Source organism: Varroa destructor, unplaced genomic scaffold (genome assembly GCF_002443255.2).
Source record: "Varroa destructor unplaced genomic scaffold, Vdes_3.0 BEIS01000001.1, whole genome shotgun sequence".
NCBI classification, from domain to species: domain Eukaryota; kingdom Metazoa; phylum Arthropoda; class Arachnida; order Mesostigmata; family Varroidae; genus Varroa; species Varroa destructor.
Window position 1 is genome coordinate 26,477,046 of NW_019211454.1, and position 120,137 is coordinate 26,597,182.

General features: G+C 38.5%; 7 protein-coding genes and 2 long non-coding RNA genes across 24 annotated transcripts; 6 read left to right on the forward strand and 3 right to left on the reverse strand.

The window, feature by feature from the left end:
• The first annotated feature begins 900 nt into the window (after positions 1 to 900).
• LOC111242837 (endothelin-converting enzyme 2-like) lies at positions 901 to 5,402 on the forward strand. 2 transcript variants are annotated; one of them, XR_015318475.1, is made up of 6 exons: positions 901 to 1,163; positions 1,588 to 2,969; positions 3,256 to 3,651; positions 3,903 to 4,254; positions 4,508 to 4,679; positions 4,927 to 5,065. XR_015318475.1 is itself a non-coding variant. In XM_022787712.2 (5 exons), the coding sequence occupies exons 1-5, from the start codon at positions 950 to 952 to the stop codon at positions 5,112 to 5,114; spliced, it is 2,532 nt and encodes an 843-aa protein (XP_022643447.1). In that variant the 5' UTR covers positions 901 to 949; the 3' UTR covers positions 5,115 to 5,402. The 2 variants fall into 2 exon arrangements, 1 of the variants encoding a protein (XP_022643447.1); XM_022787712.2 differs by lacking the exon at positions 4,508 to 4,679 and having other exon boundaries at positions 4,927 to 5,402.
• Positions 5,403 to 12,129: 6,727 nt separating this feature from the next.
• On the forward strand, positions 12,130 to 24,244 carry LOC147758446 (uncharacterized). The gene is made up of 2 exons (XR_015319649.1): positions 12,130 to 12,279; positions 24,146 to 24,244. It is a non-coding gene; the product is annotated as an uncharacterized LOC147758446 (long non-coding RNA).
• On the reverse strand, positions 12,285 to 41,218 carry Wdr81 (WD repeat domain 81). Of its 5 annotated transcripts, none has more exons than XM_086978209.1 (26): positions 41,079 to 41,218; positions 30,220 to 30,309; positions 29,620 to 29,763; positions 28,949 to 29,140; positions 28,431 to 28,536; positions 28,049 to 28,314; positions 27,735 to 27,926; positions 27,258 to 27,536; positions 26,522 to 26,815; positions 26,085 to 26,231; positions 25,536 to 25,774; positions 24,130 to 24,336; positions 23,370 to 23,540; positions 22,980 to 23,202; positions 22,221 to 22,436; positions 21,763 to 22,070; positions 20,142 to 20,425; positions 19,471 to 19,683; positions 19,113 to 19,304; positions 18,460 to 18,713; positions 17,853 to 18,037; positions 17,356 to 17,621; positions 16,937 to 17,176; positions 15,920 to 16,648; positions 15,517 to 15,671; positions 12,285 to 15,289 (listed from the first exon to the last, which is right to left on the reverse strand). In XM_086978209.1, the coding sequence occupies exons 2-26, from the start codon at positions 30,304 to 30,306 to the stop codon at positions 14,966 to 14,968; spliced, it is 5,913 nt and encodes a 1,970-aa protein (XP_086834335.1). In that variant the 5' UTR covers positions 30,307 to 30,309; positions 41,079 to 41,218; the 3' UTR covers positions 12,285 to 14,965. The 5 variants fall into 5 exon arrangements, with proteins under 5 accessions (XP_086834335.1, XP_022643889.1, XP_022643891.1 ...); XM_022788154.2 differs by lacking the exon at positions 41,079 to 41,218 and adding an exon at positions 31,122 to 31,470; XM_022788156.2 differs by lacking the exon at positions 41,079 to 41,218 and adding an exon at positions 30,879 to 31,469.
• A 69-nt stretch (positions 41,219 to 41,287) lies between these two features.
• Positions 41,288 to 56,641, forward strand: LOC111243093 (uncharacterized). Its single transcript, XM_086978210.1, has 6 exons — positions 41,288 to 41,422; positions 46,243 to 46,375; positions 48,571 to 48,732; positions 49,073 to 49,290; positions 52,464 to 52,766; positions 53,339 to 56,641. The coding sequence occupies exons 1-6, from the start codon at positions 41,323 to 41,325 to the stop codon at positions 53,608 to 53,610; spliced, it is 1,188 nt and encodes a 395-aa protein (XP_086834336.1). The 5' UTR covers positions 41,288 to 41,322; the 3' UTR covers positions 53,611 to 56,641.
• Positions 56,642 to 57,811: 1,170 nt separating this feature from the next.
• Positions 57,812 to 62,556, reverse strand: LOC111243094 (uncharacterized). Of its 2 annotated transcripts, XR_015319648.1 has the most exons (4): positions 62,195 to 62,546; positions 60,487 to 60,673; positions 59,340 to 59,726; positions 57,812 to 58,673 (listed from the first exon to the last, which is right to left on the reverse strand). It is a non-coding gene; the product is annotated as an uncharacterized LOC111243094 (long non-coding RNA). The 2 variants fall into 2 exon arrangements; XR_015319647.1 differs by having other exon boundaries at positions 59,340 to 60,673; positions 62,195 to 62,556.
• Positions 62,557 to 68,594: 6,038 nt separating this feature from the next.
• LOC111243092 (ATPase ASNA1 homolog) lies at positions 68,595 to 72,501 on the forward strand. 7 transcript variants are annotated; one of them, XM_022788159.2, is made up of 3 exons: positions 68,595 to 68,748; positions 69,952 to 70,235; positions 71,182 to 72,501. In XM_022788159.2, exon 3 carries the CDS (start codon positions 71,214 to 71,216, stop codon positions 72,264 to 72,266), a length of 1,053 nt encoding a protein of 350 aa, XP_022643894.1. In that variant the 5' UTR covers positions 68,595 to 68,748; positions 69,952 to 70,235; positions 71,182 to 71,213; the 3' UTR covers positions 72,267 to 72,501. The 7 variants fall into 7 exon arrangements, with proteins under 7 accessions (XP_022643894.1, XP_022643899.1, XP_022643897.1 ...); XM_022788164.2 differs by having other exon boundaries at positions 68,680 to 68,748; positions 70,121 to 70,235; XM_022788162.2 differs by having other exon boundaries at positions 68,706 to 68,831.
• Positions 72,502 to 76,083: 3,582 nt separating this feature from the next.
• LOC111249837 (peptidyl-prolyl cis-trans isomerase FKBP4-like) lies at positions 76,084 to 81,798 on the forward strand. 2 transcript variants are annotated; one of them, XR_015319646.1, is made up of 4 exons: positions 76,152 to 76,365; positions 76,743 to 78,683; positions 79,253 to 79,411; positions 81,614 to 81,798. XR_015319646.1 is itself a non-coding variant. In XM_022804239.2 (2 exons), the coding sequence occupies exons 1-2, from the start codon at positions 76,151 to 76,153 to the stop codon at positions 77,942 to 77,944; spliced, it is 1,293 nt and encodes a 430-aa protein (XP_022659974.2). In that variant the 5' UTR covers positions 76,084 to 76,150; the 3' UTR covers positions 77,945 to 79,190. The 2 variants fall into 2 exon arrangements, 1 of the variants encoding a protein (XP_022659974.2); XM_022804239.2 differs by lacking the exons at positions 79,253 to 79,411; positions 81,614 to 81,798 and having other exon boundaries at positions 76,084 to 76,241; positions 76,743 to 79,190.
• Positions 81,799 to 87,538: 5,740 nt separating this feature from the next.
• Positions 87,539 to 94,984, reverse strand: LOC147758447 (uncharacterized). Its single transcript, XM_086992745.1, has 3 exons — positions 94,818 to 94,984; positions 88,127 to 88,190; positions 87,539 to 87,892 (listed from the first exon to the last, which is right to left on the reverse strand). The coding sequence occupies exons 1-3, from the start codon at positions 94,957 to 94,959 to the stop codon at positions 87,712 to 87,714; spliced, it is 387 nt and encodes a 128-aa protein (XP_086848871.1). The 5' UTR covers positions 94,960 to 94,984; the 3' UTR covers positions 87,539 to 87,711.
• Positions 91,740 to 109,182, forward strand: LOC111242975 (uncharacterized). Of its 3 annotated transcripts, none has more exons than XM_022787952.2 (5): positions 91,740 to 92,366; positions 105,951 to 106,074; positions 107,233 to 107,351; positions 107,470 to 107,671; positions 108,759 to 109,182. In XM_022787952.2, the coding sequence occupies exons 1-5, from the start codon at positions 92,315 to 92,317 to the stop codon at positions 109,075 to 109,077; spliced, it is 816 nt and encodes a 271-aa protein (XP_022643687.1). In that variant the 5' UTR covers positions 91,740 to 92,314; the 3' UTR covers positions 109,078 to 109,182. The 3 variants fall into 3 exon arrangements, with proteins under 3 accessions (XP_022643687.1, XP_022643688.1, XP_086848868.1); XM_022787953.2 differs by lacking the exon at positions 91,740 to 92,366 and adding an exon at positions 94,972 to 104,940; XM_086992742.1 differs by lacking the exon at positions 91,740 to 92,366 and adding an exon at positions 94,972 to 104,668.
• Positions 109,183 to 120,137: the final 10,955 nt, after the last annotated feature.

Genomic DNA, 120,137 nt, shown 5'->3' on the forward strand with positions numbered 1-120,137 from the left:
AAAGGCGTCGGCGGCTGGAAGTCCAAAACGAGATTTCAGATCGTCAATGGGTGGCGGGGTTTCGGCAAGAAAATTATCTGTCTGATTTTTTGCAGTTCTGTTTTTTTTCTGGGAAACCCCTCTAGTTTCATATTCCATATTAACCGCTACGGGCCTCACTTCCAAATGAGATGAGTGGAACGCTATAGCGAAGGATAAATGGTTTAAGGTTCTACTCGGTCACGACGCAGTCAGGGCTTTTTTTATATTTTTGTGTAATGTAATAATTAAAATTATAAATGTAATGTAATAATTTAAAATAGCCATCCATTGCGATGCTGCTTCCAAAACTCGACAATCCTAGTAGCCAGGTTGACCGTTAATTCCTATTTAGTTACCGCCATGTGAAATCTAGCCAGGGCCTGCTATACCTAAAATCTGCTAGAACGGCTAATGACTACGTCTTCAATGTAGAAGATTAGTGTAGACTCAGTCATCAGCGTAAATTTCGACTAGGTTTTTTTGGCCTTAAAATCTAACAAGAAAGTTCTTAACTAGAATTAGGTAATTGAAGAAAAGTGAGATTGTCACCTCCGACCAGGCCCGTTGCCTGGCACAAGGGAGGTGGCTCTTCCGCCCCATCATCTTTGCTTACCTTGTTCTGCTGTAAGACAGCAGCCGACAAGATGAGCCATTCTATGATATCTATATCAAAAACTCTATATTGCTTTTTGCAAAAGAAACAAATGCTCAAGGTTTAAGAAAGGTTTTTCCTCATCTTGAATAGCCCCCTTATTGGGATGAGCGTTTTATTTTAATAAAAGTAAGTAAGAAAAGTAAACTAAACTTTGAAATAACTACATAACTATCCTCTATAAAAGACTCGCTTTCTCCTTCGACACTGCAATGTTTTGTCTAAGTTTTACTGTGCCATTAATATGACCCAAAGGTGAATGGAGTGGAAATCAAAATGAGTAAACAACGAGGTCGTGGACGCCGCTACAGTCGTCTCGTCCACGAACAGAAACGAACCCTCGAGCAATTAGGCCCAAGACACAGCATATTAAATTCTACTTGCTGTTGGTTCTGTATATTCCTTATAGGGGCGCTGATTCTCGGAATAATCTATCATGTAACGAATATAAAGTACTTTAAAACGAAAGAAAAGACTGCTAAGCTTGGAGGTGGGTTTTGAGGTGTTTTATAGTGTATGTATGTAATTCCCAAACAGGGCATGAAAAAAGGACAAGTCGAAAATTATGGGGGAAGCGGACCTCCACGTTTATAATATTTATTGGACGAGCTTTGAATTTTGACTTCTAACCACTCATATGCTTCAATGGCCTGTAGCAAATGTTAGACTGGTTTTGATCAATACTCAAATATTTAAGCAAGAACCAGAAACACTAAATACACCTAAGCCAGATGTAATCAATTCTCTAGTAGCTCGTTTCAAACCCAGAAAGTTAAGTGCCCTATGTCAAAATGCAATAATGGTAAGATCGAAGCATATCAACCCAAACCAATGTAGATGTTGATATTTCCACTAGTATAGTTAATTGACTGTTCCTGTCTGGTTATTAATAAAAATAACGTTTTGTTCAACAGTGAGCTTATCTGCGTTACGTCAACCCACTCAGGAAAACCGTTCACATTCAGTTTGTGACACCCAGGTTTGTCACCACATTGCCGTAGCTTTAAATCAGACACTCAACAGGGATGTCAATCCATGTGAAGATTTCTACGGGTTTGTTTGCGACGGCTGGAGAAAACGTCACCCGCCTGACGAGAACAACATTAAGATCAGCCCATTTTCTATGCTGGCATCCAAAATTGCCACTGTAATGAAACGAGCATTTTACGGTTCAGGCGAAAATTGGAGCAAGCAAAATCTCCAACAAATTCTGACAAGTAGTAACTCAAATTCGTCGCTCGGGCCTTCGGCTCAGGTTGCTGTGTTTCATCATGTTTGTCAGTCAAGCATGAAGGATAGCGAAGAAATAAAGTCAAGAAGGTATCTTCGTCGATTGCTTGGTCAAGTAGGCCTTACAACGCTGCTTAGCACGGACGAGGTGAGCAAGTACGACGACGAGTTCCTTCCCACTTCGGCAATAGAAACTATGGTTGCCTTATCTTTAACATGGGGCATTCCTTCCTTGTTAATGGTTTATCCGATGGCTGATCCAACAGCTACCTATCAAAATATCCTTGTGATCAGCTGTTCTGATCGGCAGGATAAGAACAGCTTGCGACAAGCAAAACCTTTTATTGCTGAAACTTTTGATAGTCATTCTGAGCCAATTGCCCGAGCTATTCCTGATTTCACTGCAAAACTGCTGCAAAATTCGCGTCGGGAAGTGAGTAAGATGGCTCGACTGGTCAAAATAGTTGGGGAAATGCTAAGCATTGTGATTGAAGACGGACGTCCACGTGAAGAGATTAATGCAATCGCCGAAGAAATCGTGATGGCGTCTCTTATCCTAGACGATGCACGGAATGAAACCAATTCGCTACTTGAAAAACTTTCAAACACACCGAAACGGGTTAAATTTAGGGATATTCATTATATGACTGGAAATGATCCTGTCAACCTACTAGCTACAATTAACAAATATGTTTCCGAACATAATCACCTAACGCTCACCGATTACGATGATGTGATCGTTGATTCGCCGCGATCTTTAGCACTACTTTTTACACTCCTGAGAAATAAGAAAACAGAGAGCATTATCAAAAATTACATTGCGTACTCAGTTATTGGCATTTTGGCGCCATTTGTCGGCCGTGATGCTCGGCGACGCAGTACCGCATTGGCCGAGGTTCTGGGAAGCACAGCGCCAAGGTACTACATTGATCGATGGTGTGACATGCAAGCACAGGAGTTCCTCCCTCTTTCCTACGGTTCCGTTTTCGTACGAGAAATGGTCGACATTGACATTAAAGCACATGCGCAACTGGTTGTAGACTACGTAAAAGTCGCGTTTGTTGAGGTAATTTTTTTTTAATCTTTCCACCTATTATCTGATTTCACATAGCATAAGTGAGAATTCTTTTATCCCCCATGTGTTACCCCCATTACCGTAGATTCCTAGCTTCCGTTCAATTCACTAATCAACCGTTAGATAAGGTACATAGCTATTTACGTTGATTGCTAGCTATGGTGCTGCTGATGATGGGCCTCATCCATCTTAGGACAAGATCTTTTTTTCGCGGCCTAGCTAGAGTATTCTATTCCTTTGCCGTCTCTTGCATCATTTGTCCCTCTCACTGACGTAGGCGATGCGCGAGAATGCCTGGATGGACCGATCAACGCAACTTCGAGCCATGGCGAAATTAAGTGCAATGACAGCGCACGTTGGTTTCCCCGACTGGTTTGAGGATAAAATGGAACAGTTTGTCGAGGCGCCTGACCTAAGGCCCGGAAATTTATTTATTGAGGCGGTCCTTGACATTAAACAACACAAGGTTACGATAGCGTTGCGTGACTTTCGTAAGCTTAATGTGCGGGACGTCAACTCGTGGAACTTTAGCCCAGCTTCATTGAACGCTTTTTATGAACATGCTCGCAACTCAATTACAATTCCTGCGGCCGTTCTGTTGTTTCCATTTTTTACTAAAGGAGCGCCTGCCGCATTTAATTATGGATCACTGGGATCAATCGTTGGACACGAGGTAGGCAAGTTCATTTTGCCTTGCACCTCTATCATAATAAGCCTATTCAGTACGAATGTCAAATGTTTAAGTAGATAAGCGACTTGCAAACATCAATTTAGTTCCATGTAATCGCTGATATAATACATAACTACACAGCAATCATGCCGGCTAGTTGGAACCTGAGTATATTCGTTTGTGGCACAGACAGATTTAGTTCTTTCAAAATGCATATATAACACTTATATTAACTATTCCTGACACGCTTACAGATTAGCCATGGATTTGATACAATCGGAAGTAATTTTGACGAACAAGGCAACTTCATTGGATGGTGGAGTGGACGAACGAAGAAGAAATTTGATGAACGTAATTTCTGCTTCGTTAAGCAATATGAAGAACTGCAGAATGAGATTCTAGGGGGTGTACACGAAAGCGGGATCCAAAAGCAACAATCCGTAAATTCCAAACAATCCAGGGGACAACGGACGTTGCCTGAAAACCTTGCGGATAATGCCGGACTTCGACAGGCGTTCCGTGCTTATAAATACTATACACGGGATCAACCCGTCGATGTTGTGCTTCCCGGGCTTGAGTTTACATCCGATCAACTCTTCTTTATAGGTAATTCTCAAACTACATAGATGTCATAGGTATAAGATGCACCAATGCAGAAGTCGATGAAAGGGGCAACTGAAAGCGTGCTCGCTTTTCGATATAGCATGTATCAGACATTTCTATTACGTTGTGTTTCCGGGTTATTGAAAGCATTCGACAGACAACATGCGAGCGTCATAGGGATCGCATGTTAGATTGACAAATTGTCGCTATAGATGTTATCATTTCAAGTTTGACTTTAAACTGTTTTTTTTGCAAGAGCTGAAACTTCTCGGCACCGAGTGATCTGCTAAATCCCATTGTGCGACCCCTTTATTCAAGAGCAAAGACAGTGGCTTAAAGTGGTTAGCGTGATGCTTACTACTCTGGCAGGCCGGATTCTATGTCGCGAGTTGAAAAAAAAAATCGGAAATTGGGTTCCTCACACCCAGGTAATTAAATTATGTCAAATGAGCATCACAGATGGCAAAGCAAACTTATTGTGAAAACGATAAATCTATAGGTGCTTCTATAGCGTTTCACTGTTTCTCACAAATTCCCCCGAATGTCATGCGGACTGCACGTCCGCACGTGTTTGAGTTCACGCTTGGCGGCACCTTCAACTATCCATTAGCGCTATTTACATAACTGATGATTTATATCTCCTACATGAATTTTCCATTTTCGTTTATGCCACAGGAAATGCATACAAATGGTGTGCAAACATTGAAGCACGCACTGGAGAACTAATGTCATTGAAAGATGCACACGCAACGGAACGTCTGCGCTGTAATGCCGCCACTATGAACATTGCGACATTTCAGGAGACTTTTTCTTGTCCTGCAGGCTCAACTATGGCTCCTGATAAAAGATGCGTCACTTGGTAGTACGTTAGACGGAATACAAGTGTAGCATGTGTATGCAGGCGCCGATACGATTCCAGATACGAATAGTGCCCATAAAGACAACCGCGTATCGAGGGCCTTTATTCGAGACACTAACGGGAATATACTATGTAAGCTCATTCTTGATCCGGCTCAGTCAGATTTCTCCAAGGTTTGTTATTAATTGCCTCGAATCATATTAGCAGCGGACTTTCCATGTCATCATCAGGATATAGCTCAAGAATTAACGTCCCGCATTATTACCATATTTCAACAAATAAAATTAATTAGAAGGAGTAATATGGAGAATTTTCAATTAGTCATTACCGAAAACGTCGATGTGTCAAGTCGCAAATCATTAGGATCACAGTTTGTGACAAACAGATGGAACAAGAACGACCGCCACTGCCCACATTTCATACAGATCATATTAAGTCACAATCTAAGCTGGTGGAATCTGAATGTAGCTCGTTCTGCTACGAGCATTTAATGTATTTGAACAAATACGTTACCAAAAACAATTTCTTAACAGTTCGATAAATAGCACAAATCATTTTTTTCGAATAGAAGTTACCATACCAAATAAGGCGACGTTCAGAAGTAACGTATGATCTCTGGATTAGTGTTGGTACTAGCTTTTGAGGTCGGCATGGATATGCGAGCAGTTTTTGCTAGCAGGTTATTTGGACCGACTATCCATTTAAAAAACCGTTTCAAAGTTTAAGTTAGGAACCCACATGACAATTGCGACAGGCCCGCATGTACTCAGTATGGGAAGTAGAAGAGCTTTTCCAACATCCGAAAAGTTAACAATTTGTATATCATCGTAGTGTGCGCCGTCAATAAAAATGGTTTTTATGATAATCATGCTCCTAATATACATACTGTTTGTTGCTTCCCAATTCTAAAAATCGAATGCTGGTTTTCGCAACAGTCTGGAGATGAATTGCCAAAATTGTCATAAATTGTTTATATTGTACTTTATGTACAACGTAATCAACTATTTACCTTTAACGTTCGCTTTAAATATGCGTGTGTAGAGTATCCGTTTCGAGAGTCCGTTGTTTGAACGCAGGTTCCCTGAGATTTTGGCTCTGCCAAAAGACTTGTCCATCACGTAGCTTAAATGTAAAAGCTGTAACGTGCATTGAAAAATAGATCTGATTTTCGTCTGCTTAAAAATAATAGCTGCCGTTTACTGTTATCGTGTTTCACAACCAACTGCAGAGTAATAGCAAAATGTACTATTAACTATAGTGACCGAAGTCTGCCACTAGACGTTCGATGAATAAGCTTTCCATTACGTGAACCCTACCATCACATACTAATATATTTATATAATATATAATATTAACGTTTATTAATTTACTATTTTTATTATATATATATATATATATATATATATATATATATATATAAATTATATGATTAACCGTTTCTCTAAGAAAATGTATCACATGTGCGAGGAAATATTAAAAATACTTTGTTATCTGTATTTATAGATCGTAGCACACGTCTATAATTTTTAGTTTTTATTTGAAATAGATAGTAATAAAAAAAAGGTTAAATGTTCCTTACAGCAAGTTAGGATGAAATTATAGTTAGAAAGAAAGTGTCTATGTTTTAATTGGTCTTCGTTGTATACATAAGCACGATCATTCTCTTTTTGTCCATCTCGAATTCAATGGCTGGCCCAATCGATTACTTGCTATCCGCAGCATGATTATGACCGTTATTTGCTTCGATGTATTAAATATATATCACGCATGATAATAGCGATTATTATATAATATCATCAAGTAGATATTATAGCGCATTACGCCGTCGATGTACATAGATCCTGGGCAATAATCTTCGACACCGTGGCTAACATGGCTTCGTCGTCGGCATGCCTATTAGGGTAAATCAAATCTACTCGCAGTAGCCAAACGTAATTTTTCTCCTTACAAAACACCGACGTTTATGCTAACGAGTATATGAAGAAGATTGAACATAAAAATTGTCCGACTGTTGCCACTGTCATCAACGGGTCGCCGGTTTCTTTGAGCATGCTACGGCACTCCGAACCTTTAGCTATTGCGGAAAAATAGAGGGGATATCCCATGCAAACAATCAAAAGACGAATAATCTCTTAATTAACATTATCACTCTCATGGCTTACCCAATTCTTGTGTGCATATCAGAAATAACAAGGCTGTCGATATAATACGGCAAAAATAACATCGATATGCCAAGCTGAATTTTCCCAGGAGAAACAGTTCTTATTTTCGCCAGATAAATGTTGCTGAAAGGAAACGATCAAGCGCCCCTGAACTTTCTTTCTCAACTCTGCAACTTCGCACAACCATAAGGCAAAGGGAAAGCACAAGACAGTAGATAACTGCTAATAACAGTGGCTCAGATTCAACTGTCGAGTGAAGTCTTCCGTGTTAACATTGAACAGTACAAGACTGAGTCGAGATTTAATTAACGTGCGTCAAAAGATGTTTAAAAATGATTATTGACCTTTTTAAACACAAACAATAAAGGCTGCTAATTAAATTGGCACTAATTATCATTGAGAAGCAGCTTGTAAAAAGGAAGCAGGCACGAAAAAAATAAAAGTAACAATAAAAACAGCGCCCGTTTAGTGCACGCACAAGGACTCTTAAAGCAGCTCTCTATGGGAGAAATAATGGGGCGACTAATCAGGGCTCTAGTGGTTTTACAACTCTTATACGCTACAAAATAGAAGTTTCTAGCAAAAATGAAGCAGAACACATCTGAAACCTTTCATAGATGGTAACATATTTTCTACTATTGATATAGAGTCTGCGATTCTCCGCCACTTCATTTGCTAGTCTAACCAGCAAGGTGGACGTCGGTCTCACGTTTTCAACAGTAATGTCAGTTATACATGAAGAAAAAACGTCCTTTACTCACACAGGTGTGCAGCCTGTAAAGTAGTGATACATTTACTACATTTCCAACGAACAATAGGCAAGTTACCTGACACTAGTCGTCGTAATTTAAAGCCTGCGAGAGAAGACGCCCCTATTAAAAAATTTTTAACTCAGCTTCAAACGCATGGAGCAATGGGAGCATGGGAGTACGTGAGGGCGCCCAGGTTCAAAACAAATCAGGCGAATAGACAGCAGTCGCTACTTTGGTTGTACTGTCTTCTGGAAATTACAACTAAAAAAGAGGATACGGATCTAAGTCTTGAGGTTCACGTTGACATCCATTTTATAAACGACACACATTTTTGATCGGTTGGGTGATATCTCTGTATAACGGACTATTAAATATTTCTTAAGATGTCTAAACTCTGCTTAATTTTGTCAGATAACACACATGTCAAAAGCTATACCGCCGACTAACACAACCCCTTCAAATACGTTCGTATCAAACTGCTTCCGAGTCAACGCTGATACTTCAGCTTTCCTAAAGTGATATTTAACCCTCTCACATATGTTTCTTTATTTCTCTCTTAAGTGGCTTAATTAACTTAATTTAGCGGCATTAGTCTCCAAATTATAATATTCACTGCTTCGTTTAAGCAATCGCTAAATTTCACTCTGGTCTCGCCATTCTTGCGCGCCTTGTATACTACTATGTGGAAAGGGCACGTTTGAGTTCGTTTCAGATTATTTTGGCAAGCGGAAAAAACGAGTCGACACTGATATAAAAAAAATTGCTTTTTCGCACTTATTATGAGAATGATATAGTTAGATGTGAGAATACCACATCTAACTATAGGGGATATTCTTTGGGAATTTTACAGCGCATGTATTAGTTTATTCACTACATTATTTACAGATATCTAATTTATCTATAGATAATGTAGTTAAGTGTTCTTTGGATATAAATCATAGAATGACACAATTCTCTTCTGTAAACAATGCTATGCGTAATTCCATTGACTCTTTTGTTTGGCTGCGAGAAGCATGTTGTTACACAAATCCGATTACGACGGTTTAACTTCGCTATACATTTATGTAATAATACTTAAGATTTGATGCGATACGCAGGACCTCGAGGCTGAGAGTCAGCCTCGGATCGAAGACCTTGGACTTGGCTGTTTCAACTATAACTCTCGCTGTTTCGAACGAATATTTCAATTCAGTTAACGTATTCTACACTAATATACTAAATGATAACCAATGAAGTCGTATTTCAACAACACATTATGATACACAAACAGGTTCAAGTAATAATGATAGTCTGATAGATGAACGAAGAGTAACAATGCAAAGCGAAGCTAGTTATCTTGCAAGAAATAAATCATCACTTTCTCATTGAACTATGCAAGGATTGAGTTCTTTTTTTAAAGAAGTTGAATAACAAATCTATATCTAATTCGTGGTTGAAAATTAGAACTTTCTCTGAGCGGCCGTTTTCAAACGTGAGGCGGATATATTCTGCCCAAGAACGTATTGGGTAATCCACCAGAGAGCTCCTGCTTTATTTAAGAAGTACTTGTCCATATTAGAACGATCGAAGGGCTGCTGGAAAGAAGCGCGGCTTGTGCCATCAGTGTTACATACACGATGTTTAATTCGAATTATTCTGATAGAAAAAATAAGCGCGGAACGCGAAAGATAACTCAAATAGTACCAAATCAAATTTCATTTATTCATCTTTGCTGGTTGTGATTACGCACTTCATTTACGTGGGTTAACAACACAATGTCGTAAAATCAGCGTTAATATAGAATCGTTAAAACACATCATGTAAATTATACGAGGTTAGTTTGATCTATGAAAGTTTAATTTAAATAATTGATAAGATGTCCCAACGATGGTACCAGAAAGCTACAAGTTCCATGATATCTATCGCAATATTCCCTCATCATAAAACATATCGTTATACAGTACCTTTCACCGGTCAGCTACTATACCCTGCACTTACACTATAATGCAATACAATAAAAACGAAAAGAACGTGCCTCTTATTCGAGCAGCAGGATGTTGAAGAGCAGGCACCAGGATCTAGGATTCGCCATTCAGGAACAAGTAGATTTTGGTGTACCACATGTCTTTTGAGCGTGATCTGGTTAGGTCAGCAGCATTAAAAGATAGCCTAGTAGCAAAAATATAACTGAATGGGATGACTTAATTGGTAGCGCGCTCTGTTTACTGTTTACAACCTAATGCTGAAGTTTAATTCGTGTTGAAGACCAAAGGGATTTTTCACATGTGGAACTTATTTTGCTTCGTATTTTGCTTAAGACAGTGCTGGCACTGCCCATAACCGTATGCAAAAGCAGACCGATTCTTGTCCTCGAAATACCACCAGCGCGGTCGCGGCGGTGGCGGCCGTAACTGCTGCAACAAAAGCACGTTTAGCACGCCTCTTCTGTCGTAAGGAGTACAAAGGTGACGGATCACCTCCACATTTCACTGATGCAACAAACTGGAAACAATCGATAAATAGAAGCATGGCATATAATAGCTCACATCGGGGTTAACACTCCGCAAGTAAGTCTGTTCTTCAAGATTTCGGCGGGAGACTGGAAGGTTATGTGATACGTGCCCTTCTAGAAAATTTCCGTTCTACGAAAACCTAAATAGCCCAAACACTATCGCACTTATTCTAGTCTGCAGGTGTTTTCAAGATATCTTCATCGTTTTAATGACACAAAGCAGTAGTTGGAGATCGAAGAACCGTTTTAATACGTGTAACAATCACCTGCATACCAGATACCACGACGAATCCGGATAACGAAAAAATGCCAGGAGAATGCACTCCCACCTTACGCGTACTTAATATGCCAATCGCAATAACTAACCGACCGTTCTAGATCCGATATTAGATACACATTTTTATACTTAATATTACTGTTATTGCAAATGTCGCACTAGAAAGCCGATAAGGAAAAACTGAAACCACTAACCCAAGGCACAATAAATAAAACATGTTGTTCTTTTACTCGACCTGATGCTTGAAATTTGCCATCATTGCGTACGAATTTATTATGCTTCAGTAAATGATAAAAGGAAATTTTCACAATTGTGTTCTACTGTGGCCAACGGCATATTACGGCCAATGGGCATCCTTAGCGTCGGCCTCCGAAACCCGGCAATTCTGGAATGTTGATGTTGTCCATGTTGGGAAAAGGCAAGGAACTGATATTCGCGTTGCCTCCTGGACGCGGAAAGCTCGGTAGGTTTGTAAAGTTATTAAAGTTGCTTATGCCGGGAATGTTACTTCCGAGATTGGTCATCTGCCCAAAGATTTCGTCCATCTGGGCCAACGTGAGGCCGTAACACAGAAAAAGAGCAACAACAAGAATCGATGACATGAAACGCTGCATCCTGAAGAGTAAAATAGAAATCTCCAACTTGAGTGCAGGACGAAATGTAAGCAACTGATACTTTTTAGCCTTTTATGATTCATTTATATACCAAAATGTCACCCGCATCTCAGTTCTAATAGCCGACGCATTTGTTTGTTCTAATATGTATATTTCTGCCAACATGAGAGACATGGCTTGATTAGTTTTTATTATAGATATGGGTTTAGGATAGATACCATAGGAAACTGGCAGGTTTAAACATGCAGCTAGGCACACTGAAAATTCGCAACGGAATTGTTTCTAAAATATGGCTATATTATATGGTGGTCGAGATTATTGATTTATCATAAAACCTATTTCATTTGATTAGTTTGCTAATAAGGAGAATAGGCAAGGAAAGTCTAGGGTAAGCTGTGAGGGCCACAAAAAGTTGGCCTACAAACAACCGCATAATTGGGACTTTTTAAACCCTTTAGTCTTTTTTACTAACGACTATAAGCATGTAAACTAACTAAAAGTTAGAGCTTTAACATTGATCATTTTTAGAATACTCGTATGACGTGAGATTTCTTCTGACGTCCGGTAAGAAGAGGCATAATTATCCTCAACAAACTATTAACTACATCACGCAGGGCAGCTCTATTTAAATATGAAGACATCAGTTACGACTATTGATTGTGCCCAATAACTAATAGCGCTTGGTGTTATGCAGCAACTGACAGTAGCAACAGCACCCCTCGAAATGCATCGTGCCACTTAAATACAGATAGCTTTTTACTGCACATGTTTCCTGTCAGAAATCTAAATATGTCAATGGTAGGTTCAAGGATGCTTATGAACTGGATCGATGACCAGCTTTCTACGGCAAGGTACCGTAAATAAAACAACAAGGTATGTGCTGTTTCGAACAACGCATAATTTATTTAGCATGAAAATAAGTACCGCACACCTATCGCTTTAAATATGTATAACTATTATATATTCAATCTCTTCCATCTAGTTCTGCATATCCGTTATTTTCTCTGTAGTCTTTTAAAGATTCTAAATTACTGATAGATATATATATATATATATATATCAGTAATTTATAGGGAGGGGGAGAGAGAGAGAGAGAGTGGGACACCTAAATCCGGACAGCTTTTGGCGGGCTGCTTATCGTAGCGGGCTTGGGTTTGTAAGCCAAAACAGCGAGCATATGATAGTGAATAGTACGTTAAAGCTTAAGCCACATCGGCTGTTATCCAATGTGTTCATGTGAAACCAAGTACCACCACCATTTTTTGTTCGAAATTGCTCATTTATGATATTGCCAATTTTCATGCAGGTTTTGAAAAATCCGCTAGTTGGAAGATTCCCCGCCAACAAACTGGGAAATCTTGCATACAGCTTAAATTTTAAAGGTTTAAAGGATTCCGCCAAATGATTCTAAAAGGCATTTTTGATGCACTTGGATCTTTTGTAGAGATATTAGCGATCGTCCTGAGAAGCAAATATCAGTTGGCATTTAGGTCATCCAAATAAATTTCAACGGTTTATTTAAGGCTTTCTGCATTTTTTTCGTTCGTTCGTTTCGTTTTGGCCGTTTTAAGCCCTTTTATCTTCGGGTTTTGGCCTGCTATTATCTCAAAATTTTATTGCGCCCGAATTGCTTGCATATTGTATGTTTGAACGACACTAACGAGTTTACACCTACCAATATCGCCTGACGTAAGTTAAATTGTTAAAAGTCATTTGCGGATTGAATACTTTGGTAGTTATTAGTGAGTGGCTTAGGTCTTATATTGAAAATGTAATTGCATTGTAATTTTAAACAGAATCGTATTGAATAATCATGACCACCAGTAATGATATTTCTAGCATCTGCAGAAAAATTTCGTTTAAGTAGTTTTTGTTTAGATACAGTTTTAAAAGTAACTCATAAAGAAAAGTTTGGATTTATGGGCCCTGCTTTGTATATATATATATATATATATATATATATATATATATATATATATATATATATATAATTGTTGATCTCGGTTACAATTTGCGATTACACCGGTTTGTCACACATTCTTAATACTCATTGTTTATAATTCTCGTAGTCACGTTTATCATTAGTCACTATCTATCTTTTGGTATATTAAAATACTGTATGTATTCATCATTACTGTGTTTCTAAAAAATTGCTTCGTTCTACTCACAGAAATCTATTTACTCTATTTTCATTAAATTATTATTTGTTACGTATCATTTTAACACCTATCGCTATATGCATGACTTTTTTTCTTCGCGTTAATAATATTCAACTGTTCTAATTCCGCTCTTACACCTGTAGATTAACATTTGTAAGCTTTTTGGGTCATATCGAACTATGTTTATCACTATTTTGTGGACACTTTTCTGAATGTATACTAGTAATCGCAAAATGTAAATTAAATTACTCAGTCTCGCTGGATTAGGTTTGAAATGACAAATATGTTACCATTTCCAAGAGTTGATTTCATGTTCTTGTCTAAGACTCTAGTAGACCCTAAAAAGGACAATTGAAAAATTAAGAGTGAATCTGCATTGCGAACGATCCTCAAAATTCGAGGAAGGTGATTGTGGTATTAGTAAGTGAAGGCGATTTCCAAGAATAGTGCCTCGTCTATCCCATCCACTGAAAAAAATAAGCTCAATATCAATAATCGCCTATTCTTACTTTGTGCTGTGCTTTTAAACAGTGTAAGCCTTTTTTACTTACTTCCTACGTTACCCGCAGTCTGTCTTTTTAATTCTGTGTCCATTATGTGTTGGCCTTATCCGCTTGTGTAACGCGGCAGTTGAAGTTCGTTCACCCATGACGTCTATTTACAGGCGGAAAGGCAGCTCTTGTGCTTTTGTTGTTCGTTGTGATTATCAAAGGCTTATTGAGAATAGCATACACTGAACTATTTCTTTGACAAGTTCCAGTGGTTTTATTGCATATTAGTATGAATTTTGTCAGGTGCTTGTTTGTGCTTTGAGAACTGTCAAGAAAAGCTTGCTCCCAAGCATTAATTTTTGTGTTCGCATCAATTTTTTGATATGGATATCCTACGCTGGTAGACTTAGACCGCTTTTAACTTTTCGTACCAAAAGTATCTTTAGTAAATTGCGTCAAACGCACGAGTATCCAAAAAGAGATAATCGAAGTCAACAAAGATCATTACAAACCATGTCGTTGACTCGGGGTGAGTTATTAACACCGTTGAAGTATTAACATAAATGTCACTTATTAACATCGTTGACTAAAATCTACGAGTATCAAAAAAAGTTACTTTCAAACACTATGTTCCTGTGACAGTGTGCTATCACGTGAAAGTCTTTTTGTTAGATGCTAATGTGCTTGTTTCGCTTCTAGAAATGTTGCCCCAAATCGTTTTCCCCAGTGATAAAATCAGCATGATTGTACAGTCCACACATTTCTGTTACTAGCTGTGTAAATGGCGAAATATTGTCTCCCTTAATATAAGGTAGAGATTTTTAAAACGCTTGCTTATGTTGAGATACACATAACGCAAGAGACACCCTCATCTAATACCAACGAACGCACTGAGAACGTTGGCCGAAATCAACAGTAAAGACTAATTACTCCATTATCAGCACCTAGCAGCAGAAGCCGATTGAGTGGAAGAACCGCCAGGCTCGTGAGCATCCCACGGAATGAATCAGTACGGAGTTTTACGCTAGTTGCGTGCTGCGAGCCCTCTAGCAATGAATGAATTGTGACACGATTCGAAGTGGTACCGGTCACGAGCTCCTTCTGGTGGCGTGCGATACAGATTGTCGGATCAGCAATTCCCTTTAGATGACAACGGAGCTTGGCTTCATCAGCATTCCAGACTGATACTGTCTGATCGAGGCCGGATGTGGCAAATAAGCCTCCCGTTAGTGCCTGAAATAGGAAAACATGAAACGTTCCGCGTATTCATTCACAGAACGTTGTAATGTATCACATTCAAAGAACGTTGTAATGTATAGCACCGACCTCAATGAAATTTATTTTGTGCGCAAGTCACCAGTTAACGTGTACGCACAATAGAGAATTGTGAAATTGGAAGCAAAGATGTAGACGAAAGTTACTATCTATCGTTTTTTTTAAATTTTATGAACCGTTCGTGCCTTTATTTGCAGTATTTCACCCTCGTGCGCATTCCAGGTACCCATAACGATTCCAGAACGAAGGTCCAACACGCTAACCATACCCGATGAATGACCAATAGCGACCCATTGATTTTCAGGACCGGCCGTTATGCATCGGATGTTACCCGAGCCACCTGTAAATTCAGATCCATGGTCATTTTCCACAAGCCATATGTATATATATTCGTATGTATATATATAGTAATCAACTCAGCGCAGTCTGCTAAAGAAGCTAATCTATGCTGAGTTCGACTCATTAATGCATTACTAAATTTGTGTCAAACCATTTTAGAGGAAAAGCTAACTAGAATTAAACAAATACTCCAGACTCACTTCATTAGGTGTTGTTAAGTGCTAATTATTTCTTAGCTATAATACTCACCAACGGAAGTTTTGAAGTCGTGCTGGTACTCGCCGCAACGTGCGTCAAGAACTTTTATTAAGCCGTGGACTGTTGCGGCTAAGAAACAACTAGATGGAGCGCTAAGCACCGCAAAAGCAGTTACAGGTGCATGTCGCATTTGGTCGAGTGTCCGCACTGAAGAACCAAGGAATGGATCCCAGATGTGTACGGAACCGTCACAAGATCCTACGACCCTATGTGAGTCAAGGAAGTGTACGGCAAATACACTCTTCCTATGAAGCGTATACGTCCATTGTGCATTGCATCCAACAGCGTCACTTCCTGAGTTCCGAAGTGACCACAGTTTCACAGTTTTATCCTTGGATGCCGAAAGAAATGAGTTCTCATTATCCAGCGCTGTTATCTGTCGAATTCCAGCGGTATGACCAACGAAAGTTTGCAGCTTGATCTGTTTGAAGTCGAGCTTTGAGGTATTTTTGGGATCTTGACCCACCTCGTGCTCCCAATAACTAAGCCAATTTCCTTTGAGATGACGCTGGATATTGGCCATTTTTCTACGCAGCAAGTTCATGTCGTAACGACCCACGGAAAGAGGCCCCCCCACTCCCCCTCCTAGGTTCGGTGGTCCATGCGTCACATTGCGACTATCGTCTTCGTTATAGCTGGCCTCCATCTGAACGTCGATGCGATTTCCCATAATCGCCACATTCTTACCAAATTCACTTGATACGAAGCTCTCATCGTGACCTACACGTATATACACAATTTTTCAAATCAAGCGAGTTTGGTCAATATTAGTAACTGCGATAACAGCACATCATGAACCGTGGTGAGAAAAGTCCAAACGTTCACCAAGACAGACTTACAATGTGCAGAGTAACATACGTTTTCATAAAATTCAATTAGATTTGGTAACGGTGCGATAATACTAGCTTATTCCTATAGGAAAATACTCAGTAAATTAAGTTTTCGACTGACTGAGTTACGGAACTATACAGGTATATATTTAACGTTTTTCGCACTAGCAATGTTTACCATAGCTTGGATTCCTGCGATGTCCATCCCTACCAGGAGCTCCTGCGGGTCCACCGTGAGCACCGTCTTCTTCTCGAAGACATAATCGTCGCACCAGATCATTATGAGCTCCCAAAATAGTTTCTGCCATATAGATTCCCCCTATTTGCTTGCAAAATGGAATGTACGTAACTTGGGCCATTTCAGCGTCAAATACCAATCGTATTTCAGCCAACGCGCGCTGTCGAAGTTCGCTATCACCTGCAGATTTGGTTCACAAGCGATCCTTGGTGAAAATTAATTGGAAATTATAGCATGAACAAGAATTCGAGTTTGCGCTATTAAAACTTAGCATTTTTCGTAATTCTTATTTGACAAATGACATTATTAGATGACAGTGACGATTTGGGTCCTAGATATGAATTCAGCTCGAAGTTTACCTGATTGTGTGGTCTCTAGGGGTGGAGAGGCCTGGAAGGGCAGTGCACGGCTAACAAGGACAGAGGAAATTTTAACTGGCGTCCCAATACGATATTCTTGGCTCGGTGAGTCTTTTTTAATATCCAGATAGTCATCCATGCTCTGGGTCAGCCCAAAGCTCTGAGCGCCGGAAGCTTTATCAATGCTTTTCTCCAAAGGGGTAAGATGCTCTACAGCATCCAGTTGATTTTTATCGCAAAATGCCCGCTCGAAGGACACGAAGAAGCTAAAAACAGGGTGAAACTCTATGTTAGCAGATTCTGTAAGCAAACTCTATGCTTGTCAAAATTGCTGTAATCGTATAAATAGTTCACCTAAAATGCATTATCCAAGACATAGTTATGATACAATAAACCAGTAGTGAATCGTGAAATACTTGAGAGAAATGCATTAACAGGAACTATTTTTCTAAAATTCTACACTTTGTCAAATCGTATTCTGTTTATTGGTGACATACCGTCGCAGTACAGTAGACAGATGCTGTCGCGACATCTCAAAACCAATGCGCAATGAAATGAGGTGAAGGACATCGGCGATGCGGTACGTAATAAGTCGACGGGAGTGAGCTCCGTTTGGGAAGGAGTGATGAAGAGAAGAGACTAGCTGAATTGACGGGTAGATTATATTGCGAATGATGGTGGTCTAAGGAAAAGACAATTAAAAGCGACATATTTTATATGGATTTTGTCTAAATTAGATACAGCCTATAATTAAAAAGATGAATCTGAACACGTCTATAACTTCATTTACGATGTAATTTCGTACGAGTTCATTCTTGACTGTTCAGTTTTGCGTACGAGCTAGCTGGCTGATCTCATTAGACTCCAGTAGATGGAAACGTTATTTAAGACATGTAGTTTTATGAAAGTCATAAAAACTATGTGTGAGACTTTGTTGTAGGATTATAAACTGTCTGTATTTCCAGATATAGAATGGATAGTTTCTGATTATGTCTTCAGTAACAGGGGGTATTTAGACACAACTAAATTTAAGATAGTAGGTACATATATAGTACGTACATATTAGGATAATAGGGAGACCGCATTTCACGCCATATGTCCCACCTGTAAATGGTTCATCAGTGTAGCATCCGTCAGCAGAGGCAAAACATGCTTTAGCAACGTGATCCCGCCCAAAAGCGATCCCTCGAGAGTTTCAGTGACGTGTTTCCGGCAAAGTTCAACAAGATCAGCCACGTGCTGCATATACTGCAGCGTAATGAAATGCTCGCCATACAGGAACGCGATGTCGCACAGAGTTGAAAATGCTTTCATCGCAGCCACATCGCCTAGAATATATGTCTGCGACAGATTCACCACTGTCAATAGTGAACACAGAAACAAAAAGGATATTAGATGGTACAAATAATTCGTATTTACTACACTTGCCTGCTACACCACGTTGCCTAAAATAAGCTGGCTCTAATTTGGAAATTTGCCATTTATATAGGTTATGCACACATGTAAGTTACTTCAAACTACGTTATACTATTTATAATTATGTTTGTTATTGTGATATATATATATATATATATATAAGATATAACGACATCTGTAGCCCATTAAGGCGAGCCAGAAAAAGCACATTGGTAAGGATTAAGTGTTCCAACTTCAAATCCGGTGCTGCAGTGAAGCATTGCTTCAGACCTCAAAAGATGAACGGACCTCTACGAATGAGACATTTGTTTAATGGTGATGGGAACTATATATATCATTACCGTAGTCGCTATGATCTTTGTACAGAGGCTCGGTAAACTCCATTTGATCGCTTCCTGAGTAGCAGAGAGTTAGCATTCGCAGAAGGTTTCGTGTTAGATGTCTGGCCGTAAGGACCGGTCCGAGGCGGTGGGCTAGCCAAACGATACTCTCTGATGCTACATCGCTGATATTATATGATGAGCAGTTGATATCTACAGTGAAATTAAAAACAAATAAACAACAGCTAAGCTTAGTTCTATTGCAGCGTGCATAACATAACTAAAAGGTATCTTTTCAAACTTCCTAAATCTTCGTAGCTTCATATCTAAGCATATTTCAATCAAGGTAGAAAAAATTTTCACTAGCGTTCGTACGTACCTTTCAATGGAATCGTCCTTTTAAAGCTAGTTGATGAGACCGGTTGTGCCGAAACGGATACAGCGGAATTTTGACAAGGCGTCGCGTCGGTTCCGTTAGTCATAGTTTCCAATGAAAATGCTGCCGAAGCCGAACCAGATGGGGGCAGATCATCAGTGAAGTTGGCTTCAATAATTGTTGAAGGTTTTTCCCGTGGTAGTGACGAGGTATTCTCTGCAATGGTATTGTTTACAGCCATTATTTCTAATTAAATTAAACAATCATATTTATTTTTGGTAATATTCGTCTTGACAGAGTGCAGAGCGGCTTTTTACTAAGACAACACTTCTATGTCACCATTACTTTAATATCTTATCCCCGTGATATCGTAGTGCGTAACGTGTTCACCTGCTCAACTTAGGAATATGTGATGGTTTAAGGTCGAATCTAAATAAGTTATGTACTGAGAGCCAGGCGTGTGAAGTAATTCTTAACGACTTAAACACCGGACTTAAAACACGAAAGACATTATGATAATCTCTAAAGCGGTACAAGTAGAACTAAACATTTCGTCACACAGTAATCTAAAAAAGAGTGAACGCTATTATTCACTTGAGTAAATCCCTAAGACTAATCGATCATGAAAACAATTATCTCATAATCTAACAATAATATTCTGTTAAATCACTTACCTTGTTGATTATCAGTTAAGTCTGAGTCCTCAGCTTCAAACATGAAGATTTCTTCAGCTCGTAAATCGGTGCCTTCAGTGAGATCTTCATGCTCTTCTGATCCGCCCTGTTCGTTTCGACAATCCGTAGAAGAACCAATGCCCTTAGCGACCCCAGCCTCAGGCACAACTATGGATTTAGCCTGCTTGTCCTTATCGGGATGCGAACGAACAGACGCCAAAGTAGACTCAAGTTCTTCCAGCTCCGTTGAGTCAAGATGTGATTGTTTCTTGGTCAATTTACACCTGACCGATTGTAAATCCAGAGTGATACAGTATGTGGGCTATGCTCGCAGAATCTGAATGAATGGACCCTGCCGCATTGATAAATAGACTATTATCTCGTTTGACGTTTCATTCACTCCATATAACGACTAGCGTGTCACGTAAAAACGTGCTCCACTTATATTAATTTTAATTTGTCAGCAGAACCTGCCTGCTGACTCTAGATTGGCGAATCAGATCATATTTCCCACTTTCTCATATTTCACAAACATAAGTCTTTAGAAAGCTCAAATAAAAAGGCCCCACCGCGAACGACGTAGCAAACCCATTGATGCAATGAGTCGGAGCATACTCAAGAGAAGTCTATTGATTTGCTTAACACATTACAGTATTTTTAATGAGGTTCGTCAGTAATTGTGTGCCAATTCCGCAAGTGCTAATCTGTTATTATTATTATTATTACATTCGAATCTGGTAAAAATCTGAATCGCATTTGATATGGAAGCCAGAATATCATCATAGATACCAATTACGGTGTACAAAATTTTTTTTTGTTATTCTTTAAAGAATCGAACTTTAAAAACGTCAAAGTTCGGAAAATGACGAACTTCGTTTTACTGCATACGGTATCATGCGTATAATTAATCACTGTACACATATTTTTCCAATTATAGTAATAATCAAGTACGTATAAAATCTTGACTAAATTAATAGAGCGCATTTTTTTTCTAACCTCTTGAAGTAGTGTGTTTCGAAAATGAGACAGCTGGTCTGAACGACTTAGAACAATTTTTAGTTAAACGAGATAAACACAATAGGTGTTTAGATTTAGCAAAATGAGGAAAACTACAGTGACTAATATGGCCTAATATTTTCATTTAAACTAGCCTTACTGCAATCACTAATTTCATTCAATAATGCACCGACTTCAGTTTAAGTGCAACCGCATGACCTCACAAACATAACACGCATACAATCCTTCACCAAATATCCATCGATTTTCACAACCTGTTTCATTCCGGTTTGTTGAAAGACAGACATATGTTTAAGCACAAGCAATAGGCGCAAGGGCTGAAAACCTTTTCTACTAACATATTATTACCGAATCAGTGTTGTAAAGTGAATAAGAATGTCAAATCGTTATGTAATATGGTAATTTATGAGCTATCTGGCTTCTAGAAACCCTAAACAACAGGAAAAGCTAAAAGCCAAAGGACAGACTCTTTAGATATCTTCCATTAGTAATGCTGTTTTGTTAAGCTAGAGAAGTCGACCCATCAATTGATTTGCCCGAAATGACGGCCATCCCGGCTAACTTTATGTCTTGGCCCGCTTAGTTATCCCTTCACCTTACCTACCTATGGGCTGTTGTGCCGGCAGCGTGCGTTGCGTGCGAGAGGTTAAGATTGCTGTTGACATTGGCCAGAAGAGCAGATCGGGCCCCGCCAGAAGCATGCTGGTGGTAATTGCCCGCTCCACGTTCGCCCATAAGCCCATTTAAGGTCGAGTTGGAATTTGAGTCAAGCTCTTCAAAGTCCCTATACCCGCCAACTGCCTCGACGAGGACGGTCGCGAAGTGCTGCAGAAACGCCTGCAGGCCCAGCCGCACCATCAACTGTAGTATGAATGAACGGTGGTATAGCTTGATGTGCTTCGCGGTTGCCACCTATAACGATCACCAACATCCATCAAGTGCGACAAAATTGAATGCCAATTTGTCAGTTGTTTGTTTGAACAAGCTTGGAAATGCAATAAATTGCACAATAAATTGCATATTTAGAAACCAAGTTAGGTGCTTTATTTTTTAAAATCGTACCTCTGGGTCAAAAGCTCGGATCAGGTCTTTGAGGAAGGCATCGACGGCCTCTTTGGGGCCGAGAGCGCGTGCGAGGGGCTCGAAGAGCTGCCATATGGCTAACACGCACGAGTCCGCCTGACGGAAAAGCGTTGATAGGTGCAACAGGACAAGCTCCACCGACTCACGGTTAAGTTCAGCCAGTAGTCGCGGTAGATGGCTGGAAATACGTGAAATCTTACAAGAAAAGAAAGACAAAAAAAAGATAGATGAAAACTAAACTGGTATTTCTAAGTTCTCTTATAGTGGCATAATTACCGTATTATAGAACTTTAAACACGATCATGGAACTAGAGGTATAAATCTATAACGAAAAGCTTACAAACATATGATATGATGTTCATTTTGTTTAATCAGAAAACCTAATAACAGCGAAACGCATGTAGAACACAGGCACTATACTTGGACTAGACCCATTAATAAACTAAGTAGCACAAGCAAGCAAGGATTCGAGTTGAAGAGCAAACAAAAGATAGCACAATCATTGTTATTGCAAGTTATGCCGTCAAAATGAATTATTTTTCTATAGCAGAAAACATGTCTCCGCTATGTTTTTTCTTCGCTCTAAAGTACATGGATAATTAAAACTTATAATTCAGACTTGTATATTTTGCTTAATCTTATAACCCATAATACTTTCTTCTCGAATCGCTTGACGAACTTACTGCGGGCACTAAGGCGGACAACTCCCTTACTTTGTATTTCGGACAGTTAACTCACATGATTTTGTTCGGCACGATGGAAAACAAGTCCATTAGAAAGTGATTGCGCTTGTGTCGTAGCAAGGAAATAGTAGAGGCGGGCGAATGCCGGTGGAAAGCGAGCAGGCGAAGAATGGGGACATAGGAGGAAAGAAGGACGAGGTGGCGGCAGTCCGTCCATTCCGACCGGAGGAAAAATGCCACCAGGAGGCAGCAGAGATCGAACAAGGCCTCGAAGATACCTGCATTGTCGTATAAAAAAGAAATTTCAGAAAAGCAATTATTTGCGGGAACTTGGCAAGAAACTGCAGAGAATATCAAGTCAAGTTGTAGTTAACTGAGTAGCTTTCTCGCAAAACAAGTGCTAAGCATTAAGCCAAAATAGTAAGATTGCCATTAGACTGCTTACCTGGGCGGATGGGCCGTTAACACAGCCTTCCGTAGGAAAATTGCTCTCTCCAGCAAGGGTAATTTAGTTGATTGAGCATGAAATACAGGGGTAAGGCTCAGCTCAGCCAATAAACAACCCAGAAGAAGGGTGTCATCACGTTGGCGATTACGGTCGTTCTCTGTTAATTTCCTACAGACACAAAAAAACTTGGTGGTATGGTCGGAACTGGAAATCGCCCCTGCGTCGGATGGACTAGGAGAACTAACAGGAAAATGACTCGAAATATACGCAAATTCCATATGTAACCAACTTAACTTTTAGGAATTCTAACTTTCCGATGATTTTATTCGTCTCACTCATAATTCATTCGTCTCACGAATAACACACTCTTCCATCATAAACCATGTTTTCTATCATCCTAGCTAAATAGAACTTGGGTTACTGAAAAAAGTTCACATTGTATGCATCAAAAATGATCCGCTGTCTAGTTACTCCTAAGAACGTAGGCTGCCTATATTGACCTCTCATAAAAAAATTAAAACGGTGTTTTTTAAAAATGAATCAAACAGTTTTCTTGCTAATGTGTTCTGTCTCGAGTTAAAAGAGTCCGTTTGCATTAAAAACTGGGACTACACTAATAACTGTCTTGACGGCTAAGCGGCTATGTATAGATAACAAGCGCAAAAAATATGATGGAAATTAGTTGGTCAAAGTTTATATTAGTTAACTACTGACGCGATTAGCCGTTATAGAAATATTGCGTAATAGGTGTACTTACTTCAATATTTTTCCAGGTAACAAGTCCTGGTCCTTTCGGCTTGGTGACGGTAAGTCATCATTGACGGTAAGCAACTGTTTCTGTCGAAAAAGAAACTGTGCTTCAATATGGCCAAGCTTCAAAAAAGGCTGAAAATCTCTCGGTAGGTGAATGGAGAGGCTTTCGGGTCGAGTGGTAGTTGGCTCACGCGAGACGGATCTGGACATTCTGAACATAGCGGAAATGAGTTACGAAAAATAAGCATTATGTTGTTAAGTTATGTGCATTGGCGATAGGGAACTTCAGCACCTCTTTGTATGATCTTTCTCTTTCCTCAAATTTATTGAAATTCTACGGAACAATAAAATTTTATCGATACCGTCATCACCGTCATTTGTTGTACTTTTGTGCTAGAAAACCTTTTTGTACCTTGAATACCCTCTCACTTTCAACAACATAATATGTAGCAAGTAAAACGCGGTGAAAGTAAACATGCACAACGCTGGCGAGCGAAGTCATAAAAGAAAGAAGCGCCGTAACACTGACTAGTATTGTAAAGACCGCATCAACTTCTATACATTACCTGCCGACAAGTGTTAACAGGTCTTCGTTTTGTTTCTGTGGGCCACCCACGCATTCTCCAACAGAAATAGTGGTGGACGTTAATGTCGTAACTATGTCATACCGAGTAGTTAGGTGATATTGGTTATTGATCTAAAAGGAAACTGAATCCCGGCCTGCTATCTTGTCATTAAACAAATTAAGAATGCACTGGAGTATTGGCTAAATCGAATTTCTGCTCAAAATCCTCTTCCCGTCTCACAAATTAAAGACACTTGATTAAATCTTCTGTTGAAATATGAACTGTCAAGAAGCACTTAAAAAGTGCTGACTTTTAAAATAGTAGAGTTACCTTAAAGTTGGATATTCCCATATAGAAATTCAGTGCAGTAGAGCAAAACTTGTGATCGATACCATAAAATTCTAATTTTATGGACAACATTTTGTCGATGATCATTGTGGCTCTTAATATTTTTGTCGTGCTCTTCAAAAGACGTTTAAAAAAGGTATTAGTTGATCGTAGTATCATCTTGATGTACGTAAATCAATCGAGGCACTCAATACGACGAAATGAAAAAGAGGCCACGCCGCTCCGTGTATATTTTTACGAAACACACTGCTTCGATCTTACACCGTATTTTTTAATAAGAAAATTGGGTATGTTCAAAGGTAAAAAAGTTAGAATAAATGCCTTGGTACTTGTTAGATATGCCATAAGCGGTCTCTACGTAGTGGAAACTCTGGTCTTTGAGTCGCAGAATCAGTAACTTATGACAAAAGTAGATAGCTCTACTTATTCTTGCATTGATCGAAACATATACCACAATACAAAATTAGCGAAATCTTGGAGTTCCAATGGTCTTTACCTAAATAATCGCCGGTTGGCTCCACCTTGCTGCGCTATTTGACTTTCACTCTGCAGCTGCTGATCGAAGAGTGCCGAAGCAGACGTTCCAACACTCGAGGTTAAAATGACCTGATCTTCTTGAAATGACCTATTGGCCAAACGACTGTCTGGTAGACCTTCTGTCCTGCGGCCATGGACCGACCGGCCTCGCCGTTGGTGACGTAAGCCGGGATTGCGTAACACTGACGATGTTGACAACTATAAATCACATACGAAGAGCAATATAAAAACAGAACACCTAGCAGTCACACTCAGCTTCAAAGTAAATATCCAAAAGGTATATCTACATAGCACAATTTTTTGAAAACCGCGCAGGTCCTTACAGAATTAACTACACGTTTAGTAGTTAGTTGTGCTACCTTTAATAGCCCTTATGATTGGACGCGATGCTGGCGCAAATTTAATTCACGTGTACATATGTGAATCTGCGCACAATTCTGCTAAGCTATTTATTAGCTTCGAATACGTTTCCTACATAATTAGAAACACTTAAATCCAGGTGTTTTACCTTTGGTGGTCTGTTAGCACTTGCTCTTTTTCGCGGGGGGTGCGGCAATGTAAACAGTTGACTAACACCTCCAGCTAGAAGAAATGTATGATTATCCACTAATGGAAGGCTTACGTTCTTCGCCTTAATTGCAGCGGCTCCCGTTAACTGGAAAGCACATGATAAAACAACTACTATCAATACTAACCCTATATAATGGTGTCTACCGGAAATAAAAGTTTGAAGTTAATTTACGGTATCTTACATTTACATTTGTTCACTAAAGTAATTGAGGAATACGTGGCTTTTCACGTGAGTGTAAAACTTCCCAACAACACCATTCAGATAGTGCGCAGTATTGTTAGTAACGGAGCTATCCAATTGACTCATCATGTTTTGCCTGCTACATATTTCTTTTAATATTTATCTCCTGTATAATCAATTTAGGGGCTACTAACCTTATAACCAAATGTAATATCGATCCAATGATGTAAGTGTTCAGCCACGTATTGACTCTGTAGAATATTCATGTGCTTGACAGTGAAGTCTTCTGGGCTTTCCGCCCATGATGGAATCTCGAGATCTGGCAGATCCGAATGAACCGATCGAAATATAGATGGATCAGTAAAAAACTCTGGAATGCTTTCATTGGGCGACCACTCTTGCAGTCGTTGTATCGAAGCGGGATATTCGGCTGGCACCCATTTCTGACGGACATGGGTGCACAAGACCTCTCTGCTGAAGCGACGAGCCTGATCAGTATCGCATAGCAATCACATCATAATATGCGACCATGTACAGAGACCATAATTTTTAAATCAGTAGCGTTAGCGATACGTACTAATAAACTCATGGCTGGAAGTGTTGTACTGGTTTATAGTTCTCATTGTACGTAACAAGGGTGCAGCTATGGAATAGGATACTATTTGATTTAAGCTAGGTTATCAGAAAAACGTCAGTCGTTCTACGCAATATGTAAGCTGACATTTTACATTTATATAGGTTGGACAGTGGTAACCATCACACATACATCATTTAAAAGTTAAAACAACTAACTCATTAAAATTAGGGGTAGAGGATTCTAAAAAGATAAATATGCCTTCAAAAGCACAGCATAACAAAGCAAACAGAGTCTTATAGATATGTTATTACAAAAAGAAAAAAATTATTTGCTAAAGCTGTTGAAATACTCACCTTATAAACGTAATATGTTATATCCGAAAGAATTTCGGAAATGTGATGAGGTACCCGAAGAGCGCGGTCCACCTGTTGCATCGTCCCTCCTACCTCCATGCTTTGTTGCGCAAGGCTCAGAGCGCTTTCGTAAGTTACATCTAACTGCCGATCGCCTCTGGTAAGGCGAAACTTAGATTTGGACAGATCGCGAAAGTTGGCTCCTTCAGGGGACGAGAAGTCCGTCACCCACGGAAGTACAGGATGATAGTAGGGATTATTTGCGCAACGCCCGCTTAACTAATCATAAAGCGCAGATGCATTTGATTCGACTATATAATACGTAAAAATTACTTATATTAAGATTAGGTTTAAGATACGACGATCGCTTTTTCAGTTAATTTTTAAAACTCTAACTTATATAAGGATGTCAGATACAAAGAACGCTTCATTTGCCCAATTATTGACACGATGGTGGACCAAAAAGACGTATCGAACCTTGTTTAACAGCATAAGGTACTCAAAGTTTCCTAGTTTTCCTTCTAGCCATGCGTCCATTGCCTCCTTCAATGGCAACTCCGTCCCTGTGCTTGGTTCTACAAGAAAACGAAAGCAAGTAGAACGAAACTCTTCATATTCCGCTGCTGTTATGGCGTTCTTCAGAATTCCCCTGTTCCATCTCGGGCAGAGCTGGGAACCGAAAAAATATTGTTAAATGCTTGCAGGAAAAATATCAAACTAATGCCAAAAGCCAACGAAGATGTATAAATAAACAAGAGTAACCTTCGAAGAATTTATTCGAAGATACACACTAATATCCAAAGGCTATCGGTGATGCGAAAATCTTCAAGTGTCAGCTCCCCAATATCGAGTCCAGCCTCAGCGGCGAACGCTAAAAGCTCCGCCAATTGATAAGCGATGAAGAGACCACGCGCAGGTGATCGATACATTACAGCTGGAGAGAAACACGGTAGATGAACGAGTGAATGCGGTAAGTACGGAGACAACAATACAAATGCAGCCGAAGTCTCTATCACAACCCAGAGAGGATGAATACCCGCATGGGCCGTTAGCGGCTCTGAAATGATGAACGACAAATTAAGTTGAGTAAAAACGAATAGAACCCTTATCTAGCCATGTAAGTCACCATATACGTCTTGGCCAATAGCGATATAAAGCATATAATATACCTACCGTTGTCTTTCGGCACCTTCAACGAAAGTTTCGGGCTATCACAGTCCGTTATCACTCTACAGTTGTATAGTTTGTCCAGAACAGCGGCCAGCCGATCAGTGAAACTCTAGAATAAATGCACCAGGATTTAGAAATTAATCCGATGGGCTTGCTAGTATCAAAAAGTAGGATAGCTATTAAATCCAGAACATCTCAGATGAATTTCCTGGTTTACCTTGCAGATTCCAACGATAAGCTTTTGTTACTGATACAAACTAACGAACACTTGAATTCTGATTGTCAAATCCTTATTACTATCCAGGTCGGAATTATTTTGTTACCTATGACCGAAGAATATGGTTATTAGTGCGCATTTTTATTAATGCCAAAGCTTTCAGCTCTAGCCAAAGCTAATAAATAAATGAAACGATTCAAAACTTTACATTGTAGTCACCCTGGCGAATGTAGTGTTTAATAATATTTAATATATGGGAACTATTACTTAAAAGTAAAATTTAAACGACAAATAAATTGCGTACCTCAAAATCCTCCAACCGTATTGAAGTTTCTCCACTAGTATCTCCATTGGCCTCCGTCCATAAATTTGCGAAATTTGTCTCGTTAATGCTTTGGAGCACCTCAAAAATACTTTTGTATGTGGCACACTTTTTCGGTATCGGAATCGGCTTCTTGCGAACGTACAGATCTTCGTGCTTGTCTAATATATCCACCTGGCATTCATATATGTTTAGTAAACATGAAAAACATTTTACATATGATGTAAATATGAGGTAAGCCACCTTAGATAAGATTGTTGTTAAACCTTTCTTTTGTGCGCATATGTGTTCTTCGGGACACATATATACATAAATCGAAACCTAATTAGATTAAGAAAAAAATACATAAGGTTCTTTCAGAAAACCAAACTTGTAGCCATTTGTTCGTGGTTACCAAGTTCGTGGTTACCATAGACTCACATTAGCTAGTTAGACCATGAAATACATTTAATCAACCATAAACAAATACGTTTCGCTGAGCAAACCCATAGTTAACAAAACATTCGTTTACGTTTAATGATATAGAACACCACCCTTTCGTTCGCTTTATTTAATATAATAATTCAATAATTAACATACTTAGGGAACTATTATGTAAACAACTTTAGAAATCGATGACATACTTTTTCGCAAGTCCATTTGTTCATACTCACTTGCACAAAGGTGAATCCAAGTGGTAAGTGTCGCTTCTCCTGAAACATTATAGCGCCTATTTCGACTTCCGGAAGATTCAACGAGGGACACTGGGGCGGAAGATGTCCCGTGGAAACCACGGCCGTTAGCCATTCATCACTCACCTGATTATATAGAGTTAATAAAAATAACTTGTCAAGGCTGTTAAAAAACATCCTCGAGACCTTATGCTCATATATTTTTCACCACATTATCAGATTTTTTTGTAGCGGTGATTGTTAGTAGTATTTGTGGGCACCGTATAGCTTGACCTTAGCCCAATCTTCAAAATGAATGCATAACATTTGAGTAATAGATAATTCTCGTAATAGATAGTAATAGATAATTTTTTATGAAAGTGTCTTTAACACATAAATAATCAAGAATAGATGAATAATATGACATTATACAAGTTTTTAATGAGTAAATAAATAATCAGCTAAGGGTAGTTATTGAATACTGTGATTGTCATGCTTAGAAGTAAACTCCGATTACAATATTTTCTCTTTTTTCGAAATAACATAGGCACATTCCGACGTACACTAATTTCAACAAAAACATTTCATTCTTGATAAACTCACAATAATTCTGAATTGATTCTCACTGAGTTGGAGTATGTGACTGCGCTCAACTCCGAAAACCCTCTGCAGTTCCGCCGCGCCCGACATCGCCTGAAAGCGTTTGTAAACACGAGTTAGTTTTTTGTAACGAGCAACCGGTTTAAGTGAGGATAGAAATACACAAACTGCATTGAACGCGTCTTCCCAACTAAAAACATTGGAGATATTAATTCGTTTTGACCAATAGAAGCTTAAAGCATTTCTCACAAAAAACATCATGCAACGTACATGGGCCATTTTCTTCTGCACCTATGTAAAGTGAGTTCTCTACATAGCTAAAAACCACTATCATATAATGGAGTTGTTGGGGTCTATCTCGAAGATGCGGGATCGAAAAGCTTGTTCTCGTGAAATACTTTACCTTTACCGCACGTTTTGATCATTTATGACGATCTTCGTTTCATTTGTGCTTGAAAACACTGTTATATAGAGTGCGAAGCTCGTCACTCCACATTGCCGGCATAAACGTTTCACGTCGATTCTTATTACGTTAGAGAAACTACTGTCAAGTTAAATTTGCCGAAATTTTTACTTCGAACTAGATTGAATCACAACCTGTCAACGGGTTTCCTCAATCCGGCATAAGACACAGTGTCGTGAACCAGTTAAGTGCCACTCACCTTCGCAAGTGAATGATTCTAGCCAACACTGCCTACACTAGACGCTTGGCAAACGGATGTAAATGCTTCGGAATGATTTGTGCACAAGCACCCTTGAAATTGACAGTGTTCCGTGGTGTACGAGAGCAGCTGGTGTAATGCGACCAGCTGTCATAGAAGTGCTACGTATATGTTAAGTCAATGATGTGGGATTACTAGGTGCATTGTCAGGTAGAGTATTCATGTGCCGAATACGACACTCACCTTCACGGTACCTACACTCCCGAACATTAATCAAAACCCGTTATTTTTGTTTCTCTTCAGGCAGCTCCGGTGTGGGACATGATTATATATGTTGTTATTATTTACACGGAAAAAGCCCGCATTCTTCGAGAGAGCTCACTCCGTCAATATATGTCTAGCGGTTCATACGATACGGCATACGATCTGCCCCTCGGCAACAGATGCTGCAGCCCTGTTCTGTAGTACCACCATTATCATTTGTTATTGTTATTATAATTCCTGTTATTCTAAATCTATATTAGTGTCGTCTGCACAAATCCTTCTCTCAGCTCTCGAGCTCAAACGATTATCACGTAGCTGTGTGCGTTGATATATACGGCTGACCTGGAACTCAACAAAGCATCGTACCCTGTGGATGAGCCGGAACTTGTGGACACCTCTCAGAATAATGCATAAGCTATCCTCGCAAACACGCGTATGGCAATGTCTGTTCAAAATTTCAAATAGATGAACGGCCAATTTTGTCTGCTTCAAGTAACAACATAACCGCATTATCTGTATTATCAGATACGTTTTTTCTATACTACTTAGCTATGGTTTTCTTTTGCCTGTTTTTGAAATTTCGAATCTCATCTAGTTAAATGCACTCTCGAACGCGCACTGGAGCTGCCGTGGCTGTAGGTGTGGGCCAAGTAAGATTTGTGTGAGTAGTGGGTGAATTCAGCTGGCGTAAACATAAACTCTAGCTCGGTTCAACAGGCAACGTTTGCGTTTGTAGCAGCTTAACGCTAGAAGTTGTCGAGATGCAAGCATCGTTCCGAACCGAATCGAGTTCGAAATAGACAAAACCGCTTTACTGACAACAAACACACATGAGCACTTACTAATCGCTATAGGTGAAAAAAATTTTTGAATTGTATCATCTTTATTTAAAAAAAGTGAGATCCTTGACGGGCTTTTGTTGAAGTAACGACCCTTAAGCGTTTCCGAGCTTTTTCGTGACCAACTGGCTATTTATTAGTCTATATATATACTGTATATTTAAAACTGCAACTGATTCGTGTTAAAAGTCAGGTTCTTTCTATTTCTCCCTCGTCTTAGATATGCCCAGTACTACAAGGAGTGGTCTAAATAACGTTTTGAAACACGTACTGAGAACTTACCAGGCACTGTAATCATTCATTAGTAACGCTTTATGTAAGGATCTCATTATTTAATATCGGATTTTTAATACGGTGTAGAACTACAATTGCGCACGTATTTGAACAGAACATTGTCGCGTAACAAGTTGTCTGGTAGTCTCGCACTCCTCCCTTTCCTTCCGATCTCGCCTACCCTTTGTGAACGTGTGAAAAGATTATCCAGTACTTTACTCTAATGCGGAAAATTCGCCAGAGAGCGGTAAATCATCGAGTCTTGTGAACGGCGCCAGTTAACTATGGACACTTATCTATAGATTCGTACTGTATGTGTTATCCTAGTGTCGTGTAGCAAAGACTACACTAGAAATTGTGCATCGCTGATGACAGGTCGGCCCTGTCTGTAAAAGATAATATGTGCTGTGCTTTTATCTTTAGATGGGGTAATTCCAGAAGCCATTAAAACAAATTGTCACCAACTAATCCGCTGCAGTTGCTTCGTCGCCCCTCTTACGGCAAGAAAGCAATCCCGCAGTTGCCGAGCGAGTTATTTGAGCGACAGTAGCGTTTGTGAGCAAGAAGGTAAAATATTTTAGGGAGTTTATGTGGCAACCTAAATCAGACAAATTAGGTTTGGCAACTTAACTGGCTGGAGTAGCTACCACATAGTGCTTTGAAACACCGAGCTACAAGGAGGTGGCAATTTCTGCGAAATCTGGCGTTGCTCTGCGTGATATATGGATGTCTTGGTCTACCGCTTTTTGTTCTCGGCTGTTTCCAATAGGCGAGAAGCTGTTTGAAAAATATGCCTAAGTGATGCTTGGTCAGCCATACGGTTTAGATATCTAGATAGCGGTGCGTTATAGGCGACGACAGATCGATTCTCACAGAGTGTGCACTTTGAACGCGGCGAAAGGCATTTGACCGAAGGAAGATCACTATATATGTGCCGTTGAACGAAGTGCACGCGCACGTATATAGTTGTCACGGTGGTATAGTTACTATCAACAGTGTGAGGTCCTTTGTTACCACAACGACGTTAAGAAGTACAGTTTTTCCAGTGGAGTTATTCTATTAGTTTATAACGAAAAAAAAAGAAGCATCACAACGCGCCGAGTCAGGAAGTCTGAATACGAATTCAGTGTCGTGGGAATATAAAATTCAGTCCTGACTGCACGCTGCAGGTGAGTACAAATGTTTAACGAAAAAAAGAGCACTGTAATCTATCATGGCTAGTCGACAGGTGTAATATAAAAGAACAGAGCCTGATAAAGCTATCGATGTATCTCGGAACCGTACATTACAATGTTTTGACCGTTTGTTGAAGACGCTCAAAGCAATCGTACTAATCTCACCAAATGCCTGTACACAGAAATATTCTAACAGAATAAGTTTATAAGAATAATCCTTTCCTTGAACTAAATCGCTACCCTGTGGTGCTTTTATTAATAACAACATGAGTGAGCTCGGCATGTAGCGCCGTGTTGATGTTGCATGTCAGACTTCATTTGAGCTGATCTTCGAAATAAGCAAAAACATTCACATAACCAAAAGTCCATACGGGGTCCATTGGATTCTCTATTTTTTGCCAAGATGATGTCGAAATCATAGTAACCCCTCATATTTAGAATTCCAGCATTTTCTTTTAATTTCTTATTGTAAAATGTTTGCACCAGTCTTTCTTACCGTACAGCTCTTTTCACTTAACATTTTCACCAGCATATATGGAATCTATTTGGGAAACATAATCTCTAAGCAATTAATTCTAAATGGCACGTTTCTCTCCGTACTTATTACGCATCAATGATGCTCAAGCAGTCTATAATTATGCTAATGATACACGATTTGAGTTATTTCATATGTTCGGTCTATAAGATCACTCTATATATATATATATATATATTAGTTACTGAGAAAGTACTTTTACACTGACATAGAAATACAAATGAAAGTCATTTAGAAAATGATACATCACAGGCCTGTTCTCTATATTTGTAATTTTTAGCTAAATAATGTTGGTAAATAAGAGGTAATACTTGGAAAATGTTTAGAAGCCAGTTCAACAAATTTGCTAAAAACAGACTTAAACAATGTTAAGTTAGCTAACAATGTTAGTTAAGGCGACACTCATATCAGTACTGGTAATTACTAGTGCTAATCATTTTCTGCTCTTTTCACTGTTAGATCCCTTCTCCACATGCACCTCATAGCATTTTCAGGACTTTTTCTAGTGTTTACGAATAGAATGCTGCGACCTGTTTCATTTGAACGTCAAATTTTTTTTGTTAGCGTTGACGCAGCTTTACGGTGCATAGCGTTGTTCTACACCGTTTTTCAGTGCAGATTAAGTAAGGCAACCATGTAATGCACAGCGTTTCTTTTTTTAACACAAGAACAAAGGTTAGTCCCAAGGTGTAGGGCCTGACAGATACTAAGAGATAATATTCGTTGTTTAATATAGACCAAAAAACGAGCTGCGATACTTGGGAGCGATTGATGTATACTCTATATTTTCATACCAGTATATCGAAAATGAATAATTATACCGCATACCACCATACAGTAGTATAATTTGTTTTACGGTTTATAGCCGTATAAAAGTGCTTTGAATTCGACTTGTATTATCCAAAAAACCGTTGGTGTAACGAATTTATGCGAAGTAAAAAATAATACCATGACTGATACGTATACATTTAGCAGTAAATAGGACTTCTAGTAAACGATTAATATCCACATGTGGGTTAAGTATAAGAGTTTGTCATTGATCGTTATAGTCTGTCAGCCTATGTGCTCTGTTTTGTGCTGAATGCCTGCTTTGACGGCGGCAGCCCCACTTCCAGGACTGCTTCCTGACAAGTTTACTGGAAAGATTCGGTGAAGCCAGGGGAAACAAATTCGGAGAGTGCATTTTGATCATGTTTCGAGGTACACAGATATATATATTGCTATTTGTGTAATAACAGTGTTATTTACATTGCCATTCACGTTCGCCGTTAGCGTTGATGCAGCTTTACGGTGCATAGCGTTGTTCTACACCGTCTGCGTCAGCAGCTTCACTTGCGGTGCGTATGCTAGTAGCAAAGACTATTACCAGCCAAAGTTAAATTTGCATGGAAACACGCACATCGAAAACGTGGCTACCCTCCCCTATAACAGTTGTTTTTCTTTAGTTATGTTAGCTCAAGATCGGTCCGCTTCCTTCCGTAGCTAATGCCACGTGATGATCTTCATAAATTTTTTTTTGAAAATGCGAAATTTGCCGTTGATCTCGATAAAATATGAAATTTGAATTCCATCTGCGCTCTATGTTGATGCTCCGTTTAGTGGTAAAAAATACACATTTTGCAAATGTGTTGCACAGAGGATGTAATAATATATAAATACTCCTATAAACATAATAATGACCTCTTCAATATTTATTTTTATTATCTAGTTATCTAATATTTAACCAATTTATATATAATAACATAATGTAAAATTTCGCGCTAAAGCGCAGTTTTACACAATCATTTTATAGAACTTCATGTTCTGAACAGTAACATTATTTAAATAGAAATGCATTCGAAACAAAACTCGTGACCGTTCCATTTAAAGCTAGAACGACGAAGCTAGAAGTCGTAAAGATAGCGTATTACTTCGCTGGGATTTTTTTGTTGATAAAGCACAACTCTGCTTAATACTCGCGCTGTATTTCACATCCTCTGTTGCGATCATAGTAACAAATGTGTGTGGTAAGAAATTGGTGGTTCATATTTGTTAAGTAATAAGCCATGACAATTACCGTGTTTTACCTGATTAAGGGGATGGTCATAGAATCTGTATATGCTAAAGGAAACGGTAGGACAGCAACCTTATGGTGTTAAGGAAGATTGGAACAACATCCGGTCAGGAGCGGGGCGCCCATACTTCTCCCGCGTAAGTTATATTCTATGTCATGATTCTATATTTGATATATATATATATATATACTTGATCATGTAAATTCTATATTTATATGAAGCTAATGCATGTTACGAAACGCATGATGTCATACTGACAGCAACGTATTTTTCAAAATGGGGTCAGCACTGAATGCCTTTTTGCTCTAGCAGCAAGATTTCATTGGATAAAATCGGAAGCATGTCACGTATGGTGTCTTCGAAACGGGCTGCTAAACAATTGTCTACAGTGTGGTGGGTTTTATTCGTTCGATATGAGTAGATTTTTTTTCAATCAAACATCGGTTCCAACAATGAAACGGTACCAACTGACTCAACGCAGTTGTCGGTCACAGGGTGCTATGTTTTAGCGAAATTTTTTTCTTCGAAAAAATGCGATCTCAAGTCGGCGAAAAACCACTAACGAATTGCCGAGTGAAAGAGAATTATCAGGCTGATATCACAGGTCCTGCTCCTGTTATACTAGTAAGTAGAGACTAAAAGAGGCGCCTTGACCCTAATTAGGTAGTACATTTTGTTGTTCTAGTCTTGAGCGTTAACTTGACTGCTGATTACCAGCTTGTGAGCTGTTTAGGGGTAAGCAGACGGATACACAGAACTACAGCTAAGACTTTTGACCCTTAAAGGGTTAAGACTCGAAAATGATAATGATCTGCAGAGTTGAACAAATATGGAATTGTTTCTCCTTCATTTATCATCAAAATTTCATTAGATTGAATTTGTTAGGTATCTGTGCATGATGCAGATATGAGATCTACGGGCATAGATGCCATCGTCATACGGTAGGTGTTGGTTTTACGCCGTTTATACCTGAAGACGATATCGCCTGGTGCTACGTATTTGTCTGCATGAACCACTTGGTTGACAAAACCTTTGATTAGAAAATGTTATGATTTAAATACTTCGATTGATATGAAACTTGTTGTCATGGATGGACGTATTCTTCTGCCTAACCGAATGCACAGAATAGTCCTACTGCCTTGTGGAAACTGCTGTATCTCGCGAGTTGTGTCGACGTAAAAATAGCTATAAAATTGTGGATTAGCCGCGATAAGCATGGAATTGCGGACGAATGATCTCTGTACACGAGTTGTCACATAAATTGCGTAGCGTTGGAAAATTTTAGCAGTGAACACATCCTAAGAAGAACATAGTTTCTTGCTATTCAGAGCTCTTTTAAACCTAATTTTTTTTGTTATTGAAAGTAGGTGAAAAAGTTACAAGAATAATACGTTTAGAATATTAGGAAATCGTTATACAAATGTTATATTATATCTTTATATATATATATATATATATATATATATATATATATATATTATATATTTTATTTTATATCGTTATATTTGAGTGTCGTTAGTCGTGTTCAGTGACTGGTTTGTTGAGTGATCGGGGTTCCTATTACAGAGTCACTCTTGTTCGATAAGATCATTTAATAACTCTGTTCTGTGTCACCTTCTGGCGAAATAGATCTCATTTTAGCCCTTTGCTCAAATCGTGCGTCATCGTTTGCTTTTCCTAACGTTCTATTGACGTATATATTGCTGTAGCGTTACCGCCTCACCGACATGATTTGATGCCACGCTATTGGTAACGATCTAGATAATGACGTCAGCCCAACTACGATGCAAGACGAATGAACGTAAAACTAACAAAAGCGTTTTTCGCTTCAGGGTAATGAGGAGTAATCAAGTTCTTAAGAGGAAGAAAGCAAACGATCGGTTTGTAAGTTGCTTCAGAACCAGCCACTGAGATAAATCACCTAATGACTAATCGACTGACTGATTCACTAGGTGATTAGTGATGATGACTAGTGGTTCAATGACCAAGTAAATCTAAGCGTTTACTTTGCACTCGTAGCAGTTTCGTGTGATGACCACAAGAGTCCCTATCATTGTCTGTGAGGATCCTCTTGATCCTATGCTCCATTCTACTAAGGAGCAAACGCTGGTGTGGTTATGATGCCACCAACTGTCGGCGGTGACACTGTCGATTGGCTTTACAGGATGATGACAGCAGCGGCTTTAGTAACGAGAAATTCTCATCGTTCATCTCGCTATGGCTGTCAAACGGAAATTCCGTTCATTCTATGCAATCGCTACGGCAGTCGTGGCATTGGGACGCTTAGATATTGTTGGTTGGCGTTGTATTAGGCTTTTTGTCAACGAGAGCATTAATATGATAACGCGAGCGATTTGACGTCATCAATTGATGCGCTGCAAAGCCACTGGTAATCGTTTGTTCATCCTGTTATTGCGCATGTCGATGCTGATCAATAATTTTCTAGTGCACCCCTTGTTGACAGGCAGGCCGAGGGGTGTATAGCGATTTGAAACAATGACCTAGCTTTCGTATGTATAGAAATGTTGACGCTACTATTGGTAAATCCACGTCTATCGCTGATTACTGCAGAAGACGTCACTGCTGCTGCCCACAGTATACCTAATATTGCACACGTAGATCACTGAAGTAGCAATTGAAAGGCTTGGACTGGGGTACAGATGAAACTAGGAAGGGGTCAATTAGTCCCCTAGTAGGTTACTAAATCAGCTGAACGTCTTTAGTACAGGCCAAATGATCTGATACCAATCGAACAGCGTCTGCTATAGTACAAGACTATGCAGTAGTTGTCGTAGTCTATTAATGAGCTGATAGGTAAAATTGAAGTACAGCTCTGTTTGAAAGCGGTATTATTTAATGTTATAAAATGAAACCTCACTGACGTCTAATATAGCTATACGTACTCATTCCGTGGTAAATTAGTGCAGTATTATTAGTTCCGTACAGAGACAACAGCAGATAGAATTCGGTCTGGATGCTTTTAGCAAACGTGTATCTGAATGAAATCAACTACTAGGTGGCATCATCTATGGTGGATTCCATGTTTCATAGAACCTATGCGAAAGATGTGGTCCGTGGTATGGATCGAGCAAATATATAATTTTCTTATATCTATGATCAAAAAGTTAGGTGATCAACTCTACAGTTAGTTGCTGTTCTGAGAGTAAGTAAGCATTAGCATATCTTGATTGGCGCGGCGAACGGCTATACTTGAATGTGTGTTGTACATTTCAACGAGTTTGTCCAAGCAATAATATGTCGCTGCTTTGGAATAGTTCGTTTGCTCAGCACCCGTTGCCGCTGTTGACTTTTTCATTTCCCGTCATTTCAGTTCCCGATTCGCTGATCGGTGTTCCTGTTATTCAATGCGGATTGATCTAACAAAATTGTTTAGCAAAACAGGCTGTAATATAATAAAATCATTCCCATTCTAAAAACGTACCGACATTTAGCTTGCGACAAAGCAGTTGTTAGCGACCTTAATTTTTCTGTTCATTCGGCTAGAGAATCGGTTAAGTTGCAATTTGAATAAATTTGCGAATATGATTGTGAAATATCTAAATCATACGTGTGATTATTACTGTTTTTATGGTACAGGAATATTTACTCCGTGCGAATATACATCTCTCTAATACCGATTGTACAAGACGAGATGTTATCTATAAATAAGAGAATCCTTTTTTGCACAAAACTATGTTAATGTTATATTTGCAAACAAGAATGCAGGTTTCCGAGATTATGTTGGAGCTATGAGTTTGGAAAACTTTTTCTACTTAAACGCTATAAAACTAATTTGATGCTTTTCAATTATTAATAAGATTGCCAACTATCCCTCGATGCACAATGTTTTTACTCAGCACGCAACTGCTAATAATGCAAAAAAGCTTTATAAACCTTCCAGCCACCTCTGAAAAACCGTATTTTGATATTTTAAACGTATTACCTAATCCGGTCGAATAGTTGTAGTGTAGTAGAGGATCATACATCACAGAACAAACTCAAATTCGTTCTGTGCTTTTGACATAACTTTCAACACAACCCAGTTTCCATGGTTTAACAACCAATAAGTTGGCCAAAAATATTTGTTGTTCCTGTTTTTGATCGAAAACAGATTAATTACTTTAATTTGATCGTAATAATGCAATTGGTGGATCTATGGCCGTAATGATTAGCGTTGTCAATATTTAAGTATTTCATTTACGAGCGCTTGCTAAGAAGACACTCGATTCTAGATTCTTTCTGTAAGCTTCAAAAGTTTATTAACTTTTGGAGCTTCCAGAAAGAATAGGCGGAAAGAAAAATCTATTTACACGTTTACTGCATTATTATGCCGTGCTGCTACCCAAGTAAATAGGTTACGATTTGTTGTTGTTGCAAATTGTTTTGATACAGTAATATATAAGGTTTAAAATAACAGCTTAATATAAGATACATCATCTCTATAATCTGGGGCGTAAAATGTATATAATTGGGGTAGTATATCGACAAACAAGTTTTTTGCATCTCTTTGAACTCGCCTATAAATCCTTGCCATTAACTCAATAAACATAAGCAATTACCATAAATCAATTTCCTCCTTACTTGTTCGAAACTCAGCCCAAAACTGAAGTGTAAATGAACTTAAATCCATCGTCTGCAAAAACAAAAGTCGAATTGGATGTTCTTCTGCTAATAATATTTTTAGCTTACTTATTCAGCGGTAAGCACAATCTATAAGATTTATCCGATTTATGTTTATCCGAAGGGAGCTTATTTTACCCGATTTGAAATATCAAAATACTTTATTAGATTTTAATGCTGTATGTAGGTAATCTGAAAGACCAGCATTATATTTCGCTTGTGACACTACAGTCCGTTCTCACTAAAAGACCAGCGACACAGCTGATACGAGCGTCAGAGAGTTCTGTTGCCTCGACTCTGTTCTATATTAACGCTGTCCTTCAACTATGTAAACAACTATTATAATTGAATTTCGTATTATCAATTAAACTATTATGTAGTTTATTTTCTAAAGAGTATAGATTAACTCACAATTAACTAAATTATAGTGGAATCCTTACTTCTCAACAGCGTTTGAAGTAATTCCCCGGCACGAAGCCGCGGCCAATCATTTTTCACACGTCCAATGTACCGCGTTTCAAAGAGAGTAACCACGATGCGTATGTGTAAGAAGTGTAGAACAGTAAGCATTTGTGCTTGTGATCGTAGCACACTGTCGTCATTTAGCTTAGGCGACGTGGATGTTGTTAGTTTTATTGGCAGCTGGAACGATTCGTCTATGACCTATTACGCTCGAACAGTGGCATGCACACTACTGATGTCTGTTACAACACGTCTGAAGCTCCACTGTTGCGGGAAGATGGAACGGTGATTGCCGGTGCCGTACGGGTCGGCGTGTCTCTTTGTGCGTGTACGCGGTTGCCATCTGTTAATGGCGTAGCTATGGGTATAAATGAGAAGGGGCAGAAATCGTAAGGATCAGGAGGGAAAAACTGCGTAGCAGATGCGCGATACACGACGACTTAGTGGTGTTCACTGTGGTGGTGTTTGAGGTATTGTTGGCTTATTATTGAACACGTGTTGGAAGCGATTACTATGGCGCGGATATGAAATCTCCAAAATATGTCCCACCCACTGGTGTATATGTGAACAATGCAATTGCAGTAGTCTTTTGATTTCGATAACACAATAAGTGAAAATCATGAAAATGATTTTATTTGAGAAAATCAGTAGTGTACCTTGTCGTTTAGTTAAAAGCGAGCCAAATAAGCGTTAAATAAATTTGGATGATGTCAAACACGTATATATGCCGCAAGTTTCGCTCACCAAATTACTCTATCCCGAAATCTGAGAAATATACTAATTAAAATGCCAAAAAGATGTAGGAATGAAGATCGAGTCACATATTCAAACCAAGTATTTAAGTCAAGTCATTAAGATAAAATTATAATATTAGTCCGATTGGTAATCGTTTAAAACTATAGGCTTCTTTAAGAACTTCATTTGATTACACATAATGGCGTACTATGTGTTGACGGTTGGGCCTAAAGCAGAGAGCCTGATTTTTCCAACACTTCCCAGAGCATAATTGACGAAAAAGGTAATCAGTAGGTCTATAGCTAGTTATGTTGTTTATGGAAACCTGATAGGTATGTATTTACGTGCTATAATTTTTTTATTTCATAAATATGTGAGAATAGATATGATGCGGAAGAAGTATATTTGAGATATATACATATATCTCATCACGTCTAGATGTTAGCTTGTTTCAAAGTGAACTCATCTCTACGATAATATAGCTTTATTTTGTCTATCATCGTAAAATGTTTGTACTGCCGAGATTTGCACAGATCACAGAAAATCATAGAATCGTATGTTACGGATATTTGAATGAATGAATACTTCTTACTAGTCGACATGTTGAAACTTAACCGTTGAATCACACAAGCAAACTTCTTACTTGCGGTTGACGGGCAGACACATGCGTTTTCGTCCACAAAACATTCGCATTCTTCTAATCAAAAACAGCCCGACCCGAAAAACGGCATCGTCTAACATATTCGACGGTTCGACTCGAAACCCCGCACTATACCGGTACTTCAGTGCTCGGTGGCATCAGCTAGATCTCACAGTAACGACAATAATGTATACTTTTATCTTCTTCTTGGTGGGAGTTGCTTCGTTGATTTTATCACAATCCAGACTGAAATAGACAATTTACCAACTCTTCAATCGAGTCAGTGGCGTTGCTAGTAAGAACAGCTACGCTACAAACGTAATGGGGAGGATCTCAGGGCGGAAGATTGCTACTTAGATTTACTATTATCAGAATAGTACGCTGATAAATATAAATAATATAAACATTAGTAGTATTGATATTTTTACAGAGACAATTTAGCTGCAGCTGAATGGTACATGCACACCCAAACGCCCATCGAAGTATTTATACAATATTTACATGTCTAATTTGAAAAGTGTTTCTTCATAAGCCCCTAAGTGCAAGGATGAAATGGGATGTGAGGCTAACACTAAGCATGACCAAAAAAGTAATAAGTATCGTAAGGTGTCTGCTGTAGCGTAGGTAAAACGATGTTCCCACAGTACCTTCTGGCATGTATCAATGACTCTGCAGCCTATAGAGTGTTCCGTAATCGGTTTGTTAAATGTAAAACAAGTTAGCGCAGCTGCTTAGTAACTACTTCATTTGCAATTGTTCCACTAAATGAGCGTTTTTGAGTTAGTTTTTTTTCCCGGTAATGAGTGATACAACTATGTATGCGACCAAAGTGCCAAACCTTTCATCATATTAGTTCTAGTTTCTAAATTTTGATCTATAACGATAGTTGTTAAACCACTAAAAAGTATAACCGTAGCGTATATTTAGCGACTCTGATTCTGATTTTATCTCGTCAGGGCTTAGTGTTGTTTTTTTTTTGAACATAATACATACGGCCTCAAATATCGTAGAAAATGACTACCCAAGACCGCTTGCCATTGGATATGGACGCGAACATTTCAATACACATATATGTAGCAATAGAAAAAAGCATTATAAATTTCTTATGAAATTCTATGATATTCCGTGCAAAAGCCGTTGTATCCAATTCTGACAAATACCCAATAATCAACACGGAGCTAACAGAAAATGTACACTTACTTCGTATTTGCTAGCGAGGTACCATGTAGGCGCGTAACCTATGCTTTGGCCTCCGAACCTGTGCGTAGACAACCACCTTCGTCGTAGAACGCTGCAGTACCTCCGTGACATAACGCATTACCGTGTCTGCATTTTGCAAGATGATATCTAGAGTCACTAATTGAAGGTCAATATTAGGCTTGCTATTATGATACAACTTTATCAATCTTTTGACCAAACTTATGAAAATAGCAATAAGTATAATTGAGAAATGTACGACACATGAAGTGTTAGAAAGCTCCCCATTTATTACTTGGCTGCTTGTTTTACCACTTCTTAACGTAATTTGTAATGCCCATCAATGGGTTAGTCATTCAATCTGGGTAGAAATCCGGGTAAAGAATTAGTTATAGCACCATGAAAGCTACAGGAGAAGCTGTGTCACCGTGGTAGCACTTATTTTTTTTACAAGACACCTTTTTTAACCGCTTAAATCATATAAACCGCACTATTCCACAGGAACTATGGGACACATCTTCCAAGACTAATATGAGCCTTCAACATCTGCGATACGCTCATCTCAGTGCCGTTCGGTATATTGGGGTTTTATATATCGCAGCTAATAACAGTAAATAGTAGAACGTGAAGAAGGCGTAGTGTCGCTCCGGCATAATCATATGCGACGGCGTCACATCCGGTTCATCGAGCCAGTATCTCCATGGCCAAATGTAGAAACCCAAGATAAGCCGCATGCACGTGGCTACGTAAAATGAGCATAATGGGTTTCGAGAGTAGGGTCAGGTGCAGCCATTGCATAGCGACCATTCGCTTCAAACGAGTCTTACAGAGTTTTCCTTCACGAACGCAAAACAGATATAGATGAAAAAAATTTAATGGCCAGCCATGTATACTCGGCGCAGAAGGCACCGGCTATTCGGTTTCTACCTAAAACTATTGTCGGTGGTATGTGGCGGTAGTCATCTCAGGAGATTGGTATAGCACGAGTGAACAGATTACTCATGTTTTAGAGTTAACCTAGCCAGCTAAACGTTAGAACACTGTTTTTCTCATTCTACTCTATTATTTGACTTTGACCTACTTCAAAAATAGATCAGAAGTAGATATTTCTGATCTTTCTCATGCACTAACTGATGCATGCTTGCTTGCGCCAGTAGCAAGAGCAGAACAACTTCCCCTTTCATTTGAAGGAGCGACGAATTAAGTGCTTCGCCCATAATTTTCATCTCGGCAACGCTCCTATCGTATATATTCACTTTATATGCCGCGAATTGATTTTGCAGGCGGCTGTGTTGAAGTCATGCCAAGTAAAAGTAAGAATCTTTACGTCTCCGGAAATAACCAGACGCTTTCTAACAAGTTAAATACGCTAGAAACTGAAAATTGAAACGTAAAAAGAGTTCTTTGTCTTCTGCCCTCTTACTACTTCCTATTTAATTCGATTGATTTATCATGGGTACTGGAAAGGTACCTCTTCCACAAGGACAGATCCTTTTCTCAATATATAGAGAACTTTTTGCGGAACCACATACTTCTCAATGCGGTATCCACTGGGACATACCCACTTTAGTTTTTACGCAACCTCAATACACAGGGACGTTTAGGGCTGTATCAGCAAGACAGATCGTATATAAACACCGATTTCTATTCCCAAGAAACTGAAAGTTTCTATCGAAATTCTCGAATATCGAAAATAAATATTTTATAGTTTCACATTGTGTTTAAAAATTACTTTCACACTAAAGGACATATAAGTAAAACTTGAATAAATATATGTCCGAAGTTAAACATATCGTTTTGTCGCGAAAGCCATCTTGTGAGCATTTGCCAACTAAATATATTCTTATTGACGCACAGCCTTTTTTATAGATTGAATGCGACTGCATTGTAAATTGGCATTAAAATAATCTCTAAACTGTATTGAAAAAGTAGTTAAGTATAGAAAATAAGAGATCGATAACTAGCACTAAAAATTGTCGATTTCCATACAAATACTTTCGCAGTCCTACACAAACGTGCCTTTCCATAGATAACGCTCGGCGCAGTGATTTCTGATCAAGTAGTTGTTGCCATACGGTGGCAGCAAGAAATATCGTGTAACTGGAGGCTACTTAGCGATTCCGATGTTATTACCTTGACCCTCTTTTTTGTCTAGCAATATCCAGATGCAAACGTAGCCGACTAGATGATATGACAGGGTTTTAGCGAACTCCCGCTAGCGAATTAAAAATACACCTCTCCATGACAATAGAAATGAAAACTTCAAGGGCATTTTTTAGTTCGTGGCTGAAGCGGTACAAGCTGCGTCGCTTCAGCCATGAGTGTGATTGTTTGATTTAAATGTGTGGGCAGGATGTGGCCACAAAGCACTAGACAATCTAAATCTTATCTACCCATTATACCAAAACACTGTAGTGTCAAGCTTAGTATTTTGTTGTTGATTTGTAAAAGTTGATGTAGTTATTTTTAGAAATATAATACCTTGAGATCCAGTTTTCCAGGTTCATACAATGTAGAACAGTATAAAACTCTTATTTTTTAACACGAAATTTGTTTTGTGTTTGTTATAGGTGACTCCCAGCTCAAACAACACAACTACAAAAGAATTACGATGGGGAAGGGACACGTTATTTCGACGGCCATAGGGGTAGTCCTACTAACCTTAGTCGGTTTATCGTGTGCTGATGAACACGCCAGAAGCAAGTAAGAAAACTTTCATAATCTGGTATGCTACACACTTGTATTTGTTATGCACGAATCTTCGCAACTATAAATTGGACGTTATATCGTAAAAAGCCAAACTTTCATGCATTATGATTGACTCGGTGATGTTCCATCCAGTTTGTCGTGAGCTATAAATTTTCCCGTCGCAATTTTTTTATTCTGCCCCATCTTACCCCTTACTCTTTCCATTTTATTTGCATTACGCCTAGCTTAGCCAAATAATATAATTTAATTGCTAACCTACGCCTCAATTGTCGTAATTTAACCAAAGGCCCCACCGATTCCGTCATCCTATTGCAACTACCCCATTGTTAAAAATGTATTTCTTGATTTAGTCAATATACTAACTTGATTCTTAGCCTTCATTCTGCTCTAAGTGCCCTGTTCTTGCATTAGAATGCTTTAAAAGTCCTAAAAAGGTTGAAATTATCTCATCAGTCTGTTCTAATATTTGATTTTGATAAGTGTTATCTAACATAAGGTATAGCTATAATCCAGCCCGACACTTTAGCAGGCGTCCAATCGCAGTTACCTGTATACCTTGTTTTATTGGTTCTGTGATATAGCCAAAATTATCCAGCTAGTCATATTTCTTTGAGTAACTTTCTTATTTATGTTAGTAGCCCCGCTACTATGCAGTGCTTTTGCTTCAGTAATTGATTGTCCTTCTAAAATGCATGACACAGCTCAGTACTATACTACAATTAATCTGTTAAAGCACAGCATGTGTTCTGCTGTCCCGTTGCGATACTCTGGTTAGTGACTATACTTCATTAATTTTTTTTGTCCGTAAAGCCGTTAGTTTAGTACAGTTATTCTATGACTCTGTTCCAACAATGAGTGATAAGCCTACTGAAAGGACTCTGGTTTGTTATCCAAATGTCTTTTTCACTTCATGCGGTTCATCGGTTAACGCTCTGTATGCACCGCGATAATTCAAGAAATAACTGAACTCGACTGAAGGCGCCATTATAAACCGAAACCGATTTACGCATATAACAATAAACAATTTTCGACCATACACGCGGCGTGAGTTTACGATCTTGCTTAATCCAAAAGCCCGGCCAGCCTACAGTTAACCCCGATCTCTTATTGAAACGTGTTGTAATTCATTCACTCCGTCTCTTTATTTCAACAAATATCCATAACGCATTCATGGAGTTAAGGGAAATAAATTCCTCAACCCCCAGGTCGATAGTTTCGAACAAATCGAATTCGTACTGCTTTTCCTACGAGTAATAATACGCTGGAAAAGTATTCATCCCATCAGAAAATGTGATCTATATGTCGAGGCCATTGTTTCTTTCATCAACTAGAACAGCCATGGCAACTATTCTACACTACCTTACTGGAAAATAATAGATGCTAAAAAAGGCCAGATTGCCCAAACTAGGATGATGCTCTACCGGATAAGCCTAACGAAGTATTCTTCCCTATAACGATTATGTAGAGCGGGCAGAGATTTATCATATTTCATCAACCGTTTCACAGATACTCTCCAAATTAGAACCACGCCTCCCTCAATGAAAAAACTCTGAAGTATATAAATAAAAACAAAGGTGATTCATATTTCATAAATTCATATTTATTTCGGCGAAAATTACCATTTACCACAAAATTATATGGAAACGGAACCCCCAAAGGTTGCTCCCTAGATTCCGTGTGGAGTCCATTGCGTAGAACTTGAAAATCAAAGCATTTTAATTAACTTTTAAAAATTTTATGCAGAAACAGTCTCAACGATCGTTGATTAAATAGCGAAGTAGCATTACGCTTCTTTATCACAAGAAAAATCCCTCATCGGACAAGAGCATTATACATTTGAAGAGCACAAAGTATATGCAAACTATATCATTTCCTAAGCAATTCGGCAAAAATTACCATTCTTCCGTAGAACAGTAAACAAATAGAAAAGTCGACAAAAAGTATTGCTATATGCCAGGTTTCGCAATAGATAAAGGGAATATGTGAATTGGAAAACTCGGCCTGTCACGCAAAAAACTCGAGATTTTTAAAAAAGGTAATAGTGATTTTAGCGTTACAATTGTTGTCATGTTAAAAGCGTATGCTTTTGTTAATTAAGACTAACACCATTATCGTGCGTGAAATAGTGTGGTCTTCAGGTTTGAGATCAAATGCGTGAGCTTACTCTGTCTTTTATTTCTCATTTACAGTAATGGTATAGTAAACGAAACCGTGACTAAGGACCCGATCTTAACGGCCCTCTCACAGATATCGGATGAAAATAGGGTTAGTATCAGACAAATCAACGTCCTTACATTTAAAGCCGGTCGTCTGGCCGTCAGAATGAGAACTATGCCGCCGGCCCAGCTCACGTAAGTCTCTCAGATCTTTCGCTAGCGAGATTTAAGACTTAAGAGACCTTATTATTATTAGATCACTTCCTAAAATAATATGCCGTGATTATTTCAAAGTTCAGTAATAACCCTGATAAAAAAAACAGCTGAATGATATTGAGCTTTTGTGTTGAGGTATTTGCAATTCACTTGTTGTTTGTAAAACTCCTCTACTCGAATTCAAAAGCTTAGAAACGTTTTTTTTCTTAAAAGAATATAAGTTTTTTTTTATAAAACGGTTAGAAAAAAGGTGTTCCTTAATGTGCCATACTATATACGTTTTGGCCTATGTCTTTTTTGTTTGTTTGTTTAATTTCAGTTGCTTATCCGGTTGCATCGGCGAGCTACCTTCATCAGTACAATGCAAGAACGAGGGCTGGGATGGCACCAGCGTGAACTGGCGTTGTGAGGCAAACCTTCAGCGTGGTCGAAGGTTGGAGAATACTCAAGTGCGCTGTGAGGCCTATCCAGATGGCGATAAGGAATACATATTAAAAGGAAGTTGCGCTCTTAGTTATTCACTTGGAGGACATGCAGGTACGTATGGACTGTGAATTCTTGCTCAGATTTATTGCATTAAAAAACATCCTTGACGGGCAAAGCAGATGCATAAGGTGCTTAACTTAAAGTAGGCTCCGAAAAGTCCTAGGGAGATATTCAGACAGATTTTCGATAAAGTGCAGGTTCAACGGGCTCGAAAGGTTATCAAAACAGCGTCATAAGTCGTTTTCGATAATCCTAAATTTTTTAAACCAAAATTAGCCACCGTTTTTTTTGTAGCAGAGTATTTGTCGCCAGCCGAAGCGTCCAGACAAGCTTCAACGGCTAGCCATTTCAAGATGTTTTGTATTTTCGAGTCTTTGGGTCGTTTTGAACTCTTGTATTTGTAAAACCTTTGGTTCGCTATCAGCCCAAAATTATTCTGGGAACAATTAAATTCTGGTAGGATTTACCATGTATATAACGTATTTGAGCTTTTTTTTTTTAACGAGTCTATACTCATTTGAAAATGATTAATAAGTAGTTTAAACTCCGAATCGAACTTGTAATTGAGACGAACGGAATATGTATTGCATAAACATGGCCATTAACAAGGACATCTTTAGCAGGTGGGAAAAAGCTCGTAGAAATATTTTGTTTTGTTAGGCAGCGCCTTAAAACTAACTCATAACTCATTTGAAACCGACCGTTCTTGATAGAACATACCCGGGATCGACCAGCTACCGTCAGTCCGGGTGGTATTTTATTTATGTGTTATTGTTTGCACTTACTCCAAGGTACGCAATTTACCCTATAGTATAACTACAGGGAACGTTGATAAATCTCAAGCTATTAGCGAGTGTGTACTGGGTGGGGTGATATGTTTAAGAATACGTATGAACTATAAGTGGACTGTACAGATATATAGCTTCCGTTAAAAAGTACAATAAAAGGAATTTCGCACGGTGAGTCTATTCAAAAGAGTGAAAAAAAGTAAAGCTCGACCCTTTGAATACGTGGGCTCGCTTCTGTGCGGTATTCTGTGATACCAAAAGCAATTAATCTGGTGAGCAGCATATAGGTGATATATCCAACTCAGCGATGTTGTCTGCCGACAGCCACGGGTTAAGCCTTTACCCTTTCATAACAATAATGAGCCAAAGTAGCAAAAATTACCAAAAATCTATATTTCAGATTTTGAGATAATTATTATCTGTATGTATATATATTTGGACGTGTTTATATAAAGAGGAGGGAAAGAATATATATATTGCTTCGAATGTCAAATAAGGATCTATGCCAAAGAACTAAATGTAGACGGACAACAGAGTTTGAATTAGATGAACCATTTTGGTTAGGCTATAAGAAACACATTATTAGTTTAACGGTAGTGAGTCAAATTTCGCCTTTTTAATTCGAATTGTAACTTTGATCCCCCTAGACATGCATATTTTTGTTGGATTTAGTAATATAAGACGAGAATGCTCGAGGCCATGTAATGGCTGTGTGTAGGAAGTGATCAAGCTAATATCAATTGGTACACGCTGACGTAATACACTTTATTTACTCAAATAAAAATACCGATACAATAGCTAAGATTAAAGCACCCTCTTTTTAATAATATATAAATTTAAGAGGCAAAGATAAAGACTCCTCGTGATTAACGATTTCAAGCTTTTTTTTCAAACGACTTTTGATAAATCGGCTTTCTATGTGATATGATGTTTTACAACGACCAATCAACTTGTGTCCTAGAAAAAGTTAGCTAAAGTCTATTACGACTTAGCGTCATTATTTGTGTATGCGCTTTTGTCGCTCTTACGTAGGTCTAAGAAGGGCCACGCTAGTTTAATTCAGAATTAGCTCAATGTTTGACTTTGCACTTGACAAATAATAAAGTATCTTAAGAAAGTATCTTAAAACATTCACTAACGTAAAAAGGTATGAAATCCGCATAACATATGTGTGCAGAGAGATTTAAGTACAATTACAGGGAAGGCGCCTGGATAATGAATAACTGACAATGAATAATAATAAATTCTATAGCGGAACCGGCAATTTTTTCACTATCGTCTTCCAAGATTATAAATAGTTTTTGTCATTATTAATCACCATTCAGAATTATGTAGTTCCATTGGTAACCGCCGTAAAATTTAGAGTATGTTTAACAAGTCATTAACTTTTACGGGATAACAGAGGAGATGATCGGCTTATACTGAAGATGACTGAAATACACCCAGAACACGGGTAATTTTAGTTCGAATTATACGATATGAACAGGTATATTTAAGGACATTGAATAAATCAGATCAAAGCATCTCTTCCATGATTCGTGAACAGCATGACTGATAACACGAATACTGCTTTGCAGCACAGTTTGTTTGGAGAACACATTTCGTAAACTTAGTTTACCTGCCGCATTTGCCGTAATTATCGCTTATATGGGCAGTATTAATTATTACTAATTATATGGGCAGAATATTAGTATGGCTAAATATCTACGGAATATCTAGAAGTTTATCTGACTTTGCCTTGTGCATGACAAGATCTTCATATGTTCATCTAAAGAATACTTTTAGGACCCGACCACACAATGTAATAAAAGAGGTTTCACTACAATCATGTTAAAGTGGGCGTAGTGAAGAATAAGCAAGCGACTTCAATGATGACTGCGTCGGTCTCAATAACCCAATCTCAATTGAATAATGTTCATGCTCGTCTTTTATTAAGAAAACTAGAGGATAAATATTAAAACGTTTTTGCAGAATATATGTCGTATCATTGAGTTTACTTGCACACAAGCAGCCCTCCCAATTATCTAGAATCCTTAGCTGTCTTACTTTGTTATTGCACTTACTTCACATACCGACTAACTGTTATTACCTGTAATCCTATATATAAGTTAGCTTACTAAAAAGAAAAGCTTATAACTGAATTGTTTAGAAAAACCTGTAATCAAGTTAGACTTGAATGAAGTCTAAGGATTGACTTATTTTTTTGTATGTTTGGTATATAATTCAAATATATAATGATTCAAAATAGTTGCTATCAACATTTGCGTAGCCACCTCAGGAATTTCCAAGTTAATCTGTCTTTAAAAATAGATAACTGAATAGAAGTTTGTGTTTGTGTACCAAAGATGTTTTTTAATTCCACAAAGTTTATAGGTAAAACACAATCTAATATTTGAAAAGCGCGCGCATTATAATGAAAGCCAGTTATTAAAACAGGGTCTGCATCGTCGAATCCGTCTGTTCGTCATCCGAGCAGCGACAGTCCGCGAAACAAGCCACTCCAATACATCGTTCCACTAATTATGGTCGCTATTCTAGTCGTTATCCTCTGCGCCGTATTTAAGACTTGTATGCGCAAGAGAGATTCTGCGGGAACTATTATGGGACCACCTCCGGAACAGCCGATTGGCGGAGGAGGTTTTTATGGAGGAGGGGGCGCCTATCCCACTCAACCTGGGTTCAACCCCGGATTCGCTCATCCAGGTATGGAACCTCGCCTTTATCAGGGCTATTCCCCAGGTAAGCGTCTTAAACAGACTGCTCAATTTTGTAAATGCCGGCTATAGTGGAAAACGTACTTCAGGCTTTGTGTTTCAAAGGATAAATGTTTTACTGCTGATAATGTTGTCGTGCTAGTACTGTGATATTCGTTTCTATTTCTACCTGCTGGGTATGACCGTCTGGTGAGGATTCCTGAGTCCAAAATTTAGGCCATTTCACCGTTTTCGCAGATGATTTTCGTTAACCGTAGATTCTGCTGTGGCTGCGGGAGCTATAACCGATATTTTGCATGCTTGTTTTTTGTGTCCGTCAATGGCGCTCATTCCATTCACTGAATTGGACGTATTATGCATCCATTAGGCTAGAATTTGTCAACTATCTTTAGATGCAACATAAATCATAACGCTGATTTATTACCATAGATATTGTTATACATCATGCCTTTCTGCAATCGTTCAGTGTTATCTGCTTACAACCACTTACATGTTGTTGCGTTAATTACATATATTTCTGCTTATTTACTATAGATTTTACAAAAAATATTTATCTGTGTCTGTCGTTTCTATTCCCACTTGTTCCTGATACGATAGGTTATGCACCGCCGGTTGTCGCGCCTCAGCCGAGCGGAGGGTCTGGCAGTGCTCTTGGTGCTGGTCTTGGCGGTTTTGCCGCCGGGGCGGCCACAGGTGGTCTACTTGGCTATATGATGGGCAATCGCGGTAGCGATCATCATCATAGTTACAGCGATGGTGGCCATTACGGAGCCTACGGGGGCGAAGTTCGAAATGATGACTACGGCGGTGATGGCGGAGGAGGCGGATACGAAATGAGCACCGACTTCGCTGATACTGCGATGGAATAAAGGAACAACAATAGTACACGTCTCAGTGAAAGCACGCCTGCTTAAAATGAAATCAGAACAACAGTAGTTATAACAACATTTATTGAAACTGAGTCTGATGATGTTTTACTACATCCAGTCATCCAACAGTTCTGTGTTAAAAAAATAAGTGAAAAATCATTCGCAAAATTATTGTTAAGTCGGAAAGAAAAACAGAGCAGCTGATTTCCATATGTACGATGCAAATAGAAAAGACATCGGACCAATTATAGCAACAGAAATTGAGAATAGGCCACATCAGCAATAGCAATAATAATAATAACAAAAAGTATAATAATATCAAAAAAGCATGAAAGTAAAGGTCGCTAACGGAGAAAGTAGTTTTTCAGCTGAAACTAATTATTTTGTTAACATATATGGTTGATTATTAAACACACCCTTTAAACTATGATTTCCAATTTACGGCGCATATTGGCTAGTTTCTATACCATTTATTAGACTAACGATCAACACAGAGTAACATAGCCTTTGAGGCTCTAATTTTATATAGAGGGTTAACCCTTGCAATCAGAACTCATACATTTGATAATATGTTATTCTGAAGAAGCTCTTCAGTGCAGAAAGTATGAGCTACATTTACTCAAAAAACCACATAATACTACTATTCCGGACTAAGTTGGTTACTTCGGGCTCGAAAATAATAATCTATTAGCTAAAAAAAATTTAAAAAAAAAAGCTAGTTTTTGCCGTACATCGCCATCACCGTTGGATAAATGTGATGTTTCCGCTGCGACGAACAATTAATTTAGGAAGTTTCGGAAGGCCAGTTTGATACAATTTTTGCAACAGTACTAGGCAGCCTCTGAATTGTCTTTTGTAGGGAATAAATGCCGATAAAATCATTCAGGGTGACTTTAGTTCACCTTATCAATTCAATCATATAGAGCGAGCACTGATTGGACAATAATGTCAGCAGATCTCTTTAGAACTTCCTAGCGTTTCGATGTTCATAAATATTGTATTTCAATCTGGTGTCTATATATTATGTGTCTGTGCAATAAGATTTCCAGTCGGTCATAGTGAAATAGTCACCAGTATAAAATGCATGTAAAAATAGCATTACAAACAGAACACTGCGCTCCCTTATTTTGATGCTTATAATATACGCTGTTCACGGTTCACTGTCTTCTCTATTCACACACATGTTGTGGCGTTGAAGAACTTAGACGCTACACGTGTAGATCTTATGAAGTTACGTAATTTTTTACAAAGCGATCAAAACAAACGGATTTCTTTAGCTGATGTGCAGCTTGGTCAGAAAAAAAACAATTAAAAAAAACACTGGATCTGACTACAACTGACTCTAAAAGACAGATGTTTGCAGACAGTAAGTTACGAAGGTACAGTGAATCATTGGCCATTTGTCAAAGAGAGTACGATCACGAATTGGCGTTCTTACATACCTGCTACACGTCTCTTGAGTTTACGTCAGTTTCAGTTCGCTCCACAGACTTCTGATGATACGAACGTTCAGGATTCTACCTTAAAAACACGCACCACACTGGGCTGCATGGTGCATCCAATAAGGCTACAGAAATTTAATTATAAGAGAAAATTCTTGTCAGGTTCTCTTTGAATTTAATGGACAGAAGACTCAAACTTCAAGTAGCAAAAACAGATCTGGCACTAATAATTTTATATTATTCTTCATGTCGAACATGCATTCAACAACTGGGAAAGAATACTGGACCATCAATTCTGACAAGTTGGCATTTTTCGTGTGGGATCATGATTTAACAACATCAATAGTGTTGTTGAAGCAACATTTTCGATGTTTACAGCTTTATTGCATATAGCCCGCTTAATTGTCACTATCAGCAAACAAAAGCGAGATTTTCGAATAAACGTTCTATATATATATACATATATATGCATATAGGTTATTCCCATGCAGATGAGTTGCATTCTCTAGGTGCGAGCGAGAAGAATCGGCAGCTCTGGGGTGTGCATGATGTTTGATTTAAAGATGTCTGAAAATTCTGTGTAGTGCTTGAGTAGTGGTAACAGTTAACTTGTCTATATTGAGAGGGTATGCCGCAATAGGCCTTAAACAAGCGCATGTTCGTATTCGGATTTGCGGCACTCTGAAAAGATCAGTATAGATAAAAAAAATTTTGCTGCACGGAAAAAGTTTCAATCAATGTAGTCACCATGAAACTTTTTCATCAGAAACGTGAGGCTATCATTACATTGGGAGCGAATGGGACGGTTATATCAGCGCAGAGGTGTGAATAACCGTAAACAGTTACCACGCAAGAATATAGCTTTATTCTACTATGTTAGGTCGTCCAAGTTGGAACGTTTCCATAATGTGATTGCAATCCCGCGAAGGGATTTTTCAGGACTGATATTTTCAGTCGATAGATGAACGTTGGCGAAATGCCACAGAACTGTGTCTTTCCCACGTTATTAGTTATACAATTTAATAGAGACGAATAGATTTGATAGACAGAATGATTGTTAGCTTTCAAAGTGAAGAAATATCTTTAAAAATAATTTTGATTTCTTTTTATGCCCATTACGTATATAGTGATTGTTGTATATAACATACAACGGGTTTACTATATTAAACATAAGCAGATATCTTGGAATTAATAGTATTTAATCAATCAATAAGCGTAGTTGAAACTAGGTTTCTAGTCAACAGATGATTGTGCCTTCATTTCATCTCAACTTTTAACAATCAATATGATATCATCTTGACAGACAGAAGTCTCAGACAGTTGCAACTTATTTCTATGTAAGTATCACTGAGGATCTTTTACACTATTGCAAAGCAACATACACGTAAGCAGCTCAGTGATCTGCACGAGCTGCACTTGAATGCACCCTAAATATAAGCATACGGAATGCATATATATATACACATGAAGAAAGGAGCTAAAGTTACTTTTCGAACAAAGATCTAATTTTATGTAACGACTTGTAACTTGATGTTAAGGGAGATATAGAATAAATTGCTACCTCTGCACGGAAGGAACAATGCATAGTATTTCAGCAGTGTACTTCCTTTTGACAGGGAAGAGGGAAAGGTGACAGACGCGTAACTAAGAAACGTGTTCGATCATATTGAAGATGGTGCACTCGGTACTTTTTTTTTACGTCACATATATTTATTTCGGTGGAATAGGTACAATAAATAATAAACTATATTAAGTATTGAAATAGATCTGCGTGGCATAAAAATTCTATTCGGATTTGAAGCACTTGCGGACAGCCCGGCTGTTGCTAAAAAGCGAGTATTAAATGAGGGAACTTCGTTGCATAATTGCAGGCCGAAACACTCAACAGTGACTCAATTAGCAGCAGTATTCAACTTATGAAACAAGGCTTAGAAATTGTTTTCCACTCGATTCGTGTAACGCTGATTTAGACGGTCACAGACAGAAATTGGCAACGTAATCTTAAAATCCCTGTGCTTAAATATTTTCTTGGATTTTTCCTTTTCTTTTGAGATTGAATAATAGTAAACAATATGTGGGCGTTTCCAATAGCTAATTGTTTTAATTTACGTTTGTACTATCACTCGATAGTGGTGACGAAAGGCGTTAAAGAGATCCATTAAAATTTCTGTTTCTGATTCCCTTAAAGTCACGCACGATCGTGAGAACTAGCGGCATGACGGAAATACATCATCAGTTCTTTCTATGTTAGTTGGAATAACAAAGCATGGAAATGAGCAGTTTAACAGCACAAAGTACTAATGAGCACCTTCTTCAAGACATCCCAATATTGCTTTGTATACTCTGTAGTAATGACCAATGGCATACCCTTTAAACTGGAAGCATTTTTTCTCTAATAAATTTTCCTATTTTAGGTCTATCTTTTATTTTGTCAAGGTGTAGATCACCCCGCCCGTTAGCGGTTAAGTTGAAGGGGTTTTCAATGGGCTGGCTTACATAAGATAAGGTTAAATATTGATAACATTAAATGCATAGTTGCTAAAATCGCAAGAGATCTAATAACCTATTTTATCGTATACAGAATACCTACCCAGTATACTTGAGTATCTTCGTAGCGCAGGACAAATGCCGTACACGATTTTGATCTGCGCCCTTATCACACGAAATAACTAAATGTTGAAATAAGCAAGTCTATTGGTAAACATCGAAAATGATTAATATGAAAATCTGATCGTAAACGATAGAGACGACGTCGACGATGAATTGACGTGTCTAGTTCTCACAAAAACGAGACTAGTTTTTATTTTGCAGTCCTATTTTTATGGAATAATTATTTCCAGTTTGTTGTACAGATCTTCGATAACAATTAAGTAGGAGTCTTTGATTTTTCGCGATTTTTATTATCGTTGAGAATCGCGTCCAAAAAGCCACCCTTAATATATATAGTTGATTTCTTGGTTTAGACATGCTCCTCGATTTCCTCGAAGAGAGATGCTATTTATATCCTTAATATTGCGTCTGTTGTTTTTTTGTAGTCGCCGGCCAATTATATAATAATAGTTCCTCGCCTGGGTCTGAGCCATCGAGAAGTGTTACGTATTGATTCTTACAGTTTAACGATTTGGTGCAATGTTTGCAGAGCAAGAAGTTTTTGAGCTCTGCTTCGATCTTCGTAAACAGTTTGCATCAAGTCAAAACTTCAACACTGAAACGAGAAATTGCAAATTCAAGAGTCATCTAACTAAGGATAGCTCACACATTAATTCACTGTTCGGCAGAACTGACTCCATAGAGGAACTTAGATGATCCAGACGCGATGAATGGATGTATCCAAACGTAGGCCTGTTCTTCAGCACTCATGAATTTCATAGCTTCAGGCCAATGGGCATAATGCGGGCTAAGCATACGGACGAAAGGCGAGCTGTTGGAATGCTCGGGCCGCCTACTCAAATCAGTACCTCGTCGCAAATTGTTATTTTGTTCAGGACAAAGTTTTTCAAGGCCAAAGTTAGTGTCACTTCAGCATTCACGGGAACTGCTGGTTCTGTTCCAGGAACTGCCACGAGCTTACCAACAAGCACATGAAAAACGTTCTCTCCGCGGCGTTGCACTTCGCAGTTGCTGGTCATGCATACAAACACAAAAAAAAAACAATAGAATTGCCGCTTATAAAATTGACAGTTTAAAAAATATTGCAGCATTACATAGTACTTTGCCAGGTAGTAAACTCTAAAACAATGGTTGGACACCTAACGACTATTGTTAAATAGAACCGCGAATTACCACCACTAAAATTACGGTTGGATATATTTTCAGATTCAAATAACTTATACAATCTTTTTAACTGCTTCTACCTTAAGTAGCGAATAATATAGCAAAGTATGACAAATAACGCTATAAGGGGCAGGTTTTTTTTATTATTATTATATAACACTAAGGATAGGGCAACATTTCCAAACAAACTCGCCATAGAGTCTATATTCAGTTTTGTAGATTAGTTACCACCATTAGATACCGAGTCTATGTAGCGAACTCTCGTACGATCGCCACGCTTTTTCATTTCCTATGCTCCACAGCATTAATTTCCTGTTTACCATTCTTTAGTATATTATTATCACACTCGTCGCGAAAACCATTTCCTAGTACCCAACAAAATTTCAGCATTTACAATTCGAGTTAGATGTAGAACTGACTGAAGGTTAACTCCTCATGCACTGCAATTATCTAGCAATTTTGTTATGGAAGCTTGTTTTGGACAAAAGCGATGAAGCATGGAATTGTACATACACATGATAAAGCGGATAAGCTAGCAAACGAATTATTTCAGTCGTCAGTATTTAACCGGTTTCCATCAACATTTCTCACCGATTGTCTAACGACAACCAATATAAATATTCTTAGTCTTTACATACATATGATTCATAATAAGAATCAATGCGTAACTCGTAGAAGTCAACTGCAAAAATTAAACAACTGATCATGCCGATTTCTGTAGCTATCGAACTGAGCAGACGACAGTTAACGAAAAGACTGACTGGTTCGAAAATGGGTAGGCAACAACGAGACAGGTGATGCTGCATACCTGAATGGATATTCTGTTTTTTCGTGCTCTTAAATCCGGTACTTCAGCCGTTCGGCAGTATTCCAGACAACTGGCTTCAATCATGAAACGGTCTACGGAAGCGCGGCTCAAGCAACAATGGCAAATTTAAACATTAAGTTATTAAAATAAAATATTAAATTAAAAAAAAATAAACGGTTAACATTTTTTACAGCATTCATATTATTATCGTAATTAGTGTCGTGTGTTTGCGGTTAACATTTTTCGTAATCAACCAGGCGCATTGTCATGATGCAGCGGTGAACATAGTACCGGACGAAGAAGGAAGTGGAATATTTTAGAAAATTTTTTCGTGGCCCAATTTATATACGCATACTTTACCGAGCTCGATCATTTTGCGTTTTTGTCTCAAGTTCGAAATATATATAATCGATATTTTGCAGTCTACTAGGCAATTTAACTCCTGATGGTTCTAAAACACATTGTGACCGCTACTACCGTATATTTGCACATGAATACCCTAGGTTTGCTATATAGGATGTATATTTCCTTTGTTTATATCGCTGGTTACCATGCCCGATTATCCAGTGACGCAGTTAGGACAAACTTAAAGCAGTTTTGCAACCTTTTTTTTATCCAAGATAAGTTAATGTTTTGCATTTTAGCTTTGACGTTTGGCTTCCGTCACGGAACAACGTATGCGTGTCCGCTAATCTTTTTCATCCTGGAAGTACTTTACGCAACGCCATGTACCTGGGCCACATGTATAGTGGCATTATAGCATAGCCTTCCTTTGCGGACATATTATAATAAACATAGGAATATACATATGCATAATTTTTTTCCATTTACATGTCACACCAGTATATTTACCGCCAATTGTAACGTTGTTGGATGTCTTATGGCGATTATTGCCAATCATGGTGTTAGCACATTGATTTATGGTAACATTGTACATGAAATTCGTGGTACCGCTAATCAGGTGATTTGGAGCACAGCTGTCCTATAGCCGATCACATCACCGACAAACGATGGATACAGTGACCTTCAATCCCCAGTACTGCCAAATCAAAGCAGATAAATTGCAGAAACAGATTATTAGCTCATTAACAGGTTGTGTATTTTCTTAGCATTAATACTTTAGCACTTTAAGCAATGCTAAAACTAACGGTGACGGGGACCGTATCATAAAAAAAAAAACAATTATTTGGCATATCAACAACGAAGTTCAGGGATATCTTTCCATGAGCACACATCATTTAGCCTCTCAGTCCGAGCTCAGTTTGGCCCATAGAGATGTATCGTATTTATATGCATTCGATGTATGTAGATTGTAGAAATGGGGCATTATTAAATACTTTAACGTTATTTGTCTGCACAAGAAGCAAGTAAAATAATCGTACTTTGTAAAATAAATTCCTTGTTAAGGGCAATATCGTTTGTTTAGGCTACAAGGCCAATCAGCATAGGCTATCCATTTAACCCCAAAAGAAATTGATAGCAATCAAATGATGCGTAAGTTTTATTTTGTAACAACTAAGTTGTAAACTTGCTACAAGTACTGAATCAAAAAATCATCCTAAAAGGTACCGATTATCCAACACGTAATTAAAGCAATTGAAATTAGATTGTGCTACGCAATTGTCCTGCCGGATATATAGCTATCTCGGTGTTTCGATAGCGTGTTACACAAAACTCCGTAAAATTCGTACTTAATTGTTGCGTGTATCATGTGTGTATATATGGATAGTTGGAACGGCGCGGGTAGAACATTTACCCGGACTCGTCAGAAAATTAGCAAAATCCCTTCTGGCGGTTGAGATGATACCGAAAGACCCCGGGATTCAATCCACTCTAATAATATACGTGGTATACAACAAAGCAAAGTCTAATTATACCGAAAAACTCGTGTGGCACTACCAGCACCCGTAGTTACCCCCTAATGAAAACGGTATATCAAGTATTGCCATTTAGATTACGAGTGGCTGTAATAACAATATCTTATGGTGAACAAAACGTAAATACAGGTAGATCACCGTATAACGTGTGGTTGTACGAGTTTTACCTATGGCGACGATAAAAGATTTCATTCGGTTCTACCGGGCGCTGTTCTGTCCTATAACGTCTTTCTAACAGATCAGCACGATGGGCACCAGACTAAGATGGCGCTGACCGATTTCAGCCCAAAGGCATGAGTGAAATAAATCAATAGCGAAGTACCAATTGGCAAATGAACAACGACAAGACGCTCTTTGGGTAGAATAGTCAACATACTCGATCGCATGAGGAGAGTCGCTGGAAAATCCCCGAAACAAGCGCCAACATGTATGAAGGTACCGATTAATGCACCTTGTCTGAGCACGGAGTCGGCGTTGGGAACATATTGGCACCCTTTGGCTGTAGCTTACATTAAACAAATGGTAGATATCAGTTTCTATAACGGGTACTTACTATATACAGTTTCTATAACGCTTACTTTGGTAATATGGCTTGTGAGATCCGCGTAATACAACAATCTAGGTACTAAAAAAAAATACTAGCAAACCTAAAACAGATTCGTGATCTGGAGCTTCTGATTTACCTTGGATTCAAATGATTTCGAGGACCTCGACATGGCTGAGTAATTAGCACGAATCATAATTAAGAAGCAGCGAGCAACTCTGCGCCAAGGTAGAAACATCAAAAGATGTCGGCAAAGCGATGCACAAGTAACTGGATGTCAACCCCGACGTCTGTACCTTTGGTATTAGAGAAGGCTTTCCAGTCGTTCAGTTTGTAATGGAACTTTTTACCCGACACAATTGGGTCTGTTTGATTAGTATAGTAAAGAGCGCTTCATTAGAAATACAATGGCTATCAAACGCATTAAAATATCAAGTCAAGGCTGATAATATGCCCATTTTGTCACTCAAAATTGTAGCGATGAGTGGTATTCTTGATAATTTTAGAGAATAATAAGCTTACGTTAATCGGTATTAAAACTTTCCTTTAATTCCTACTCTTTTTCGCTTCGGGGCAGAAACATGACACAGCAATCGCACATTGTCGTTTTACTCTATAAACCCAGTTTAATTCGGCAGATGTTTTGACAGGTTATAAATAATTGTACCTACAGGTTATGTTCTCGATTTTCTTACGTAGCTTTTACTTGTAGGTTTCGTGACAGGCATTTAGCGATGATTTGGGACACAATTTTATTTTATTCACTACACTATACCCACGGCTGTTGCTAGCTACCCAGACTTATTTTGTATTCAATAGCTGAAGATGAAGCAAGGATGAACGTTTTGTTAGAATAGAGTTGAGTAAATTTGCAGCTTAATTAACAAATGTAATTTGGGCTTTAGTAGGGTATGCCTCTAGCTGAAGCTTTTCCTCGCACCAAACTGTAAGACCTATTATTAAATATTTATTTCACGAAAATACATCATGCTTCCTGAGATCACGCATATGGAAATGTTTCGAAAACCTTTATTTAGAATCATAAACACCATCCTCTCATACATAGAGCTACGAGTAAGGTTTCAAACATAATGCAAGGATCATCGGAAAATGATATGATTATTCGCGATGACTATCGTGACATTGTTCACAAACCTTGTCGTGAACGGTCATATTCCTTTTATATTAGTGATTATATCCAACGAAACACCTAGTTGAGATGTTTGTATGTAAACAATACCTAAGAATAATACTAATATTACCTATATTGTAGGCTATTATAGTAGTTTACAATATAAGTGGTTAAGTCAGTTAAGGAACGATAGCCCGAGGTACACAATATGCGTGACATAAGACAAGGTCATCATATACGTACTTGTCATGCAACGACAGTGGTGATAAAGAAAATCTTTACTTGTAACACAAATTTTGTTATAATTCCAAGGCACCACTGCAGACAGGTTTGATAAACACATTAATTGCCTATTGATCGGTAAAATCACTCGTAGTCTTCATGATCTTACCAGTGTCAAATTATGCATGAATTTATTCCACCTGTGTGAGGTCTCAGACTCGAGTAATGCATTATATCAAACACACTCAATGATACATACAGCTGAGGAATCATTCAAATCAGCCATTACATTTGTGATCGTACCGAAATGACACGCTGTTACAGTATGTATATAAATTTATGTGTTTAAATAGACAGGTGAATACATTAACGCGTTCTGTTCTCCCGGGTCACGGCAAATTTCGAAATATGTGAAAGAAGAGGATTTTCCAGTGAGCTATTGGCCAAATAAAACCAGTTTGTAACAGTCAATTCGAGTGTACGTAGATTGCTTACAATGCCTGATTGTATCGTAATAATTGCGCGCACGGCACTATCGCAAAGTTGTTAAGTTTCTAAAAACTGGATATATTACAGGGGCAGCACACGACCAGTAGATAGAATATAGCATTTGCATGGCTAGCAAAAATCATCTAGAATACATATATGACAGGAGACAGCTTAATACCAGGATTGAGAATGCTATTTTCTTCTGCAAGTAAGCAAAATCATTCTAATTAAATTTAAAAAAGGAACTATCTGTGGTATCGCTTTAAATCTCAACCGTTTACCGCAGCACACAACTAATACTGACGAAAGACATGCCTGGTGCATGTTTTCGAAAATAACGGGTATTTTCAAAATTAATCTTGCAATCGGATACACCGAATAAAGTTCAACACACGGCATTTTGAAGATCTTAAAAGTGCCTCTTTGGAGACTAAGTTTGGGGATTCGGTTAGCCCAATGGGCCACTATGACTGAACGACCTCACCGGGGGTAATCTGCCACATGCCGCGACGTCACGCTGCACATCACAACAGCATCGAAACCTCCAAAGGAGCACTGCAGAGCTTCCGGTGCCCAGAACACGCCACCCGACGTCGCTGTTCGGACCGGAGGTACACAAAACGGATGCAACAGTTACACACCGGAAGTCAACCGATACCAAGAGTTGGAAAGCCTTACCGCCTGAGACCCATGAGGTTTAAGAAAAGACGAATTAATAGGCCGCTATTGGCGAGCTGCGATTTATTGGGAAACATAGAAAATATTGTTCTCTGATGGACTTTAATCAGATTGACGTCAGCGATTTTTCTAACAAAAAAACGGTTGTTCCAAGGTTTCTTATTATACTACAGCTCAATTTTCGTAAAGTATTGTATATCATAAAGCTTTCTGATAGATAAATAACACTGCACCAGATATTTATGCTATTTGCAAAAGAAACAAGTATCTCTTAAATCAGAAAGGACGTTTTAGAGGTCCTACTGGACTTGAATGTATCTGTTATGTATATAAATAGGTATATATTGAGCAAAACAAACGAAATAATAAGGAAATTCTCAGTGAAAAATGTCAGTTTAGATTATTGATAAAGATCCGTAGACTTATCATTTAATTCAGTTCAATTCAAATATATTACTGATACGCGAACGCCGAGTAACGTGCCAAGAAATGATAGTTACTGTTATATACACTTTAAGTCCATTCGCCAATTGTGTGCGCCAGTAAAAAGATAACCGCATGCCGTTTATTGTGGAACTATCAATTTATCTACTTTATATAGAGTGGTATCGTTCAAACGATAAGCCTGGTATAATCGCTTGTTGCCGATCGAATTCCAAGCCCTTGGGAGAGGTTGACCCACGAAAAGGACATTTCAAAAAGTGGTAGCGGCTATAGACAGTGTGGTGCCGTTAATGTACGCAGGCCTTAAACACAATAGATAGCAGACTTGTTGGTTCAGCTTAACTACTGTTCAGATGTTAGTAGTTTCGTGAATAAAGTTAGGCATACTCTGTGTTTTCTTTTCATGGTTAGTTACCATGCCAAGCTAGATACCACGGTCCTGCATCGGAAAAAACTATACGATCACGGTAGCCGGAACTTACTATAATTCAGGTGTTCCACAGCAACCCTTTTTTCGTTCTGCAGCTTATGCCCTATTAGCTTGTTTTTTTTTTGTTCGAGTCATATAAGCTAACTTTCGAGTCAGCCACAACTGAGGCAGAACAAAAACAAGTAGCGCGGATACCCGAGGAAGAATTTCTGGTGAAGGAAGAGCCATTCTCCGAGTGGATTGTTTAATACAGGAGGGTTTTTTCAGGCTGTTGAAAACTCTAACAGTACTAATGCCAGAAGCCAGTGAACAATTAAGCATACTTTTCTCTGAAATGCGAAAGCATTGCTACATGGAAAAGCGGTCAAAACAGCGTTTGGTCCGGTTCATATCATTCAATACATGCTATTTAAATACACGACTGAAGTCACACGAATAACAAGCGGTCAACTTTGCTCCAAGCCAGATGAGTGCAAATCAAAATGAGTATGGTAATATTTACTGTACAGTTTTTCTCGAAAACGTAATTTTACTGATAGCTGAAGGTCACCTCAGAGCATTTCTTTCTCTCTCTCTTTCTCCTTATAGTCGTTGGCCCTAACCCCTACAGTCTTTATTAGTACTATTGCTACTGTTGTGCAAACACCAAGCTAAATGCAGGTCTAATTCGAAAAAAATGCAAGTGTGGATAACAGCTGTTAGTATGAGCAGCATTGTGCCTCCTCCGCGTCTACGGCAAAGTGTTTGTTAAACGCACACTGCGGACCGGTACGTGAAATTGTTACACTGATGGCACTGGCAGCCTTTAATCGCAATCATAAGAATCAGAAGCTAACTCTAAAAATATTAAAAATTTTTCAGAGAGTTGAAACTACGCGACGAAACAACGGTTATTATACAACAGGAACTGCCAAAAAAAAAAAAAGGAAAATGTCGCATGCTTTATTTCACGCCAAGCTTGCAAATTGTACGTTTTTTGCAGTGCCAAAAGATTTACAGTGGGCCTATCTAATTGCGCTATCGAAAAACAGTAGATATGCAAACAAAGAACATGGAAATGTTTCGATAACTGTAGTGGTGAAAATAGCAATTTTTTAAAAGTGTTTTCGAATGGCTACAGTAAAGGCGGGTTTTTCGAATGAGCTCTTGTTTAAGTAATAATAAAACACAAACCTAAAAAAAAATTCAACACCATTTTTGAAGCGTATTCACTATAACAAAATACTATTTGTGTGGAATTGTTGTTATGTGTGTACTCTGATTTTTCCACTCAGACTGCAATACGTTTAAAGTAATGGTATAGTTTTAGGATTAATTTACTTCGTCGTGGTATTATTTGAGTGCCTTGTTAGTTAGCAACGGGATTACAGAAGCACGTTAGTAAATGGTTAATTAAATCAATTGAAATTTTCTTTAGAAAACGAATGGGCCTGATATGTAAAACTCGTGCCGTAGTTGGCTTCCCATATAAGTTCACTTCAAAATATCTGCGACTGGAGATTAACTTATACCGTATATAATTCGCACCCTATTAGTCCCTTGTTTACAATGTTGTCGGTTAAATTACGGTAATACCCATATTTTAATGGTATTTTGATGGCAGAGATCTTAATTAACAGGAAAAGTGTGACTGAATTAGGCTAGCACCATAATAAATGAATATAATTGTCATTTGCTCGTTTGAGTTTATTGAAAGTATTTGATTATATATCAATCCCTTTAATTCTTGGATCTAATCTAGCTTTAGCTAACTGAACTTCTTTATAGTTTGACTATCAGTATTAATATATAAGTTTAAGGGTTTTGAAATGGCATCAGAGATAAACATATCTAAATCTTACCCTTTGCCATTACTAGGATAATAGTATTTTCGAAGTGATTTATTGTTTTCATTTGAAACTTAATTGAAGGCACCATAAAAAACAGCTGAAAAATTAATTCATATAAGCCATGCAAACATACCTTTATACATATTGTGCTACTTGCCTTTACCCCCTGTAACAATCCATGCACAGATACAGTAAATGCGCTAACTTTGGTTCAGCAGAACCCTTGTTGTACATATTAGTGTGTTGTAAACGAATTCAAATTATCATTCATATTTTTTTCTGACAGCATATAGCATGTTTTTGACACAAGCTAATCAGAATTTACTTTATCGACATCATGCTTTCGTTCGTTATTGCAAATTCAATAGCCGTATGCCGAAAATTGGCTGGAAATGGAACCATTTGCCAGGGACATGTATATCTTTAAACTCTTGATATGTAACATGAATAATTTAATTATTGTTGAATTATATTTGTGTTCAATTACTTTTTTGGAGTTAATTTACTTTTTCAAGATTAATTCTCAGGGGACCCATTTTTTACTCGTATTTGAGCTTAACACGTTATATACGAAGCGCCAGTTTTGGCCGGCAGGTTAGATTTCAGATTATACTTTCGTCGAAAGCCTCCTCGATTGCGGCAACACGTTTTCGTCCTTCAGATTCCAACAGCTGGTCACCGCTTCGCTTGTCTTCAACATTCCAATCTTCGTTCTCGAAAACTTTGCATAATTCGCGTACTACACTTTCGCTTAAAGCTTCCTTGCCTAAGGTTTTAATCAAATTTGAATCCGCAGCGAAATAAAAACTCTACCACAAATCGTTGGTTTTCCTGACCAAAAGATGTCTTTCCTTCTAAATTTATTTCCCCTAAAGTAAACTCAACTAGTTTTTACTCTCGGGTTTCTATAAGATGGGGTATTTATCATCCAAACTTCGTTTGCTAGCGACGCGTTGTTCAAAAGTTGTTTAATATCAAAGTCCGCCGTACTTGCTTGTAACACCTTAGTATATTAGCTACTGTGACCGTATTATAAGACATTATTACTGATAGGCCGGCTTTCTATATTTCGCCATAATCATGTCCTCTTGGTGGAAAATTATATTTTAAAAGAACATTTCTTGGAGGCAGAGCATATTTTTAATGTAAACATTGATGGGAACATTATTTCAGGTCACCATGCCGCTTGACTTTAGCGAAGCTTCCGCTTTAAACCTGTGAGAATATAAAGCATAGAGGTTTAAAAAAAGATTTGAGCCACGGTATATTCCTTGTCAGAGACATATCACAATTACCTACTTTTTTAATCCAGTACCTACAGAAGTTTCCAAAGCTTTTTATTGTGATAATTAAGCCCGACTAAAACCGCATCCTCTCAACGTTCCGTCATTTAGCACACGGCCGCCATTTTGATACCACGCCGGCTGTTCGACCTGAAGCTCCGCGCGAGATTATCCTGTAGAGTCTCAGTGGGTATTTGATTTTTATTGCAGTTGCGAATTTAGCAGCGGTAGCATAAGAATCGGACAGTACTTTATGCTGCTTGTATTCCGTATGTATACGTAACTAGCTCAATTAGAATAAGTTGAAGATAAGTGTGTGGTAAGGTACGTGAGGCACCGCCATCTCATATTTAAAGACGTTTCACAATTTCGAACAGCTGAGTTTGTTCTCAATAGCGGTAGTAGTTTCAGATTCAAACTGTGTCGTTGTTTTTTTGCGTATTACATTATTTGGATAGCAAAATGACATTCTAGCAATGTCAGCGTTCGTCCCTATAGAATAAACGACGTCTGAGTGTTCCCACAAATACTATAGATGTTCTATGTAAGGACCGTAGGTCGGTACCCCTTGGTTGTTTACAGATGGTACAAATATGATTTTTTGGACATTTCTGTACGTGATGTCTATCTGATCTGTGTACCAGTGTTAAAATTTGCACTTGTATTGTCGTACGTGTCGCAGTTAGTTACCCTTTATTTAGAATTCTCTCTTAATTACGTGAATATAACTTCTATGAATTTGATTATATTTAATTCTTTAATAAATGCATAGTGCTCCTTTGCGTGTTTACCTATGATCATGTGTAAACCAGATAAAGAAAGAAATGCGCAATATTTGATAGTTTCCCTTAAGTGAATATTGAAAGTCGTTTCTCGTGTCTGTTCACAGCGAAATATATAGTCAAGCAGTGGACGAGTAAATCAAAAAAATTTTGTAACAGGCTTTGCAAACATATCCGGAATGACGACAATACAATCTAATTGCATCTACTATTTTTATTATAGTAGATTAAGGAAGGAAGTTGGTTATATATAACCGTAAATGGCTGTCCACAAAAATTGTTTACGTTTAATCCCAGAGGCGTTGAACTGGGTGTTGGTACGAGGGTAGTTCTCATCCTTAAAGATCACTGACACACATGAAAATGCAGAATGAAAAGCTCGTTTCAAGTAAATATTGTTTCGTTGGATAAGCGTTTTCCCATTCAAGTGGTCTTTCATTTAATATATTTCAGTAAATACTGGAACCCTAACAGATATTACAGCTCAGTTGTCTAACACAAAATTTTAACTTTATTTTTATTTTAGATTTTAATGATAGTTGGAATATTGGTTTTTGTGCCTAAATGTCACAATGTTACTTCATTTGTAATCTTTTTTTTTTAATAGATAATGTCCTAAATGAATGGATGAATAATGGCTAACGAGCGCCATCTATATCTGTGCACCCGCTAACTTTTCAACTGGCTTCGGACTTCGGTGGTGCTCTTTGTGTCTGCTTGTTCTTCGTTTGTTGCCCTGTGATCCGGTATTTCAAATTCTCTTGATTCATCATCAGCTGTGTTGTCTATTGTGCCGGGAAGTGCTTAATTTCCGGAGATATCGACTCTCGTGTGTAATCTACAGTGTAGCAATAAAGGAATTCTATTTGCTGCGAATCTTCTTTAGTTCAGGTATTTATCTAAGAGTAACTGAATCCGCTTATCTACAGGTATTAGATATAATACCTGATTAAAGATATAAATTGTTATTGATTATCAATAAAGTTGGCAGGTGCCATAGCCGTACAAGCTTGTTGTGGTGAATTACGCGGAAAGCCTGACCCTATTTTTTAAACATTATCTGCTAAGTATCCTTTTACCTTGATTAGAACTACTTATAGAGGGGAACTTGTGTTTGGGTTGATTTTGAATTGTAGCAATGTATATGAAGACAGTACGCTTTAAAATCCAATACTTGCCTTGTACAACTTTACAGCTGTTAACTTTTTGGCGCTCTATTCGTTCTAATTTTTTCATATTGCGTTATTAGGCTATATATACAAAGTAGTGACTACCAGGGAAGGCGAATAAATGCGATTTCACCGATTAAGTTTTAATTTGAATTTACGAAAAAGTATAGTCAACGTTATTTTGTGAGCAAAAATTAGTCAGTTGTTACGCTTGTGCAGGAAATTCAGAATATCTTGAGAACATTTTGTGTATACAACAAGTAAACCGTAGTATTGAATAAAATGACATTTTCTTTCAAATGTAATCATAAAGTAGCATCGTTTCGGCAGCTCTTCATGAGCCCCCCTATGTTGTAGTTGCTATATATATTGCTAACCAAGACAGAACAGAAAAGTTTTTATGACAGGGCAGTTCTGTATTGTCAGACGTTAGTCGCATTGGCTGCATAATTAATAGAACTTACGATGTGGATTTCGTTTTTTGCTTTAATTTAATTCGGCGATATATTGAGTGCAATCATATTTAAAAGATCGTAGTGCATTATGAAATACACATTTTTCGATAAATTTTTGTTATTATAGAATTAGGTAAGAGTAACCCTATCTACATGACAGATAACGTAAAACAGCATTCTCAATTGATTGTCGCCTATTTCTTATTGCTACAGGTGTCCGAAAAAAAGCTATCTAGGTTGTCATTATGGATATGGAACCACTGGAGCCGTCTTTGCAGAATATCTTTGACCAGCAATCGTTGAAATGGATTTTCGTTGGCGGCAAAGGTGGTGTTGGCAAAACAACTTGCTCTTGTTCCCTTGCTGTTCAGTTAGCGAAAAAACGGGAACGCGTTCTGATCATTTCGACCGACCCTGCGCACAACATTTCTGATGCGTTCAATCAAAAATTCAGTAAAGTTCCCACGCTCGTACAGGGTTTCCCTAACCTATATGCAATGGAAGTAGACCCTAATCTTGGTCTCTCGGAACTTCCCGATGAATACTTCAGTGATAGCGACCCATATAAAATGAGCAGAGGTATGGTTCATGAACTCGTGCAGGCGTTTCCTGGTGTGGATGAGGCAATGTCTTACGCGGAGGTATTGAAACTTGTTAAGGGAATGAATTTTGACGTGGTCGTGTTCGACACTGCGCCAACAGGCCACACTCTACGCCTTCTGTCGTTTCCGCAAATCATGGAAAAGGGACTTGGTAAACTTCTCAATCTAAAAAATCAGCTAAGCCCACTTATCAGTCAGGTAGCTAGCATGCTTGGCTCAGGAGATCTCTCAGCTGACCTGATGTCGAATAAATTGGAGGAGCTATTACCAGTAATTAGGCAAGTAAACGAACAGTTTCGTAATCCGGAGCAAACAACTTTTATTTGTGTCTGTATAGCTGAGTTTCTTTCTTTATATGAAACCGAGAGGCTCGTGCAGGAGTTGACGAAATGCGGCATAGATACTCACAATATTATTGTAAATCAGTTGCTATTTCCTAAAGCTGATGATGATTGCCGTATGTGTCGGGCACGTGTTAAACTTCAGACAAAGTATTTGGATCAAATTAACGATCTTTATGAGGATTTCCACGTTGTCAAACTACCTCTATTAGAGCGCGAGGTTCGGGGAGTAGACCAAGTAAAAGAGTTCTCGGAAAACCTTGTTAAGCCTTATATACCGCCATCACAAGAGACTTCTAAACAATCTGCGCAGCAATCAAAAACGTCTAAAACTCATACTGAGCAAAAGGACTAATGGCGTTCGATATGACAACACAAGAGATCACTAGCTTTCACGGTTTTTGTCAGATCACAGCTAATAAATATCCCATTAATGAATAAGTAATAACAACGGTTTCTACATGTTTCATTGATCAGTTATTTAGGGGTTAACCGGACAAAGAAAACAGTGAGACATTATGAGACATCTGCGAGACGTTTCCTGTTCTGACTAAACTTCCTTGTTGAATAAATATGTCCAGGTACACTCATTTGCTTTAAGTGTCTTTATTTAAGAAGAATTAAATAACCTTTGTTTAATATAAAAAGCATAATATTCTCGTGTCAATAGATCGGGATGACACTTATCGTATTGTGTAGATAAATACCTACTAAGAAATATGAGATCAATTAATTCTGAAGTTAATGGCAAAATAATGATAATTTGAGATATTTTTGCCGTTAAAATCAATTTCCTACGCTCAATCTGTTTGTACCAAAATCTATTCAAGAGTAAATTCTGTGTACTTACTTTATAGCAAACGACGTGATATGTTGATCGGCGGAAAATCGAATATTTGCATTAATTTATATTACAATATGGTACCTGTTGATGTCTGTAATTGTATCTGTTGTACCTATTAACTTTTGATTGAAAAGCCGAACTGTTAATGTATGAGAAAGGAATTGGGAGTTAGTTGATACTGGATTTAGCGGAGAGGAATCCACCCTCCATAGTCGAATTTCATGCTCATGGGCCCATACTAGGTATACGATGCTCTACACGGCCATGTAAAAACAGCAAAAAAACGGAGATGAAAAAACCATCTGTTAGTAACAATTTGGATACTGAATATTTCTCCAAAAAACGAACTAAAGAAATTTACTTTCTATAATTTAGGTGCACTAAATGTCTTTGCTTCTTATTTGAGCATTTAAAGCTTATTGAGGTAGATTTTGCTACAAGTAATGAAGACATGTTAAACTGACCCTGGCTCAAAGAGCTCTATAAAAGCTGTTTTGAAAAATTAATTGCAGATTTCTAAAAAGTCGACACTATTCGGTATTACATAGCTTATTCCCCATTTAATAACATGGTCGTAATCCTATTATGCATAAAGGATAGTGATTTACAATATTAGAAATAATCTTTTATCAGTTTAATCTTATGACAAAACGATAGGTTCATGTGTGCCCTATTTAAATCGTTCTCTTGAATGCAACTTAATAATTCAAATAAAAATATTACTTATATTTTTCTGGCTTAAAGCATTTTACGAATTTTTGTTCCGATAAATTCATTTGGCACTATACTCAATAATATCATCTTTGATGCTTTGCTCAACTTTTTCTTTGATGTAAAATCATAATATTTTAAACATTTTTCTGAGTTTTTAAAAAGTGAAAACCTTTATATTAAAAGTACAAGACTAACACAAAGAGGCCACATATGTTTTAACTAAAAGTATCCGATATTAGCTATGAGGTCATAAGCTATTAGTAGACCATAAATAAAACTGCATTTTGAATATTTGAATTCTTCTAACAGGTGCATATAGAACATATATTTCGTACATACGAGTAAATATCATTGAATAACCATACAAATGTAGCAGGTTTAATTCGGAACCGTTAGGGACTCCCACGATTAGGAACTACTGTACCCATACTGTCCAGACAAACGAATCTCGTCCCCATATAGTCTGTGGTTAGCGTACTTCCGCGCTAATATTAAGAACACGGTGTGGTCCAGGTTCGAAGCCGGATATAAACGCATGACGTTTATGCTGGAAGCCAACAGTCTGATGGAATTTCAAACGGCGATATTGAATGTAGGGGACATAACATAAAGATATGCTGAACTGACCACAAAAACTGTAGCGACATCAAACTACTGTAAGAACTTATAGAGTAGCGCCACTTACGAAAAAGGTCACGCGTATATACAAACCACATGCATTTTTTACTTCCTTTTTTGTTTTTTTCGGCACATAGTCACATTTATCGTACGAATGCCTATAAAGACAACTTCACATTAGATTCGTTAATGTATAAAGCTCATCTTTTTAAACATATTTTAGGAAAGTTTCACTCAAAAAGCATATTCGCTCCGTATGACATGAAAATATCTCTAACTAGTCTGAAGACCTGAAGACATCTTTCAGTTTAGCTGTAATAGCGCGTAATTTTAACATACTTCGACGCACATTACATAATCTAGCATCATCCTAACCATAGTCATGGTTGTTAAAGCTGTGAGTTGCCAACAGAAGTAGATAAAGCTCATCTGCATATGACACGTGGTATAATAGATCATTTTGTTCCTGAAGACTTAATTATGTGAAAGATCTTCTGATACATTAAGTCTTGTCTTCCATCAGTATTTGTATCGATGTAACAATCGTTTCGATGAATAAGAGCACCTTGAAAGGTCCTGTGTAGAGGCGTAACGATACTTTATGTTATAAAGGAATCTGTTAAGCTAACTTACATTTAGTTAATATTTGCGGACCTCGAATTTTCGTTAGGGTGGCAAATATGTAAATCAGTTACTAGCCGGTTAAACGTCTTTAAGAACCAAGCTTTCTTGTAGAACAGCATGACTAAATTTATTAGATAGATAACGGGCTGGAAAATAATAATTGACAAATTCCAGTGAGGATACCAATGTTATGAGATTTCAGCCCGTGGTAACAATGGTTGTTACCGATTCCGCGTTTTGCTAACAGACGTATTCACCACGCAATAAAGTGACTTTGATGTGATATTTAGAACACACGGGTGAACTTCCTTACATAGGCAGTTTTTTTTTTTGCAGAAATAAATAGACTCTAATTAATTTGAATAAAAGGGCATGTGGGTATTTGAAAAAAAATAGAACTTTTTTATTATTAGATTATCTGGTCCGGTAACAACAGTCGAACAGACATTTGAAAAAATTTAATTCTGGTCTATATGGATAAAACAGTGATTCTCAAGCTGTTCGAAATGACGTGGATTTTATAGAACACTGTGCATCGTAGAAGTCTTTCTTTACGATAGTGTAAAAACATATAACTATCTACTGTTGCTGCCTAAATTAAGTTTATCGTCAAGGGGTCGCAAAGATAATAACAAAATAAATAGCTCAAAGAAACTGAATAAAGCCAACATATCTTTTTGAAGAAAAAAAATTTAAAGAGCTGGTGTTCCTCATTTAGACTAGGCAACGTTATATAAACACATTTGGGGTTGTTGTAAATGCACATAGAGAATCTGCTACAAGACTGAATTTCATGTGAGACGCTATAGCCTGAAAACAGAATAAAAATTCTACTTCTAGTGGTAGTAGCATACTAAATATAATTGATTAATCGCATGGAAGAAAAAAAAATGGGTTAAAAGTGTTGGTGAACACCAAAAAGTTATGACTAACTCAGTGTAGGCCTCCTATTTCTTATATATTTACATCATTTCGGTTCTGTAAATAGAACAAACGTTTTGAGTAAACACAAATCAGATTATATTAAATGTGTTAAAATGTGCATTAAACGATTTCATGGAAAGATATTCTAGTCGTAATGAAATGCATTTATGTGATGTATCCTTTCACTAGCTAGACAACTTGTCTTCATCAAGTTGTATTTTTCTTCTTCACCTTTTTTTATTTACTTTGATTTATTATGCCTTGTTTCTTTTTACTTATTTTTATGCTAGGTCTAATAAGAGCCATGGTGCTACTGTATCTTTTGTTTCATGGAATTTATAATAGGATTTTTGTTCGAATTTCCAATATTTTTCTATTTCCATAATTATTAATGTTTCAAAAACTAGACTTTGAGCCCGCCTATCTTTCTGTTTGGATCTGCCCTTTCCACTGTCGTCGTCAGTTCGGACGTCGCTTGGCATATCCTTGATAGTAGAAATTTATAACATAATCATATGATGACGGGTCTACGTCAATGGATAATAATTGACAAGATGCTCCCGCAATCTCGTGATTTAAAAAATGACGCAGCCCGTCCAAAAATACGTAAGTATATTGGGCTTCTTATACCACCGACGTCATGATTTTTATGGTTCGAAGCTAAAACTCAGCTCTTTGAAAGGATCGTCCGCCGATAAAATTAGCATTTCAGCATCGAACTGTAATTCTAGTAAGTTCACAGTAAGTTAAGGAAGAAGATAAGTTTATTAGATTCTGTTCTTACCTGCTGTCATAAATGCTTATTATTTTCGGAAGAGTGCGTTGTAGTAAAAATATTGCGTAAAAAAATAATGAAATTATCCGAAAATTTAATCCATAATTTACAGTAGTATTGTAGCAGTACTATGCCACCTTACTAAGCTCCGTCTGAAAAAAGTCCCTTTATATTTGTCCTTCAAATTCCATTTACAGTGTGGCATAATAGTACTACAAATTTTCAATTTTGCCGAAATTGTTTATCGTTTGTTTAAAATAAAAAAAAACACTCATTTTAACTAGCTTAAGTTCGTGTTTTCACTGCGCTTTTGTCACTTTGTTTTCCTTCAGACACCGATAGCGGCTGTAATGCACCCGTTGTGCGAGTTGTCAAAGATATGCATGGACTCGTATATAAGCTGGTGCTCATACAAGGCGTAGGGCGGGTAGTTTCTAGACAAGCCGACGTGCAGCTCACAATGACAATGTACGTAACTCGTAAGGATGCATGCTATATTGAGCAGATCTTCGAAAGTTTCTACGACAACCAATTACCAAGTGATTTTATAAAAATCTATGAGCACACCGAATGCAACCCCTATGTTAAGTCAGTGACAAATATAATGCCCGTTGGCCTACAGAAAGCTGTGTTAACTATGTGTAGAGACGAAGAGGCAATAGTATATATAGATCCATTGATGGCCTATGGTTGCGCCGGGCTGAACTATGGAGACAAAGCAAAAGAACAGATCCAGCCGAGCACCGCTCTTGTTTACAAGATTCGTCTTATACGTTGGAAAATAAATAACAACGCAGAACAACTTGAGCAGTTTTCAAGCCTACAATCAGCAACGCCTACTTTCGTCGAACTGCTTGCCCAGGCTAGAAAACAACTGCTTGCAGGAAAAAAATTCACCGCAATGCAGTCGTTGAGGAGAGGCATCACAGTGCTCGAAACAATACCAATCGATCAAAGGATCCTTGAGCCGATGCAGAAACAGGAGCATGAACGAACACTCCTTTATATACTAAAGCTTGCGTCGCAGACCGCAATGCAGTTGGGTTGGTACAATTTTACTGTGTCGTCCACCCGAAGAGCACTCCAAATCGATCCCAAAAACACTGAAATTATCTTTTTACAAGGCTGCGCATACTTCGCCCTTGGTTATAGTGACATAGCAAGACAAAAGGTGCGTCAAGCCCATCTAAGGGATGTTACCAATAGAGATTATAGGGAAAAGCTTGATGAAATCAATCGACACGTAACCCTAATCGATGACTCTGAGTCGGATGATGAATGCCACCAAGACTACGAGCAAATGGCTAGTATAATAATGGAAAGAAAGGCGGCAAATGCTGGCCGTATAGTCGAAGACGTGATGAAGCTGTGTAAGGAGCTGGCTGACTCTGGAGAACCAGATGTTTTGATACGCGGCGGATTTTCTTTTGAGGACGTGAAATCCATTCTAAATGCTTTGCAGTCTGAAATGGATAGCGAAATAGTTGTGAAGTTATTCCGTGAGAACATAGAGGTGGAATTTCTTTGCAACTAGATTAAACAGCGTATTACATAATAGGCATCATAACCAATCAACTAGGTGACCTACAAAGAGTGAAATCCTGAGTTTTTCTATTTTAACTAAAGGTCAACTCTATCAAATTATCAACAAAGGTACGGATACGAATGTCAGACCGTCAATATCATTCTATATGTGCAACTGTTTTTTATCAAAAAATAATTATATTTCCCAGTTTTATCAAAAAGTTTCTAATTTACTTTTTAAATTAACCGTAGTATTTGGCAAGAAGGTTAAATATGAGGCCTTTTGAGTGTTCTCGTAATTATCTGCATTTGTAACGTCTACTTATTGAACTACTTCATTGTATATTCTGTTTCACAATGTATATTTCAAATTTATTAATAATTTATTTTGATTATGTGGGAGCTTGTAAAACCTTGTAACGCTAACTTCATATTAGGTCATGAACCTTTTCAAACATTTACACACAATAAAATGCGCCTGAAATCCAGCAGATTTCCTATTATTACTGCTATTGTTAGTATAATTAGCGCCAGTTGAGTCCCACCGTTACAATTATATAATTACAGCGCGCCCTAAAATTGTTTTGAGTGAGTATGTAAATGTCAATGAGGAAAGTTACCTTTAATAAACTGTTTTATAGCTAATTCGGCGAATTCAAGAAACAAAAAACAAGCTTCATCTCTTTTGGAAAATTACGAGGCAAACTCGGCATCACAGTGCTATACGAAACGAAACTTAGTCAGAAACAGTAGGTGGTGGTTTTTTAAGCTCTTTATCATTTACTATTAACATACGTATTGTAATGCCTTATAAGCCACAGAAGTGACAGTAAAATTCTATATATATCGAAAAATTGTGAAAGGCAAGGTTGTAAAGCTTATTCATATATGTTACATGTACAAATGTTGGGTCGCTCAGTATAACATGCAAGATAGTGATCTCCTGACCGTTCATGCCTTCGTCACAAGCATAGTTCTCTTATTTTCAATTGAACTATTCATCATTATTAATGACCCTCTGCTATTAGGTAGTACCTTATCTATTCCGCGGCCTAGTCTATTTGCTAGAGAGCTAAGGTCTCAAAAAGAACATGTTCAGACATGTTAAAATGAACAGTTTTGCTATGAAGAAATTTACGTAAGTGATGTTAAGATGATGAAGTAGATGACAATGAACGACTTGTAACCTTTGGATGATCGCTACCGTGACTCCTGCTGTATGAAATAAACGTTATCGTGAGGTTGGGAGTGATTTACTTTTGTTCACTGAGTTTAGTTTCTAATAGAGTTTTTCATCATCTCCGAAACACGACTGCAGATGAGAAAAATGGAACAGCACAGTTCGACCGTAATGGACGAGCCAGGATTCGTGAGACTGTACTGGATAACACCTGCACAACCTCTGCAAATTAGGCTTTTGCAGCCGTACATTTGCTGTAATATAATGTCTCAACAGTTCAGCCGTATTCGTCCATTGGTACGACCATCTGCAATTATCCTAAAAAATAATTTTTTCATTGTAAGTCACAGTTCGATGTAAAAATGCGCCACTGTTTTTATGTAAAAGCAATAAGAAGCGTCTTTATATATGTCTGTTTTTCCTTCTGTTTAAATTTTTAGCCCTATTAATATCGGGGAGATAAATATAGCATGTTTACGTGCACCAAGCCTGAGCTCTCACCCGTTGACCTTGAAATGGGTGGGTTTTCGCCGCGGTTCTCATCATTTCGTCTACAAGGCTCACTTTTTCTTCAGAACGTTCTTTCTAAGTTTTTGAAAGCGACAGTTTACGCGGTCTTTGATAATAAATCCTCCACGGAATACAAGCGTTATATAACGGACTGCTCCTAGATTAGTCAAATTTGCTAATTCTCCATGATCTATTGCTACACGTTTGCTGGAAGTATGAAAAAAAATACTTGTACTATAATAAGACGCTTGATTGCTTATTTTTAATTGAAATTTCTCAACTATTAAGAATATTTGCATGAAGTTGATACCATTATTTCATTTAGCAGTCCCGGATCGCTAATAGGGCAGGCGAACTATTGAAACAAGTTGACAGTTCTGGTGGCTTATAGCTCGCTCTCGACATAACCGAGTATTTTGGGAAATTTTAGAACCTGTATAATATCTTCTCATAGCCAAGTTAAAAACATAAGTTTATCTTTGCTATAACTAGATCTTAGCTGTCAATACTTTCGATAGGTTTCTATTCAATACTGAACTTGGTTTTATATTAACGGGTCAGCTACGTTCCGCATGGACGACTATATCTGATATAAACTAAGATAAAATACTTATGGAAGTTTATGATAGCCTGTTATGAAATGAAATCTTCTGTCCCATGCGGTAAAGTTATTAAATCAAAAAGTCATTTAATGGAAATTGCTCTGTTTGGACTTAGAAGCGTCCAGTTGTGTGTCGTTTGTGTGTATACAGACCCTAAACATTGAACTCCTAAGTAGACGGCAGAAGTAGGTAAAGATTCGCTAAAGAAGGCACTTCGTTGCTTTTAGATAAAGGTTATATAGTGGCATAAATGTTCAAATGTATAGGCATATACTTTGATACCATATAGCCAAGCTAGCTCTAGCAAATCTCTCCAAGAAGTGGTCTGGGTTTGAACCTAGGACTCTGTTTCATGCGGGGAGTCAGCCGTTTGATAAAATGGCTAACGGCTGTACCGGAAGTAAAACTTGAAATACAGAGGTTTCAAGAAGTCGGTTAGGTAAGTAAGTGATGATTTAGTGAATATACTTGATTTCGTTTATCTCTGGAATGAGCGTAAATTAAGTGAGTCGAAACAAAGAAGCTCGATCTGAGGAAAGAAATAGCACATAGCAAATTGGTGTTTATGGATATTTTTTCATTTTAATGAGCTTCCAACTAGGGTTATCGTATATACACATACTTATTTCCGATAGGAACGCCCGGACTCTGAAAAGCCGATTAGTCGAACGAATTTTCAATTAAAAAACGAGGGACAAGGGTACTCCTCTCTCTCTCTCTCTCTCTCTCTCTCTGTGTATAATGCATCCAGCCTATTTCGGACTATACCAGACTATATATTCAGTCAGTTAGAGTTGATACCTTAGCGTATCTAATTTATGGCTAGTGAATTTGGTATGGTTTACTTGTGTGCACAGTTAATGCTAAATAAGGATACACCGAGTAGCTGGACAGCTGATTATTTCAAGTTCTTTGCTTTTCATTTGCTGACTAGCAGACGTTGGAGCAAGTCATAGAGATATTACCAATTTTCTAATCGGTTTTTGCATTACTGCGATGCTTGTTCTTCGATTCAATCTGAAAACTCCAGTCTGGTAGAGTATGATAACTAAAAAGGACCCTACGTGCCGTCATTAGATCTACACTAAGATTGTGGGAATGAGACAAACTGTGCAAAAGTTACGCCTCTACATATTTAATACGCTATTTTGTTAAGCTAGTTCTAGTTTTACGAATTAGCTAGATTGGCTACTATACAAATTTAGAGCCTATATGAAGATATAAAAAAAAAAGTTGTATAAAGCATGGATTTTACTTTTTTTTTTGTAAGGCGCGTGAGTTCAAAGATCCGTTTTTGGTTTAAGCACAATCTAATGCATTTGGGAAACAAAGAATATATACCAATATTTCCTTTTGTTTTTTACAAATATTTTCTTTGTTTATATAGGTTGTGTAATATGGGTTGTTGACAACATTCGAAGCAGCCTCTGACTTTTTACACCGGAGGCCAAGCGGTCTAAGGCCCTCCGTCAAAACTAGTGCATCTAAAATAAGGACATATGCCGTTAGATAGTGCTTCTGAGACCGAAGAATTAGATGAAAATAAAAAATTTCTATATAACTGAAAATTTATTTACGCCAACTGATCCTTTCTATTTCGAATGAAAATTATATACCTGTGTTCTAAGACTCTGCGTAAGTGAACAACTCTGATTACACTAGAAATGCGACTTAGTTTTAGCAGTATGCAGTGATTTCGGTTGATATTTAGAACGCTGCACTTCTCAGTGTAAGCAGTCTGGTTGTGAGCTTTATGTAGTGATTGTATAAGGGTGCCGTTGATAAAATATAAGTACAGTTTTACTAAAACAAACTAAAACAAACAAAGGATATATATATGCTTATGTAAGGTAAGTGGCGCCATATGTCGGAGTTGTATTCACATTATTGTAAACATAAGCCAACACTACGAATCGAAGGAAGCACTTGCACATTGCATACTTAAAAACAACTCATTCAATGAAGGAAAGTGGCCACTACTAGTGGGTTCTTAGAAGACGTTACATTAGAACGGGTGCATACCACTGTTCGCCACGAATATATATATATTTTTTTTCCTTTTTTAGACCGTCGATAAATATCATGGTCCTAGGATTTGAATAAACTGGTATATATACATTTTCGGCAGAAAAAAGGTAGACATGTGTCTTTTACGTTAATACTGTCTCAGCAAAACAAAATGTCTATCACCATGTTTGAAACTGTCGTTAATGTGAACTCTTCTTCTATCTCAATGGGATCAAAAGCACTTTTGTCTGTATTTGCTTATTTTCTATTAGTCGGCTTACGGATGCTATATAGACTCTTTATAATATCTGTTAGTTCGTTTTATTCGTAGGAGCCTTAGCAATTACAACGCCCAATCGGACGCAATACGATGGTAACCCAATAACCAAAAACCGTTCCATCACCGCTCCTTAATCACAAAAGAGTTCGTCCAATTATTAAGTTAACTTGCAACTTGCTGACCGCAACGCGACGTCACAATTAGTGGCAAGGATGAATTCGCAGGTAGACTGGCTGCTTTTCGTCACCGCCGTGGCTCTATGGCAGCGGTAGTACCGGTCTGCATCATGATTCTTCTCCAGCAGCAAACCTCAACATAGCAGATGCGATGCCCTAGTTTGACCGCATTCGTTTATCAGCCTGAGATCGACGACAAAGATGAGCGAAGGTCGCGGACGTCCTATTCATTGATTTTGTAGGCTCGTATATACTGTCGCTATACCAAGTGTTAGCCTATTTCCGTCAACAGCATATATTTCACTGACGGCTGTAGCTAACAAGCTACAGCCCCCCATGAATATAGCCGTCTACGACGGATCGTCGCAGTGGTGAAGGCTATATATATATAGTAAATTTGTTTTTAGAAGAACGCAACTGTCTCGTATGAACGTATAAAATAAACGTATATAAACATAAAATCGCATCGGAGAGGCTGTGTAACGGTGGTATTGTAGCGTCTGGGGCCACATGGCAGATACGTGTAGTCTCTGGTACATGAAAATGCACTGTCCCACATATCATGTGATAAAATCCGCTTACCAAAAAAAGTGCAAGTATGCGCCGGATCATTCTGTTCAGCTCCTTCCAGGCTTTACTAGTTATAACTCCAGTATTATGGAAGTCTGATGATATCCATATTGGCAGGTGTGATGACACGCTTAAATTTGCATCTCAAATACTTCACAGAAAATAGTGTATCACCTAGAAGTCACACGTAACTATTTAATGTGAACGATGCGGGCTTGCGGCGCGCATTAGAAATCAACGCCTGATCTAGCCGAACCTCTCAAACTACTTCAGTGAATTGTTTTCAAATCGTTTCGATTCCATAGCAAGCAATCGAGGTCATCTTTATATCCGTGTTCGAGGGAAGTTTCAAGGACGTATTCCCACCTGGCAACCATCGCTAGTTACATTCTCTCCGTCGTGTGCTTTACGACCATTCATAGGATTAGATCAAAGTACCAAATTTGCCTGTCTTTACGACCCATTTTTAAATTTGCTTCAGTGGTTTACGCAGTCAGACTAAAACATATGGAAGCGCGTCTATCGTTACAACTACATAGGCAACGTTCCTTCTGGATACCGGTAATTTTCAAACTTATTTCTAGCTGGCCCTCTTACGACACGTTTCGATACTGCTGTTTAACATAACTTTATTGATTTATAAGGACAGGGGGCTTAACAAAGGAGATTTAAAGGAATTGAACAAGGAAAGGGATGTCTATGTTTATTAATGTTCCTTTTGTTACATTATTGCAAGTTCAATATGATTTTAGGCTGAAATTCGAAGCAGAACTACTTATTCGATTCTCCGATAAGTAAGTACGTTACCACTGTATCATGAGTTTAGGAGAAAAAAACTTCCTCTGGAACTAGTAGTAGCTAGATTAGATATTGCTACATGGTAGTCCACAGGGAAGTCATATATCGCAACAACGAACTTATAGCTATGCACTCTTCGCTCAAAAATCGTATTGATCACTCTTAGGTCTTTTATAGCGCTCGATTGCTGATTTCATTCGCATACTGCGCATATTTTTATCATAAAAACAGCGATTATAGATGAAGTAAACATTTAATGAATAGAATGAAAACGCTTACAGTCCATTTTATTCTTTAGCATCCCCTTGCTGTACACAAGCTGATCGTAAACGGCAGAACGCTTATTGAAAGCCCTATTCTCGATAATATTCGGTGGTGTCATCATTTTCGATACTTAGAATAACTTAGAAAACGATCGAACTAAGGAATGTTTTTCACTCGTTTCCAAGGCGAGCATGATAAATATCTGCAGTAGCTTGTTCATACACCGCAGAAACGAGAGAATACAAGAGCGGGACCTTTTCTTATGCTTTGTCTTTAAGAGCGTATCTAACCAAAAATATATATCTCAGAATTTTTTTTTATATGCGCTAGTAGTGTCATTTCTGTTAACCTTATGTATTCAACGTAACCACCATTTGCCGCAACAAAAACTTCTCTCTCTAGTCACTTTCAAAATATTTCTTTTTTTAACCCACAAATAACTGTACATCAATCAATATTGCTAAATGTAAACTCATTAAAGTGACGCTTAGATACTCTACATAGAAAAGAATTCTAGCAGAAATTAATTTTGGATAATTAACAGGCTAAAAGCCCTGAAAAAAGTGAAAATTTAAAATAACCAAAAAATCTAGAAGTTTCAAAATGAAGCGAAAAGTCGAAAAAAAAACTAAGAGTTGGAGCTTTTTTTAGACGACCTAATTGTCAATTTATTTTCTTCTCTCCAGAACGGCCGTTCATTTCTTTGTACGAATCCCAGCGTATTTGTAATAGCCTTTAAATCTTTTTAACGATTTTTTGTTTCATTGGATCTAAACCGCATTTACTCCCTTTCGATTTGCCTCATAGAAATATTCCTTGAATATCTTAGACGCTGCGGCTCGATTTCGTTTAAAAACGAAGCTTTTCAATCCTGGTGGTAGTTTATCTAGCGCGATGTTAGATAATAGATGATATTCGTTAGAATAGTGAAACCGACTTACAATTATTTGCGATAACTAATTTATTGTTTTATTATAGAAAAAACTGGCCTTTGTCTCAAACCAGCAATAGCGGATTAACGCATACCTGTAACAGCACACAGTCGGCCGAAACTTAACTATTGTACCGCATATATGCTTGTATCAAATCGCAAATCTGATACAATATTTTTACGAGGTGTTTCGAAGCTATCATAACGTGTGAACATAGTGCTTAATAAACAGAAAGTCCTTGGAAGCTTTGCACTGGTATGAATTACAATTTCTACTGAGATTTGAGTGACAGAGTGTTGAAACGTAGCTTATTTGAGCTTTATCAATCAAAGTTAGTAACGTTTGTCAAGTTCAAAACTATAATGAATGCAATTTTCTTATCCGGTGTCCTATTCTTTATTCTATTTGTATTTTTCACGTTATCACTTACTTTAAGGGGCAAATCTTTTTACCTTTAGTAGTCTGCTGTGTCAGCTCACTAGTACGTTACGATGGCCTACGAATGCCTTTGATTAACCCCTATTCCAGATGGATAAGGGTATGATGTGAACACAGTTACTGAGAATATTGGGTCGTTTGATTAGAGGGCAACATTGAACGGGTTTTTGGCCATGCATTGTTCTAATCTAGTCCTTAACGCAGATACTTTTTTAAGTTTCTATAAAAATGCATTTAATGATTGGTCAGGGCCAATCTTGGGGAGCGGTCAGACGGGCGGGAAATCAACAGACCCGAATTGGTTTTCAAATATTCTGTCTATATTTCTTTAAGGTTTTTTTCCATACAGCTTTTTTGCCATGGGATTGTGTATGCATGTTAAGGCAAGTGTTAATAACACCTTTACAAAACTAGGTCCACTTCTATGTGAGACCCATCGTTCGGTCTTAAAGATGTTACTAGATTGTGCATATAATTCAGACCAGTGCAACAGTCAATTCTTTACTGCGCCACTTTTTAGGTAACTGGACCAGATTTTTACACGATTGTGTCTGCAGTTTATTGTTACCTGTCTCCTGCGACGGCCCGGAGTGTAGTGTGTATTTTAGATTATAATACATAAAACATCGTAAGGGGAGCGAAAATTTCAAGGGAGACGGACTGAATGAAACAGGGACTGTTTTTTTTAAACTTAAATAGTTGACTATATATATATTGGACCTTTTACCCATGAATTTTACCTGCATGAGCCCGTACGATTCTGATACCAAAATGGCTAAGTACAGATCAGATATATAGCGAGGGCTTAATCTAAAAGGCTTCAGAGAAGTCTATATTACATGAACATGGTTCAAAAACAATAGTAATAAGAAGCGCCAACACATTCCTGAATCAGACAGGAAATAATCATAATCTTTTAAAGCGTAGAGTGAATGTATGACGATGATGACACATAAATCAGAGCCAGGATCAAACTAAGCATCTCGAGCGAAAGGGTAAAACATAATAAATCAAATGAAAATGTACGAGAGATACGACAAAAGAACTCCTAGATTCTATGATAGTATTGCATCAGTATCCTAATTAATGTTTGTCGAAGAGCTATTATCTTGCATTTGACTGCCGCTAAGTTGAGTCTTAATTTTCAATCGAGCCTAAAATGCTAACCAAATATTGCTTGAACTTAATAATAATAATATCATTTATTAACTTTTATAATGTCATTTTAGTAGAGGTCAATTTGCGGCACCCCTGCACTGCGTTGAGATTTACGTCGCAACTGTTACTTCAGATCACCTCACGAAAGCATTTATTTATTAAATTGAATGTCATTTACTTACCTTGCAAAAAATACTCAACGAGTATTAGTTCAAGTTTTTATATATAGATATAGCACATTTGGCCTTTCTTCCTAAACTTCGTTCCTGGCATCGATATCCTGTATTCTTACTTATGCCTATTGCTATAGAGCCCACGTTTCCAGCAAAGTATAGTTTCAAAGCTATAATGACTAATTGGTATTTGTCGTATTTAGATTTCTTTACGACGACTCGGTATGCTGATAACATGAATGACTATACGTGTCCCATAAGTTAAGAACAATAGTTTCTCAGAAATTATCGTATTTAATAACTGAGCTGGTAACTTACAGTGATTTATAATTGTTTGTAAGAAACACAATCGATGTATTCCTCGTAAGCATAGCCTGAAATGTGTGTGTCTTTGCCTCGCATGTAATCTTTTAGTACAAACATGAAAAATAACTGGTCAATATTGCTTTGGCTGTTTACTCGTGGACCCTATAGGAAGAATTTATTACCAACGCGTACAGGCGTACTTCAGTTTTCTGGGGCTATGAAGCTATAACTCTGTATAATAATAAAGGTAGTTTGAGTTTATTGAAAACAAGTATGATTCAATGTATTGACGCAAATATAAGCCCCGCTTTTTTTTTTTTTTTTTGTATTTCCGTGAAAAAGTACTGCTTTGAATTTTTGCCACCAGCTTGTTCCAAGAGGGTTCATATGATGATTTCTTCGCGGGTCTCTCCCGCAATCTGGACCTTATATAGGCCGAAACAGCAACCTGGTAAGGTTGCAAACGTGAAGTTGCCTCCGATGTGCTGTAGGGTAATCGAATTGATGCCTATCGTTTGGTCAGCTCCCTTTTCAATGGACGTCACCTGAACCACTATCCCGATCCTGAACCAGAAACCCGTAAATGAGTTGTGTTTCAATGAAATATAATTTGCTTAAAAATTTCGTTTTTTCAAAAGTTTGAGTCTGTCCAAAAAAGATGTCAGAATTCCATCTCCTCCTGCCTAGTGTCGTGTCGAGTGAATTACCTGTTCCCATTTTCTTTAATTATTTTGTGCTTTATAACGCATTTGGTACACATAGTACTTGATACCCTGCAAAAACGCATGTTTTATTTACCGCCTGTTGTAATGCTGGTTACTTGAAGTTGCAACGATTCTGAGCTTGATTATCAGTATCTTTCCTGGAAAATCACACACGGCGTGCATGACTTACTCAATGGGCCTTTGGAAGCGTTAATGTTCATGTTCAGCTCCTAGAATCTATAACCGAGCTGGTCATGGTATTGCTAAAGGTAACCGCTTGGCAATACGTGGTGTTAATTAATTAAATCGCTGTACTAGCATTCTTTTACACAATTTTTTGTCATAGTTTATAGGTCCTTTGAACACTAACTTGTAAGTGTTTCAAACAGAGTAAAATAGATAACGCGCCTTTATAGGAATGAAAAGGGCTGTACATAACCCAAAAATAACATGTGTGTTATTTCTGTTATCGGCTACGACTAACCCGGCCGCTATAAAAGTCGACCGGTACGTTTCCGAAGACGGATCTCTTAAAGACTTCGACCTTGAGAGCTAGTTTAAGACGTTTGACCAGATAATTTGGTACGCCAACGTGCTCAAAAAATGTGTTTGCTGAAATACCCCCGCCCCCCTCCATGTAAAAGCATGTTTTTAATATATATATACACTTTATGTAATTTACAACACATCTACAAATTATTTTCTTTGAGGAAAGATGCAATGCTTTGTAATTCAATAGATGTACGGGGATATTTTACATGACGTTTTAAGAAGGGTCTCGGGCACTTTGTAAAGTATGTTTATCCTCATGGTAAGATGGAGACCGTATTTGCGAGTTATACAGTGTATAACAACTGTAAAAACAGCGATGAAAAAAGGTTAACCTTATAGAAATAGTGATAAAACTGGGGCAGGAGAAATTAGTTACAATATATATAAGTTCTATTCGTCGAAGTTGTTTTTAGCTACCATCTAATAAATGGTACATATCTTTGCTAAATTTGCTTTTCGTAATTGCTTTCTTCGATTAAGGTCGGAATAAGAACAAAATAAAATTTAGTAGCATTGTACTTTTTAGCTTTACTTGCAAAGATTTTTGCGGAGATATTTTCGCCATTGTAGTAAAGACAGGGAACAATAAAATCTCTTGTAGAGCTTACTGGCGCTTGGTTTGCTGGGGGCTGAGTACCTTCGATAGAATTTCGAACAGTAGAAGTAACTTAGGTAGTCAGTGTGTGTGTGTGTGTGTGTGTGTGTGTGTGCAACAAATAAGAATTAACTCGAAATTTTCGTTAAACGTTTTAATACACGGCGTCCAATATGACCAGAATCTTTACCACAATTGACGTTTTAAATACTGTACGTCGTAGCTCTATAATTGGTGCTATTTTATCGACCCACAAACTTTGCCAAACCTCGTCCTAAACTGGACGTGACTAGTAAGCCGTACCCGAATGAAGTCTATTGAAGTTTTCCCAATACATTGTATCCGTTTGAGAACGACGAACTTGAGAGAGCCCTTTTAATCTCTAGTAACATCTCATAGGACGGTACCTAAGATCCCTTGATTAGTTCATAATTTCTCTATACCTACACGATACAATTGTCTAAGCGTTCTAATCCTATGACACCTACTTAAGTTGCTTCTCGAGGCTTTGGTCATATCTGGACACTCATCCGCAGGATCAGGCAGGCACAAAAGGACTGCGTCTTCGAGACCGACATTGGGCAGATCATTCGCTGTAGTTTTCATGCGATAGAGATTTATTGGAACTGCTCGTTTTTTTAGAACACCAGATCTACGCTTCTGAATGGACAATATTCAGAAACAAACCCGATTGACAAAACCGGTCAAAAATTCTGACCTTTGGTACAATAGATTCAGTAAGAAAAGCGGAGCTTTTCTTTTATATTCAACAGATTAACAATCTAGTCACTGAGAACATTGCTGTATGGGATGTGAAGCAACAAGCTATTTTTCTGGACACGTAAGACGCGTAGGATTTTTACGATTATAACAAAGTATTCGACGTTTATTCCTTGTCAAGCCTCCTATTATCTAAGGGTCTACACCTTAATTAACTTTATGCCTGAACGCATACATACACGTTCGTAATTGCACGTAAACATTAGCAAGTAAATTACAACGAAACACTCGTATTCACTTAGTGGCATTTAAACTTCGGTTAAATATGTTCAGCTTCGTCAAACCCTCAATAAGAGGTTATTTGTGTCCAATGCTAGTGGAAGCAATATGTTTTTTGAGGTCAAAAATCTGCGATGGACTTCATTGAAGTGATATAAACTACTTCGGCTCACTAAGCTGTTTCAGTTTAAGCATTTAGGATAAAGCGAATTTGGTGGACAAGATTTCCACTAGAGTCAAAAACTTTTCCCGGTAACCTTGCCACACGAAAATCGCATTGGAGAAGTCCAAATAGATCTACTGTATCATTTCAATATGGGTCGAAGGCTCAGGACGAAGCCGTCAGCCCACGTGGCCTAAGGAACTTTCTGATATGCATGATAAATTCGTAACCAGGGTAGTGTTTTTCAATTTGTTGATAAGACGTCTTCATTGCACAGAATAAACAGTGTTACCGGACGAGAGCACTCTGAATGTCTTGAAATAATTGTTGAGCCCACTTTTGCATTCATCGCATAGAGTAGAGTAGAGTAGAGTAGAGTAGAGTTATATTTCGCGCTGGATACTTAAAGATGTCTTGATTAATGACTACCAGTTGCATACGTAAGCCATTTGCCAAGATGGCAGACATGTCATTTTGCGTGTACATTTGTTAAGTCATACGGGCTAGAAGCGAATATTTTTGGAACTGTTTTGAAAATACTTAAACATATTTTTCATTAGCAAATGTATTTTCTAATTATTATAATCTAACAGAAATATATTGTTTATTGATTTTAAGAGATAATTTGTAATGTAATCTTAAATAAGTCAGCTTCTGAAGGTAGCTCGCTAGAAGCTAGCAAATAACATTGTGTGTACCAGGGGAAATGTCTCTGATTTAAGGTGCGGTATCTATCCCGTACAATCCATGGAATATTTTATTGTTTATTAATATACAAGTCCCTTTTGTTGGCTAAACTTTAAGTATTCAAATTTTTTACGCTAGTGATGTCTTTGAAGCATCTTCTCCAGTGGATATATAAGATTTGCATTTTTTGTTTGCTCGGCAACTTCTAAGGTCTCCGATAATGCCTCTGTCATTTGTAAATCATGGTTTCTATGCCCAGTTTTCATGGTACTTCTCCATTTCCGTCACGGTTGTTGCTCTATTGTTGATCGATGTTGTTCGGCCAATACTGGAATATATGGTCACTGTCTTCGTGCTTTACGATTAAATTAATAAAGAATGGTCTGACGATCAAATCTTTATATTTACTGCACATGCTTTATCTGTTCCTATAATATTACTGTTCAGTTGGTGAAGAGATATGGAGTTTCTTGCATCATTTCCCCCTACCTCGCCACTTATACGTCACTGCAGCCTTTATACACGTAAGCCTTTCTAAATCAAAATTTCCATGCACCTTCGGTGTCAGCACATAACCAAGCGAATAACAAATTAAGTGACCAAAAAAACTCGAAAGGAAAGGAACTTTTGGTAGGTGAGAGCACAGCGACCGCAGGCGAGGGCCGTCGGGAAAGGGTAACGACCTGCAGTGAGATGATCAGAGGATGCTCCAGCCGCTCGACCCGGACCTTCAGCCAGTTTCCGATCCTCATTCGAGAGTACGTGGATTGAGGATTAAGTGCGGCGTGGCTGGTCGGTCTTGACAGGCCGCGCGATTTCAGTGTTTTCGGCAGTGTAAAAGTATGTGTGCATGAAGCCGCGTGTATAGTACGTAATAGAGGAATAAAGACTGGTATGAAAAGGTGACAATGCCATGTATAGTAATACCACAACTGCTTCTACTATCATTATTATTTTGAATAGCACTCCATAATGATATACTTCAGTACCGTGACTAGGTCAAAGACGGTGAGTGTGAACAATTCGCTACTACCCGCTGATGCTACAATGTGCGGTGCTAAGAAGAAACGGATGCTGAGAGATTAAAAAGTGCCATCGCGACAAACGATTGAACAGATGCTACCTGGTTGTGGCGCTTGGAACTACAGGCCTGATCAAAAAAATAGAATAAAAATAGTGATTACAGTTGAGGCAGCAGCAATAGCAATATTAATATTAGCAATAGTAATATTAATTAGGAAAAAAAAAGAAGAAAACGTCTTGAACAGGTGCTGCTCATACGGGAAATGCTCCTGTGGGCTACTGTCGCGCTTGGGACCGTTGTCACCTGGTGTTGCGGTAATTATTGAGCCACCTATAGGGAATCTAACCTGAGTTTGCTTTGGTAGAATATGTGTATGGTAGGTAGATCAACGCCTGATAGTTAATAACTAGCAAATACGAACGAATAAGGTATATACCTTAAATAATTAAGGAGTTAGGGGATAAAAAGGAGATTCGCGAAAATTCAGCTCCATATATAATACGTCTGTAACATCCCATGGCCCTCGCAGTCATCACTACACTATAAGAAATCGTTTTACTTGTGGGGTAAATGTGTAAGCCTATAATGGCATATGTTACCTTCGGTAACACAAGGTTGATAAATTTCTTCCTCTAAGCGTGCTCTATAGATACCACGAGATCGATCAAATGTGTATCGAATATATAATAAGACAGACAACGATGTCAGATAAAGCCTATGTTAAAATTTCCAAAGAGAAGAGATTTTCGGATATATGTAACCAATGGAAAAAGGGTTATTGACAGAACTTTACAAAAGTGTCTGTAATCTTCAAGTAAGCAAATACTCGCCTTCGTATACTACTAACCTTTGATCCTCGCTCATTTTAACGACAATCAGGTCTAAAGTAACCTTAATTACTGTAGCTCTCTAGATAGGAAAAGCTGTTCTATTACTGAACCACTCGCTGGCTGAAATAGTGCAAAGATTCTCAGCAGAGCTTAACAATAGTATAAGGTTAATGTTTTCGCATTTACCTGAAATAAAATTTCATTGAAAGCGATAAGGCTATCCATGACGAATGGCTGTACAACTAGAAGCAAAACTGGTGTGCTTTTATAGGTTAGGTTTTGACGTGTCTTCTAAATTGGTCAGGGGCATTATCAACTATCTGCCAAGTCAACCTTAATATTGATTAGTAATTAATTTATAAATTGTCTTGAGTATTATTTGCCAGATGCGAGCGCGGTGTCTTATTTTATAGCAAGGATCTCTCTTTGAAGGGCAGGCGAGCCATGTTCATTTATCGTCAAAACATCATAACATGCTTAGAATGCGGACACGTGAGAATAATAGTGTGACACCTAGATGGATTAGGACAACTGTAAATGTAGCTGAATTTAACATGAATTAAAAGTTGTTAGACAGTTGGACAAGGTAGTATTATTTTGTTTGGTAAAATACAATAAGCCGTTTAGACTACAAAAGCCTTAATTCTGCCTAAGACCCGCGGTCTGCTATAATGTTTAGACGCTCACTTTTAATTACTTTATACCTATTGCAAAGCAAATCCACTAAAAGAATCGCTTTTAATTAACAAAGGAAATCTAGACTGAGCTTCACTTTCAACTATCGTCTTTTGTATGTCCTTCAGCAATACGGATTCCGAGGGTATGACGTTTGATGATGAGAATACAAACCCCGGTGTATAGTAGTGCAGTTTAACACCCGTGCATAGGCTTAAAGCCGTTTTTTGCAGATGTACTTTGGGATGTCTAGGATGTGCCCAACGAGATATGTATTTTGCTGTGGCCAACAAGCGAAGGTGTTACTCATATAAAAATTGACCAGCGCTATCTTACAGGTCATCTTCAAAGAAGAATTAGGTCATTAAAATTACTAAAAAATATTAAAAGGAATGATCGGTTTCGTATATATATATATGTTTGAATTAGTTCGATCGTATAGTCGGTTCAGAGAGAACATATATTTTGGCCGTACTAATCAACATATGTTTTTGGTGGAAGCGTTCGTAGCAAAAGATTAAAAGCCTATTTATGTCTTCTTTTTTATAACCTTATTACAATCATCGTGGACTTGGAAATATGAAATGTATTTATGATGCATTTTAGCTACAACTCGATTATTCACGTGCCGTGCAAAAAAGTTCTATAAAATCATATGTTTTTTTTTTCTCTATATAAGCCCCATTTAACAACAACAACAACAACTGTATATCTAATCCTAGATGACGACAACAACAACAACAACAAAAACTGTTACGGTCGTGCGAAATAACAATTATTATTTCATTGTAGCTTCTGACCCGGTATGTTGTCGAAGCTTCAAATACCAGAGGCTCGTGGAGTTTTAACAAAATTCTTAAAAACGCATTGGTTTCGGATATTATCACTCGATGTCACCATACCTTATGTAACTATGTAGGAGTACTCTGAGATCTAACGGAAACGAGTAGCTGTTCGGATGTTACACACAGGCTTAGATTAAACGGGCGATTTAAGCAAAATGATGACACTTATTAGTAACAACAAGATTTTCCAGCTGATTTGCTTCTTATGTTCCTATCCTGTAGTACGTTAGACACTATTTGACGGTAGTGCCTATCAGGCAGGGGAATCAGGTTTTCCCATTTGGCTTATGTTCCCACCAGAAGGAAAAGGTGCAGAAATATAAGGGATACCGTATCGATTCGTTCTCACTAACGGATGCGACTTCCGTCAAGCCAAAATTATGCGCGATTCAAGTCAATTCAGATTTAAACTTACCCACTAAATGAATGTAGAGACACTTTAATAGGCGAACCAGCTGTTGTCCTTTCTCTATAGGACGGCTTTTAGGCCACATGCTAGTAAGAGATATCGACAGTCGAAGCTGGATAGCGAAAAGAGAAACTTTATGTTTGACCATCGTCCATGGTTCACCCTCCTTAGGAGACAGCTGTCTTTGGCCTGAACTTTTAACTCCTTTCTATTCAGCCAAAAGTGCTCCCTGCTGTCGTTCCTGCAGTTTCGTTTTTTTGATTAAGGCGGGGACGCCGATATTTAGTACGCATACCTGTACCAAGTGGACATAGCAGTAACTAATTGCGCTGTAATAGACATAGATGGCGCTGTGCAAAGATATTCGACAGTATCTCTTCTGTGGAAGAGTAACCGTAGCATATACATATATACGCTATGTACAAGTGCATCAAACAAACGGCCTATATATATACAGTTGTTATCTTGTTCGTGCAATGAGACCTGCTGCTAAAAAAGTTTGAGATAATCTATATACGTACGTTTAAACACAGCTACGTATATATAGCTATGACATATATAATTAAGGGTGGGTCATTTACAAAACGGACAACCATTTTGGACACTGGATAGAGGTTGCAAGCATATGATGTTATTCCGCACGGAAACATATAGTGCGTTAGAAAAAATATCTGTAACGGCAAGCTGGGTGTAAATTATGTGATTGTAACTATTATGAGAGAAAATAATAGGGCCTAACAATAGCCGTCGTGAATGCGAAAAAGGTAGATCATACCACTTTTGTTTGAAGTTTCATTCGGTTAACTTGCGAATCGGGAACTTTGCAAGGGCGTGCAGCCTATGCTGATACCTTCCGCCTTTGACAGTGCGACGATTGCATCATTTCCAGTGCAGCAAACAAATATGGTTTACTCAATAACTGGCATTGTCGTGTCAGCTTGTTACCTGTTATCTCCATAGAAAAGCGGATATGCGGTAAGCCGTTTTGGTTAGAATTTCTATTGCAGTCATAGAGGAGAGATGCATCATCATACAGCTCGACCACTGCAAAGGACACGCTTTACATTTGGCCCGAATGTAACATGTCCTTTTTATTGGTCCACATACTCCAATACTTCTTGTTTCTTCTTCTTCTTCTTCATTCTTAGACGTAATATAAATTCCAAAATAACTGGCGAACGATGTACGATTTCTACATACGGAGGAAGTTAATTTGGTCTGCTCAGCTCAACATTTATTGATATTATTTTAGACCCAAATGACCGTGACCCATATCTAGATATATTGGGCCTTACAAGGCGAACACAGTTTTACCAATTATCCGATCTCGATAGGAACTTTTTTCTCATAGCAACATCTATAAAGCTCGTCTAATTTTAGCAAGCCACTTCAACGCTACACTTTTAGCAGAATACGCGCTAATATGTTGGGCCCTGATTTCATTAACCAGCCCCGGTGTATTATCGATGAATAGTAGTAGAGCAAGCTCTATGTGCAGACCTAAGTTCACCGTAAGGCGGCAGGAGACGCGCATGACCATAACTCTATATATATATATATATATATAAAGGGGTGGCGCTATCCAAAAAGAATACTTCGCAGCTGGTTAAGAAGACTACAAGAAACAGATTTTATCGATGTTAGAGCTTGCTGAGTAATAAAGTGCTATCTGTGCACACGCATTAGAAGTGTGTGAAAGTAGAATAGCTTAATAATTAAGAAAGTAATCATTAGGGGCTCAGGGTCTGGATGAGAATTAATCCATGTAAATTCAATCAGATTTCTCGGTCTTCCGATTCAGTAACGCAGCGCGCGCTTAGAATGATTATCAAACAGACAGACAGGTAGTAAAGGCTGGCAGTCGACCGCCTCATCAGTAAAATGCAGTAACAAATGTTTGCGTTCTTTTTCGTTCCTTCCAGTAAATAATAGGTTAGATATAGGTATTTGAAATAATGCTAACGGTTACTGTTTTACCACATCGCGCAGTCCATAGCACATGGGAATAGAATATAAGGTAGGCCAACTTATAATGACGAGCGCACAAACAGGGCTGTTTCATGTAGACAAAGACGAAAAGAGCTTCTGAAAGTGCCGCAAGGAAAGGGCTTCAAAAAACATTCGAGCTGCTGTCTATTAGGATTCTTCGATAAAAGGTCGAGTTCTCAGCACTTAGGCTTACACGGGCCGCCATACTAAGCAGCTGTGCTTTCATAAACTCTAGTGATCTCCCTCATCGTTTCACCAAGGGTTACGGTGCGTGCCACTGCTTTTTGTACATCCGTTGATCGAGTTCCAACGGTTTCGTATTGAGCATCGGAGAACAACTGAGTAAATACAAATTAAAATATGGCTTTCAGTACGGCTTGAGAAATAGAGGAAAGAGGATTTTAATATTCGTGGACAGGTAGAAGGGGCTTCTTAGTGGCAAAAAGCATGAAGCCCGGTAGAGGTTAAGGGTTTGAATGACTATCCACGCCCATCTAGCGAAATTGCGCAAGTAAAACTGTCCGAAAAAACGGGGTGGGGAATGAAGGTCACGTAGAATTGGGACTTTCCGGTGCCAGGCACTAACTATAACTCTGTGCGTTCGTGTCTATGTCCGATTAGCGAAAAGGTAAGAAAGGGGTGACCACGCTATTTGCACCCGGCTGAGATGCTACGGTTCTTGTCGGCCACAAAAGAAAAAAAAGTAGACCAAAAGACATAATACGAGATGGAGAAACGAAACATACAGTTCATGCTAAATTTAGCGAAACAGTTGCAATATTAGTTAAAATTTAAAAGAGAAAACGGCATAGTGGTGTGCCTAGTACAGATGTAAACATAAAAGCTACGTGGAGGAAAGGGTCGTCAATAAAGTGACGATTCTGTGCTAAATATTGAAAACCACAAATAGTTGACGCGAAGGTAAATAAGTAGTCTGAATGCTTCTAAATATCGGGCATACCTATCGGCCTCCCAGGCTATTTTCAAACATATTCAAGCAACTTATATCTCAAGCACGCGGGTTTCCTCCCTTGATATACGATCAAGTTATTTTTAGCGATTGAGCTATGGTTAATTTTACGTTAAAAATTAAGTTCAAGTTTTGCCAAAGCACTGCGACTTAATCCACCAGAATGGGAAGCGGCCACTGCACCCTCTTTAGAAATTACTTTCAACTGACAATTTAAAATCGGCACTTTTTACTCTTAACTTTATATATCATTATTATTAATTTGATCTGTGCGCGGCGCTTCTACGAAACTTCCGTCAAAGGTGGGCTAAATAACAATTCGGGTCCATCATTTTAAATCCGTGGCATCAAGTGAGAACTGAATTTCCTCTGGTGATTTGAAAATGTGCTTCATATTTGCTGTGTCTAGTGTAAAGAATAGAATATTTTATCTATCTACTATTTATCCGAGGTATTGAAAATTAAGCTTTGCTTCAATCCGTTCCAAAAAGTGCGCTCAGCCTAAGCATCTAATTTACTGGATTTAAGTTACATTGCTGAATATACCTATTTCAGTTTTCCGTTTGTCATGAAAGTAAAATCTTATGGCTTACTAGTATCGTACTGTGCCATAGTGAATTAATAGCATACGTATCTTACACTCATCTAGATTGCCACTTACAATGTCCCACCTCATTGAGGTGACCACAAGCAAACGAACTAAATAGTTTATATCCGGTAACCATTGAACCAATCGGCTGGTCTATAGTAGTTTTACTGTGTATGCCTGATTTCGTACCCAAACCGTACCGCTAAGGTTCAAAGGCAAACGTACAACCACTGCCTCATCACGGGGACGTTATGAACAAGCAAATTATAACAGCCTATATAGAATAATCTATTTGAACGGCAGCAAAACGTTTTCAAAATATTTTAGAAACTAATTGAAGTTCAAGGTTACAGTTATTAGGGTCACTTACTTTTCTTCGTGCAAATATAGATTTCATGCTCCCTGTACTATCGGAAGCTAAGGGCGTACGATGTTAAACTAGCTAGTTAAATAAACGGGGAAAAATACATATTGTCCGAAACGATTTCCCTTTACAACCTTCCCAGTTCCCATTAGAAGTGAAATGCGGTCAAAGCGAATCAACGTTCTACCGTCGTATCCCTTGTGACATCGTGCATATGGTCCTATAGCTCTGCGGACTCTGCCTTCGAGCAATCTCAGGTCAACGATATACGCAGGCACGAAATACTCGTGCTTTAACTGAATGAAATAAACTAGTCGTTTGTATCCTGGCGGGCAATCTATGTATTTGACTGTATTCTCAAGCTTGCAATAAACGTATATGATTAAAATAATCCAGTAATGCTATCAAGAGAACTGTATTCTTCGGAGGGACGCATAGTTTGTATCCTACTAATGTGCTCCTCAGTACATCGTTATATTTGCTTTGTTCTCCATCACGTACCTTAGCGTCGTAGCTCTTGCTCGGTAATGAATGCCTTTTCAATTAGAATAATTTAAAGTGTTTAATTGGAAAATTTTACTTCGGTTTGTAGTAATTTAAACGCGTAGATTATTTTATTACCGCATCTCTGCTTAACACGGTAAAAATTGAGAGATCTAAATAGTTATCGAAATCAAGTTACGGATGTTTTAAGTATACAGGCGTCACTGGAGTCTATCGTTTAGTCATTATTTAATTTATGGAAATTTAACGTGAACAAGCCTATACATATACAGTAATACTTGGTACTGCATCGTAACGAGAGATATATGGTGTCGAGGAAATTTTCGTATCATCCACTAGTTGGGTATTTCAGTCTTGTTTGGGTATGGGACGCCCCAGTTGTTTTTTTATATGATAGCTCTAAATTTCCCCTGATATGAATTATTATCGATAAGAAGTGGCGGCTATGCTGTTTGAGGCTTTGACAAAATTACGACGAAAACATCGCATATCTATGCTGTGTGTGCCTTGACTGGGATCGGCTGGATTGGACGCATTTATGACCCATGCATACGGGTACTGTTGCATCAAGCCCAGAAAGGGTGTATCAACAACGATAAACCAACGACCGTAACAAGCTCTGTAGCAAATGTTGGAAAAGCGAACATCAGGAGCCGAGTAAAAGTACAGAGCAAAACCGGTTTGCAAGTCGTAGCCACAGCGACGGACCAAGTTGTCAGATGTATCCATATCGTCACGCAGGGCCGCCTTTGTGGCCCCCGGCATATAAGCTTCTTTTTTCCTGTTCCGGTAGGATTTTTGCTGTACAGGCTCCCGTCGTCGATCAATTTAGGTGTCGGGTTTTTCACCGGCCTCGTGTTAGTTGTAGCAGGCATTCATCGGTCCCGTCCCGAACCAATACAACTGGCTGCCGCCTATATCAGTCCTACGCAAAATTGATTCGATTGCCTGTTAAAATATCTATTGCTCTATATAGCCTGCGGGCGAACACGTTCAAACTAATATAGCGCTCTTCGGCGTAAAAGATGACAGCTTACGCGGAGGTACGTATTGCTCGAATCGTGTCTTTCCTCCCACTCCCGTTCTCCCTAACGAACGAGAGGCCATGGAGAGCAAAAATTTAGAAAACCTGAAAGATACGGGGTGGACAAACAAGCTAAAAAGACTCGATTTCGCTCTGCCTCGTGATTGAACGTATCTTTAGGTAAAAAGTAGGACAAATCGAGCCTGTGGAAAAAAAAAAGAGATATCGAGAAATACCTAGTAGTTTCCTAGTAGAAATACCTAGTAGAAAATGTGTGCTTTCCGATTCCCCCGTCCAAAATGGGGATGCCTGTTCAGTTAATACTGCCAGAGTGGAACTGTTGAGCACTCTGCAGTTAGCGGTGCAGTTGACTCTCCAGTCATCATCACTCGGGAATCAGTCTCTCGAAAATACCATGAAAATATGGCAGGTCTATCCAGTTTTGTGGTGGTTTAATAACAACTATTTTGAGACCCATTCATTGGTAGACTTTTACGCAAATTTCCGAAATTCCGACGTTTTACGAAATTATTCGTTCATTATCTACGTAACATGGGTCGCTAGATTTTTTATTCCGTACACAATGATTTTGCGATTTTACTGCATCACGGTGTCGATCCACAGCAAAGTTGTTCCTTTAGACGGCTAGCGATTCGATCGTATCTTGCATCCATTAGTCGACTTAGTTGTTTAGACGTTATCGGCGTTAACACAGTCTCACTGATTTTTCTCAGATTCAGGACCTCGAGCAGGTTTTCTGTATGAGAGATATCAGTCCTATACTAAATAATAAAAAATTACTTTGATCACCTCTATTTGAGAGGAATTCTCCTCTATTTGGAATTCTCTATTTGAGACTCTAAAAATCGTTAAACCTAATCAAAAAGCATATTAGTAATAATATTTTTGGCTGCTTTCTTCTCTTCTTTTTCCTAACCCACTTGACACTCGGTTCTGTATATTCTGCATAGAACTGGATCATTATCATACAACGGTAATGCAATATAATATTGGGTATAAATACGATAGCTGGAGCAGCTATACCTCATTAACATGTGTTTCTAACTACATTAAATTCGTTTCGCCTCTATGTAAGGAACATGAAACTTAATCGTCATTCAAAGAACTGCTCTCACAAAAAAAATGGCGAGACTATCCGAGAAAAGTTCTAGAAATCTCTTTGTATTAATGAGAGGAAAAAATATATAGAAAAGCCAAATGTGTGATTATAGAGAGATTTCAGACTCAGTAGTATTATGGCCACGATGTACCCTTGCGTAACCTCTACCGGCATCTTACAATTAAGATTTCAAGAGCGCATATCGAGTATTAACATCTCGCGTCGCCCAATTCATTACGTTTGTTCAAATGTTTTTTTTATAGACATCATAGCTGCACAAATCAGGGGTCAGGGATGTATCAGTGTGTGTACATATGATAAACAAGCCACGTAAGACACTACCGTTACGTTTTCCAAGTTGCCTATCTTGAATTATGCTGTCTATCTTTAACCATTCTCATAATGCCATTAACTCTGTCAGCCATTCCGCGAAGCTCTCTATTAAATATATACTCACAAGTTCGATAATTTTAGGAAAATAAAATTATCCTTAAATGACTATGGCAATGTCAAAAAATAGTTCACATTACTATGTAACGCTGACCCATTATATTTGTTGGCGCAAAATTACAGATAATATATTTCCATTTTACAGTCGCGCCTTGATTTTTCTTGCTAGTATAGCTTAAATGACTTAAATGTCCAACTTTCAATAGGGCTCAGTACACGCATTTAACGAGTGCAGGTAGGTCGTTTCCAGGCACAGGGCCGCCTGGATACGTCGTGACCTACTGCAAGGTCGTGTTCGACGTAACTACTGAAATGACAGCCAATTCAAACGCTCAATAGAAAACATGCAATTTTTTTGATACACCTCAGCGAAAGTAAGGATGTAGAATACGCACATTATTTTTATTATTGCTAAAGCTCGTCTTTTTCGTCTTCACGTTGCTTCGGTTCAATATTTCGAAGTAAAGCGGCTTATGATTTTGATTCGTGTGATGCGTAAGGGACCTCAGATCCGCAAATGTCAGCGATATAAGCTTCAACTTAAACTAATACTTGTCTCTCACTACGAATCAATTGCAATTACTCAACAGAGCTTGGTTTATGCATATAGGCAATGTAGCCATTTCGTCTGCAAAAGAAATTGCGTATATTTTTGCGGATATTGGAAAGTTTCAGGCCAACAGCAATAATATTCGTCGTCGTGTACATAATCTGTAGCCATATCTGAACAGGGGAACGGCAAAGCTACTACCATATCCACTGTAAAACTTCTCAGTAACTGTACACTGTAAAATTTGAGAATAATTGAGGTTATGTTTATCGTCAAACATAGTTGTAGCTACTCTAACGAATCTATTGAAGAGTTCATGAGGCATAATTGAGAGAGGAAGGTTGGCAAGAATGATTGCTCTCTCCATTTCGACCTTTGAAAGGGCTTCAATGACCCGTTTTTGTCCCTGTTCCATAGAACTTGAATCGTAAATCGACAAGCGGAGCGCGCGCGTTTATTTTTAGTTTATCTCTTTTCTACACACATGCTTTCGAAGCTTTTGTTCGTCTGGACTGTCCGCTCTATGTGGTCGGGCACAGTCGTAGTTAAAGGCCTCTCTAAAATCAGAGCCGGTGCTGAGAGGATGGGGTTTGCTGACCTTACGCAGAAAAGGGCCATAAGACGTCTTGTGCGGGAAGGTAAGACTACGAGCGTACAAACTGAAATGTAATATTACGTTGTCCAGCGTAATATGATAATACACAACTAAAAATACTATACACCTTCAGAACATATGGAATGATGGCCAAACGTTAATTCTCCTGTTTGCTAATTTAAATAAAACGAAATATATAAACAAAAAAATACGTTCTCATTTGCTTGTTTATTTAGTATTATTGACTTATACCTAGAAATCGGCAGTATTTGAATACCAGGCTGAATTTACAGACTTACGGTCGTACATCGTAACAGAACTCTTTATTATCATAACTCGGTGACTTATTTAGTGATACACGAAAGAGTATTAAAGTTCTGTGTGTGTAGGTCATATAATTATATGCACCCTTTGTTAAATGTTATATTCTTTATTTCATTATCTACGGGTTTGTTTACATGTATAAACTATAAAAAAAAAAAAGTTTTTTCTCATTAATCAGCCCATTGTAATGAATAGACTTTTCTTATGAATGTAGATTATATGCCTTTTCATCACCTACCTAATTTTGTTTTTTGCTGAACTCAAAAGGCCATTTAACTACCTTAGAATAACGTCTTCAGAAAAGAACTTTCTATACAGACAACCCGTTAGTTGGCCCACGAAAGAGCATCTGACTACCAACAAATATTTAATTTATAGTACAAACCAAGTGACGGGCAAAAAGGAGCACGGGTTCCCACTGTGTCTACATATTTTGCTCAACAGCGAACAAACGCTGCAAGGACGACAGATCCCGACGCAGAACTCTTAGGGGTGGCCAGAAACGATGTTTTTACATCAATGCTAGTGTATCTATTTACGTAGAATACAATAAGTCACTTAAGGACATGTACTTGGGCCTTAAGTTAAGCCCGGTTTCCATTAATAAAATATATGATTTGCGTTCGGCGGAACCGTATATACCTTATTCAACGAAAAATGTTTGATGAAAACAAAATGGTCACTAAAACCTATAGTGAACCTATATATCGATTGCACGACGCAACAGAAAAAAAACAATAGACAAAACAAACCTATAGTTGTTCACGAAAAGGCCAAGCCATACATAACAAAGGTCTCTAAAGCGGTTCGGCAAAAGCTTGAACGAAAAGTTTTCCGTTTTCACCATAATCTTCACGCTTCGCGCCTTTGGATTATCACCTTTTTCAGATCACTGGGCAATAAAATTTGTAATAGCATATTTGGCAATGAGGAGGGTCTCAAAAGCTGCCGGGACAAGTACTCCCACACCGAGAAAAATCCAAACACAAAAGGGACTTCTTTCTATCCCTCTAGGTTTTCCTCTTTTTCGCAATCCTCTTACCTCGTTTATCTGGTTCATCTCTCACTCGAACTATACAACCCTAGAGAAGCGAATGATGACCCAGATTGTGCCTACGCGCTCTATTGCTACGACCGCACTGTCGCCGGCGACACTGCTCAGTGTAGAAAACTCATTAGTCTAGAGGTTGCTCGTTCGTGTTCGGCTCGTGGTAGAGAGAAAAGTTCGAAATTTTCTATCTTCAGCGAAGCAGTAGGCGAATGCCAAGGATAAATGGGATATGTTGAGGGCGGAAAATTGGAACAGAAGGAACATGGAAACAGCGAAGTAGCACCTACATCAGCAGTCGTACAAACGAGGATAACGACATTGGCAGTGGTACGTGTGTGTACGTCGGTGGGGGACGGAAGAGTTAAAGGAGTAAGTAGAAAAGAATAGAAGGGATAGGATGAGACGGAAGAAGGATAAAGACCGCTGGATGAAAGCAAAGGCAAAGGGAGTCTTAATTAGTTTTACCCCTTTAACTTCATCCCATAAACCAGTAGCCTTCTGCTCCCCTCCCATGTTTCAATCTTCGCTCGCCTGCTTCGTGTACATCCTTTTCATCCTTCGGCATCATTTTGTACGCACTCCTTAGTGTATGTGCATAGGTAAGTTTCTTCATACTTTATTATCTCCACTTCTTCCTTGTATCCTAGACTCCTGCTCTTTACCATCTTTGCTTTGACCTTTTGCATACGTTGCGTATACATTTTGCTGTTGTCCATATCACTGAGCTATTTTAGACCTTCATCATGCCGCCTCGATTATCGGTTCATTGCCTATTTTTTCCTGTTCTTTTCCAGAGCGGTACTTGTTATCAGAGAATATGCTTCAGCCATAACGACAAGTTGTGTTTCCGTTTAGGGGCTTTGGTATTATTGGTTATATATTGACCACAGAAAACGCATTTCGCCAAACTATCTAAAAAACCGTTCTAACTTGTACGAAATTAATTCAAGAGCAAACTCCCTATGCTGCTACAGTCGATCGTTAGAGATGAACTAAACGGAATCGAATCGTTGTGTTTGGCCGTCTCGGGTAAACTTACGACGAAACTGAAACTTAAGGAGTAATAATGCGTCAAAATTTCATCTGTCCAGAACGCTGCCACCAGCGTTCCTTTTGCTAATGACGCAAGTATTATCAACCGTCGACCCAATTGATTTGGGAGCATCGCACACGAGACTGATATACAGAAGGACAATGTTTATAATTTCGTTTGAGATATTTTCCGGGGCACAGGTTTTGCCATTTAGAACTTACTTTTCCTATTACCTTATTTTCACTTCGTATAATGCCGTTTTTCGAAATCCTGTCTGCAAAGATGAGCTGGCCAAAGTTTAACATGTTACAGTAGCAAATCCGAATTACTTTACTTGCAAGTGAACTAAGGCGGAAACGACCATAAATTGGTAGGGTTAGTTTATCAATGAAAATAGAAAGGTGGGTACTTAAGCACTTGTCGATAGCAGTTATAGCAGCAGCGTATGATCGAAACAACGACTATAAAAGACGTCAAGCAGCTGAATCATAGCGGATAAGGGAAATCTTAATTAAGCTTTGCACGCGTGTCATCTTTGGAGTTTTTTAATCGATCTATGACGTTACCTGTTTCCAGCCTGTGAGTACGAGAGAATTTTTGGTTGTGCGTCAGGACTTCAAAAGGAACTTGCCTCAACCCGCTTTGTTGTCACTGTTCGTCAGCTCAACACGTACTGTGATAGTATGGAAAAGACCCATCGGTAAGTTGTCGCGCGTTTGGTCGGCGATGGACTGTAACTAATAGTAAGTACGAAGCGATGCGTCCATGTGAAAAGTATTGCTATACATAATAATAATAGGATTCGTGTTGCAAAAAGCGTTTTAACAATAAGAGAAAATTTCCCTTTCTAGTATGTTGGAAGCTTCCGTTTTTACGGCCTACCCTTACATCAGCTACCATAACACTAATATGTAATTGATCCGCTTAACACCAAGCCCTATAACGGAATCAAACATTAGTAGCAGTAACATTATTATTATTATTATTATGCTCTTACGTATACGCAAAAAAAGACCTATTGCAAATTAAAGCGTCCAACGATTACTTGTTCTCGCCCTGTAACCACCATACCCATTAGATTGAAAGCTCTATGCATTATGGAACAGGAATAGATGATGACGCCACAATGTGCATATCACTGGCCGGCAGAATTTGCAATGGAGCTTGCCTTTTGATATACTATTTGTTGTATAGATTAACTGAGATCAGCTTTAGTTATACAAAAGATGAAAGAATGACCCCGCAGGGTTTTATATATCCTAAATTGGCATGTTCTTGGGCATCGTAGGATGTGACTGAAACGAGATTGGGGTTGATAAAATTCTATTATAGCTGCTACTTCGTTACTTTGTACACAAATACTATACTGAGCTTTCAAACCATTTTCAAACTGACAAACTTTAAATACTATCGATGAATAAATATAGACTTCACTTACTACTAAAGCTGAGTCCAGTAAAACTAATTGTTTATTTATTCGCTCAGAATAAAATCTCTGGCGTACGCGCTCACGGAGGGGCGTCAACTAGTCTTCAGCTGGTTGATGTTCAGCTGAAGGCTAGATGACAAATTTCGAGAGCATGATTATTCTGTTAATATAATTAACCAATTTTCTACAAAAGACTAATGATCCTACTACTTCTAGCCCTTGTTTAGAAAAAAAACAATCATCTTCTTTAACGAGCAAATACTAGTAGAACGCCATTAGGCGCAGTTATAGCTGGCGGATCTGTGAGAAAGAAAGCACTCAAAATGTCGCTTATAGCACATGCTATTTTTGTATATATTTCCTTGGAACTGAAAAAAGACACTTAATTATCTGGATGATTGACAATTTTTGCATCTTAAATCCTTATAGATGTATCTTGGAGGAAACCCAGTCGTGTCAGATCGATGTAAGGGCAGCTTACGCGCAGGCTGTCAAAGCAGAGCAGCTTGTTATCCGCGATCTTTGTCGGCCGGGGCTTTTTCAGGATGGTAAATATATGTTACTTGTTCAACTTCTTGCAACAACGACACTAGCAGCAAATAATAGAAAACCTCTTGTAACTTGATTTACATGTGCTTAATCTTATTTGCTTCACATGATTTGTAGAGTACTTAAAAGAGGCGCACTGCATATCGGCAATTTACTCGGAAAAGACTGACGGGCCGTGTCGAAAGCCTTACTCGAAGCTACTGGCAGCCGCGTTTGACGGGTCATCTATCTCGCAATTCGTGAGAATCAAAAAGAACTCTTCTAAAAGTATCGCCACCTCAGCATCAGATCCCGCTGCACTTTTATACAATCTGTGTTGGTAAGATATTAATGACAACATAAACCAAGGCTCATTATAGGTTAGGTAAGTTGTCAAAGACAAAATCGAAGCTGGTCCAGTAGACGCCGCCATATCACAACTTAGCCCGCATGGGGGCATCCTTGCCTTGGCTGAGGCGGTAGCGAAGTTGGCGTCATAAGCCCTAAGCCCGCATAAGTTGCGTGTTTAAATCCCACCTTATGTTGGAAGCAGTCATTTTGGCAAATTAAACGATGTTCTTGTCAGCAACTCTTTTTACACTTGAGGGGTTTGTCGACTCCTGGCGATAAGATATCTATCTGTGACTGAGCACAGCCGATTTTGCACGAATCAAGAACTGCTGCCCTCCGAGGCTTCTCAGTCTCCTATTGGAAGACCCTTAGACTTAGCTTACCCCATACTTCCGGAAGGCGCCTTCGATAACCAAGAGTCAAATCAGGTGATCTGCCCGACCACTATTCTAAACGCATTCCATATCGCACAAAACTATCCCAAGAAGCACTGTGGAAGTGATGCGTCAGCTTTTTATGAGATTAAAGCGTCTGCTATGGCTTTAGATTAAGCGGACTCCACCTCAGCTTGTGCGCTCGCGAGGAAGTGCAGGAATAGAAACAATACTTACTTTGCTGTATTATATAGGAATTACTGATGGTTGCCCTTTGACCTGTGCAGTAACAGTCAGTAAGATACACATACATATATATATATATATATATATATATATATATATATATATATATATATAACAGATTCGCTCACTTTCACTCATCAATACCTTTCTTCTCTTCCTTACATATAGTCTTGACTGCAGGTACACACCGGACCAGTTTGCCTTGATTATTCAGTTATTTAGACTGGATCATTTTATTGTCGTATTCAAGTGACGCTACGACTTTTCTGCCAATTTGAAGTTTTTGCTTTAACATAAAAAGGCTGTTTTCAGGAATATCATTTTAACTTTTGTGTTTCTTTGTCGAGCTGGACATACGCTTAGCTTGACAGCTAACGTAAAAGTCGTTAGAACCGTGTTCGAAATAGTATACATATTACTACTTTTTCGTCGCCGTTTTTTTTTTCGGATTTTCAGTGCGTATTACGCTGTGTATGAATGTACGCAAGTGCATGCTGGCCGCTGCGGGGGACGCAGCTTCAGCAAAAACTTACTGCGCCAAATCTATCAGGGTCTAGACCACAACTGTCGTCCCTTCAAAACGCTCTGTAACCAGCTACCATCAAGCAACTCTCGACTTCCCGGTCAAGACACGAAACAACATAGCGCGAAAAATGGTCACCATACGATTATGCATACATCGCTGGCAGAAACTATACGATCAGTCGTGCTTGGCATTATTGTTTCACTTACGTCGATGCTATGGGCCCTCGGAGGCCTCGTTACGACCACGTAACGAACCCACAATTTAGAAGAGTTGAGTCAAAGAGTATATATACATATGTATTTTATCGTTTATTACGATGAACCTACCATGAAGGTAAATAAAGTAACGACTCAACTATAGGTGTGTTATTTGCACCAAAAATACCTCAATATGTACGCGTGAGAAGAATCTTCCATCCAATCTACCGAATAGAACACGATGAACTTCTTGAGTGCTCAATTTTACAAAAGAAACACACTTGCACGTTAGCTACCTTTTTCTAATGACTATTATTTTTACGGTTATTTTAAAAATAAAACTATTTATCACAGATGCTAATGAGCATAGTGATGAAACCTAAAAGGGACGCGACTAGTATTTCTACTTGCTTTGCCAGGCGCTGACTCAATATGAGCCAATCATTTATTTTGTGAGCAGCTTAAACACCTCCACATCTTGTATTCTTAACGTTACTAAAGAGACATAATATGATACTCAACTTTATGTCGCGGGATCCAAGTCCTGTACACAGGCAATGCGTATGAGAAACGGTAACGACGTATGGTTGAGGAAATAGCTTAAAAGTTACCAAGAGAAACTTAAGGGCTGTGTGTTATAGGAAGGAACAGAATCCGTTAATTTCTAAAGATAACCTTGTGCTGCGACCCGAGTGTTAAGGCCTCACCTTCAAGTACACTTCACTTCAAAAGAAAACTTGTTTTGTATTTTCTAACTATTTATTCATTTGTCGAGTCAGCGCAATGTAGTCTTCTACTTAAACGTGCCTTGCCGATATCAAGAAACGAGCTCCTTTCTGAGATATATATATATATATATATATATATCAGGAAAGAACACCATGTTGAAATATATGGTTTTTTGACAATTAACAGTAAAAACTACATCGCATATTTTTACATGGAAAAACGTATTTGATTTCCACATAAATGAAATAAAAGCAGTATTCATATGATGTTTTTATATCTATCAAGAGGCTACCATGGTTGACTAGGTCGTTAGTCGAAAGCACACGACACATCGGCAAGTGGTCTAGAGCTTTCATGTCTAGACCGCGTTAGAGTTAGCAGTTATTTATTATTCGGTTGGCCTTGACACTCGGTTATCGCTACCGATTCTGTTGAGGTTTGCGCTACGGCGGCGCCCCTTGCAAATTTGGCATTCTTGTTGTGACGCCCCACGACCCCGCAACATCACAACGATCTCTTGCGATTCTAGTATCTTCGCACTCTCGCCCACTGCCGTCAAACTATATATTTTCAGACGCCTTTTTAGTCGGGTCTTTCTCCTATCGACTAGTCCTTCGAGGCTAAACCCCCCTTCCGTCCTTTACTTCAGCGCAGTCCAGTGTGACCTGATGCCCCTAGAGTGCTAACGGTTGTACCAAAAGTGTTTTGCTTGTATAAAAAATTTGATCACCAATCACTTCTGCAAGTTGGGTCGGAAGCAGACTGAGTATATATATTCATTGCGATGAGGTTGGGCTGGGAAAAAGTCTTTAATAAAACCAACGCATAATTGATTTTAAAAGTCAGCGCAGGGCAACAGTATAGTGAATTTTTTTCACACACATACGTCTGTGTATTAAGGTGTACACCATTTATACGACTATTGTGAGCGTTCCTGTCGATAAAAAAGCATGACCTCTTCGGACAAATACAAAAAACTGCCACTGTCTGTATAGTGGCCATACGATCAAATGCATTTTCTTCCATTCGACAAACATAACTCCATTTCGTGTTAACAAATATCCGCTCAGCGGAGAAAAACCTTGTACAGCTGTTACACTGACACGCGATATTTGAACAAAAAAGAAAAGAAAAACATACTTTATAGACGAAGATGATCATATCGAGGATTGAATAGGTTACGTGAGAACGCCCCGTAAATGCGGACATTACTGCAAATGATAAGTTATTAAACTGGGCAGCGTGATGATCGTCGCCGTACCGTAAGGGCCAGTGTGCCAATGTAATCAATATAGAGGGGGCGAACTAGATTTGGTTGAAGTAGCATTTTTTACTCGGTCCATATTATTCGAATAGAAACGTAGACGATCACATATCTACGAAAAATTTATGAAAATCGGGTACTTATAGAAGTGGATGTTCCCGTATTGAAAATGATGAACAAATTAAATGTCAATAAATAAAATAAAACAAACGATAAATGTGATACCCTACCTCGTCGAATCCAGCGCATATCAATGGAGCTATAAAAAATATGGAATATAATAGATTTTTGGCAGGAGCATATGACAATAAATGCATACACTTTAAACGGTGGCTTGCTTGACAAGTTTATAATTAAACGATTTTAAGATAAGAGTCCTTAAGTTAGGTGGCAACAGTATTAGGTATTTTTCCTTTAAATAACTGTAGACGTCCAGCGTGGGTTTCCTTGCGTCTAAAGCTACCATAGGTACACACTATGCTCTAAAAAACTTTCAAACTGTGCTACTGGTGTAATCGAATTTTGTTTTCTTTTTTTTTGTCGTCCGTCTATTTAGCTCACTGACCTATTTTTCAAGTTTTCTCACTTTGCCATACACATACCCTTGACTCACTCAAGAGACGAAATTATCTTCTGCTTATTGCTAAATGAACGTAATTAAACTAGCAGATATTTTCTTTAGAGTTTATTTATATTTACACGGATCTATATAGATTGTCACATAAAAACGAGGAGACGACACAATGGCAAATGGCAAAACCGCTGGTGATGACAACAATAAGAGAAATCGAATAGAGAAATGCGATAATAAAATAATAAAAAAAATCCAATGACATTTCTATATATATATATATATATATGTTAACAAAAACCAAAGGCAAGCAATAATTTTTTTTTTCGGGTCATCGCGCAGCTAGTGAATGTGACGCCGCTATTTCTATTGGCGTTGATCCGTGAGGCCAGCTCAAATTGCCGCTGTTATCTTTTAATGTGCATCAGTCCGCTTTTCACTTTAGCGTAGGACACGCTTCAACCGAAACCTGCTTGCGAAGAAACAACCTAAAATTAAACGCAGTCGTAGATCGGGCTGTTATCGTTGGTACTACAAACGAGGTACAGGATCAGAGGCACAATAGTAGCAGCAGCGGCACTAAAAAAAGGCCTGTTAAAAGATCTACTTTCTTTATATCAGCAAAAAGAAATTTAAAATCCTACATGTTAAGGGAGAAAGATGTCGGGAAATGGAAAATGAAGGTTAAACCCAGACGGCGGTTAGAGAGGTATTCCTTCACTTCAATTTCGAGTCTCGTCATTCTCGAACAGAGATCTTTTGATCAACGGAAATACGTTGAACAGAAATCTAGAGACGACGAGATCCTGAAGGGAGCGCAGCGCTTCGTATTGGTAAAAAGAAGCTGTGAAAAGTTGACGCTGAAACTGTTCGTTTTTTCGGGCTTGTCATTTATTTATTGACGAAATAAAGAAGTAAGTTGCTCGTTTTTGTTCCATTTCTGCTTGGATGGGCAGCTTGAACTAGGGTGACGGGATGGGGTGAGCAAATCGTGCGACACAGCGAGTAGTTCAGCGAAAGTAATGAACAATATGTGTTGCAAAAATTAACATGGCGCAAATAATGGGTGGCATTGCTGTGACCCGGACAATGTTATCCTGACAGGATTCATTAAAACTGGGCACGAATCGATGCCAAGATCTGAGTTAGCAAAAAAAATCGCCTTCTTTTTCAGGTAATTCAAGCTTCTAAATAATATGCTGCTCAATCAAAATTCAGATATCTAATAGCCAGTCATGCTTATCACTCAGTTCTACAAAGATGCCGTTCCTGGGTCTCCTAGTAACGCAGGACCGTTGAATAAGTTTCTGCTTGTTTTTATGTAATTGTAACTTAAATAACGGAATTCATACAAAACGATATCGACCCCCAGTGTTACGCACTGGGGGGTCGATATCGTTTTGTATAGACGCACTTTGAAATCGTTGAAGGAAAAGGCAAGACCTTCCGCGCCAAACTCTGCCACACCAATGAAGATTTATCAAAAAAGAGAAAAATTGAAGTGGAAGTGCAGTGTGGTTTCGCATTGAGGAATTAGAACGCTGTTTATACGAAGCAACATGTTTAGCTTCTGTCTTTTGATAAAAATCCCATTTTATATAGGTACTTTGACAGCGATAGTATAGTTTTGTATTATTTACTTTTGATATGACAATGGATACTTTGTTACAACAGCCATGCCATAAAACGTTGTTGCGTTCCTTATTTTCCAGCAGTCCCTAATTTCATTGATAAACAAAATTCTGTATATAACTGACGCTCTATGTAAGTCGTTCTGTTCGAACCAGCTTGCAGTACACGCTCGTCCACGGCTATAGATTATCCTAAACTCGAACAAATATATTAAATGACGTTAATTATTTTATAGCTAATGCTTTTCTAAGTATTTTCGTTGTAGTAGATGCTTACCTTTGTATCGCCGCAAACCATATTGCATAATTCGTGCAAAACATATAATTAAAAAAGCAGATAAGACGGCAATTTAGCAGGATATCACCAGCTACCTTCTAAAAACTTTTTTTTCTAGACAGAACGACAATTGTCTAAGGTTCCATTCCATAAGAAACTTCTCCAAAAAAACTTAGTGTTTGCAAAGTTTTCTTTCCATTGCGTGTACTCTGGCCGCACTCGCCACACTGCTTACTAAGAAAAAACGTGTTTTTTATCGCATGATTTGGTACGTGCTGGGTATCATTTCGAAATAGCGCCATTAAAACTAGATCTTATTTATAAAATTATCAAATACAGTTTACTAACACGTAACAATCTTCATCCGCGTTTTAGGTGGACATCAGTGATACAGCTTTTGAGACTACGCCATAGTTGATTTCGATCCTGAATATGTTCAATTCGACCTACAATTCGATTGAAACGTTTCAGGCAATATAAACAAATATACAACAATAACAATTTTATGACCCGCGATGATTTTTATTAGGATCCACAGGGATCTGAGATTTTGTCTAATCCTTATTTTTGATTATATGTATTTTATAGGCCAGCTTTTTGTTCTGCCCTTTGTCGATCTCAACATTATTAGTACAAAAGTATAGTCACAATACTAGCTTTGACTGTATTAGTTAACCTGCAAACTAGACATCGTAAAAACGAAGAACCTTGGAACCGTCATATGTTCGATGTAAATAATAAGCTTGATCAACTGTTACCTGATGGTTTTCAAGGAAAATTTTGCTAGGCGGCATATTTCTACGAACCTTTCGTAACGAAGACTATGTAGATAACGACGAAAATTTTAGCCGAGAACCAAATATTATTATAAACATTGCTACATAACTGTGGAACTAGCTAAATCCGTTAACCATACCCGTTAATAATATTTCTCGCTAAAATATGCATGGCCATTTTTGCCTATGTACAAGCAGGTCGTAACCAAAATAGAATATATGCAAACAGAGATCCATCTTTTAACTTCACACTTCAGCTTCTTGGGCCTCCATCGTACAGTAGCGTGTTACATTCTTTACCACACCAGCTCTTCACGCTGCGTCATTGCCTCCGAGTTAGTTTGTCTCACAAGTCATTTTCATCCCAGATGTCGTACGATTATTGGGTCTAAGCAGTACCACTTGTATCACAGACTTAGCGACAGTGAGGTCTGCTATAGTGGGGTATGAGGTTTCACCTGCACCAATTCTATACAGCTGCACTTCCACCACTGCAATGCGACTATTCGCTCGAGGACAAGGTCCGCCGCCACCGTTATCGTCTTTTCGTTCACGCTATTCCGTCTCCTTCGTCTAACGTCAACCAAGTTGATCTATTATGACAATTCTTCCACTGCTTTTGTTGTCACAGCTACCTTTCAGAGGAGAATCCAGCGGGCCCTTGGCGGCTCCTTCAAAGAACTTGTGAAGAGGGGAGCTAGCTTGGTTCATTTATCAGCAGTTCGAGAAACGAAGGCCGCCGTAGCGGTGGGAACGGCGGCATATTCGTAATGAACTCCCAGAAGCAGCAGATGTAGTAGCCCGGAATCAGCACAGTGGGCAAAGAAGTGCCGTGACTAGGGGCGATTAAGGACATAAAGGATAAGGCTTGGAAAGGGTGAACTGAAGTCACTGGCAATACTATACCAATTGCCAATGCCAGTGGAAACTTCACTGCGTGGACGAGAATTTCATTTAATTCTGACGGCGTTAAGTGCCACTCTCATTCGTCCGTCCGTCTCAGCCGGTTTGCCCCTTACTAAAACGTTTCCGAGGCACAATAAGTCGGGCAGCAAGGCACGAACGATACAGAAAGCACGGATCGGTAAGGCCTGGACGAACCGCGCGAGAGTTAGATTGAACAGAGCAGTTCAAAACGTTTGTCGAGAGGAAAATGAAAAGAATTTTCAAAGGGGAGATTGAAGTTACCACTGTTACCTCCGCGGCTGTTGTAAATGTTGCTGTTGTTGTTATTGTATACGCTGCAGTAACGCTGTTTCCATGGTCGTCGATGTTATCGGTGTATTTAGAGACACGAGCAAAGTCACATTCTATACAAGTTTACAATTCCGACATTACTATCGCTACCTGTGGAATCTATTTCGAGAGCTCAGAGGCAGCGCTCAGGTACACTATACATCGAGCGAGTGGCGTTTTACGTATAGATAATTAAAATAGGACTTGCCTTTTGTTACTTGCTCAAGTATGGACGCCTGGAATAAAGCGTTTAAACCCTGACTGATGGCACATACTTCATTTCTATAATGACATTGTATGTCGTGTATGCCAAGCAAGGATTTCTCTCTCCTTTCGTGGGCAAGCGTCTCAACCTAGTTGTGCTGAATAGGAGCGTAGTTTTCTCATACAGCCTGAAGACTCGCACGGAGACATTTCTTGAGCTCCTTTTGAAGTTTGACCTGCCGTCACAGTCTTCGAGGTTGGACAGCTAGTCGCCTTGAAAGGGTCACCAGGATGACGATAGGAATGATGCTTGGAGATGACGCTAGCTGAGCGCCCAATGATGTCGTGGTGAGGAACAGCGGATGTCCAGGTAAGAAAGAATGAAAGGGGCTGAAGGTAAGCTTAGGGGGTGACACACTTCACGGGGATGAAGTTTTTTGTGGTCGCAGCTGTGGCTATCACAATAACGTCCATAGCGCCCCATCTTATCCGTCCTGTGAGCCAGCTTCATGACAACGATTTCATTTCACAGAATAGAAAATGGTTATCAATGCGATACACGTACTGGCACTGGTATATTTAGATAAGGCCTTCCGGTGCTGCTGTTCCATCGGGGTCCATTGTAGATTGCCAAGCCAGTTTGTCTGAGAGCACGTGTTTCGCTGGCAGCAAAGTTTTTTTTCTGGGAACTCAAACGAAGCTTGCAGCGTAGGTGGTTGAATCAAGGTGACCTATCGGATGCCTGCAGTAACTGATGAGGGTAAGACAAAGGGTCTAGTCGGTAGATTGTCATCAGCCTTGTAGCAGAATGTTGGGTTATAAAGTTGCAGACAACTAAGCGAGCAGTTTTTGCAGAAAGAACAGTAATTATCGAGGCACAACTATAGGTACATAAAAATTTGTTTCTCGAACCATTAACAGGTGAGTATACATAGTGAGCACATTGTTTGCTCCTTATGACATGTCATTTATTGTTTATAGATAGAGGGTAGAATACGTATAAGAACAAAGTACGCGATTGATGATGTCGCGGTGCCTTTAACAAAATATATTCTACATAATGCCAATAGAAAATGGATGCCGTATTACAGGAATCACCAACATTTTCGTAGAGCGTCTCAGTGCATAGATACTTTGCACGTTTGTGACGGAGGGTCATTTATTCACCAGGAGTATTCTATCAGTCTACTGTGCTTTTTCATTTCTGCTTCAGTTCTGCGTATATATATAAGCGAGTCTTCGGCATATAACTACAGTAGGCTGTTAATAGAAAAATTCAACGAGTTTAAATATCAGTCTTGTGGGAAAGTCGCCAAATTGCAACCTGTGAGGTGGTAGTTCCTTCAGAAAACATCAGTAAGTAGTACGTTAGGGATGGCTAGAGAGGTTGAAACTGTTTTGGCTCCGTGTGCGTACACATATGCACTGTCTTTAGAGAATACAGTATAATGTATAGCTTTCGTGTTTTCGCACCCGTAATTGAAGTGGCAAACTAGCTCAAAGTAGTATTCCTAGCTAATTATCTATATCTGAACAACATGAAACGTGTGCAGCTGTTAACCCTTATTACTACTAATAGATCGCTCAGTGGATTCACGGGTTCTTGTGATTCGGTTGATATTAATATTGAGATAGTAAAAGGTTAACTATGACCGGCCATAAACTTTGCTTTCTTCACTGTTATACGTTGACTATTGCAGCTGATGTCAGCCAAAAAGGCTGTTTTCGGTTTCGCAGGCTATATTTCGAACGATGTTGGCTGTACAGCGGTTTTAACTTTCATTGATTATATAACTTATAGACGGCATTTAAATAGTTAACATGCCGGAACAACGGATTTTTCTTTATTCAAAAGTATACTATATCAGGTGTCCAACTGAAACTCCGAAAGAGACAAAGCGTAAATAGTGCAGAGCATCTAATTCGCGATGAATGAATATATGTACCGTCACATGTTATCGAACAAAGGCTAGTCGTATCTGCTTGTGAAGTATTCGCTAGAGGTTAGTTATTTTTTGCGCAAAAAATCTATCGTCCATTGACTAATTTCATCGTCGAACGGATTGATAGAAGCCACGTTAATTCGTGGCCAAGAAGAACGAAGAGCCGCATTAACAATTGCTGATACGTTTTTTTACCTCTTTGGCTCGAGTGCGAAATACCTATAGCGTTCTACACATGTTTACCGCGGCTCGCCTTTGGCGTCGAAGTCTATTTCATTTCCCATAGAGCTATCAAAAGGGCGAACATGTCTTTTGCATGCTTGACCGCTAACGACGCCAACACAGTGACGCAGTCCCCGATGGCTCCTCCGACTTTTCGAATTAAATAGATGATCCCGTCACAGCGGTTTTCAGTAGCCCCAAATATCATTCTACCTCCGTGTGCGTATTAAACTATATACATATTCATAGGGTTCGAAGCTAGTTTTTGACAAGCGCCTCCTCGTGAGTACCGGGCCTATTCCCTACCACAGAGCATCATTAGTTATTGCCTTACGATCATATATATGTTGGCCAATTATACTGAGGGTTCGACTAATCAATCGGCAAATTTTGTTGACGGAGTCGATATTTCAGGAGGCTGAAGCCGCTTTGGGCTGTCTATCAGCTAACCGATCTCTGACGAACAGTAACCGCCCATGTTATCGACAGGTCGTCGACATCAGCAGCAGGTGTTCTCGCTCAAGTATATTAAATATCTATCGTATATTCAGCACTCGATATGAGTAGGTCGGCTCCAGTGATGAGACCTAGAAATTGACATAAGCCGCTGCTAGAGACGACCAATGATCCGAGACGCGTCACACCAAGTTCAACCTAATCGTGATAATGAACGAGCCTATTTCGCATATCACAGCTAAACTAATGGAAGAGAAAAAAAAAAAAAAAAAACTGTAAGTTAAGTGATGACTGTTGGTCCGGCATAATCATTTACTACGTTCGGTAATAACGAATAAATAGCGCGCTATTTAGCAGTGGGGTGGAAGGAGGGGAAAGAAGTGCCATGTTGGCTCTAATTGGTCACTTCCCATGAAACGTTAGAGGAGCAACTGAGATGAGCCGACGGTTGACTACAGTAACGGTAGCAATAGTAAAACTGAGGGTAATAGTAAACGGAAAGCGTGACCCGATCTGAGAAACGACAGCAGCAGTAGCCTTGAATTAATGCACTTACAGACAAGCATCTAGCCGATCGAATAGCTTTTCCGCCCGATCTGTAGTTCGTAGGCGTGAATAGTTTTGCTGCGTCTGCAAGTGAACCGAGTCGAAGAGAGGGAACACGGAAAATTTAGTTTCATTCAGAGCAAACGACTGCCAACTGTAACTGCGTGTTGAAAAAAATCGAAGCTCCATAGGCTGCCCTCTTAGGTACGAGTGCGGAAGCCAGCGGGCAAATAAATTTATAGAAAAAAAAAAGTCATATGCGATTAAATTTAATTAATTTTAACCAGGTCGACTGTTGTGTCGACTAAAATGACAGGCAAATGCAGCACCAGGTTTTACAGCATGGAAAACCTATCATTGTCACACTTTTTTTTTCTGGTTGTTAGAAAAGAGGGCGGATTTTAAGGTGCCATCTGAGATACGATCGCGCATGCCTTCGTTCCTATTCTTTGGCATACATATGGGAAACATCTAGAGGCATCACGTCGAACGCGGTCAGAATACCGTACGGAGACATACGTAGTCAGTATCACGCAAAGCTGTTCTTGTACATGGTGTCGCTGATGCTGGGTCAACACCGCTGCTGCGTCAACGTGGTCCGGCCATCGCAGATATTATAGCACTAGAACTATATGTAAGTACTGTTACTGGAAATTTCTAGACCGTGGCCATCGAGAACGAAAACGCGCTCACAAAGGTAGGGGGCTCATGTAGAAATAAAATACACGATCCAGCGTGCTCGGTATGAACAAAAGCTGAACAGATAAACAGTGAGACGCTGTTTAGAGAGAAAAGAATTGCCGGGCGCCGCGCAGGTTGTAATGTCGCACGTAATGTAAAAAGTCATCGGGATTAGGTTGGTCGATCGGTTTAATAGTGGTGTTCATTTACGGAATTTGATCTTATAGGTGTGCGCGATGAAGCCCAAGCGAGGGGATACGGAAGAGTGGATTTTCTGAAGAATTATTTAAAAATAGATGTCAATTTTGAACGAAATCTAACAGTGATACCCGCTGATTGCCCAGACAGTTATGTAAAACATATATTCTGTTGGTGCCACATAGAATGCTGGACAAAAATAGTTTTGGTATGGGAAAGGACACAGCTAATGAAGTGCTTGACTTCGTAGATAAAGGTTCCACTGCTAAACCGAAAGATGCAGCGGAAAAAGTGAGGCCGAATATCCAACAAGACGCTGTCTTAAGTAGAGGTCAGCTGCTTGCAGTTCAGGTCTATTTTGAACCTTGGCTAGCTACT

Excerpts from the sequence above, each read along its gene's own strand:
- Wdr81 (XM_022788154.2), bottom strand. The coding sequence starts at position 31,148 with ATGTTCGGGAGTGTAGGTACCGTGAAG. Across the intron at positions 26,232-26,521 it reads ATATTACATTTGGTTATAAG|TTAACGGGAGCCGCTGCAAT; the intron begins GTTAGTAGCCCC and ends TGTGCTTTCCAG. Across the intron at positions 17,177-17,355 it reads CCTAGAGACCACACAATCAG|GTGATAGCGAACTTCGACAG; the intron begins GTAAACTTCGAG and ends CCAAATCTGCAG.
- LOC147758447 (XM_086992745.1), bottom strand. The coding sequence starts at position 94,959 with ATGGTCAAACATAAAGTTTCTCTTTTCGCTATCCAGCTTCGACTGTCG. Across the intron at positions 88,191-94,817 it reads TCTCTACATTCATTTAGTGG|GAAAGATACTGATAATCAAG; the intron begins GTAAGTTTAAAT and ends GTGATTTTCCAG. Across the intron at positions 87,893-88,126 it reads AACCAGCATTACAACAGGCG|GATCGGGATAGTGGTTCAGG; the intron begins GTAAATAAAACA and ends TTTCTGGTTCAG.
- LOC111249837 (XM_022804239.2), top strand. The coding sequence starts at position 76,151 with ATGATGACGGGTCTACGTCAATGGATAATAATTGACAAGATGCTCCCG. Across the intron at positions 76,242-76,742 it reads CGCAGCCCGTCCAAAAATAC|ACACCGATAGCGGCTGTAAT; the intron begins GTAAGTATATTG and ends GTTTTCCTTCAG.
- LOC111243093 (XM_086978210.1), top strand. The coding sequence starts at position 41,323 with ATGCACACTACTGATGTCTGTTACAACACGTCTGAAGCTCCACTGTTG. Across the intron at positions 48,733-49,072 it reads ATGCCGCCGGCCCAGCTCAC|TTGCTTATCCGGTTGCATCG; the intron begins GTAAGTCTCTCA and ends GTTTAATTTCAG. Across the intron at positions 49,291-52,463 it reads TTCACTTGGAGGACATGCAG|GGTCTGCATCGTCGAATCCG; the intron begins GTACGTATGGAC and ends TTATTAAAACAG.
- LOC111242975 (XM_022787952.2), top strand. The coding sequence starts at position 92,315 with ATGCTCCTGTGGGCTACTGTCGCGCTTGGGACCGTTGTCACCTGGTGT. Across the intron at positions 106,075-107,232 it reads AGTATGGAAAAGACCCATCG|ATGTATCTTGGAGGAAACCC; the intron begins GTAAGTTGTCGC and ends AAATCCTTATAG. Across the intron at positions 107,352-107,469 it reads GCCGGGGCTTTTTCAGGATG|AGTACTTAAAAGAGGCGCAC; the intron begins GTAAATATATGT and ends CATGATTTGTAG.
- LOC111242837 (XM_022787712.2), top strand. The coding sequence starts at position 950 with ATGAGTAAACAACGAGGTCGTGGACGCCGCTACAGTCGTCTCGTCCAC. Across the intron at positions 1,164-1,587 it reads AAAGACTGCTAAGCTTGGAG|TGAGCTTATCTGCGTTACGT; the intron begins GTGGGTTTTGAG and ends TTTGTTCAACAG. Across the intron at positions 4,255-4,926 it reads CGATCAACTCTTCTTTATAG|GAAATGCATACAAATGGTGT; the intron begins GTAATTCTCAAA and ends TTTATGCCACAG.
- LOC111243092 (XM_022788159.2), top strand. The coding sequence starts at position 71,214 with ATGGATATGGAACCACTGGAGCCGTCTTTGCAGAATATCTTTGACCAG.